The 122269-nt window shown below is 43.1% G+C and overlaps 7 protein-coding genes across 10 annotated transcripts; 6 read left to right on the top strand and 1 right to left on the bottom strand.

The window, feature by feature from the left end:
• Nucleotides 1-3334: 3334 nt before the first annotated feature.
• DHRS3 (dehydrogenase/reductase 3) lies at nt 3335-33489 on the bottom strand. 4 transcript variants are annotated; one of them, XM_048326222.1, is made up of 7 exons: nt 33245-33489; nt 32526-32885; nt 11553-11696; nt 10778-10897; nt 9817-10055; nt 8590-8715; nt 3335-7431 (listed from the first exon to the last, which is right to left on the bottom strand). In XM_048326222.1, exons 2-7 carry the CDS (start codon nt 32796-32798, stop codon nt 7347-7349), a joined length of 987 nt encoding a protein of 328 aa, XP_048182179.1. In that variant the 5' UTR covers nt 32799-32885; nt 33245-33489; the 3' UTR covers nt 3335-7346. The 4 variants fall into 4 exon arrangements, with proteins under 4 accessions (XP_048182179.1, XP_048182178.1, XP_048182180.1 ...); XM_048326221.1 differs by having other exon boundaries at nt 32526-33489; XM_048326223.1 differs by lacking the exons at nt 32526-32885; nt 33245-33489 and adding an exon at nt 30163-32473.
• A 6952-nt stretch (nt 33490-40441) lies between these two features.
• LOC125336999 (arylacetamide deacetylase-like 4) lies at nt 40442-62768 on the top strand. The gene is made up of 5 exons (XM_048326220.1): nt 40442-41516; nt 52263-52479; nt 53921-53984; nt 54691-55045; nt 62042-62768. Exons 1-5 carry the CDS (start codon nt 41346-41348, stop codon nt 62456-62458), a joined length of 1224 nt encoding a protein of 407 aa, XP_048182177.1. The 5' UTR covers nt 40442-41345; the 3' UTR covers nt 62459-62768.
• Nucleotides 62769-67008: 4240 nt separating this feature from the next.
• Nucleotides 67009-74390, top strand: LOC125337219 (arylacetamide deacetylase-like 4). Its single transcript, XM_048326663.1, has 4 exons — nt 67009-67281; nt 69683-69899; nt 70828-70891; nt 71972-74390. Exons 1-4 carry the CDS (start codon nt 67126-67128, stop codon nt 72744-72746), a joined length of 1212 nt encoding a protein of 403 aa, XP_048182620.1. The 5' UTR covers nt 67009-67125; the 3' UTR covers nt 72747-74390.
• A 14622-nt stretch (nt 74391-89012) lies between these two features.
• LOC125337222 (arylacetamide deacetylase-like 4) lies at nt 89013-95689 on the top strand. Its single transcript, XM_048326669.1, has 4 exons — nt 89013-89276; nt 89647-89863; nt 93636-93699; nt 94032-95689. Exons 1-4 carry the CDS (start codon nt 89094-89096, stop codon nt 94804-94806), a joined length of 1239 nt encoding a protein of 412 aa, XP_048182626.1. The 5' UTR covers nt 89013-89093; the 3' UTR covers nt 94807-95689.
• A 1361-nt stretch (nt 95690-97050) lies between these two features.
• On the top strand, nt 97051-101867 carry LOC125337158 (arylacetamide deacetylase-like 4). Its single transcript, XM_048326519.1, has 4 exons — nt 97051-97236; nt 99382-99598; nt 99977-100040; nt 100820-101867. The coding sequence occupies exons 1-4, from the start codon at nt 97060-97062 to the stop codon at nt 101592-101594; spliced, it is 1233 nt and encodes a 410-aa protein (XP_048182476.1). The 5' UTR covers nt 97051-97059; the 3' UTR covers nt 101595-101867.
• An 857-nt stretch (nt 101868-102724) lies between these two features.
• Nucleotides 102725-106838, top strand: LOC125337160 (arylacetamide deacetylase-like 4). Its single transcript, XM_048326521.1, has 4 exons — nt 102725-103070; nt 103860-104041; nt 104794-104856; nt 105743-106838. Exons 2-4 carry the CDS (start codon nt 103878-103880, stop codon nt 106581-106583), a joined length of 1068 nt encoding a protein of 355 aa, XP_048182478.1. The 5' UTR covers nt 102725-103070; nt 103860-103877; the 3' UTR covers nt 106584-106838.
• A 1843-nt stretch (nt 106839-108681) lies between these two features.
• LOC125337159 (arylacetamide deacetylase-like 4) lies at nt 108682-112827 on the top strand. The gene is made up of 4 exons (XM_048326520.1): nt 108682-109032; nt 110514-110730; nt 110919-110982; nt 111657-112827. Exons 1-4 carry the CDS (start codon nt 108871-108873, stop codon nt 112429-112431), a joined length of 1218 nt encoding a protein of 405 aa, XP_048182477.1. The 5' UTR covers nt 108682-108870; the 3' UTR covers nt 112432-112827.
• The last annotated feature ends 9442 nt before the right edge of the window (nt 112828-122269 follow it).

Genomic DNA, 122269 nt, shown 5'->3' with positions numbered 1-122269 from the left:
TGTTTGTAAATTATTTATGTACTGTTTAACATATGTAGAAACTTTTGCTACAGGACATCAACACTAGAATTTTTAAAAATTATTTTTCAGCATCAGACCACTTCTAAAGAAATTCAAGGCTACATTTGATAATTTGATTAACATGATTAACATGCTTGTTAAACCTCAGCTAAAACAACAGAGAAACTGAATGCGGTTTACGGTTCAAAAATATTATAATAGTTGATGTGGGTGAAGAAGGTTTTTTGGCTATAGCAGACAGTTGAGAAACATGTCAGATTGCTTCTACTGAACAGTCAAAAAAACCAGAATATTGAAAGTTACAGACTATTCAGCCACCAAAGCACATGTGATAGTGCTTGCTCATGTCTCTCCCGACTGTCTTTTGCACAGTCCTTAGAACAGGAATAAAATATTGCCTGGCTCCACAAGTGTTCTCCATGAATTTGCAGCTCTGATGGGAGTTCAGAAAAGAACACAAGGTATTTTATTGCTGGGAAGGAGAGAGCCAAGCAAAAGCTCACAGACTGATCTGTGATTCTGTTTAATCCTACGGCGGAATTGAGTCAAACATACTCCTCCACATTTATTACCATTAACAAGGGGAGATGTGTGCCGAGACCTCAAGGAATCAAGTAGGAGCTGCTGTGGCTCCTGTTTCTGGTACTTGAGAGACTCATCCATTCTCTAAGGCTGATACTGACCCAAAGAATTGCTTTGGTCTCTGATGGATGGATTTTTATTTTTTTTTTAAAAGCACCTATGTTGCTACATTTAAGAGTGGAGAGAACAGAGATCATGAGCTTGTCACCTCTGCAGCTACTTGAAGTAGGCAGAGTTGAAGGGCGTGTGAGACTATGGAGTGAATTGACTTCCCTGTGCAATGTTCACAGGGAATCAGTGTTCCCAGCAGGTTCTGGGAACAGGAATTATGTGTTTGGATTTCACTTGTTTTCCATTACTGCCATTTCTATCTTCTGTTAACATTCTTCTGACATGAGCCCTTTTTTTCTTATTCCAAATGACAGCGGTATTCATGCAGCCAAAACACTCCAGAAACCCTATCACCCTGCACTTACTTCAGTCCTCTCTGCATAAAGGCATGAAGAGTTGACTTTCCTGGAAAAAACAGCAAGGAGTTGCGTCCTTATCTTACAGCTGAAGTTGATGCTGCCATGTGCCAGCCCAGTGTCTGGGAACACTGATCAGACCAACAGTGATGCCCAAGGGCAGCTGGTAGCTCCACCCCAAAGTGTCTGACACTAAAAAAGTTGAGGAAGGTCTCAGTTCATGTACTCCTAATGCCCAGGGTTTGCACACAGTGGTCCAAGGCTCCAGTCAGGGGTCAGAACTGAGACAGGAGGTGGGAGCTGTGCTCTGAGCTTTCCGGCACCTATGGACAAACAGAGCCTTCCTTCAGTGCTTGGGTTTGCACTGGTTACCTGATGCCACCTCCTTCTTTAATCTGGATTTTTCAAGAGTGTCCTGTGGAACCAGAAGTTTAAATCCATCTGTTCAGAGTTTGTATGTGCAGCCTTTACTGTATGAGTGCACTGTGATAGTGACCTGCTCAGGAAACCAAGATCAGTGCCAAATGCCCCAGGGATCTCCAGGAAGGCTATTTTGGAAGCCAGGGTAATTTTCAGACAGAAGCCAACAGGCTTCTGAAATGGCTCAGTTTAAGGCATTGATATTCCAATAGTGTTCCTCTCCATTAGTTCCACATTGCTTGGGGAAGGAAGATATCCAACGGGAACTCTTCACTTCTGTATTCATTACATGGATAGGGAACATTCATAACATAGATAGGGAAACTTCATGTCTAGGATGCCTGTCTGTGAAAAGCCTGTACAATACAGAGGCAGCTAACTCAGATAAAGAAAAATCGTATTTAAAAAATGCTTTTGCTTAAGAAAAAAACAGGAAATGGAACCACATCTACCTAGTAGCACCATGTCAGGATGATTACTGACACAAGCCAGAGGAGCACGTCCTTGTAATACCTAGGCATGATAGATGGCCCTTGCAGCTGGTAAAAGTGAGTAGGGAGTCAAATTGACCCTTCCTTGTTTTTACATGTTTGGGCTCCTTTCCCTCCCTCAAAAACCACAAGAATCAGCCATCAGTTACCAGCATACTGGAGTTTCTGAGCCAGCAAACTACAAAATTAATTGACTTAATTTTTAGGGCATGGTGACCCACTGGAATGAGGAGGGGCAACAACAGGCTTCTTTTACAGACTTCGTATTTAGATGGAAATCACACGCCTCTGTTATTATATAACTTCAGGGATGTAAGGTGGTATCTTGCTTCTGTCTCTTTAGGGCCATCACACTCCCCCTAAGATTGCATCTTCTATTTTGTATTCTCATATACTTTTCAGTCACTCTCCAGCTCCAATTACAGTGCTTTATTCCCTCACTTAAGGAGGAATTGTTCTAGTTTTATGCAGAAAAAATTATACAGTGCATAAAAAACCATCACACATTTGCCTTGATTTTTTTTTCTGTGCTAATATGTCACAATGCCCATAGCAAAGGTGAGCATAAGGAACTATAAGTTTGGACTCTTTGAGAAGGTGTGAAGATATAAATTGTCTCAGAGGTTTGTGCCTCTAGTCCAGTCCAGGCAGGCTGGGACAGTGTGTGCTTCTGCTCACAGGATCTGTTACAGGAAAAAAAGAGGGTGTGATGTTGAAAGCAAAGATGGGGGGGGACTCACTGCCTTCAGTGGTCCAGGGGACAATCAAGGTGTGTCCTGTGTCTTCCACCTGTGCTCTGCAGGCTGGGGCAGCTCAGCCCCTGAGAACAGCCTCTGTCTGCTCTTCCACTACTTACCAGCTGATCCAACTCCTCGAAGACAGACAGGGGTGTTTGTGCTGAAACTTCGGCTCCCTGAAGGTACTGAAGGAAGGTGCTGAGGTGACCTCAGTAGAACAGAGGTGGGAAAGGGGGCAAGAAGTATCTGAATTGCCATCTTCCCACAGGAAACCGGATAGAAGACAATGAGCTGCAGGGAGCAGGTGAAGTTGTTTTGACTCGTCTTTCCCTACATTCCTGAATCTGTGGCTGCCACTGCTCACAGGTCAACATCTCCTTCAGAAAAGCATTAGGACAAAGAGGATTCTATTCCCTAGAGAATGCAACTGCTGCTGGTGACTGACAGGTTTGCTCAGACTCCAAACATACCAGGATCTTAGTGCCGGGGAGGTGAGAGCTGCAAACAGTGCAGAATATTCTCATTCTCAGGGCTGGCGGTTGGTAAAAATGTTAAATACTGCATTTGACATAATCTTGCTTTACCCCAAATTTAGGAACCAGTGCTGTCAAAAAAGTGGCTGCCACCCAGATTAAGTTTATTGAAGCCACATGAAGAAATAAAAACAAAAGAGATGATCCAAGGGTCACCCTGTATTCTTCTCTCAACAGTTGCATTTCAGCTCAAGGAAGGCACTAGGCCACATTAATGTCTGCTACAAGCAGATGTGTTCTCTTTGAAATACATGCACCCACTTATGCTCTGCCTGCATTAAGTCTGTTACTGGGTTTTTAGGAGCTTTGGCAAGTGCTATCTGTTAATATCTGAAGGTGGGAGTGTTCAGGGAGTTGTCGGAAAGGATTGCAAGACTAGATCTGATGATACCCACCCACACTAATTAACACATTACATAAAAGTACAACAAGTTTCTCTTTGCAAACATCAGAATCGCTTGCCCAGGCACTTTCTGCGCAGTTCTAGAAGAACTAGAGGGATGGACTCTATTGCTTTTTAACCTCAACAGAACAATGGGTGAGTGGGGAGGGTACAGTTCCCACTTTGAGGGCTCACTCCTTTTTGTCATTCTGCTAAAAACATGCCATTGGCAGGGACATGGCTGGAATGACCTTTTTAAAGGTCACCAAGGGTACATGAGGGTGCATTTTTTTCTCATCAAAAACCACAAAATGAAATATCGAACATGAGGGATCAGATTCCTTTGCAAAGGACTCCTCCTCTCCCTGCCCTGCCTTGCTAATTCTGACAATCACTTTGTATAAACACCAGCCCCTGAAACCAACTGGAACTGAAAAATCCTCCCATTTAAATTGGGCCTTTTTTTGTCAGGGGAACATGTCTCAAATCAGCTCATGTTACTCTACCATTCAAATTTTTAACCAGAAGCAATCTCCTGTATAAGAGCGATAGCAAGGACTCTTTTACTTCTTCAGAGTTTGGAGCAAGTAAAACTAATTTCCTATGAAACTCCTGTGACCTGCTCCTGCAGCTTCACCTGGGTTCCTCCAGCAGGATAACAAATGGACACCCCGATTTTGATTTACTCCAGACTCTCATATGACATCTGGCTTCAAGATGGTGGCACAGAAAAGTGCAGTGATGACATAGGAAAACAGAAGGGAAAAAATAATTTCGCAGTGGAGAGCAGGAGGCAGCAAAGAGAGCGGGAAAAATCAAAATTTAAAAAAGTCAAAGGGCGAAAATTCCTCATAGAAGGCCTTAGGCTTCAACAAAGCTTGTCCATATTTGCAGCACTTCAAGATTACCCAACACTACCCTTATGTGGGAAGGTCCCAGCAGACCTCAGCAGCCATTCCAGAGGAGTCTTAAAAAAAAAGTCTTCAGTGTCTCCATTCACATTTGCAGTTGCTTGCTGGATGGAAACTGTCCTGCCTTGCAACACTCACAAGGGAAGGAACTCTCTTACCCAACTCTTCCTGGCTATCTGAAAAGCAAAGTCAATGTTTTCCTCATTATTTTCTGTTTGCTGCAACCCTCTCCCCCACTGTGACTGCTATTTGACCCGCTGTCCACTCCAGGACCCTGGGGGAAGAGAGGGGGAATTCTGTGTGTATGAGAAGAGATGACAAGTCTCAGCTATGTTCTGTCTTGTTTATATTCATCAGAAAGAAATCAACAGCACTTAGTGTGTAAGACAACTCTAGAGATAGGGAACATCTTTTGTGTGGTGCAGGGAAAGAGCAGATCTATCTAAGGGACAGGATTTGGGGATTAATGAAGATTCCAGTGTGTGTTTTTACCTCACTTTTGCATCAGGAAGCTACCAATAAATAGAATCTCAGCACAAAGGTTTAATTTCAGGGGGACACTGCTCTTCCACCACAGCTGTTTGCTCTTGCAGCTACGAGCCTGGCACACCCAGCTGGGATTAATGAGGAACTGGAATGGACCAGAGAGCACAAGGGGAAGTTGGTATCATCATACCTTCCTCTCCCAAACCTCTCCTGGTAAACCTGGTACCTTCAGTATTCCAGGCAGATCCTGGAAGGGTTCTCCCTTCATGGCACTTGACCTTTCAGTGAGCTGGGCTTCTCAAAAAAGTTGACAAAAAATAAAGCTGGAAGCATCTATTAGGGTGGGCCTCAAAATCACAGAGAGACTGACGTTTCTTTGCATCCTCTCCAGAGAGCCTCAGACATCCAGGAATTCCAACAAAAACTGCATTTTAAGAAACATGTTCAGAGGTGTCACAGTGCTCCAGGTTATAGTTCTGCACTGACCCTGGCAGGAGAGCCCCTCCAAACACTCACCCAAGTAGAGGGACTTCACCAGTGGCACTTCTAGCAGCATCTTCCTCTTGGAGAGCTCCAGAAGAGAGAAATCCAGTGGTCTGCAGTAAGGTCAGACCTGATTTTAACACTCACACCTTTGCCCCTCAGTAGCAAGTCTCCATTCTACACAGCAGAACCAAAGGAGTGTTTCAAACGCAGCTTTTCTGCTGTTCCTCAGATGTCTTTTAGGAGATGATATATTTTGGCATATGGGTCTTTTCCTCATCTAAATTTTTGTATAGAACCTCTTGGTCTATGAAAAAATACTGCTTTTCCTTTCTATAACACGTTGCATTTGAATTTTCTGAGCTTTCAACAGACATTTAGGTAGTCAGACTTGCAACTTTTGAGGTAGGGAAACACTAGAAATATCTGCTTTGCAGGTCAGGGTACGCCTTCAGATGATGCATTTTGCCCCAGGCTACACAGGACATTTATGGAAAAGCTCAAAATTTGAGTCAAGAGCCCTAAATTCACTCTTTTAATCACACAACCATCCTTGAGGCACTTCATTCAGGTGTCTCCAGTTAGACTGCTACTTCCTGTATTGCAATTATATTAATTCCTCTGTTAGTAGTGCTCCAATGTGCTGCTCACTGCATTTTGCACAGGAATGCCATGTTGCCCTTCCTAGGCTGTCAAAAAGGATATTTAATTACAAAAATAAATAATGTCTAGCTGCTTCTGGCACCTCAGTCCAAGTATATTTGTCACTTTTGGCTGATCAGTACCTGATTCAATGTCCCTAAAGCACAATGGGTTCATTCCCAGATGAATTCAACGTGCATTTAAATCAGGTCTTTGCTAAATGTGCTCCCAAACTTCACATCTCATAAGCACGACAGTACTGTCTCTTCTATTTTTAGAGCATTATTCCACTTCACTGTGCAGATTGATACAATGGATTTTCCTCTGCATGGATTATGTCAGTGAATGTATGTTTGTACAAGCAGACTCTAGTTTTAGTTCTAGATTTAGTTCATCCCAAATGTGCTGCTGCCTACATGTGTGGCAACTGGGATTAACGCTAAAAATATGTTTATATTTTATCATAAATGAACAACAAAAAAAATCAGAATGACAATTTCACATATGAGTTCAGTGACAGAAAGAATCTCCCACTATTCAAACTCTCAGCTCTGCTGCCTGAGCCTTCCTGTCCAGCCACCACAGAGGAAGTACAACAGCTATTTTGGGCGCAGAAAGAGAAGTCCTAGGCAGCCTGCAGCAAAGAAAACATTGCTTCATGGTTTGCTCTTTCCCCAGTGTGTGCTGGGAACAACTTCACCATGGGATGGAAACTGAAGAAAGGGAAGGAAACTTCTATTAAATGTTCATAACTTTTAGTTCTTCAAAGTAATTTTGAAGCTCCCCATTCAAAAAGCTGAAATGAAACCAGTGGCAGTTCCTCTGGAGAGAGGGGACAAAGTGTGTTTGGGATGGGATGTGATGCCTCTCCACTGAGACAGCCCACAGACACTTCAGAAACAAAAATCACATCTTAAAACTATGAGTAGATTTAACAATTGAACTCTAAAGAATTAAACACCATAGAAACATTTCACACTTTCTGTTTTTCTTTCCAAGGGTCCATAGTCCACTCACTCAATCCTGTGCAAAGGTCATGTTACTATGGATATGACCTGCAAGAAATGTGTTGCCTCAGAGCAGCACAAATCACATGAGCAGGCTGAAAGCCAAGACTTGCTGATTCACAGTCCTGTAGGATTTTCATGCTTGTGTTGGGTTCACTGCAGAACAGTCCTTGAGCCATCAGGTCTATGTTCGTCCTTTAAAAGTGTTCATGCAGGTGTAGCTCCCAGAAAACTTGTGGATTTCTTCAAGTGCTGCCTGGGGGAGAATGCTGGGGTAGAAGGAGAAAGAAAATGATCAGATGAGACAAATCCCTTAATCTGTTCTAATGAGAGATGTGTAAATATGCATTTATGTACATAAATATACACGTGCTCAAAAATCAGCTAGTGAGAGACACAGACAAAACTGGCATCAGTTTCCTGCTGTGAGGAGGCCCTACAGGGAGAAAGTTCCATCCAGTCACCCTTTCTCTACAGAAATGTTTATCCAAAAAATGTCTGTAAAAGATGTAACTTGGAAGATACCATTATGTTTTCTTCCTTCCAAATACTATATTTTGATGTACACAAATTTAATCTAAATTCTCTGGTTACCTTGCCATCTGGTTGAGCAAGGCATGTGGCCTCCTTATCCTAAGGCATGGATAGAGACCTGATTTTCTGACAGCTACAGTAATGGAAAATAACCTATTAATTCTTACAATAAAATGGAACAGCCCTTTCTCTTGTCAATAGAATTTCCGGGAACTTTTACCCCAAATTTTACATTCAGAGCAAAGCATTTACTGTGAATTATTTTTCTTGTTTGAAATGCAATACTGAAATTATTTTCCACAGAAGTCTCATTGCCTTGTTTCAGTTCCTGACTGCAGCAGGTTTTCCGAAGGCTTTAGTGCAAACTGTCATGGACATACAACAGTGAATGTCCTTTCTCTTTGGTTGTTTCAGGATATGAAGTTATGACTTTTTTTTTCCTTAGAGACCTTAAAACTTCTGTCCTGATCATACACAAAAATATTGATTTAGTAGTTTCACTGCTGTAACACAGGCAATGCTCTCTAAATGCAGCTGGGATATCCAGGCCTTATGGCTCAGAAATCCCACACAATAAAAAGCCTGGAGTCCAACAAGTGACTTAATAAATCCCAATCAACTACCTGTGTAAGTTAATTATTAAGAAATTCCCTAGACAAAAATCCACTTTACACCTCAGGAATCCAAATTCTGGGGATGAAACTGGTTTCATAAAGGAGTTTTACAAAGACAAAAAATCTCCAAAGGGAATCTCCCTTTTGCTTCCATGACTGTCTTTCAAGGGAAGAGATGAGAGAGCAGTTCCTGTCAGCTTGAACTTTGCCTCGGGGAACAGACACAGAGCCAACCTTCCCTACGTAGCGACACTATTGCTGGGCAAAGGAAATACTCACCTCTTTAGGATGACAAGAACATGCATTGTCCATGGAAGGAGCAGGAAGGCTTGATTCAACTGAACAGCTTCTACTGTCCTCCTCGCCACTGTCTCTGGCTTGAGAGGAGGAAAAAGACTAGGGAACCTGAATAAAAAATGTAAGAAATAAAATAATTACATGTGAACCAAGATTTTTCTTTAAGGTTATCACTGCCCAAGTCCTGTTTCTCTAAGTTATCACTGGTTACTGGCCTTCAAACATGCCCAGGACCAGCTATTCCTCTAAGAGGCAGAAAATTCTAGTTCCAGCCAAAAAGCCCGAAAGCAGAACGCCCAGTTCCAACCAGTACTACTGGGTGAGCTAAACAGTTAAGAATGTGCATGTTGGTGCCTTCAGTGAGAAGTGGCATGTGGATGCTAAAAAGCAGGAGCAGAGGAATTTTCCAGCTGCTGAAGCATTTTCCTCTGCTCCTGCTTTTTAGCATCCGCAGTGGCACAGCGTAATCAGAGCCCTGATTCAAGGCTTTTCTTAATTTGAATGCAAACCAATACCAAATGCTGTCTTTTCAGAGCTGGTGTTTTTCCATTTATTCTCTGTTCCTCTTTGCTTGATTCAAATCCTTGACAGGTGAAAGACAAATATTTTCCTCCATTGCCTTTAATACCAAACATAAGGCTTTTCCCAGCTCCTGCAATAGCTTGACACTGCAGATTTTCTTGACTATGAGAGCACAATCTGTATTAACAGGTTATTTTACCCATTGTAAAAGATTAATTTTGACAGCCATTACTTGTTCTCTTGGACAGGGGCAAAAAGGAGGTACTGATAGTCTCACTTCAGTAAATGACTGTCATTCCTTTCAGTGGGAAAGGATTAAGTATTCCAGTGAATAAAGAAGGAACTTGTACTGTTAATTCTGAAGTAATTTGTAGACTGGTCCTTTTGCATGACCACAGTTGCAGATTGCCTCCCCTCCCTCTCTGGTATGGCTTGAATACACGCAGGGAAAAACAGCTTCCAGTTCTCCCTGTAGCAGCCAATGTCTCCCCCAGAACAGGCTGCAGGAATATCCTAGCACACTGAGGGAACCAGTCTGATGAGTCCCAGGTGGCCTAGACTGACCCTCTGTTCCCAGGCAGCCAAATGAGACATCAAATTCTCTTAACTAAATGAAGCATTAATTAGGAGTGTATTTTGATGATTCATTTAAAATGAGATACTTTATTCTAGTTCCCCTGAACTGACCTGATTCTCATGCCCTGGAACATCTCTGTGCTGGTGTGGAAGGGCAGGACTGTGGTGGCATTCACTCCGGGACAGTCCAGCAGCCCCAGGGTCAGGCTCTCCATGAAAGCAAATGATGAGGCTTTGGAGGTGCAATAGTCAATGGCACCAGGGATGGCTGACAAGGCCAGGACAGAGTTCAGGCAAACAATGTGCCCATTCTGCAGCTCCAGCATCCTTGGCAGGAATGCTTTGGTGGTCTGAAGAATAACAGAGTTAAAAGAAGAAAAGAAATAAAAAAGATTTGCTCAGCAGTGATACATCAAAAACAACACTGACTGAAAAAAATAAGGTGACACGGACACGACAAACCCCAATGTCCTGTTCATTATGTCAGGAAAGGAGTGGCAGAGGACCTTGTTGCTTTGCCATTTTCTGAGACTCTAAGCAGGCAAAGTTTGTGTAGAAACACAACAGAAGTCTTTCCTAGCACGTATATAAGCAGTACCTCCAGATGAAGGCCAAGAACAGAGTACATTCTATGCTTAAGAACTTGTACGGGATAAAGTCTTCAACAAAGAGATGAAATCACAAGAAGCCCTTTTTTATTTCTATTGTCTGATTCAAAATGGACTGAGTTTCACAGCTCCCTTCCCTGAGCAATGTAGTCCCACACTCCTCTCATGTTCCCTTCACATCACCATACAGAAAACTCCTCTGTGAGCTCAGGCTTTGACAAAGTCATCAAATGTTTTTCTGGAAATCACAGAATGGGAATAAAGAGCATCAAATACTGAGTAATACTGAAAAGATTGTATTTATTTTTGATCTCCTCCCTCTGGCCATTGCCCCTCGCATTGTTTTTTCTCTTGTTTTTAAGACAGACTGGTTTTATCAAGCATCCCTTAGAAAGACCTACTGGCTGTAATCCGTCACTCTCTTTCCCAGCTTTGACTATGTGGGACACAAGAGATTGTCTCACCCAGAACTGTCCCAGGGTGTTTATGTGCTGAGATTTGAGCAGTGCATCATCGTCGCTGTCCATCAGGCTCTTCCCATGGACCACAGCAGCATTGTTCACAAGGATGGTGATGTCACCCACCTGCAAAAAAAAGGCAAATTACTTGTGACAAACTGTATCTCCCCATACAAATTGGCAGTTACCTTAGAGCTGAATAGCCACTACTGCCCAAACACATCATTATTTTCACAGCTTTTAACATTCTTGCCTATGGGCCTTGCAATCCTTTGGATCACCTCACACAGGTAGCTAGACTTTGTACAACGTTATTGGCATGGTCACCCTTCTTTTTTCCCAATATATTTTCTTTCTCGTCAAATACTGAATCACAGAATCACAGAATTGTCAAGGCTGGAAAAGACCTTTGAGATCATCAAGTCCAACCATGAACCCGGCTCCACCACTGTGTTCATCACTAACCCATGTCCTCAGGTGCCACAATCCACATGGTTTTTGAACGCTTCCAGGGATGGTGCTTCCACTACTGCCCTGGACAGCCTGTTCTGATGCTTTACAACCCCTTCCATGAAAATGTTTTCACTAAAATCCAATCTAAACCTCTCCTGGTGCAACTCGAGGCCATTTCCTCTCATCCTGTCCCTGTTCCCTGGGAGCAGATCCTGATATCCCCCGGCTGGACCCTCCTGTCAGGGAGCTGTGGAGACCCAGAAGGCTCCCCGTGAGCCTCCTTTTCTCCAGCTCCCTCAACCCCTTCACAACCAGAGTTCTCCCAGACCTTTTCCCGCACAGCCTTGGCTTGCCGATAGACTTCCTCCCGATTTCCTACATCACAGATGAAATAGTGGCACTCTGTCCCCATCATTCTGATCTCCTCCGTGGTCTCCTTCAGGCATTTCTCAGTCCGACCCCACAGGATGATCTGCAGTGAGAAACTTTTGTTAGAGTTGAACTGCTTCTGTTTCGTATCTAAAATAATTAAAACATGCTTCTGACTTCAACAGTTCGATGGAAATCTTTGATGTGTTTTCACTGCCAGGGCTGTTGTTTTGTTTCATTTAATACAAGCAATGATTTTCTGTTACATGGGGAGTATCAAGTGGGACCTGTGTCCCAGTGCTGATCCTCTGTTACAGATTCTTTACAAGCAATACAAGCTAAAACAAAAAAATAGATCTTAAGCCTAACAGGACCAGTATATGGAATGCTTGGAAATTTTACTGTATCATGTCATTTCAAATCTCTCCCTGTTTTTGCTATACACATGTACAGAATGATAAATTTATCCTAAAACCACAGACCCTCCTGAATATCTCGTGTGTTCTCTACTTCTTGTTTTACGTTTGGAGACAAAATCTGCTATGCAGTAGTATGTATTTTTTGAGCCTAGTAATTACTTGCAATGCTGATTGCAGGCTGGTGTCTCAGGTGCATTTCAAACAAGCATTCATCCTACTACAGACTTTTAAAGTGAGAAATTTCAAGTATGAATTTACTTTGCAGCTCATATATGCAGCATTTCACCTGCCACTCCCTTTTAACACAGTAAAAATTAAACACTGCTTCTTGTACAAAGAAAATTCTGAATATTCATGGCACAAACATTCAAATAATGGAGCATGGATTTGACTTAGAATGAGACATAACCAGACAACCCTATCTGCATTTCTACACCAGCAGCGAGGTCAGAAATAGAAATAACTTGAAAAGTCACCAGGTTCATTAACTTCCATCATGGGGCTTTGTCCAGGACAATTCTTTCTAGTGAGACAAAAACATCAGTCTCAAGTATGAGAGGGGGCTTCCACCACTGTCCTTCAAACACTAACCTGCAGCTAAACAGACTTAACCACAATATTTTTTTCTGAGTACACAACCTTATTTTCTATTTCTTTTAAGGTTACTGGAAGGAATATAATTCCATCTCTGTTACCTAAGACATTTTATGAATGAATTGATCTATGCTTTTTGCTCTTCAACTAGTCTTCTCAGCACTCACCATGTTATAAATGGTGAGTCATTGCCTTCTGCAAAAAATAAATTACTGAATGGAGCATGTTACTGCAATCAGCTGACTGCTCTTTGACTCCAAGAGCAAGATCCAAAAAGAAAGAAGAAACGGTTGCTACATTGGAAATGCAAAATTATGGTGCTATTTCCAAGGACGTGTGATCCAGGGTTATAGTTCCTTCTCACACCACTGTGTATTGAGTCTGTATGAATCTGACCAGTATACTGATTTTTTAATGGTTAAAAATAAGCACACTTAAACTTCAAAGACTAAAGAATCTTTGAGTTTCCCAAAAGTTGAAAGAACAGAAAGAAAAAAGTCTGAATTCCATCACTGCTTACAGCTCCATCCCTGCAATTAATTTAGTAACAGCAAGATAAACATTAAAAATTATGTATTATGAGTGCAGTATTCCTTCCCCACAACAAACCTCTGGCAGGGAGCTTTAACATACCTGTTTTTAAGGATGAGTTAAGCTTATCTCATAACTGGTACTAAAACTAATCTCTGGCAGGGCCAAAGAGCTCTTCAGTGCGCCCAAGCAAAGCTAAAATGCAGAAGTACCCAAGTCCTCAGCCATTTCCCAAATAAGTCACATTTACAATTAATCCCATTTCCAAGTCATTGGCACATCTGTGAACCCAAACACACCCAGACTGATAAGATTTATATCCTCAAATTCTCCAGAGCACTAATGAATCTGGCTAACCAGAAACTTCAGAGCGTGTATAAATATGCCAGAGCCATTTCATGGGAAATCTTATCTCAGGGGAAGTAATTTTCAAGGAAAAAGCTTAAAACTTAAAAACTGTAAGAAAGCATATGGCTGAAATTGCAGCTTGTGCACTGGCCTGGCTTCCAAAGTCTCAGCGTATCACCCTTGGCCATCAGGGCTTGGCATCTCCTCAAAGCTTGTAAAACTGATGGCTATTTACTCACTTCTGATCCCAGGGCTAGACCAAGGGATATTTTTCATGTGTACACTGCAGACTTGAAGGGAAATCAAGAACATGTGAGAAATTTCACAAGCTCTCAGGAAATATTTACAAAATACTGTTCAGCTGTGAGCACATGCACACTTGCTCTCCCTTTCACAACCCACATCTCTGTGCAAAGGGGAGGACAAACCACTACAAAATGTCAACTGCAAACATCGAGTTTGATGCCCACAGAGTCTTGCATCAGGGTGAACTTCACCCTCTTTGCAGGGTTGGATTAGTCAATGCACACATTAAAAAATGAAGTGACTTGTTAAAGAGTGATGGAAGGTAGGACAGGAAGAGGAGAGAAAGAGAAATAAGGTGTCAGACGAGGAGAGTGCAAGGCAAGAAACTGCCCTCACATATCTAATACTCCAGCGCTTCACACTGCTATTGCTAAATAAAAAGTAGATCCCTCACTCTTCACTTCAATCTGTTTCAAACATCCACACAGCCTCCTATTCCCAGGAGCTGCCACTGATGCATTGAATGTCAGGAAATATACATGGAAGAATAGTTAAGCAAAGGATGACCTGTCAAAAGGAACATCTGTCTGTGATGCATCTCTTGGATATAATATTTTTTTATGCCCCAACAGTTTCATTGCGACCTTTAATATCCTACAGGCAAGTCTTGCAAGGTGACCCCGTTAAAATCTGAGCCATCTGGGGAAGACAGAATTTGCTGCTTATCCTGCTGACAACATTAATTTCAGTACTGCCTTTTTTCCATGAGAAGTTTCCTGTCTTTGATACTGTCCACACTCAGGTGAAGGCTTCAGCCTGTGTAAGAGAAAGGCAGTAAATAAAAGACCATTCTTTTGTGAGAGGTCCCTGATGACCCAGTGGGAAGTGAGGGCTCCTGCTGTCATTTCTGCTACTTTTTACAGATGGATAAAACTCAGAACTCAATACAATGTGCTTTTGGTCCAAATTCAAGCTTGACTGCTCCTACGAGATCATATGAGATTTTCAATTTCTCTCTTACATCTGGCCAAACTGAACTGGCACGGGCTTCCCTCCAGCCTCTCAGGACATCAGCTCTTACAGTGAGACAAGACTCAGTTGCTGCATTTGTCTCACAGTTGAGGCATCTGTTGCTCCTGAACATCTTTATGGAGGGCTTGGTTCAGTCTTACTGCATAGGCAATACAGCAGTTTTCTGATGTTTCTGATGTTTTCTGCGTCCTTAATCTCCTATTGCCTCCTGAGATTTTCTACAAACTCCTCAGTTCTCTGCTCTCCTGCATTCACCCTCTTCTGCAAAATGTGTAATTAAGGGATGATCATCCATGTTCTCAATGCTCCTGAACAAACCCTTCTGCTCCCTGTTGACCTAATGAGCCACTGTGGGCCTGGGGCAGTTTGCTGCTGCCACGTGAGCTCCAGTTACCCAAACACTTGGCTCTTTGCTCCCCTTGGGATGCAACCCTTGGGATACAAGAATATTATTCTTTGCTCAGTCAACATCAAGAAAGGCATCATTTCACTTCATTGTGCCCCAGCTGGGAATTGAGGGCTCTGCATTCATGAGTAGTCCAGACCTGTGGTTTAGGAAATGGTCCATTTTATTAGGAAGGACAATTTTCCAAATGTAGACATGGGGCTCAGAGTCTGGTGTGTCTCCTCTTTCTTTTCTAAGTCTAAATTGGCAGTAAGTGTGTCCCAACTGGAGGCTGAGAATGACTCCAACAGACACAGAAGTTCCTGTCTGGACAGAGAAAAATGCAAAGGAATAAAGACAGACACCGTGTTCCTGATTTCCCAGCCCATCAGGATGCTGCACAGCCACCCATTCACCGTAACTTAGTGATGGACAGAGGAATATTTAATTTGCATTTTGGATAAATTCTTGGACAGACAGTTTTTTCTCTTGGAAAGAATCCAGCCCTTATTTCTTCCTCCCCTTCATCTCTCACGATCCTCCCCTGCCTGCCTGTCCCTGCTGCACCAGACATGCTCTCCTTTCACAGAGTTACTGACCAGAAAATTGGCGAGGGCAGGAGCCTGGGGAGGTGGATAATCCCGCTCCAAGGCCTCCTGCCCACACTTACCTCGGCGTGACCCCGGGCTGGCAGTGGCCAGGGAGGCAGGTGGAATGGGAAAGCTATCCCTGACACTCCAGGCTACTGGAGGCAGCAGGGCAGGATCCTGCCACTGGACACAAGGAAGAAGAGATTTATGACGACGGAGGGAGGAACTCTACATGCCCTCCTCCCCCTGATGAACTTCAAAGTAGGCAAGGGGTGTGACATCACACTTGGCGCAGATTTTCCCAGGATTATTCATGGATTTTTGCAAAACAAACTTTATCTGTTGATCTGGAGTCACAGATAAGGTCCTTATCTGACCTTAGGAAAATCCTTTCAGCTAGAGGGGCAGGCACTGCATCCTCTGCTCCCAGAGGACTCATTTAACTCTGGATTTAATCTGCTAATGAGGCCTGCCCCGAGGTCGGAGGGGAGTCAGAGGGAAGAGTTTTGCTGCTGTTGGACTAAGGTAAGGCTGCCTAACAGAGACCTGCACTGGCTTCGTGCCAGAAGCCCCAATCCTGCAGAGCCAAAGCCTGACTTTCACCATAACACAAGAAGAGTTATGCTTCTGGCCACCGCAAAATCAGATAAAGCCACTAATTTATATAAACTGGTCTAGATTGAAACTGCTATGAACCACAATATAAACACGTGATCAATGCTTCCAGAGACTGAAGGATATTACTGGTGCAGGACACAAGGTTAGAGCTAACTGTACATCATTTACAGGGCTAGTTAACTTGTTTCGTCCGATTTTATTGCTAGCACAATTCAAGAACAGCAGCAAAGGAACGCTGCCCTTTTACATCATCAATTATTTTGGCACTGTATCTTCAGCAAACCTGCTGTGCTAGAATTTCTGCCTCCAGTGAGCTGGAGCAGTACTGGAAAGGTGTCCCACCACAAACTTCTGAGACTGAACATCTGCTATTTCTAGGCACTCCCCTTGGGTTATCTGGGTTGTATTTGAGTAAAGAACTGTTCACCCTTGGTCCTTTACAACACAAGGTGAGCTGTGATTAGCAGATATAACTTCCATGCCGAAAGTTTCTCCATTTTACGATTCATAAAGCAATTCTCTGATATAATCTGAAGACACTGAAAGATTAAAGTGTTGCAGAGACACGAATGCCCTTCCTGCCTGATCTCATTATTGCTGCCTCCACAAATCAACCACAACTCCCAGCCCCAGATCAGCAGAGATAGGAAGTAGTTGGTAGGTCAACACATTTCATTCCCCCTTTGAACCTCCTTCCTAGTCCAGTGGAACAAAAGTTGCTCTGTGTGAGCTGGTATCTGTAATTGCACAGACCTTTGTTCAAACACAGAAAGCCTTTCTGCGCCCAACACTCAGGGTTCCTGCATACTTTTAGGAAGTACAAAGTGTAGATAATCCACTGAAGTATGCCAGTCTTATCCCCCTATATTTACAAAGTCTGGTAGTACTAACTCACAGCCTGTCCTCCGAAAAAATGCATTCCAGTGTGACCCATAATCCTGGCAGAGTTTTGCATATCGTGAGAAAGGGAGGCTAAATCCCACAGCCTCAAAAGCTCCATGTCTTTTGCCTGTCAATGGCAAAACGGTTTTCTCCTCCACCCCCTTCCCCTCTCTTGGCCCCAGGCAAAGGCAGACAAGTTCTTTCAGGAGTTCTCCATGGGAGAGGCAGCTAAAGGCAGATTACTGGAAGAGGGAAAGGTGTAGCCCTGCAGTGTGAAAAGCCAATCTTTGCTTTAGAAAGGAAAAAAAAACCTTGTGATGCCTGAAGTAGGTCAAAATACTTAACCCAGCCCCTTAGTGACACTTTTATAAAGGTAAGCAAACAAAGCAGGCCAGTGGCAAATTTTTCTCAGCTCCCACAGTGAGTATCAAAGCTGCAAGGGACAGGTATGAGAAAGGTTGCACGTTAACATGGAGAATCAAGAGAGTAAGCCTGTTTTTCTATTTTACACACAAGCCTTTCTAGATTACTATTTAGAAGTTGTAAAGTCTGTAAGAATTGAATTTAAATTTAATCCTGCCACCCTGGTAAACACAAGCCACAGACTTTATTATAAACTGGTTTGAGTTAAGGCCAGGAGTAACACACAGTAATGAGATTAAAAGTTAGGGCTAAAGAGACTTCAGAAGGAGACTAAAAGAGTGAATTCCAATCCTTTTCGTCTAGAGGCAGAATTTTTATTACTTTATATGTTGACTTAGCACTCAATGGGATTAACATTATTCACCTAAACAACAGTCAATTCCAGTTGTACCCCAGTCACCCTTTTTTTCCTCTGAAAGAAACCAAACAGCACCTAAAAAAATCACAGAGGAGTATGTCAACACCTGCCTGCTATTCAACAGAGACCTTCCTTGGAAAGAAAATGTGTGATTTTCTGTCTGCACACAGGCATTTAAGACCAGCTCCCCCTAAAGAAGGGAACAAATGCCCACTGTTCTCCCAGTCAGGACTATTTAAGGACAGGTGGCCCCTTGCTGACTTTTTTTTTTCCAATGTTTTTTCCAATTGCTTTCGTCTGCAGCACGAACTGCTACTCCAGACTGCCTTGGGAGCGACTCTTCCCAGCTCTGCTCGGAGCAGAGGAGGAAGGGGAAGGGTGAGGGTTGTTTGCAAGGAGAGGTCAGGCAGGAGTCAGCCTTTACAATCCCATTAACGCTGGGACAGGGTCAAACCGAGTGCACGTTCCAACAAAAAGCACCAAGTGGCCACAAACTGTCACCCTGCAAAGGTCCCTGGAAGCATCTGTGGGGGAAGAAAGGACAGACATTTAATGGTGAATGTCTTGCCACACCATGTGTGAGAACCGGCCGCTGCTCCAGGGATCCAAAGCACACAAAGAGATATCCCGCAGTAAAATTCTCTGGCTGGAGAGCAGGAAGAAGTGGCGTATCTGGGGGTGGGGAGAGGGGTAATGTTAGGAAAGTTCTGTATTTGAGGTAAGGGTTTGGAGACATCCACCAATAGAAATATAATACTCCACCCTGCAAAAATAACTAGTGTGCTGCTGCCGCCTCCGTTTGCTTGGCATGGCATCCCTATAATCCAGATTCCTATAAAAATGTCCACAGAGATCTCAGGAAATTGTGGGGAGGGTAAATATGCAGGTGCAGAAAGCCCTTCTGTCCTGCATGCACAGCAGACAGGATGAAGGGATAGAAAGTCAGTAAATAACATTTCAAAGGGGAAAAAGAAATTACTGCCATGGTCATACAGGACATTTCAGCATCACTGAAGGTTTGCTGTGTGCACATTTTCCTTCCAAAATGCTGCATTATTATTTTTACTTATTGGATATAACTCTACAGGTAAAGAATTCTTACCATGTGGCAGGCTAAAAGTTCATTGTAACAGAGTTAAACATTTACTACAACACAAAGTTATGTCTACACCGAACAGTAACTGTTTGTTTTTGGAAAGCTAAAGAAGTCCGAAAGTTTAGAGTACAGGGTAATGTTAGAAGAAAGGGACATGTGGAATTAAAAAGTGGCTCCAATACAGCATTATTTCACCTCACTAGGCAAAACTGCCCACAAGTTGCCTCTTCAACCAACAATTAACTGAAAAGTCTGCACTTCTAAACTAACAAAATGGAAAAATCTGACAATATAAATGTATGGAAAAGAAGAATTAAAGAGCTACAAACTGGGTGCTAGTTGGTTGAAGTGGATTCTTCTTTAGAGTCTGCCTTTCTATTTCTGAGACAAATTCTGCAGCAGAGCAGCCTAACCTTGAAATGTTGAAATGCTGGGTGGTTTTAAGTTCTAGTGGAGAGGGCTGGGCTCTGCATCCCCCCAGGGACAGCACTGACTCCTAGGCTAGACCCTGCACAGCTTATAGAAGCATCAATCATGCTGCATTACCAATTTAAAGAACTGTCAGCTTTAATTCAGAACACCTTCAGTTTTGCTCTAAGCTAAATCACGATGAGCAATTCACCAGCACTTCACTTATTTTGGGGAATATAAAAAAAATCCTCTACAAGCTCTGTAAAAATAAAAAATACAAATTTATCAATTAGATGCTATACTCAAAACATCACCGAAAAGAAAAACTAGGGAAGGGTTTAAATTTGTTAAGCTTGGAGAAGGATTGCAACAAAAACAGCCATGGAAACCTAAGGGTGAATAATGTTCCCAATGCTGTCATTATAAACTGCCCTCCAGAAAGGGCTAAAATATGCTCCAGATCATCCATGTACATAATAGGATTCAGCTCTTGACTGAAAAAATAACTTCTCCCGTGAGGCTACTGGAGAAGTACTGGAGTTAAAATAGCCTGCCTTAAATTTGTGTATAAATTGAACACCAGCAACTGCTCCAGACAAGCTCCCCTACAAGCCTTTCTTTGCCTCCAGCAAAAGAGAGCTGCTACCATTTTCAAACCATATAAAAGCTGTCAAAAGGTGCCTTTCTTATAAGAATTTTAGTCAAAGAAATAAAGGGCACTGCTTAAGAAGAAAGCTTCAATATTGAAATGCTTAACTGGTTGCCTATCTTTTCATGTGCTTTTCAAAATGTTATTTTTTAATGGTGGCTGTTGCTATGCAACAGGGCAGAATCTCTAAAATCTATTCATGTGTTGTACAAATGGCAGTTTTCAGGACATATTTAACTCTCTCAGTCTATTAAGTCAAAGAAGGAGGATGGGAATCAGAGGACTGTAAGCTCCCAGAGCACACACACCCCCAGGGGTACAGCATGGCTTTAAAAAGGGTCTTTCACTGATTACACAATTTTTTTCAATACACTTTTAAGATAAAGAAGCTACCTTGCTTACAAAAAATGTGAAAACCAGCATAGCTCTGGTTAAATAAAATGATATCTAAATGTAGAAACAAAAGTTATATATATGTTCATTACTTTTATCCAGAAATGATCAAAGCAATTCTAAGCAGATTCTGCCACAATGGCAGTTATTAGAACAAGAGGGGCTGGTAAGGCAGTCACAAATCCAGCTTTAGCATATTCCCAACTTATAGCTGCCTGGAAGTTACCGTCCTTTGGATGTGATTGCATGCTTTTCAGGCCACTGCAATGCAAAATGAAGTTAATTCTCTTCAATGTGAACATACAATCAATTAACTTATCACAGACCATGAGACAAACCTGACTTTCCAATAAAATAAACGATATAATGTACCTGGTCAGTAACTGAGATTTAGCCGAGGGGCAGAAATAGAATATTGAGTGACAGTAATTCTCGGTGTGTTCAAAGGCAGTCACAAGCACAGCTCTTTGCCTGAAGAGTTCCCTCCCTACCAGCAGCTTCAGAGCATTGGGGATCTGGAGACTGCTCCAAGAAAGTGTGTGAAATTTAGCCCTAAAAAACAGGCTTATTTTTGGTTGACTCACATTCACTGTAGGACAATCTTCGCTTCCACTTAAATATAAGTGACAAACCCAACTGAAGTAATGGCCTGAAGGACAGCAATCCCCATGTGCAGCAGTGGGAGATCTGGGATGGATTGCCAGTGTTGGAATTGCACTCAGAAACGTGGATCCTGAAACAAGTAACACCACTTGGCCTAAAATCTGAGACTCAAATGCAAACCAAAAGTGTTTTAACTGATTTTACTGATTCCAGTGCTAAAGAAGCCATTCTGACTTCATCCCGAATATATCAACTCCCTCTGAAATGGATCCTTTTTCAGTCTATAACCAGCATTCTGATTATTTAGTCCCATTACAATTTCAACAACAACTTGAAATTGCGTAGTCTATAATTTGATATAATTTATTTTTTAAATGTAATTTATTTTCAGTGGTTAAGAATTTTCTATCTCTTATTGTCCCTTTCAAGTCAGTGAGGAAGAGAAACTAAAATCCCTTTATAGATATAAGATGCTCTTCTAAATTTATGATTTTGCACAAATGCTGGACTAAGATGAAACCGTGTTAGTGGTCAAAGGCATCAGGAAAGCTCAGTGAGAGCTGTAAACAAGTGCAGTGATGTCAGGAGGAGCTGGCTGACCCACTGCTGAACTCTGGGCTCTGAAGTACACGCAAGGTGCCAGATCCCTTTCCCACACATGTGTGCACACATACACACACATCCCCCTCCTTTCAGCAGAAAAGGTGTCACAGAACAATCTGCCACAGTTGCACATCATCATCCAGGGAAATAAACCCTGGAACCCCTTTTGACGGCTAAAGAGTTTGCTTTTGAAGAGACAAACCTACTTCCATAAGCACATCAAATATAAACACAGCACGGACAGCAGTCTCTAAGGGGCCTGGATTACAATCCAATAACAAGCAGCAGAAAGCTACAGCATTGCACAAGCAGCACATCCCAACCCCAAAATCAAACAGCTCGGTTCAGCGAGGCAGGACTTCTGTGTTTCCCAAGGGCCTTGGAAATGTTCTGACATAATTCCTGACAGCTCACTGTGGCCAGAGCCAGCCCTGAGCTATTACCATTTGGGAAAGAAGCAGTTGTACCAGCTGGATGTCTTTAATATCCCACTTGGAAGCATGACCTGTCTCCTTAAGGCAGTAAGCTGAGTCTGTCCTCACTGGGAAGGTTTTTTAGGAGCTGGGTACAGGGAATTTGACGTTGTAGTCAATGTTAAACCAAGCTGGTGAAAAGGGATGTCAGGATTTTCTGTTCCCTCTCCACCAAGCTTTGCCCAGGGAAGTGCTGATCAGAGACAAGCTGTCTGTGTTTACTGCCAGCAAGGAGACTGAAATGACAGGTAGAAGACAAACACTAATTTAATGTTCATGTAGAAAGTATCTGTCTTCCCACTGTTATTGCTGATCCATTCTGTTGAAGGTCATGGAAAGAGGAACTGCTCAGTGTCTTTAGAGCAACACTCTTCACTCCCATAATTTAGGCCTGGCATATTTGAGTTTTTTCTTGAGGTCCAGTAAAATGATTACCTAAGAATTTCGGCTTTCAGGTAAAGTAGTGCAAGTTTGTCAGCTCCTCAGACACTAAGAAAATCTTGGGCGTACCTAGTGATTCAAAGAGCAAATAGAACAAACCCCAATTATAAGCACACAAAAGATCATGGTTGAGTGGTGACTCTTGACTTCTTAATGTAGGCCTGGCTATAAAGGAGACATTTGCTCCTCAGTGAAGCTTCCGAGAAACACTGAAGAAACACTTCAGTGCCTGAAGTTTGACTCTCTGATACAGGCCAGCGCTCGAAGTTTCGATACCAAGATTCTAGTCCAGGACTTACTGGAAAAGAGGACCTACCAAAAAGGCAAACAGCACCCATGGATACACTTGTGCTGCCCAAGAGAAGGGATGATGACTGAATGAAAAGTCAAGTTTGAACTCCATTTGCACCTACTTTAAAAGGGTCTTTCACTGAGATAAGGGAAAAAATACACTGTTATCCAGGTCACACCAACTGCCACCCACCTTTATACAGACTCTTTGCAATCTGTGGCTAAAACTATGTCATACTACAGGATAATCACAGCCAGAATCTTTCCAGGCATCATTTTTATACCACTTCAAAATATGTATAATTTTATGTTGGTTAAATGTACTCAGAGGTACAACTGTCACTGATCACACACTGAGAGCCAGGTTTACCTCACAGGCACACACCTAAAGCACAATTGATTCAGCAGAGCTGCATTTGTGCTTTCAAACATGATTTTATTGCTATAAATGGAACACTGACACATTTGCTCAGGCAGTGTAAGACAGCAGAAATCCCTATGTTAACCAAAACAAATAAGCTCTGCAGCACTGCAGTCAATAAATTGTAATTAAGAAGGCGGCAAGAAAAGGGTGGCTGTCCACAAAATTCCATTGTAATTATGCATAGTTTATGGCTAAGATAATGGGATGAACAATTTAAATTAATTACAAACTCTGCCAAGGTACCCATCTATTCCCAAGTCTATTAATTAGAATCAATTTAATCCCCACTGGGATAAAGGTCAAACAACATGTATTTGACCCTTTTCTCCTGGCGTCAGTGTTATCAGCCAATGGATCTGGCAGTGCCTGGGTCTGACTTGTTCGACTCTTCAGGATGTTGACAGGATGCTTTGAAGAACAGAGTCTGGGCCCAGCTAAAAGATCTCTAATAATTTCTGCTTTATATTCCTGATAAGCACAGGTTTAAAAATGCCAGAGCTTGTTCGCTCTCGGTGGTCAGCTCTGAGGCTGTTTTTCTCTGTCTTGAAGAGTTTTTCTTTTCAGTCTCCCTTTCCTGCAGAAAACCTTGAAGCAGCAATCATGTTAGATTTGTGCTTTCAATTTGGGCCAGGGATCAAAGTGAAAGTGAACACTAAACACTAACTAGCATTTGTTAGTGGATTTTAAAACAAATACTCTAACTCATCCTCAGTACTCAAATACTCAATAATCATTAACTGACATTTTCAAACTGCCCAGAAGGAAAGATACAGAATTTCTAGACCCTTGTCCAATTTTATTGGAAGGAAATCAAGAGAACTGTTGCCTTTTTTCCTTCTGCCCATCATTCCTGTAGAATCAATCAACTGGCTACTTCGGTGAACTTCATCATTATCATCTATTTGTCCTCTTTTTTTTTTTTTTTTTTTGCCTTAATATTTTCATCCCTCTCAGGTTACTGTCAGGCTGAGTTCCTGGCCTTGGCTTTGGCAGTTTGATGTAAAACAAGATAGTTCTTGATATACCAGCTTTGAATGTTGCTGATCTTTTGAGAAATGGAATTCAGAGTCTATTCAGAGTTTTCTAAGTTCCTCCTTCATAATTTTACTATCCACTGCATAGTATTGCCCTAATAAAGCAGGTTTCCACAGCAGGCTCAAAAATAATAAAATCTTTGATTCCTTTAAAATGTTTTTAGTCAAATGATTAGGACTGTATGCACGGATTATGGTCACTCTTAAAGCAAATTGCTGTGCCTGGCTAATTAAATTAGACATTAGCTCAACAGCATGTTTGATTCTTTTATAATGCAGTAAATACTACCTACAGTGCTTCAGATGGAAATAGTTCTACAAATCTGAGACTTTTTCCTAGCCTGTGCCAGAGCCATGACATAAATGCAACATAAATGCACAGCAGTACTTTTACAAGTCACTGTAGGTGATGAAACAATGCAAATAAAATAGGGATGAATCACTTCAGATAAGTAACATGAAACATTATAGACCAAAACCTTCCTATCAGCCCTGAAGTTCAGAAAATCTGCCTTTTTCCTTTCTGTGGTACAAATAAGACTGAGAATTACGGAATCAGGGTATGGTTGAGGCTCTGGACCTCTGCATGTCCTCTGGTCCAAGTCCCTGCTCAAGATCAAACACCTCATCTACTGCTTTGACCAGGTCAGCTCATTTTGAATTTCACTGCCTCATCCTCCAGCTTGCCAGATCTGAGCCTCTGTTTTCACTTTCAAGGTATTCACTTTCACTTTACCCATGTTCCCATCACTTTTCATTTAGCATCAGGTCTCCTACTGCAGCCTTTACCTCCCAGCATTAATTTTTAGAACAACCTGTCTGTTTTCTACCACACATCCTGCACCTCTCTAAACATTCTTCAAAACCCTTTACTGCTGCTTTTCAAACCCCACCTTAAAACTTCCATTGCTGTGATGCCTCCCCCAAAACTTTAAAGTGGCTCAACGAGTGGTGCTCCAGACTCTGGCTTTAATTAGCAGAGAGTTCTGTGTTGGTACTCATTGTGGCCTTTCGGTTTTTATTTCTACTGTCACATTTATTTATTTTATCCCTGCCAACCCTGAGGCCAGCATTATCTTTTGCTGTTGTTCTTATAGAGCACATTTAGCATCTTTATGCTAAACAGTGTGAAGTCAGTTTTTGAGGCACTGCAATGGCATTAATATATAACCTCATCCTTAAAACTTTAAGACTTTTTACAGCATTGGCACAGTCCTTGTATTTAGTGAGAAGCCTCATTTAACTGCCCTGATGCCAGACCTTCAGCATGTTAAAAAGTGCTGGATCTTGGTGTGCCAACACAGCATGGTCTCATTGGGACACTATTTTCTCATGACATCACCATATCCCGATGAGAGATGACAAGCCTGTAACACGAAGTTCCACTTCTTGTTAACATTATTTATTCTCCTTACAACATACCCAGCAACAAAAAACAGGTATGCTCCAAATCATAAGTTAAAACAGCTCCAGCCCAAGCTGCTTCACAGACACCAAAGATCTGAGAGCTGATAAATTCTGGCAGTGCCTGCCAGGCAGAGACACTTATTCAGCATGTTATTCCAACTGCTGGCCTTGGCACCAGCACCCAGCACAGGCTTCATGCCATCGCAGCCTGGGACTCGAAACAAGGTCTCTTCTGCCCATCCTTAAATCCAATCAACAAAGTAGGGAGCTGCCAACAGGAAGCCATTAAATAAAGCTGCCATCAGGATATAATCTTTGGAGAAATAAAGCCTTTCTGGAGACCGTAAAGCCACCCAATCAGATCTGTGCTCTTATAGTTTACCAAAAGTTTCAAATTAATGTATTATTTTGCATGACATGGAAAAACATTCACTCCTCAGTTCTTCTCACGTACTTCTGGTTGCTGGTAAGTTGTGACATGCTCTAATAGTTCACTGTAAGATTAAGTGCTTAAATTTAAGAAAGATTAAAGTAACCATCATTTAACATATCCCTGAAGCTGCTGCATTCCTATGGTGGTTTTTTTCTAACCACACACAACAGGAGATTAATCACCTACAGCCTGATATTTGCACTACAGGTAAATATTCTCATTGCACTACAGTATCTACAGCATAGAATATGTGCACTTTCCTTTTAGATTACATTATCTTTTTCACATAATGTCAGATTGCTTTTTCCAAATGGTTACTTACTTTTTTGCATTTCAAAATGACTGCAGAGAAAGCCATTAGACACGTGGGCTGTATGTCACTGTGGTACCACCACAGGGCAAGAAAAGCATTCAGAATGGGCACAGATGCTCACCTGGCAACAACTGTATTAGCATTGAAATCTAAATATATATATATGTAAAAATTTTACACTGAGTCTTTTAAAAATTATTATCCACCAGGCCACCTTAACACAGTGCACCACACTGGCATATTGCACTGCGTAATGTACATCAGAACTGCATCCATTTCTTTTACAAAATTAATTTTAAAGGCTTTCTGACTTCATTACGATAGGTCATGATGCCTGTTAAAAACAAGTACATGGTGATTAATCAGATTCTGAGGAAAATCAGGTCCTCTCAGCTCTGAAGGCATGTAATTTTAAACCAGTTCTTTTCCTTCTATCAGGACTAATCTTCTCTGGGGTGGCCAGATCAGGTCTAGTCATGTTCTGAGCTGAGAAGGAATGAATGTGTCAGAAATCAGTTATTACTTGCAGAACAAAAGTGTCTCCTTGACAACTGGCCCAGCACAATGGATTTTAAAGCTGACAGACGCAGAAGGGCTTGCTGGGATTCCTGCAGAGATCTCATGCCTTCCCATCCCTTCCCCACTCCCCCAGCACATGGTCAGGAATTATACACCTTTGTACATTACAAAAGAAAGGCTTCCAGGTTTGGAACACCACAGCCCTTCTGGATGAAGTCCGGGGCACATTTCCATTCCTGTCTGCCAGGAATTTGATGCCAGGCAAGAGATACTCTCCAGTGCAGTTTAGTTAAGAGTCTTCTAGAGGCCCTGAAAGTGCAACCAGAGATGAATGTTTGAGAGTGACCAATATTTTAAGTCATTTTGGAATAAGAACTCTTACTAAATCCATGGGAGACACTTATAGCTTTTGTCCTGCACCTCAAAAAAAGGTGCAGGACAGTAGCAGTGGCTGTCTTTTGCCCTCACTTCAGGAGATCGGTATTGTAATATCCAGTCTAGTCACAGTGCAGTTAATCCTTGATCATATAGTATTGGTATGTGTTATAAAGCTTTTAGAAGACATATACTAATTCATACAAATCAGGACAATAATATAGGGGCCCTTCACTTAAGAGTTGGACTCAATGATCCTTGTGGGGTCCCTTCTAACTCAGAATATTCTGTGAAATAATATGTCAACATGATTCATAAAGACCAAAGTGAAATATTCGTAGGCCTACAGATGCAGTTTGTGTGGGAGGAGTGTGCCATTGATAAACTCATTTCAAAACTTGCCAAATTTTCCATTACTGGGAATACAAGTCTAAATTCTAAGACCTGGTAGCATTTTTTTACGTAACCTCTCTCCAATACTCTCAGCCTAAACACAAAATAGCCTCAAATCTCACAGAGCTAAACCCCTCCAATTATACAAGGCTTTCAAGCGCTTGTAGTTCCTCTGAGGTTTTCAATTCTGTTGGAGAAAGTGGAACACTGAGGGAAGCTCCAGGTTCCAACAGCAGTGTGGACTTGCACAGCTCTCATCCTTGGTGCTCCCCAATTGCCACTGAACTGAAAGAGGACAGCACAACCAAATGACAAGAAATCTTCCAAAATGCAGACACTGAGGTCTGACTTTGGAAAATGTTGTGAAAATACTGATGGAAAGAACAGCTGAGATTTCAGGGTTGTTAGGCTTTTTTGGAAAGGCCCAAGAAACTCTTCCAAAGTCACTGTCAGATAAACAAGAATACTACATTACATATTAGAGTGGGGGAATCTGTTTCTGTCCTATCATTAACATCTTTTTCAGTTACTTTTATTAGGTTTTGTTGACATTTAAAAATGCAGAATGCCTACGAATCAAGCATCCCCTTCCTGTTCAATCACACCTCAAATTAGATAATCTGTGAACAAAGTAAATTAAAATGACAAGGAAAATTTTTAGAGATCAAGGTTTTCTAGATGAAAACTTAACAAAGAGCAAGACATACAAAAGACATAGGAATCAAAAGTTTTTCACTAGAGACCATCAAAACCACAGCTGACAATTCCCTGGCAAAGGCACTATAATGAAACTTCTGTAGGAAAAGCAAATGGCTTTGAGGAAACCAGGAGCAGTTTCCCACTCTACTGAGCAGTGAATGAACCCATTCAGTCTCTACACCCCCTGACTGTTCACATCTGCAGAGGGTTGTTCTCCAACACAAGAAATACTGTTCAAAGGGGCCAGTCTTCCCAATATTAACTAGATTATACAGTACAGTCTTTGCAAAACACCATTAGGCTTTGGAAGTGGATTTTTATTTCATAGGCATTAAATCATAAACTCATAAAAGTCTCTCCTTCTCCCATTTCATTAACACAGACATTCCCTGCCATTCTGGCTCACTAGAGTATCACCAGCTATGAGCCTTGAGAGAGCTACCAGTGTGTGAGACTGAGGCAGAGGTGATGCTCCATTGACCAAATACTTTTAAGGTACAGTCAAATTCTCAAGAGTTAAAGCAAGCAACAGTGAGGATTTTGAATTTTGCAAGCAACCAAGAAGGAACTGAAAGCAGAAAGTTAATTTCTCCAGCAATTCAGCCACAGCAAAGTAGCTTCTCAGCCAGCACTTATGAATCTGGACACATCTCTGGCAAGTTGGATTACAACACTTGAGCACTTCCGGAGAAAAGTCAGTGCTGTTCATCCCTCATAATAATACTAACATGTCCTGGATCATCTGTAACCACTTCATCTCTGCATACAGCTCATTTACATGCTCTTGGCTTTTTCCAGAAGTGCTCCAGGAAGCATTTCAATACACAGTGCCTCCCAGGACCAAGTAGTTCTTGACAACTACTTGAAATTACAAATGGAGTACGGATCCTTTGACTTGTCAGTGTACACCTGAACAGGGATGATCTGATTATTAAAGTCTCTCATGGCCTAAAAATTGCTGACCGTCTTAATTGAAAAAAACAGAACATACACTTCTGAAACTGCAAGTAGAACTGGCACTGCTTTGTGCCCTTATTGGCCATTTCTTTGAAGAGGCCAATGAACAACTGTGAGAAAAGAAACATCACCTGAGAAGGAAATGTCTCCTAGACATTTATCTATCCAAGTCACATTTGAGGAACAGTGGCAGAGCAATGGGGGTAAAGAATGAGAATCAGTATGGATTTACAAGATCATGCCCAAGAGACTTCCATTCCATTAGATTGAGAATTTTAGTCTCCATGCTCATCAATCAAGCAGAAGACATTGTATTTCCATTCGCATAAACCCTTTTGGGATTTATTTCTTGTCATCTTCATAGCTTTAAATGCAAGATCAAATTTGACAGTAGAGGAGTTGCAGATGTGACAATTGATAATCTTGTGAGATACAACATTTGCCACCTTAGGTGAAAATGGCTCCAATACATCTCACTTGTGAGCAACAAAACCAGCCTCTGAAACTGAGTGTAAGATGAAATCCCATCCAGCCTAATTACCAGAGAAGTTTCATATGCTCACAGTCCCAACTAACTTATCTTTCTGAAGATTGTAATCTCAAAAATATGGTTATATATCGCCGCCTACCTCCAAAACCCCGCCACTATGTCTGTGTGCGCAGGCGCTGGGAGCACTTGGTCAGGACACGCTGCACACCCTCCACCAGAACGTGAGCCCGCAGCACTGCTGCCAACCGCCTCCATGGCACGCTGGGCTTGGCCCCAGAATTCCACGCCTTTGCTGGCAGTCTTTTTCTAAACCTGGAATATGGTGACTACACCATCTGATAATCAGAATCTGTTCTAAGTTATTTATTATGATCAATAATTCAAGCTTAGCATATTATTGTAAAACTGTTAAGAGTGTAAAAAGAGAAAACCAGTCAATTTTCACAAGCCTTATCAAAAGATGACTTGCTAGACATTGCAAGCCTTTTTCATTTCTTTTTGATTGTCAAAGGCAAAGTGTAAAATTGAAGAGGAGTGCCAAGCAGAAGGCTGTGCACAGTACATGGAGACTGCATAAAATCCACAAATGTAGGGTTGAGCACAGAAGCAGGAAAGAAATGAAATCTCAGAGCAAAGGGAAAGCAAACTACCACATGTAGGTAAAATTGGCATTAAAACTGCTAAGGAGAATATGCCAACTTTGGTGTTCTCACCACAGGCTGACAGGCAATGCCACTACCAGGGGAATCAGAACTTGCTGAGTTCCATATTTGACTGACTGGATACCATGATGTAACTGAAAAGAAAATCTAATTCAAATTGAGTCAATGCAAAGACTTAAACACCTTGATGACACACATGAAAACATCCCAAAAGGCAAAACACCCCAAAGTTCTAACCAATAACTAGCAACACAGAGTGTTTCAGAACATCATATGAGACAAGTACAAAGGTTCCCAATAATTATTCTCATTTATTCTTTCCTTGTACAATACATAGAGATTTTGTAGATAGGACACACAGATAGACTACAGTCTGTGTCTGTTTACAGTAATTCCATCCTCAGCTCTCTCTCAAACAGCCCTGTCTCCTTTTGGCCCCTGTCCCCTGGCTCCTCAGGGCCATTGTTCAGCTCCCAGCTCAACTGCAGCAAAACAGCTCTTAAATGTACTGTAGAAATGGTGGCACTTTAATGCCAGAGCTCAGCATAGCAACCAGCCGCCCTAAATAAATAAATAATGAAGCGTGGTATTCCAAGAGATAATATAAATACACTTTCAGCAAATTGCTTGGGTCCAAAGGTCAGTCAACTTGTTTGCTCTGACTCCCAGAATGTGTAAATCTCAACATGATGTTTAAACACAAACACAGACAAACATCAAAGTTCAATGCTGACATATTTTACACCTCCGAGTTACATGCCAGAATAGCTCTGTACCACACAGAGAAAACTGTAATGCATGTGTAAGGAAGTGACAAAACACTATCCTGAACTAAATCCAAATTTTTTTCTTTAAATAGCCTCTCATTCTGTATTTTTCCTCTTCTTTCTTCTCTATTTACTCTCATTCATCCTCTCACACAGAGAAGTATTTGTGCAGCTGTCTAATTTCACCAGTCCTCCCCTCAATTACCAATAAAGGGGGAGATGAAACTTTCCATCCCAAGACTCATTTCAGGGATGTGTTCCTGTATCCCCTGACTGATTCACACATAGGGACATACCTGTACTTACAAACCACGAAGTTTCAAGGTAAACCACCAATTCCTGAGCAAGAGAATGGACCCACCAGCTACGCTGGCACTTCTGGGCTCCTGTGCAGACAGACCACTCTCAGCTGCTCTCCTAAAGGAAACGTGCAAATAATCCTACAGCTCCCACTCAAGCTGTGCTGTTCTTGCAAGGTTCTCATTCATCTTCCATTTGAACAGCTCTGGGCTGCCCAAAAGTGAAATACAAGGGACTTCAGGAAGCACAAGAAATTAATTTCACAAATGGAAGCCTATCAGGGTGAAAGGGAGCGCTTTTCCCCACCATCCCAGAGCCACCTGCCCCTCTCCTCTGGGGTGATACACCTGGATATGATCCTGATAGATGAGGGCTCTCTGTACATGACCCCCCATGACCAGCAGTGCCAGGAAGAAGCCCAGGAAACAGCAATGGAAGTGAGCACTGGCTCCATGCATGAGAATTGCTCAGCTCTCCTTCCCTTGCCACAGGAAACCTGGCTGAGGCAAAAACCTCTCCTTTGTCAGCAGAGGGGGATTCACGAGGGGGACCTTTCTCACCATCGCATTTTCACGGATGAGACAGGGAAAGGCAGGATGCAGGGATGGAGGAGTGGGCAACTTCTGAAATGTAATTGATGTAACAACTCAGTTCTGCAAAATGAGAGCCTCTCTCACCTTTTCCAAGTGATCCCACCAATCCCACCTAGAGGTGAGGGAACAGGGCTCCCTGGCAGAGCAGCAGGTGGGCGCTCCCCTCCCCTCCCTGCTCACCTTCCTGGCTCCTCTCCTGGCGAATTCCCGGGCCAGGTGCCGGCCGATGCCTCGGCCCCCGCCGGTGACCAGCACGTTCTCCTGGGACAGGTCTCGCAGCTTGGGTGGCAGCACCAGGCACACGGCAGCTTTCACCATCAGATACACCATCTGCACCGGGAACAGCAGCAGGGCGCCCAGCCACTTCCAGATCATCCTCTTCTCCCAGGCAAAGTTCTCTTCCAAACCTCCACAAAACCAAGCTGACAGAGGACGAAAAGCAATACCCTTCATGCACCCCCAGATGGGTGACAAGTCTTCAACCCCCTTCCAAAACTTGGGGGCAAGACGTTCTTGGACTGGAAAAATCCTTCTCTCCCCCTACAAAAAAAAGAATGTAGGAGTAAAGTAGTGCAGAAGACCAAGTCACTCCCCTGTTTCTTGATCGGTGTCCTCTGGGATTGTCACATGCAGGTAAAACGGTTTCCTTGCTTTTAAACAGGAGAGCTTTTTTTTAATTAAAAGAGAGAGAAAAAAAGAGTAAGATTAAAAGTAGCCATACATCCCTCCGCTGCAAAGACCCACATAAAAATCCAGGATCCAAAGGAAAGGTTTTTATATTTGGAAAAATAAAATAAAGCAGCCTATGTCTCCAAATTTCAGCCTGCAGTGCCTTCCAGGCAGCTCATTTCTATTCTTAGACTCAGGAAATTGCTTAAATAAGACAGAATTGCCAGGACCTTCTTTTTAAGAAAGGCTCTATTCAGGGTGAGGTTGTTGTTTTTGTTTTAATATCTATAAATATCTATAGACGTTCTGTCCTGAGCCGGCTGCAAAGGTTGAGCTGATCACCGCCTCTCTCTGCCCCCTCTCCCGGTTTTTTCACTTGGAGTGTCTGATCACAGAGCAGGAATTACGCCGTGCACTAGTTCAGCTCTCGCTCTTACTCATTTCTGCCTATTGCTGTCTCTGCCGCTCAGGGCCGCGGCGCTGGGGAGCTTTTATACCCCATTAATCCTGATTGACAGTTAAAGTGTCGGGGCGATTTCACTACTGTTCCTGGGAGTGGCTGCTGCTCTGCCCTCCCCCGCCGGCCGCCGCCGCGCCACGAACTCGCTGCGGCTGGGCGGGCGCTGCCAGCGCGGCCAGCAGGGCCACCTGCGGGCACGGTGGGCCAGCTGCGGAGACCTTGGGCCAGCTGCAGGGACCCTGGGCATGCTGTGAGCACAGTGAGCTTGCTGCAGGCGTGCTGGGCGTGCTGCGGGTACACTGGGTCAGCTGCGGGTACCCTGGGCGACCTGCGGGTACACCCTGGGCCACCTGCGGGCATGGGGGGCAAACTGCGGGCACACTGAGCTTGCTGTGGGCATGCTGGGCTCATGCTATGCTGCAGTTGTTGCATGCTACGCTGGGCTAACTGTGCGCCACGGTGGGCTCACTGCATATCGCGTTGGGTTCACTGCATGCCGCACTGGGCGCATGCCACACTGGGCTCACTGCAGGCCCCATTGGGCTTGCTCCTTGTTGCCCTGGGCTCTCTTCATGCTGCCTTGGGCTCACTGCATGCCACACTGGGCTCATGCCACACCGGGCTTGTGCCACGCTGGGCTCTCTGCAGGAACCAAAGTGCTCTGTCACCAAGCCAGGCAGCCCCTGCCTCCTCCCTCCCCTACACGCACCAGAAAAGTGCCCTGGTCTGACCTGAGCCCAGGGAAAACCAGGTCCAGGAAGAGTCAGGGCTGAGGCTGAGTTCAAGGGAGCCATCTCTGCCACACGGAGATCTGACAGAGAGCTGCTTGCCCAAGATCAGCTGGCGTGGAGAGCAAAACTTCTTTCAGCCCTAGATTGGCAGCCTAGGCTGCTACCATCAACATATAGACCCGTGTTTTTCTGGACAACATGACACCTCATGGATTTTCCATGCTGGAAGATGCTTGCATTGCTGAAAACTGGGGATTTAGCAGTGGGCAGTGAAAAAGGCAGGCTCTGAATGACAGAGCGAGACTCACCCTTCAACGAAGGGTGGTTTCTTCCAAGACTTTTTTGTCCAGTGATAAGGGCATAGTTGGAACCCCACAAGGTCTCCATAGCGCTTTGAACTCTTTTGTAACAGGGGAAAGGGCAAAGTGTATTACGGCAGGTCCCCCGGGCTGGCTGTTTGCACTGTCAAGCGTTAGGTAAGTTATGATTTCAGTTGTACAGATTAAGCTTTTCTGAGGAGGCTCTAACTGCACACTCATGCCCAGGCAGGAGCTGTGGCAGCAATCAGAAATAACCTATAATGCAAAGCTTTGAGGATGTCAAAAGACCTCAAGGATATCAAACCTCACAGTGTTGTCTTCACAGCTGGGCTGGAAAGAAATTCGGGTTTATATCTGCAGGTATCATTAGGATTTATCAAAATTAATCCAATCCACACGTTTGCTCAGGTCTGGAGCCAGATGCACTATCCTGGGAAGCCATCTAGAGGTAAACACTGGAATTAAGGGGAAATGGCATTTAAAGACATTCTCAAACTGCTTCCCATCTATAGTTGCTAAAACACCACCTCAATGGAAGTTTAAGTATCTGTGAGCGAGAGAGGCGCGTTTGGAAGCTGAATCCCCTTAAGAATGAATTCAATTTTCTTCTTTGGAATCAAACAAGTATTTTTGAAAACAGGCGTTCAAAGTGGCCATGTGAGGACAACGTTCAGGGGGTTTTTTGTTTGTGAAAAGAAGGGCAGCCAAGTTTCTGGTGCCCCCTATATTCAACAGATATATCACACATGGGTTTTTTAATACAAAATATGAAAAATACCTAAATCCTTGAATTTCAGCTCTGTTAAAAGTTCTGCGAAAGTTTTAAGGGAAAGAAAAAAGGAAAATTGAGAAGAGAAACTTGCACAATTTTTACCTTTAACTGCCAGGTTACCTCATATGATATAAGCCATATGACTGTCACTGCATAATCACAAAGTGTCAGGAGAGGTGGTTTTGAAGAGAAGATGAAGCACCCTAACTGGAAACTGTCTGCACATACTGTCAGAATAAGTGAGTGTTCCCTAACTCAGCTGCATCTGAAACAACCAGAGAATTTCCATGGCCTGTTGGCAGCGTTCAGCACCTCGCTGTGTTTTTACAGTAATACCTCTAGAAATGCAGCTCGGGGAGGCACCTGGCATTACAATTTTCCTCTCAGTCCAACAGCTCTGGAGGGGAGAGAGAAATTACCCAGAGAGCCCAGTGTCTGGTTTAAACAGAAATGATTCAGTGTCTGGACTGGGAACAAATATGACAAGTTTCTGGTATGGAAATAAGGAGCAGTGTTGAAAATGAAAGGATATGAACTCCATCAAAGTATGTTTGGCCTTTTGATTCCTGAGTTCAGTCTCTTTATGCTTAAAGCACCACAGACACATTTAAAATAGAAAACTCATCAGTATTACACAGTTAACTTGTTTAGATTTAAAAGAAAATCATTATTAATGTAAAACATTTGCAGATCCTTTAAAGCCAGTGGGAATGGACTGATCTTGTGAATATTTATTTCATGTATCTATTTCCATCTTGAATAATAATCTAAATGTGTTTGAAGTGATTTTTAAAATTCACTATGACTTTGACCTGTGTACAAAGTTGCTACCAAATTTGGATTGGAATTTAAAAGACAGTTCTAGATCTTTAATATTTTCCTAACCTGCTCTTCAAATTTCAATAAAGTATGAATTATTTTACTTCTTTATTACTTTAGATTCTCCTTAAGCAGTGGAAACTTGTAGATGCTACATTGTACAAATCTACAAAAGCAAGAAGCAGAAGCAGATTTATAGTAACACTGAAGTTAGTGCATCTTGTATGTAGTAAATAAAAACTATGTGCAAGTTATTTTAAAATTCACCTAATTCACCTAATTCAACCAAAAAGTCAAATAGTTTTAAATACTACACATCCTATATGTAAGAACATTAGAACTTTAGCGGTTGGTCCCTTTTAATTGCAGCTCCACTCTGAAAAGTAGAAAAAAAGGAATATTCTGGGATTTCATCTGATTGTTGTACAGTAACCACTGCACTCTTTCTTGCAAACTCTCACCTTTACAAAACCAACATGAACTTCTATTCACAAAGTCCATCTCTGTTAATGAGAACTCCCTAAACTACACTTTCATGTAGGGCTGATTATCCAAAGTGTTTTCAGTACTCCAGATGCAAATGGACACTCAGCACGTACCTTTGTAAGGGTAACAAGGATCTGTCACATCACAGCAGTTCTCTCTAATTATCAGTTCAAAGTTGTCCTGAAGTGAATCCCAGCCATGTTTCCACTCAGAAGTGCTAAACCAGTGCCCTGAAACATTCCATAAGCAGGCCTGTTAATTCTGTAAAATTGCATCAGCTTCAGAATTAATTTTGCATTTTTGGCAGTTGCACAGTAGTGAATCATTTGTTTCCTACACGGACATTCACAACAAAGTATAAACTGAAAAAACAATCCAACACAACAACTGTTTTTAAGCCATTTTCAAGGCACTTTTTTTATTCCAGTTTACAAGAGCAAGAAGGTAGTCAGGCTGTGTGGCACACAGTGGGATTCTTGGGGTGGTCCTGTGCAGGGCCAGGAGTTGGACTTTGATGATCCTTATGGATGTGTTCTAACTTGGGATATTTTATGATTCTATGTCATGTATTTCAGTGGTAACTCAAGCCAGTCTTGGCTTCCATTTGTTGGTTTAGATTTCTGGGCTTGTACTTGTGCAGCTTTTGGACTGTACTTAGTGTAGATTTACTCATATTCTCAATGAGAGTCATAGAAACCAATCTTTTCTGACTTGCCACAGCTTGAAGGAAAAAACAGCAGTGAAAAGCACATTTACCTCCAAAACAAGTTGATACACTCTCTATACACATCACTTATATGACAAAGCTCCATTTTTGCAGAACGATGTTACCTGGATCTATGAAGAGGCTCAGGCAGTGTCTGAATGCTCACAATTCATGTTACACCTGTATTTATAGGCAGAACTATGTTCATAGAGCCTGTGCAGCCAAGTTCCTACCAGCCTTGGAAGGCTGTTTGTGCAAATGAGGATGCTAAACTGCAAGAACTTTTGAAAGGAAAATGAGCTGGAAATTAAAACCATGCTTGAGGCACGTCTGAAAGCCATTTGGGCTAACAATTCCCTGTTTTCAACTTAAAAACCCCCAGTCAGATATATACAGTGCAGACCTGGGAACACAGAGCAGCAGTTACACAATGAAAAGTCTGTGTGACTACAGTGTCAAGTAATACCATTTTTTTACATCAGTGCAGGGTTCTTGATCATAGACAATCAATCATGATCACAGAATAAATCCTCCTTTAAAAAAGGAAAACCTTTTGCCAAGCTGATCTGTTTTTTGTTAGATGAAGTACTGCTGTCAGATTTGGATAAATCAAGAGCTAAATTTTTGTGCTTCTTGATTTCATTCTTCCCTTGTGTTCACATTTTCCATTTGAAATTTGTCCCAGGGGTTCTGTGATTTCACACTGTCCTTCTATACGCTATTAAGTATTAAGACTCTGATACTGTTGCCTTCTAAGTGGAGTTTTGCCATGGACTAAGCTCAAAGGAACCTGGTTTCTGGTTAACTTCCAGCCTGACAGCCAAGACTCTGTGTCAGGCCTTTTACAAAAAGCTGCATTTGGATGTCTTAGGGCTTTCCCAGGGTCTTACAACAAAACAGTGTCATGAGTAAAGGTATAAAAATGTCTTACTGAGTAATTCTAAATTCTAGGTGACATCCCTTTCTAGATTCAGGATCTTTAAAAATAATTCTCTTTATAAGCAGAAGTTTCCACAGTGCACATAGGGGCTCTCTGGAACTCAAAAGGATGCAACATCACCAATGTGGTACTTGTTCCACTTGCTGAGTTGTTTTAGTACATGTTAGAGTTTGTCATTTGTCGCAACTGCCCTTGGTTTTCCTTGCCTATCTCTGATTAGAAGCCAGATCTCTCAATCTCTTAGGCACCTTCTTCCTATTGGAAGAGAGAACAGTGCAAAAATACCACATGTGAACAGGAACGGAGTGACCACGTTTGTTAACCTGATTGACTCATCTTACCTTCTCTTTGGTGCCTTTACTCACTTTTAGGCCAGTCAATATTTACCCATTCCTTCTGACTAACTCCTCAGTCCTGCCAAAACTTCTAAGACATACAAGGAACTGGGGAAACAGAAGAATTATGTCCTTAAAGCTCTCAAAATTAGAGAAAAGTCCTGAAATCCTACTAAACCAGTGTGACCGATTTCGACAAAAACTGAACAGCAAGCTAATGCCTGTAACAAGTTTGCACTGGAAACTTGTAAACTAGCTTAGGAAGGAAATCTCAGGATAAAATATTCCCTGAATTCCTTCTAACAATGTCTTTTTAAAAGAATTCCTTACATGCAGCTGTAACTTCTTTTCAGAGTGAGTGGTTCACTAATACGTACTGAGGTGAAATAATTCAGTATCGCTGTTGTCCGCAGGGACGGCGCGAAGAACAACACAAATTCAGGTCAGAGAAGATGGTCGAGGCCAACCCTTTAATGCCAAAAACCCGTCTTTTTATGGCATGATTCGCAGTAGAGAAATGACATGACTGGCCTATTGATTGACCTCCCACCAAAATGACTGGTTGAGAGAAATAGTTCCCATTCTCAAAATATTATTCTCAACGAACCAAAACAATATCCACTGCATTCTCACAACACCCAGCACCTGCAGATCGTTTACAAAATCGCAAACCATCTCTCAGCTAGTTTGCATGAGAACGGAGACTTTCACAGGAGACTGCAAAAGGTGGAAAATTTCTCTGCTAGCCTCTTCAGCATCTACGATTCAGGGCCTCTGACTGTCCAAACTTTCTTCAAACTTGGCACCAAAGAAAGTCAAAAAGAAGAGGAATGTTAGGAAGAGAATGGTGGTGTCAAAGGCAAACGGTTTTGGTTGGGAGGCTAGGATGGGTCAGATGTATTAACTGATGTGGGGAAATAAGATCACACTAACATCAATAAACCCCAACCTAGATATTACTTCTCAGAATATAAAAGTAGCCTTAATTTTTACTTTAATTTATGTTGTTTTGTTTTGTTTTTTAAAAATCATTCAAGTTAGTGTACCCCCACAGGTCTGGATGGAGTAGGGTTGGGAGGGGCTCAGTGAAGTGTCCTGCACCTCAGCAATGGAAGAGATCAATTATTCTCCAGCTTAGTCAATTTATTTGCATCAGAATTGGAAAGATGACTGTGATGACAACGTCCAGGCCTGCTGAATTAAGCTGAGAGCTGCATGTTATAACTTACATGGATTTCATAATCCTCTTATCCTTAACACCTTTTTTATCTGTCTATCTATCTATCTATCTATCTATCTATCTATCTATCTATCTAAATTTTAAGCCACATAATTCAATCATCTGTACTAACCACTGAGGTTAAGGATTAGGCCTATTCTCTTAAGAATCCAGTTTGGTCAGTCTTATCATCCAGTACTTTATCCCTTATGACTCAACTTGTTTACTCATTCCACACAGCTAAATATTTTTTTACCCCACTGACTAATTCACATTGAAGTTTCTTGCTCTTTCCTGTAATGTATATTTTGTATAAATGGGATTTTTCTAAGCAGATATATTTTGTCTAGTTTTTTAAAGTGTGTAAGAACAAGCAGAAAGGACTCACCTCTCTCCAGTGAAGATCTCACTTTCTGAGGGAATACACTACAGGTTAGTTAGCCAAATGCAGAATCCTATGGCTCATAAAAAGGAGTATTTCTCTTCTATGGCCATGATTACAAGCTTTTATTAGGGTTTTTAAATGGAGAATCATGGAGATTAGTGGGGATAAAGAAATGTTTCAGTGTTTAGGGGATAAGCACAGGTTGTATTGCTTATGTCAAGCTGAGCTAATGCTTGTTTGCTTTTTAATGTTAACCCAAACAAGTTTTGTCCAGTCACATGGTGGACAGACATACATGGAATATTTCCTCATTCCTTCACTGTCATCACCTCCTTTGGTACAAACTTTTGGATACTGTATGCTCTGATAACACCTGAATTACAACCATGGATAACGCAGAGTTTTCTTAGAAAACACAGCAAAATATTGAGTTGTAAAGATATCAAAATCCTTTCTTTAGAAAGAATCAGCACAGAGGGTTAGGGCCAAAATTCTCCAAGTCAAGGAGAAGTTTCCCTATGCTAGCACTGCACCATTGGTGAGCCCAGAGCCCCTGGTTGCACACTCAGGGTGGGAGCCACCAAATAACTGACAGGTCTATGTGGATCTCCAAAAGCAAAGTTCCTTGAGATTTAGTTCAGAATGCCTATTCTAACTGTTCTGGCCAGCTCTCTGCCTCTGCGAGTGAGCAGGGGAAAAGATCAGCACTAAGCAGAAAGCCTTGGAATCATCCTTCAGACCTATTCCAAGAGCAGAACCACTACAATTCCTGACCATGGAGACTGGAGTCCAGCACAGCCACTCTTCCATAGGCTCTTAGGTAGGGTGGTATTACACTCACCAGTACACTTGAAAAACATCCCAGAGAACTTTTCAGGCCCATAAAGCAGATGAAAAATAAAGCCCATTTGCAATTTGGAATATACAAATGAATGGTGTTTCATGGAAGTGATCGTGCTACATATGAGCTTGGATCATGCCAATGTGCAGTTGTCACAGCCGGATGTTTGCAGGCTTCCAGCACCTGTCAGCCCTGCCTGGAGGAGGAGGGCATGGGGAATTTGGTATGCAAATGACTTCTCTGTGGAATCAGTCTGGAGGATATAAATACTGACAGAATCATATCAAACGGTGTCTAATTATTCCCTCCAAAGAAAAATGGAATCCTATTATATTCTGGTTTTAATTGCAGGAATTTTAGTTGCTTTTATATTGCTGGTTTTAATTGCAACTGATCATAATTTCTTCAAGGCAGAGATTCTTCCTGATGTTGACCAGCCAGCAAAGCTCCGCTTTTATCACTGTATGTACACTCTGATGGAAATTCTGGTGAGTTTATCACGCTCTGGGATACTGGGATTTTCAGGAAAGTTAAAACTTGAGTATGAAGATAGACATCTAAATATTTCAACTACATGTAATGGGAAGCACACAGTAGTACAGAATTAAAGGCCAAAAGTTGATTTGGTTTCTATTACCATATATAAAGCAGCCAGGATGAGGTGAGTTCTTTTAATACTGAGATATCCATTTTTATGCTGAAATTGTGTATTTCTGTAGTGAAATGACTGGTCCTGTGGATGACAGGAGGACTGTGGATATCATTTACATGAATAATAACCCAAATTTTTATATCTCAGTGCACTCTGATATATGTAAGGCAATTTCCTAAATTCTGAGCTATCTGCAGTAATTTTCTTATCCTTGTTTCTGTTCTTATTCTGCAGTGAATTATTGAGTCTTAATTAGATGTCATAGAACCAGGTAGGCTGGAAGACACCTCTAGAAGTCATCTAATTGAACATCCTGCCAAAGCAGGTTTAGACCTGTTATCACTTATTATCTAAGTACCCGTAGGCCAGACTCACTGTGCTGAGGGCTTTGCCATCACAGGAAGTAACAGCTTTTGCCCAAAAAGCTTTCAAAGTAGGCAACAGCAGCATGTAGGAGCAGCCTAAGCCCTGTCACGTCTGGCACGCAACATGTCAAAAGAAAGCCCGCGGGAAAATCAGAGTGGTTTCTCTGATGTTTGTATGAAGCTCACCTCAATTCTCTAATCTCCAATTATACAGAAAGAACACAGGAACTCGGGCCCACGTCCTGAGAGGTGATTAGGGCCATTACCATCTATTAAAGACTTAGGTGGGTTGCTTGAACTTGCACAGCAGCATTCACCAGATTCAGTGGTTGCCCCTGATTCTCCAGTGGTACCTTTCAGCCTTTTCTGCCGTGAAAGAAGAGGCTGCTGTCCTTGCATATCACATACTGCTCTTTGTGTTATGTCATACATAAACTTAATATAATAATACAACCGTAATATTATAATATGACATTGTTATTAAATCCTTTAATTTCCCTACTTGGTGGGTGAAAAGATTCTTTCAGGTGATACTTTTAACCCATTTTCACAGCTTTTAAGTGTCTGTAATGGCATATGTGCATATCCTCTCTTCTTTGATAATACATTCCCTAAGCTTCAGCTTCCTTTTTCTGAATAGTTTTTAAGAAGCATTTCACCACTTGCTAAGCATTGAATCCACTCAATACCTATTTTTTTTTCAAAAGCCTTTAGGCATCTGCTGATACTTTGGGTGAATTTCTGGTTTATGTTTTTGCTCAGAGGAGCAGCCCTCACAGTAAGGACTTTACAGGTTTCTTATTAAATGCATAATGCTTTGTGTATGACACGTATGCTATTAACTTACCCTGCTCATCCTGATGAATGCTGCTCTTCCTGTGCCATCAGTCTGTGGCATCACTGTGCCAGTAATGTGTCTGTACTGTATGCTCCTATAAAAACCTCTTTTTCCACAAAACAGTCTTTTCCTCTTTTCTTCCACCTTACTTGCAGTATGTCTTAGAAAAGCTGCAGCACCAGATAAAGGTGTACCTTCAACCAGAAGGTACACGATGCTCCTACAGCATCTGTCCACATCCCCTGTCATAAAGAGATCAATGACCATCTCAAATGGAAGAGATGAGAAGAAGCCTCCTGGCTTTTGTTTTAAACTACTCAGACAGATCTGTGTTCAGACTAACTGTGCATATTGCACCATGATATGAAGTTTTGTTGATAATTACAGTGGTTGGAAGAGCACACTTCAGAGTGACTGACAGACTGTCTGATGTAGTCCTAAAGTCCATGAAGCTCAAACTGAGTGGGTTTTGCTGCTTTTGTGATTTTGTAATTATTTAAAAGTAAAAATCTGGTCCCCATATGATCTTCCACATAAAAAGACAGTTTGTGCCAGAATTTAGGTGTTTCAGCATGTTGGGGTTTTAGTTTAGTCTTAGGTTTTCCTGTTAAAGGAATTTTCTCCCATATGCATGTTGCTAGGGGACAAATAGCTGTACTTAAGAAAGACAAAAAGGGGAGTGGGGCGGGCCTGGCTACTCTTTTGTCTACACCTGGGTGTGGGGACAGTTCGCTCTGAGCGTCCGGAGAGAGAAGCTGCAGAGAAAGGAGCTGCTGCTGCTTTCTTTTTGGCCGTTCTTTCTTCCTGCTGGAAGCAACACCGGGACCCCAAAAGCCGCTTTCCCTGCCCTGCTGGAGACCGAGCTGTGGCTGCCCTGCCCCGCTGCTGCTTCGAGCTTTCGCTACGCTGTAGCCCTGCTCGCCCTGCCTGCCTGGGCCTCCGTGGTTTTTCCCATCTGGATACATCTCGTCTGCCACCCGGGATTTGCGTTCGTCCCTGCCATTCCAGCCTGCTGTTCCTGAGAGCCCGGGATCAACTGCCCAGCAGTTTGTGAAGCCTTTGTTCCATCCCTTCCCGGGATCCCAGGGCACCAGAGCCGCGGGTTTCCCGAGCTCGCTCCGGAGCGCCCCCTGCAGCCGCGGGGGAACCATCGCACCTGCCCTGCTCACCGGGAGCCGCCAGCGCCCCTGCCGGCTGCGAGCGGAACTGCACCCGAGGGGAAATAGCCTGACAGCCGAGAAGGCTGGCACTGGGTTTGTGATTGCTGTTACTGCCATAGTTGTTGTTGTTTTGTTTGACTGGTTATATACATATATATATATAGTAAAGAACTGTTATTCTTATTTCCCACATCTTTGCCTAAAGGCCCTTGATTTCAAAATATAATAACTTGGAGGGAAAAGGGGTTATATCTGCCACTTCAAGGGGGGCCTCTGCCTTCCTTAGCAGACACCTGTCTTTCAAAACCGAGACAGATCTTGGCGCCCAACGTGGGGCCTGAGGGCATTAAGAGATAGAGGTGAAAAAGGAATAACAGTTCCTGGATAACTTTATTTTGTGTGCTGGATATTGGAACCTTGTTAGGCAGCACTATGTGGTCTAGTTTACCCTGGTTTGGGTGGCATGTAGCCGTGGCTATATTCTTCCCCTTTGCAGCTCCTTACTTGAATATGGGTCCTCTGACTAAGGCTACCATTGCTGTTATCCAGCTTGCGTTATGGGTCGAGAAGGTGAGGAATTCATGGGTTTTTAACTTCCTCCGGAATGTGGGCACATGGATAAACAGCTATCACACACTGAGCACATGTTTTTGGGGTTATGTTAACAATGGTACCTTCTGTGAGGAAATGACACCAGGGGAAGTTTTCTCCCAACCCCTCAACCAGTTCTTTGGGCCCACCCCATCAATTTTCGAAGGGTTTAAATTCCCTCTGAATACTAACCATCTGCTGCTGATAGGCCTACTCTATTTAGCATTCAAGGATAAGTTGAGATTGGCTTGGATATCTACCCGGACACCAGCCCCAGAGACTAGAGATCCTGCCCCAGAACCTGACATGGCCCCAGAGAGTAGAGTTCCTACCCCAGAGCCTGATCCTGCCCCAGAGCCTGACACGGCCCCAGACACTAGAGATCCTACCCCAGAGCCAGAGCCTGCCACAGCCCCAGACACTAGAGATCCCGCCCCACAGACTGATACTGCCCAACAGTCCACCTCAGAAATGGACTACCCAAACTGGGTGGGGGTACTGGCAAAAGGGATGCAGGAGATGTGCCAAGAGATGGGTCAGGTGCGCCAGGGGATATGCCAGGAGATGGGTCAGGTGCGCCAGGAGATATGCCAGGAGATGGGCCAGGTGCGCAAGGAGATGTGCCAGGAGATGGGCCAGGTGCGCCAGGAGATATGCCAATTGCTAAGGGAATACACCTCCTCAGCTAGTGAAAAACCCTCTCCCTGCCCCAAAGAGGGTGAGTCCGATGGTGCAGCAGTGGAACCCACGGATGTTACAACCGTCCAGGCTTCAGCTGAACCACAAGGACAACCACAGCCAGCAGCGGTCGCCCCTGTGCAAAGGAGGAAGTATAAGACCAAATCAGTACGACCAGTTAATGATGATGGGCAACCAGGGCCCTCACAACCAGCAGGAGAGCCAGAGCCAGAAGTCATCACTGAGTCCCTGTCGCACGACAGTCTCCGTGCTATGCGAAACGACATTGTGCGAAGGGGGCGTGAGCCTTATACCACCTGGCTGCTTCGGGTTTGGGACCTTATGGGCACAAGTGTGCAACTGGATAGTGGTGAGGCAAGGTATCTGGGATCGTTGACCCAGGACCCAGGTGTGGACCAGATATTTGTGAGGGAGCCAGGGCCTCTCTCTCTCTGGGAGCGGCTCTTAATGAGTGTGAGAGAAAGGTTCATTCACAAAGAAAGAATGCAGGAGTATCATCATAGAATGCAGTGGAAGACATGAGAAGGTGGGATGGGAAACCCACCTCTGCCCTGGCAGCGCGGGTGCGTGAACTCAAGGAGGGAGGCACTAACCGAGGGGGTTCCGCTAAGGTGAAGGTAGCCTCAGCCTCCCGTGACCGAGCTGCCAGGTATTACAGAAGGGAGGATGATATGTCGGATCCCCTTGAAGGTACCTCGAGCATGTACGCCCAGGGAAAGAATGATAACCAGGGCTAGAGGGGCCCTGCCTCTAGCCAGGAAGAGGCACGGGAGAACCGAGTTTTCTGGACGGTGTGGATCCGATGGCCTGGCACATCAGAGCCACAAAAATATGATGCATTGGTTGATACTGGGGCACAATGTACTTTAATGCCATCGGGACATGTGGGGGCAGAACCTGTATCCATCGCTGGGGTGACCGGGGGATCACAGCAGTTGACCCTTTTGGAAGCTGAGGTGAGCCTGACTGGGAAGGAGTGGCAAAAGCATCCGATTGTGACCAGCCCAGAGGCCCCGTGTATTCTGGGCATAGACTTCCTCCGGAATGGCTACTACAAAGACCCAAAAGGACTCAGGTGGGCATTTGGGATTGCTGCTGTGGAGGCAGAGGGCATTAGGCAATTGAACACCCTGCCTGGACTATCTGAGAATCCTTCTGCAGTTGGGCTCCTGAAAGTGGAAGAGCAACGAGTGCCAATTGCCACCTCGACAGTGCACCGCCGGCAGTATCGGACAAATCGAGATGCTGTGATCCCCATCCACAAGATGATCCGCGAGCTGGAGAGTCAAGGGGTGGTGAGCAAGACCCACTCACCCTTCAACAGCCCCATCTGGCCTGTGCGCAAGTCTGACGGGGAATGGAGATTGACTGTGGACTATCGTGCCCTGAATGAAGTGACTCCACCGTTGAGCGCTGCCGTGCCAGACATGTTGGAGCTCCAGTACGAGCTGGAGTCCAAAGCAGCAAAGTGGTACGCCACTATTGACATTGCCAATGCATTCTTCTCCATTCCTCTGGCAGCAGAGTGCAGGCCTCAGTTTGCCTTCACCTGGAGGGGCGTGCAGTACACCTGGAACCGACTGCCCCAGGGGTGGAAGCACAGTCCCACCATCTGTCATGGACTGATCCAGACTGCACTAGAAAAGAGTGAGGCTCCAGAACATCTGCAGTACATTGATGACATCATTGTGTGGGGGAACACCGCAACCGAAGTGTTTGAGAAAGGAGAGAGAATAATTCAAATTCTCCTGCAAGCTGGTTTTGCCATCAAGAAGAGCAAGGTCAAGGGACCTGCCCGAGAGATCCAGTTCCTGGGAGTAAAGTGGCAAGATGGACGACGTCAGATTCCCACTGAGGTCATCAATAAGATCACAGCAATGTCTCCGCCGACCAACAAGAAGGAAACACAAGCTTTCCTAGGTGCTATAGGTTTCTGGAGGATGCACATTCCCGAGTACAGCCAGATCGTGAGCCCTCTCTACCTGGTTACCCGCAAGAAGAATGATTTCCACTGGGGCCCTGAACAGCAGCAAGCCTTCGCCCAGATCAAACAGGAAATTGCTCACGCCGTAGCCCTTGGCCCAGTCAGGACAGGACCAGAGGTGAAGAACGTGCTCTACTCTGCAGCCGGGAACAATGGTCTGTCCTGGAGCCTCTGGCAGAAGGTGCCTGGTGAGACTCGGGGCCGACCACTGGGATTCTGGAGCCGAAGCTACAGAGGATCTGAAGCCAACTACATTCCCACCGAGAAGGAAATCCTGGCAGCTTATGAAGGAGTCCAGGCTGCCTCAGAAGTAATCGGCACAGAGGCACAACTCCTCCTGGCACCCCGACTACCGGTGCTGGGGTGGATGTTCAAAGGAAAGGTTCCCTCCACGCATCACGCCACCGACGCTACTTGGAGCAAATGGATTGCCCTCATCACGCAGCGCGCCTGAATTGGAAACCCAAGTCGCCCTGGGATCTTGGAAATAATTACAAACTGGCCAGAAGGTGAGACTTTTGGGTTATCTTCTGAAGAAGAAGAGGAGCAGGTGACACGTGCCGAAGAAGCCCCACCATATAACGAGCTACCAGAGAGTGAAAGACAATACGCCCTCTTCACTGATGGTTCCTGCCGAACTGTAGGCGCTAGCCGGAAATGGAAAGCCGCTGTATGGAGCCCCACACGACAAGTTGCACAGGCCACTGAAGGAGAAGGTGGATCGAGCCAATTTGCTGAGCTCAAAGCTGTCCAATTAGCTCTGGACATAGCTGAAAGAGAGAAGTGGCCAAAGCTCTACCTCTACACCGATTCATGGATGGTAGCCAATGCTCTGTGGGGTTGGCTGGAAAGGTGGAAGAAGGCAAACTGGCAGCGCAGAGGAAAACCAATCTGGGCTGCTGAAGAGTGGAAAGACATTGCCACTCGGGTAGAGAAGCTATCCGTGAAGGTCCGTCATGTAGATGCTCACATCCCCAAGAGCCGGGCTAATGAAGAACATCGTAACAACAAACAGGTAGATCAGGCTGCGAAAATAGAGGTGTCCCAGATAGACTTGGATTGGCAACATAAAGGAGAACTGTTCCTAGCTCGATGGGCCCATGATGCCTCAGGCCATCAGGGCAGAGATGCCACCTATAAGTGGGCACGAGACCGAGGGGTGGATCTAACCATGGACAGTATCTCCCAGGTTATCCATGACTGTGAGACATGCGCTGCGATCAAGCAGGCCAAGCGGGTGAAGCCTCTGTGGTATGGCGGGCGATGGTCCAAATACAAGTATGGGGAGGCCTGGCAGATTGATTACATCACACTGCCTCAAACCCGCCAAGGCAAGCGCTATGTGCTCACAATGGTAGAAGCCACCACTGGGTGGCTGGAGACCTACCCTGTGCCTCATGCTACTGCCCGGAACACCATCCTGGGCCTGGAAAAGCAAGTCCTTTGGAGGCATGGCACCCCTGAGAGAATCGAGTCTGACAATGGGACTCATTTCAAGAACAGCCTTATAAACACCTGGGCTAGAGAACATGGCATTGAGTGGGTGTACCAAATCCCTTACCATGCACCAGCAGCTGGGAAGGTTGAGCGGTGTAATGGACTGCTTAAAACCACCTTGAAGGCACTGGGTGGGGGGACTTTCAAAAACTGGGAGATGCATTTAGCAAGAGCCACCTGGTTAGTTAACACTCGAGGTTCCACCAGCCGAGCAGGCCCTGCCCAATCCGAACCCCTACAAACAACAGATGGAGATAAGGTTCCAGTGGTGCACATGAGAGGTATGCTTGGAAAAACTGTTTGGGTAAAGTCTGCCTTGAGCAAAGACAAACCCATCCGTGGGGTTGTTTTTGCTCAGGGACCAGGTTGCACCTGGTGGGTGATGCAAAAGGATAGAGAGACCCGATGCTTACCTCAAGAGGACCTTGTTTTAGGGTGAACTACCCATGGCTCTGTACTTGTATCAATATCAGCATGTATATTTGTATATAATTTGGGTAATGCATAGATTTATATGGTTAAAAAAAGTTAAGTTTCATGTAACATGTTAGTATGGGAAAAAATTCGGGGTGGATAATGTTGGGGTTTTAGTTTAGTCTTAGGTTTTCCTGTTAAAGGAATTTTCTCCCATATGCATGTTGCTAGGGGACAAATAGCTGTACTTAAGAAAGACAAAAAGGGGAGTGGGGCGGGCCTGGCTACTCTTTTGTCTACACCTGGGTGTGGGGACAGTTCGCTCTGAGCGTCCGGAGAGAGAAGCTGCAGAGAAAGGAGCTGCTGCTGCTTTCTTTTTGGCCGTTCTTTCTTCCTGCTGGAAGCAACACCGGGACCCCAAAAGCCGCTTTCCCTGCCCTGCTGGAGACCGAGCTGTGGCTGCCCTGCCCCGCTGCTGCTTCGAGCTTTCGCTACGCTGTAGCCCTGCTCGCCCTGCCTGCCTGGGCCTCCGTGGTTTTTCCCATCTGGATACATCTCGTCTGCCACCCGGGATTTGCGTTCGTCCCTGCCATTCCAGCCTGCTGTTCCTGAGAGCCCGGGATCAGCTGCCCAGCGGTTTGTGAAGCCTTTGTTCCATCCTTCCCGGGATCCCAGGGCACCAGAGCCGCGGGTTTCCCGAGCTCGCTCCGGAGCGCCCCCTGCAGCCGCGGGGGAACCATCGCACCTGCCCTGCTCACCGGGAGCCGCCAGCGCCCCTGCCGGCTGCGAGCGGAACTGCACCCGAGGGGGAAGGGCCTGACAGCCGAGAAGGCTGGCACTGGGTTTGTGATTGCTGTTACTGCCATAGTTGTTGTTGTTTTGTTTGACTGGTTATATACATATATATATATAGTAAAGAACTGTTATTCCTATTTCCCACATCTTTGCCTAAAGGCCCTTGATTTCAAAATATAATAACTTGGAGGGAAAAGGGGTTATATCTGCCACTTCAAGGGGGGCCTCTGCCTTCCTTAGCAGACACCTGTCTTTCAAAACCGAGACACAGCAAATAGTTTTTCAAAGACCCTGTTTCACAAGAAAAGCTGACATGCTCTTTTTCATACACATATGCCCATTTTTGGACCTGGTTTATGTAATACATTTCACCTACTAACACTGATCACATCTGTCTAGAAATAGTCAAACCTTTTAGGTTTTTAATGTATTGCTATAGGTTCTGAAGTATTTCCTAACTATTGATTAAGAAGTTTTTCAACAGAGTACATACCAAATTCCCACTTCTCCTTCATGGCAGTTTTCCCTGAATTTGGAGATGCCTTTGTGATGTCAGGAACTCCTAAGACAAGGCAAGGAAAGAGGAAATTTAGACATGATGCTCTGATGGCAAGTTTCTCATACATATTACTGTCATCTGAAAGCACTGTATAAACTCAAAGCTGTTAGAAAATTCAAATGAGATTAAATAGCAATTCTGCCAACTTCAGACATTCCAAAACCTTAACTCCAACAGAAGGACTGACTTAAGAGTCATGAGTGTTTTGAAAATTGCTGTTTGGAAAAGATTAGATTCACCCTGTGCTTTCTGCCACCATTGCCTTGGGTCTTATAGTCGTTTTCCCCTTTGCCATGATACCTAAAAATGTACTTTTTCAAATGTAAGGCAAGAACTGCGGCCATCCATTCGTCTCTTAAACCACCCCAAGCACTGCTTGCATTTGTGGCACAGTGTTATGAAAAAACTCCAGATTATCTCTGGATTCCCATGTTGGTTTCCAACTGATTTTCTCTCTCTTCCATGGCTCATGGTTTCTTTTATTACTCCTCACCCACCTTGTTTATTGCAGACTGGTGTAGATTATTAGGATGAAAGGATCTGTGGTACACAGGTTGAAAGAAACAATTTACACAAGCAGAGCTGGCCTTTAGTTTGTAAGCAATTGATACAGAGAATTCTGTGGCTTAGAAAAGAACAATACAGTTTGCAAATAGCTTGTGATGATTATCATCATTCCAGAAGAGTGAATTGCAGTAGTCCAGAAGAGCATTTAAGTCACCATGTAATAGGAAATGTTATTTTAGCAGGAAATACATCCATTACAACATGTGTTTGAAGTAGAGGAGGATTTCAGTGTGATCTTTACACTGTCTTAATTATCAGCAGTTGACTGGCCTTGGATAAAGAAATGTTTTGACACATCTAACAAACCTTCCCTGTCTTCAGAATATTTGTTTTTTTGCTGATTAGACATAAAAAACTGACTGCAGAGTAATTTATGAATAGCTGTGAAATCTTGAAAAAGGCAGTGGTTTCACTGATGGAGGAGATAAGATTCAGAACCATTTTCATCAGTTCCTCGTTTGGGCCAGCAGCCCCTCAGTAATGATTATAGACACAATGATTTTCTTACAGCTTGTTCTCACTGACCCCATGGCAGGGAGGTGACCCAACAGCGTCAAGTCACCCAGTCTTGCCCACGGACTGGCCTGAGTCTTTTTTCCCCCAGTATGATAATCCTGTCATGAGAGGGACATTTTCATCTCACCTAACCTTAAATATTGTACCTGTGGCATCTGAAGTACAGTTTATAATCCATGGAGATGAAAAGACACCTCCAGAGCTTGATTTAACACACCCTGAGTTGGAACCATCCTCAGGAAATGCCTCTTTCTATTCACTCATAAGAAAGGAGCCTCGGGCCTCCCAGCTTCCACCTGAGCAAATGCCTGTTGTTACTTGTGGTAAATCCAGATCACAGGACCAAGAAGGTACTTATATAAGACATTTAATGGAACAAGTATTACAGCATTCTTCCTGCAATCATGAAGATGTAAATTTTCATGTTCTTAACTGAAATCCCAAAGACAGTTATTTGTGGGAATCCTAAAAACTAGCAAATAACCAACCCAATTATCCTAGAGACAGTGTAGGAGAAAGTAGGTTGTGGCCTTTACAGTGTGGGAAGACTTGTATTCCCTATAGTAATTTCTCATTTTTCCTGTTATATCTATTTAGGCAAAGAACTTAAACCGCTTGGGTATTGTTGAGGAGCACACATTTATCAGGCTGATCACGGAAGGAGTCTCGGCATGCCGGGATTCCCAGCTCTTCATTAAAGATCTGCATTTTGATGGGGTACCTGTGAGGATTTACCTCCCAAGAGAACCATCTGCAAGCAAACGGAGAGGAGTCATCTTCTTCCATGGAGGATGCGGCATTTTCGGAAGCATCAGTAAGGAATTGAAAGAGAAAATGTGACTATTTAGCATTGTTAACTGCCTATTTTTAAAAACTCCTGACCCCAGGAAGTGATTGAAGTTTAGTTTGAGAGACTGGAGATAGAAAGCACTTAGTGCTTGTTTTTACTTTTGAAACCCTCTAATCTGCACTTATTTAGTATTTAAATTATTTTTTATAGGATACAGCACTCTTTATCATAGAACCATTAGGATCATAAAATGGTTTGGGTAGAAGTGACTGTAAATATAATCTTGTTCCACCCCCTGCCATGGGCAGGGACACCTTCCACTATCCCAGGTTCCTCCAAGCACCATCCAGCCTGGCCTTGGACACTTCAGGGATGGGGCAGCCACAGCTGCTCTGGGCAACCTTTGCCAGGGCCTCCCCACCCTCATAATAAAAATGTGTTCCTTACATGCAAATGAATTCTATCTTCTTGTCACTGTTGTACCAAGAACGGCAAAAAACGACACAAGTCTAGTTTCAGGTTAAGTGGCCCAAAGTGGCTCTATTTAATTATATAAATCAGCTTATATAGCTTTGTTCGCAAGGCTGGCATAACACTATTGGTTGCTTGACCATCCGCCTCTCAGAGTGATTGGCGGAATGCTCTGACACCCATTTTCAAAATATTTTCCCAGTGTGGAAAACAAAGACACAAACAGCCTGCACCTGTGAAATAGTTTACAGAATCTCAAACTGTTTCCCAGCTCGTTTGCATGAGAAAGGAGACTTTCACAGGTGGCTGTAGAAAGCTAGAAAATTTCTCTGCCAGCCTTTTAGCATCCACATCCTCTCTCAGTTTAAAACCACTGCCCATTCTCTAATAGTAATAATCACAATAATTCCTTATTTTCCACACAGACTAATGATCTCTCTAGATGTATGAACTACACAGTAAGTCCTGATGACCAAAAGTCTTGATTATTTCTATCCTAAAGAAAATTTGGGTACTCACTAAATAGGCAAGGGGCCCACAAGCAATCATGGTAATATGTCATAAAAATAAAAGGGACAATACTGACTGATATTACTGTAGTAAATATCACCGTATCCTGCAGCCGTAGGGAGGAGGAGAGAAATCCAACAGCAGGAATTGTGCAGCAAGACTGATTTATTTAATTATTTTACAAACTCTTCTATAGACTTTTTTCTTCATAGTCTAATTGGACAAAGGATCAGCCACCCCTTGAGGGTGATTGACTAAAATCCTAAAACATCCATTGTCAAAATATTTTTCTACTGTACTAGAAACAAAGCTCGGCAAGGTCACAGGTGTTCATGATTTATAAACTCTGCAAATATCTTCTGTGAGAGAGAAAAGTATCCCACGGTTTAGAAGAAGCAGGAAAATTCCTTGCTAACAGCATTTTTGTATCCACAGACTGAAGTTTTCTAAGATGTTAATTACATCAAAAACATTTGTTCTTCAGGAAGTTATGAAAGAATATGCCGGTACATAGCCAGAAAATCTGATTCAGTGGTTGTGTCTGTTGGGTAAGTGAGATACAAGCAGTGCTAATCCCAGAATTAGAGAATTCTGCGGCTTTCCCCCTGCTTCCCCCACAACCCTGAACTTACATTTCTTTGAATATAAGAAAAGAAACTGAGCTCTAGTGCTGTCTTCCCCACACTGCTGCTATGTGGGAGCAAGCATGTGCCATGGAATGGCAGTGGAAATACCTGATCCAGGGTTAGAGTTACAGGTTTGTTCATTGTACATCACTATCACCACAGAAACCATTACCTTTGTTTGGTAATAAGAAATTATAAGCCAAATAGCAGATTTTAATATTTGAGGGGAATATTTAAAATCATCTGGGATGATATTAAAGAGTAAATAGCGAGTCTAAAATTTAGTATTTTTTAAAACCAGCATGGACCACTGCTTCCTTTTAAAGATGTTTTGATTATGGAAAAGAGGTGATGGTATAAAGAAATCTTAATTTCCAACAAATTCTTCCATCAACAAATTCTTCCATGAAAAAGTTTATTATTAAGGGATTAAATTGGGAGGAATTGGTTTTGAGAAGGAAATGGAGGGAAAGTTGTTCTGGTTTGCTTCAGCATGTAAAACTTTAAACTAGATGTAATTAGTGATATAATTAATATTGGTTTGTGGGAGTTTTTGCAACTGCATGGGATGTATTTCAGATGAGACACTCAGCAATGTGTAACACCAGCTGCCTTTTCTACCTCTCAGGTATCATTTAGCACCTGAGCACAAGTATCCGACCCAAACTCTGGAATGTCTCACTGCTGCCGTGCACTTCCTGAAGACTGCAGAGACCTACGGGGTGGATCCCGCTTGGATTATTGTTTGTGGGGACAGCGTAGGGGGCACATATACTGCCAGCGTTTGCCAAGAACTAGGGCATAGGACAGACATCACAAAGATCTGTGCCCAGGTGCTGATCTATCCATTTCTCCAAGCACTGAACTTCAATCTGCCATCTTACCAGAAAAATGCTGCTGTTGCCTTCCTGTCCCGGGAGCGCACAGTCCATTTTATTCTCAAATACCTGAATAAGGATTGCTCTCTGAAGGAACCAATTTTGGCTGGTGTAAAGGTATCTTTTCAGCTTTATACCGGCTAGCGCTTGTATTTCAATGCCTTAGAAAGCCTCGAGCAGCCTTGAGAGGTAGCACGGGCGATCTAGCACTTTAGTAGCTCTAAAATCGGTACCTGAATCAGCTGCAGAGCAAATACCATCAGCAGAAGCAAAGAGGGAGAAATATAGCTCCCTGCTCGCTCAATTCCCTGCAGTTAGAAGCCTTCAAATGAGACAGACGACCAGAGATGTTTACAGGAAGGTAGCTGAGCTGAGAGAGGGCGTTTGCCTCCCCTCGACCATCTTTTATTCGGAGAAGGGGAAAGGGGATGACTGGGGGCGGACCCGGGGTGAGCGGCCAATCAGACACTGCTGAAGAGTCTGAGTTACATTTGGTTTTGCCCGCGCTTGGAACAAAGGAACTCGGAGCACATGTCTTTGGGAGGGGGGAGGGGAAGCTCAGAACAGGCAGCAACAATTCCCTATTTTTTTTTCTTTAAAGCAGGGTTGTAACTCTTAGTAACTTAAAAGTGCATAGAACAGTAACAAAACAACAGTGCAAAATATAATTGTAATCTATCGTCCCTACAACTCGACAGTACCTAGGATGCCTTTAAACTAGTTCCCCAGTCAAAACTCAGGGGTTTAGTCAGGACATCTATGGTATGGAGTATCAGGACAAAGATTTACAAAATACAGTGCAAAAACCTGAGTGCAAAACAGTGCAACTTAACTTAAGGGATTAACATAAAGATCTGCAGTAGGGGGTTTACATGAAGGTGCTAAATCAGGATTCTTTTTACGGCGTCTCTTCCAGGAGGCAGTTTTAACCTCCTTAACTTTTGAGGAAGTGACATAAGGTTTTACCCACTTCCCTGGGATCCATCTCAGTCCTTGAGGGGTAGATACACTGGCATACCCACGTCCCCAAGTCACAAGTTTGTACGGTCCTTGGATTTTTTGAGTCTCTGGGTCCCGGATCAGGACTTCTGGATTTTCCTGCAGTTTCTGTCTCCTGGTGTTCTGGAAATGACGATAGATGGGAGGGTTTGGATCCTCAAAGGTGCCATTCAGGAAGTTTATGGTAAACAGTGCTTTGCTGAGTCTGAGGACAGGTGAGTTGAGTTTGGTGGTCCCTGATTGTTGTAGCAGCATTCGCTTGAGGGTTTGCTGGGCACGTTCAACAATGCCTTGTCCAGTTGGGGAGTGAGGAATACCTGTAACATGTCGAAATCCCCACTGCTGGCGAAAGTTTTTAAACTCCTGGGAGGTGTAGGCAGGTCCATTATCAGTTTTTATCTCCTCAGGTATACCGAGCACAGCAAAAGCTTGGACAAGATGTTTTTCAACGTCCTTAGCCTTTTCACCTGCATGTGCAGAGGCATACATAGCACCAGAGAAGGTATCAATAGAAACATGAACGTATTTTAATCTCCCAAATTCAGGGAAATGTGTGACGTCCATTTGCCACACTTCACCGCTATTAATACCTCTGGGATTGACCCCCATGCCCAGTGATGGAAGCTGTAGCTTCTGGCAGTTGGGACACGTTGCCACTATTGCTTTTGCCTGTGTCCGCGACAGATGGAACATGCGGATAAGAGCAGGAATATTTTGATGGTACATGGCATGGCTCAATTTTGCTTGTTCAAAAACTTGGGGGAGCTTTGGTAAGTCGGCTGATAGAACTATGTCTGCTGGCATAGCCAGAGCATCAGCTCTACAATTACCTTCTGCAATAAATCCTGGCAGGTTTGTATGTGACCTCACATGCATGACAAAATAGGGATGCTCTCTGTGGGAGACCAGATAAATTAATTTTGAGATTAAATCATAAATTTTCTTGTTTGAGATTTCTTTTAGGAGAGCATGCTCAGCTCTAACAGTTACTCCAGCTACATATGCTGAGTCTGTGACCAAATTAAAGGGCTCTTTGAACCTCTCAAATGCTCTAACAACAGCTGCTAATTCAGCTACTTGTGGTGATCCCTGGATTACCTCGATGTCAGATTCCCACTTTTGCGTCTTTGGATTTTTCCATGTGACCACGGACTTTTTACTTTTTCCTGAGGCATCAGTAAAAACGGTAATCGCATCGAGGGGTTTTCTACTTTGAATCTCTCGAGGGATGAAAGAGAATGGCAGATTAAACATGTCATGTTTTGGGTAATGATTTGAGATTTGGCCTGAGTAACTATCTAATGCAAATTGTAAATTTATATTATTTTGGAGCAGGTGATCTAATGCGTCAGTTGTTACAGGTAAGTAGATGCATGCAAAGTCACATCCTGCCAGGGTGCGGAGCCTTGCTCTACCCTTCATGATAATTTTTGCCATTAGTTCTTGTGGCTGTGTGATGGTTTTAGGAGGTTGGAGTGGAAGGAATACCCATTCAATTATGATGAGGGGTTCCTTCTGCTCTTTGTCCCACTGAAATATGAGGCCATGAAAGCGTGGTACCTTCCCTAGAATGACAAGCTTAAAAGGTAGGGAGGGCTGATACCTGTGTGCTTGTCTGGTGGAAATGAGCTCTTGTATCTTTTTGAGAGACTGCCTTGCCTCTTCTGTCAGGGATCTAGGGGATGCTGGACCGCCTTCCCCTTTTACTAGGTTTGCAATAGGAGCTACATCCTCTGTGGTGAGTCCTAACCAGGACCTTAAATACTTCAGTGTCCCACAGATCTGTTGCACTTCCTCTAATGTTTTTGGGTTATTATTAATGGTGACAGGTGTTGGGGTGATAGAGGTTTCTGTGATTTTGAGTCCGAGGTATTTCCAAGGGCTTGTTCTCTGCATTTTTTCAGGTTGTAATTCAAAGCCCTTGGCCTCAAGGGCCTCAACCACCATGTTAAGTGTCTGCTCGAGATACTGATTATTGGGAGCACACACCAGCACATCATCCATGTAATGCAGGATGATGGCTTTCTCTGCTTTGGCACGGATGGGAGATAGAATTTTAGCAATATACTCTTGGCAGAGAGTTGGGGAATTTTTCATACCTTGGGGAAGCACAAGCCAATGATAACGTTCCATTGGAGTTTCATGATTAAGAGATGGTACAGAAAATGCAAATCGGGGGGCATCTGCAGGGTGGAGTGGAATATGAAAGAAGCAATCTTTAATGTCAAGAACAGCTAAATGCCAATGTTGTGGGAGCATTGAAGGTGATGGCATACCTGGTTGAAGGGGTCCCATGTCTTCAATAACCTTATTAACTTCTCTAAGATCTTGGAGTAGCCTATATTTGTTCTTTCCCGGTTTTTGTATTACAAACACGGGTGTGTTCCATGGGCTGTTAGTTGGAACTATATTTCCTTTAGCCAATTGTTCAGCCACTAATGTTTTGAGTGCCTCTAAGTTTTCTTTTTTTAATGACCACTGGTTAACCCACACGGGTTCATCTGTTTTCCAAGTTAATTTATGTGGATGGCACTCTGCTTCAGTGGCCTGCAAGGGAAAATTTTGATGTCTAGGGGTGATATCAATTTTTGTTCCCCACTGAGACATGGCATCCCTTCCCCACAGGGTGAATTTGGTGTCTAGGACATACGGACGAAGTGTCGCTATTTGTCCTTCAGGACCTTCAATTTGGATGGTGTGTTTGGACTGCTTTGCAATTTGGGTACCTCCAATCCCTTGTATGATGCCCTGAGATTGCAATTCCCATTGCGTAGGCCACTTATCAAATGGAATGACAGACACATCAGCACCTGTGTCTAACATTCCCATGATACTGATTTTATGTGATTTGTAACGGAGCTTACATTCTATTACAGGTTTGTCATTTCCCAAAACCTCAGTCCAACAGATGGCTGGGATATGACCATCTGTGGGCAGGTATTTGGGCAGTGGAAAGGCCTGTGCAATGACTTGACCTTTAGGCATAAAGTACGGTGGATATATACATTGTACAATTAGGTTAGAACACCCGTTCTGATCCATTTTCATGAGTGTGGGTGTAACCTCTATCCCAGCAGGTGTTTCCCGAGTGTCCCCAATAACAAAAAGGTATGTAAATTCTGGCATGTGGTCCACATTCTGTAATGAAATGGGTATTACAGTCTGTTTGTTGTTGTTGAAATGGTGTGCTTTATCACAGGTTACCTTAAACCTGAGTCCAGAAGTCCAAGTTGCTTTGTCTGCAGCCCTATTTATGTCTGAACGCGGAGCTGTTAGGACGCGTTGAGTCGCTAGTTTCCCTGCTGTTGACCTGGGGAAACAGTCTTTGGAGAGTTTTTATCAGCAGTTATAATTGCTCTGCAATTGCGAGCTACATGTCCCTTTTTCTGACAACGATAGCATACAAAGTTACCGCGCGATTGAGTTTCTCCTGTACCTGTAACATTCTCCACAACCTCCCCAACCATCCCCACTTTTTTCAAAAAGGGAGCAGCTGTGTTCAGCTGCACCTTCTTAGTACAGACTTCGAGGATGCATTCAACAGTAGGAGGAGGATACAGCGGGAGAGTGAGAATGACTTGTTTGCAAGCATCATTCGTATTAACTTGGAGAAGTTCGAGTAGGAGTGCTTGTTGGAGGTCAGGATTAGGGACCTGGGAAGAGACAGCTTCGTACAAACGGTTATAAAAGTGAATAATATTTTCATTTGGCGATTGCTTGATGGTAGTATAATGAGAATTAGGAGTTTGAGATGGTAATAATGTTAAGGCCTTTTCAGCAGCATGTGTGATTTCAGTAAGAACTGGACGAGGGATAAGCATTGCTTGTTTTTGAGGATTTGCCATATTATTGTCACCAGATAAAAGGTCTAATGTGATATAATTGTTTTCAAAATCCAGGTAATTATCTGGAGTTTGTCACAAAATTTTCAATAAATCAGATAAAATTATTTTCCATTGCTTTTTCCACACCATAAAATCACCAGGTGTGAGAAGAGTTTGCATTAATGTAAGTAAATCATGAGGTACAAGTAAGTGAGTTGCAAAAGTAGCACTTAAAAGGCTCTTAAAATAATTACTATGCATTCCAAACTCCTTAATTGCCTTGCACAAATCCTTAATATCAGAATAAGAAAGGGGTTTCCAGTCAGGGTTAGCTCCATTGCTAGTACAAGAGAGTGTAGTAGAAGCAGTTGGAGTTACTTCCTGGTAGCCATGGGTTCTCGGATTCAGAGGGGCAGTCACACGACTGTGGGAACCTGGGGCGGGACAATGGGAAGCAGGGGCGGGGAGTGGAGGGGCAGGGGCGGGGAGTGGAGGGGCAGGGGCGGGGAGTGGAGGCGGGGACGCGGCCGGAGGAGGGGAGGGGTCGGGGGCGGGGTTGTGGGAGGCAGGGGCGGCACTTGAGCCGTGGGCGGGAACAGAGGGAGGGGTGAAACACGACGCTGTGGGGACGGGGTTGGGGGCGGGGTCAGGGTGTGACGCAGGAGTGGGAGGGGATGGGGACAAGAAGGGATTTGTGGGATGGGGGAGAAAGGGATTGTGGGAGGTGTAGTTTGGAGAGGAAGGACCATTGCGTCCGCCATTACTGGAGACAAACAAACTGGGAGAAAAGCGGTTGGGGAGAGGGGTTTTATCCCGGGCTGCGAGCACTTGGCAATGGCTGACCCTGGGAACAAAAAGATCAGGGGAGAAGGGGTTTTTTCGCGCGCTTGAAACATGAGGGCTAGAAACTGGGGACAAAGGAGTGGAGAAAAGGGGTTGGGAAGGTCCTGGGATGGGCTCCGGATTCCCATCCAAGGCAGGGTGCTGAGGAAACACGGGTGAGCCAGGAGGACGATAGCTCTCCTGTGCTGAGAAGCAGTCTGCTCTAGCTGTGTTTTCCAGCGTAGGGGAAGAGGGGTCCGGGATACAGGGGTTGGAAGAGGGTATAAGGGAATTAACGGGGGTTTTGCAGTGGCTTTTCATGTACTGCCTTTTTCTCCGGCAAAGCATAACTTAGTAACAGGAGAGGAAAGAATTTTGAAACTGTTTCATCTCCTGCACGCCTCAGAGAGGAGAGTTTTCTCCCCACCTTATCCCAAAATTCAGCAGATCTTATGTCTTCGGAGGTCAGATTAGGAAAGTACTGAAAAAGCCATTGTACAAAAGATTGAACTAGATTTTTAGGGTATTTATGCCCAGTTAAAGAAAGGTAACTTTGAACTTGGTGGTATATTTCTCTATGGTGTGCAGAAACTTCAGATCCCATTATGAATGCACACGAAACCTCAACCCCTTACTCATGAAAAAGGAGGAAAAAAAAGAGAAAGTTTACACCGGCACCAGCTTAAGACAGGAGCCCCTAAACCAGCAGGGAAATACTCACCAGAATTCTGGATTTATCACAGGAAAGCAGGTCCGGAGAAAAAAAAAACGCGAGAAGGGTCTTCTGCTTTCCAGCCGTTCCCTCGCCACGTGGCGTGGGGGAGGGTACAGGCTGAGGCTCTGGGCTCGATGTTACACAAAAAGTAACACCTCGCCACACAGAGCTGGCACAGCAGGACGTGCAGAGCTAACTCCAGCAGACACAGCTGCCGGGACACCCTGAAAGTCTCTCAGAACCGGAGTTCAGAGATAGCACGCTGGGCGCCAAATGTAAAGGTATCTTTTCAGCTTTATACCGGCTAGCGCTTGTATTTCAATGCCTTAGAAAGCCTCGAGCAGCCTAGAGAGGTAGCACGGGCGATCTAGCACTTTAGTAGCTCTAAAATCGGTACCTGAATCAGCTGCAAAGCAAATACCATCAGCAGAAGCAAAGAGGGAGAAATATAGCTCCCTGCTCGCTCAATTCCCTGCAGTTAGAAGCCTTCAAATGAGACAGACGACCAGAGATGTTTACAGGAAGGTAGCTGAGCTGAGAGAGGGCGTTTGCCTCCCCTCGACCATCTTTTATTCGGAGAAGGGGAAAGGGGATGACTGGGGGCGGACCCGGGGTGAGCGGCCAATCAGACACTGCTGAAGAGTCTGAGTTACATTTGGTTTTGCCCGCGCTTGGAACAAAGGAACTCGGAGCACATGTCTTTGGGAGGGGGGAGGGGAAGCTCAGAACAGGCAGCAACAGGCTGGTTCTCATGTTCCTGAGAGTATAAATTTGAAATATAGGAAATGGATAAATCCAGACCTTATCCTAGACGTATTTAAACTGGGCCATAAACCACCACTCCCCACTTTGTTTTTACCTCAAGTCCATGAAGAAGTGCAAGAACTGTTTGAGCCCTGGTTCTCCCCGCTGCTGGCAGAGGATGCTGTTGTTTGTACCCTCCCTGACACCTGTATTGTCACCTGTGAGCACGATGTGCTCAGGGATGAAGGGCTGTTGTACAAGAAACGCTTAGAGGACAACAATGTACATGTGACCTGGCACCACGTGGAAAAAGGCTTTCACAGTGCACTGGGATTTTTTGGATATGGTATTTTCTCTTTCCCATCATCAAGTACAATAGTGAACCACGCTGTAGACTTTATAAAAGGCTATTAAATAATTTTCTTGCATACAGTGCACTGGTATTTAGAAAGAGTATGATTCAATTAAATGATTCAATTAACTATTTACTAGCTATTCTTCCATTACAATCAAGGCAAGAACTTATGACATTAGCATAGTCTGCTGAATTCTGATTCTTATTCTAGAATTCTGATTCTTACTTGCTATTACTTAGGAGCATGATGTTTAGGGGTTTTTTGTAAGCTTGCTTTGCTGTTCTCTTCTTGCATTGTAAGAATTTTTGTTCTCTTCATACGTCAAAGAATAAAAACTCACCATAACAAAAAACATTCTAAATGTGTGGATAAAAAACCCATGCAGCATGTGAGTAATTAGCCATGTGCACACACATGCCCACCTAGTGCCCCCAAAATCAGCATGGCAATACCTCTCGAGACCGGAGATTCCTTCCCTACTTCAGGGGTGAGTAGTAGTCACCATCATAGTGTGTGTGCAGACAACCAATAGCTTTGAATTTATGTGTAAAATCTGAAGGAAGGAATTAGGTGTACTTACAAACCTGATTTTACAGGGAAATGGAGGACAGATAGGTTGGTACAGCTCACATGCTGCATGAGATGGGTATCAGGAGGTACCTGAGACTGCAACAGAGATGCAGTGAGGGAGAACTGCTCAAAAGTAATTGAGTGTCCTCTAAATTATATTCTAGAAAGTTCCTTTCTGAGCAGCACTTGGTTGTATTCAAGGAAGACAGAAACATAAGGGGTTTTGCCCTACTGTAATCAGAGAAATAATCAACTTGCTTACCTGGCTATTGGGGAGAAAGGATATAAACAGCATGGAAACTGCCAAAATAATTTCAGTGAATATCCAAAGCCAAAGAAAAATCCTAGCTCAATTGCTGTATTGCTGTAATTGTTACATTGCTTATTAGGAGAGATCCACCTTTGCTAAACTCAGATGCCAAGATAATTGCCACTGCATAGCAAAATAGCTGGGCATGCAATGCCTAGGGATTGTAAAATGTTTAACTGTTGTGCAACCACCTTGCCTTTGTAATATCCCTGCACACACAACTGTGGAAAGAGACAAACTGTGAGTAGGAAGAAGATGGTGGGCTGAATGCTCTGTCACCATGCTAATGAATGCTGGTGACAGGTGAACCGGTTCACATCTCTGCAGCAACAAGTCACTACGTGAGGGTTCATGTTCTCCAGTCCCCCTCAGCAAAATGAAATTATATTTCTTCATTCTCTGTTAACACAACAGAGAGTTTATTTGTTTCATTTTTCCTGTTGCAGACATAGCAATTTGCTCTTCAAGCAAAGAAATTCTTCTGGGGTAAATAATGTGATAGTTCCAAATGCTCCACTCTTTGAGGACTTCAGGATTTGCCTTGGTTACGAAGATAAAGGTTGGGTTACCAGCTCACATGCTGCTAGCTGAAGCTGGGCCAGCAGAATCTGTATCTACTATAAAAGCCTTGCAAGAAGTTGAATAACATTGAAGCAGTTGGAGAAGGCTGGCAAGTGCCAGAACTAAGGAGGTCTGTACAATTCCACCTTGCACTCTGTAAGTTATGAGATGGTCACAGACAATCTCATGCTATTTTACACACCGCATGATACTTGTCAGCTCAGCAACCCAATACTTGTTTTCTCTCCTTTATCGGTCTCTGGAGTTATGCCTCATTTATGGGCCAATGTCCAAACTTGACACTGATCTACTCCTGATACATTTTTCCATGGCCCTTTATCCACTGGTCTTTAATTTACTACAGATAATAACAAATTTAGCTTTATAATATGTCAGCAGCATTATTTGTTCTCTTAAACACACATTTTAATCACGGGTTATAACCATTGAGTGCAGATGGGTAAGCAGAGAACAGCAAGTGCTGAAATAATGTATTCCTTTAGTTTAGTCATGACTCACAGATTTTCTAAACTTTACGAAATCACAAGATCTAACTGTGTCCATGGAACTTCCTGTCCTTTAATTCGAATTACAGATCTGCTATGTGTCTTGCATTGCTAAGATAGAAGGTTTGAAGACATTCTTATGGTTTCCAAAGCGTGGAATTTTCAAGTACAAATTAAATAAAAATTCAAGTATGAAACATAATGACACCTACAGAATTATGGACACCAATGTCATTCCACAAGGAATTATGCAGCCAGAGAGTGAGGACTGACAAGCCCAGCTCCAGTTCAAGTTCAGGCTTCCAGCACCAGATGGCTCTCAAGCTCTGCAGAACCCAAAAGGGGCTTCTTGGGTCACGAAGCACTTTCTCTGGAATGTTTACCAGTATCCCAGTACATGCTTCCATTCACAGTGAGTTCCTGTTGAAAGCTAATCACACCACAATCCAGAGGCAGGGAATGCTTTACATCTGTTACACCTGGCTCAGTCTCTCCCCTTGCATGTCCCACACAACAGAAAAAGAACAAGGAATGACAAGATTTCAGGGTCTAACATTTAGCTTTTCACCGGAAATTAGTAAGAAAGGGACTCCCTGGTGTAGTAGAAAATGGGCCTGGTCTATCCTCTGATCTATCTCACAGGAGGAGAGACAAGGTTAAAAAATGATCAGAAGCTAGAGAAAGCATTTATTTGAAAGATTGTTTAGGGAATGGTTTTCTCCATCCTGGTCCTCAAATATGTGAATTGCTGAGACTAAATTTACAAAGCATTAAGTACTACTCTGTTACCTGCCACGCCCAAAGGAAAAAACCACATTATTACTTCAGAAACCAACTAGTTTGTTTCTTTGACAGCTTCCAGCACATCCAGTCTTTGTGTGGATCCCCTGGGGTGTTGTGATGTCTGAACCTTGTCAACGTGCCCAAAAGAGTCCAAGACCTACCAGCTGTTGGTGAATTGGGGCCAAAAACATTTACAACACAGAAGAACAATAGGTGGTAAGAACTGCAGTACAAAGGATCTGTCACAGGTGTCAAGAGCCTTCTTAGATCCCCAGAGGGGCCAAATCTGATAAGTGTACTTAGACCACATCTCACCCCCTGGGACAGCAGCGTTTAGCAAATGCCAATTAAATACTTCCACTAATAAACGCTGAGGAAGGGAGTTGCAGTTGTGTTTTGTGCAACAGTATTTCCCAATGCTCTTGTCTGAGCTATAAGAAAGCTGAACCCTCTTGTGCATCTCCATCCTGATGGGTTTGAATTCACCACTGCTATTTCCCAAGAGTGCCCCAATTGCCAGGTAATGTACCTTTCACCAACATCCCTTATCGAGATGGGCATCAAATACCACAAAGAAGGATAAACAAAAAGGAATCTGATTTTACACTTAGCATGTGAATAACCTTCTGGCAAGGGAGGGAGAGGCATGAGGACATTGGAAAATGAAAAGCCACAAAGAGTTGTTGGACAAAATGAAGAAACAGTTTGGGCAGAGAAAGGCAGAACATGGAATCAAGCTGCTTCTCAGAAAGTGTATCACCAGACTCAAAAATGAAGTTCCATCCTGTTTCTTCTAAACAGTTTCTGAAGTCAGGTACCAAGCCTGAGCCGTTTCCTATGCAGGTCATAGGCTATGCGTGCTAAAGCCCTGGGGTTCTCTGTCTTTAGTTTCATTTTATTATACAATTCAAGGTCAGCTCATCCATTATTATTATTTAAGAAAAAATTTTACACACATATTTTACCCACACTGCGATTTTTCAGAACAAGAATCTGCTGCCTTCACAGTCTGAGCAGACTGCTAAAAACACACTGTTCCCAAAGGTGACATCACATGTCACCTGTGCTTTACAGGTTTTTTTTGCTTCAGGTTAAACCTTATCACTAATGATCTGTGTATGGAAAATTATGTTAGCTCCAGAGGAAGATCCTAAAGCTCACCACAGAAAAGAGCGGGCTGCTGATGTCTAGTCAGTGCTACCAGCCCTGAAACCATGAAGTCCAAGTCTAGTTTTCATCAGTTGGAATAATATTTCTACCCGGAATGACATCTGTACATAATATCTTCCTGGGAGGACAGAGACTGCAGCAGTGCCAGGTACAACCAAGAGGCAGATAAAAAACCAAAGAAAACCCGACCAAATACAGCAGCTGGTGCAGGAAAAGAGAGAGCCACTGAGGAGGATGAGACAAGAACACCTCTCAGGCCAGCTGCCTCTGGCTCCACTGGACCCAGAGATGCAACGGCACAGCAGCATCTAAAATCTGCCATCACAGGTGATGAAACGTACTTGTGACACTGAGCCTTGATTTCAATAAAAGTCTGAAAAAGTAAGGCATGGAGTCAGAATAAAGCAAGAATCTTGAGTTGCTCAGAACATGATTACCAAGAAATGCTGCGCAGGAACTCACAAATAATAAAGACTTGCCTGTAATCAAAACCAGGGAGAGACAGAACAAGTTTTTTTCTTCTCATAAGCTGACACTACAATGATCCATCAAGTCACGGTTCTGCTGCGATGGGCATGGCCTTGCTCCCTGGAAATGTGAAAACCACTTATGCAAGCCTCTCCCGCAATTAGTTGTTACTGTCTAATTGTATGGTGGGGTTACCACATGTTCTCATCTTCCTATTAGCATTTTTAAAAGCTGGATTATGAGCTACGTATGACGGGAACAGCTAATCCTGTGCCTTTACCTTAGAAATCCTGAAGTCTGAAAAAGGGGGAGGAGACCACAGCTGGTTCCTTCTTGGGTTCCTACCAGCACAGCAAGATGGAACTTCTCCTGGCCATTTTTCTCACTGTTTTGACTGGCATTGTGGCAATTGCTTTCTATTATGAACACCCCAAAGCAGAAATTCCTCATGGAATCAGTGAGCGTCAAAAGCTTTATGCTCTTCATTACTGCATTAATTTTGGGCTTGGTCTGGTAAGTAAAACTTAATTAAAGGCTTGAGTTTTTAATTCTGTTTCTGTTAGAGTGATGTTTATTAGAATCAATGTTTAAATAAATTGCAAATATGCAACTGGACTGATTAGGTGATGTAAGCAGATTCCTTCAGCTGGGCTGGGTATAACAGACTCCCCTGTTTGCTATCCAGCACCAAAGGCAGTATTTTTGAAAAATAAAATCGGGCATACTGTGCAATTCCCAGTTTTTTCTGACAGCCTGTGTTTTAGCTTTTCATTCGTGTTGCCTCAAGGCAGTGCTGGAATGCTTAGAAGGTAACTTGCCCTGTGTATGTGGAATTTCTACTCCGTATAACACTGTGCTTGCTTACAGAGTGAGCAGCTAAATGATGTCTGTGATCTCAGCTCTCTCCTACAACCTGTCACTCTCCTCCTGAGTGATCTGAAGAGAGCTGCCACATTCATCCTCATTTGCCTTTCAATTTACCTAAACAACTTTCTTATTTGAGACAGTACACATAATACCTAAAGCGACTTTCTGCGTCATTGTTTTTGGCGCATTTTTGATCGTTCCTCCCTTTTCATCCTTGTTTCTTTTCAAAACTAAAACATGACACGCACTTGGCTTTCTGTTTCATCAATCATCCTGTCCTGAATTAACTGCTGCCCCTGTCATTTTAAAAACCCTTCTCTGATACCTAAACCAAGCTTCTTTTAGTTGTTTAACTTGTGAAAAAAAACTGTTCAGTCTCTCTGGGTTGTGCATTACATTTCACTTCAATTCTATGTTCTAATGTTGTTAATTCTTCCTTTCTTTTCCTGACCCATTGCTTAATAAGTTTTCTTTGAAGTCAGTGAGCTCCCAAGAAGGTGACTCACCACTCTCTGGTGCCACACCCAGGCCTCAACACTGCTTTGATAGCAAACCAATAAAATAGGATAGTAATTGAAGTCAAAGTTAGTTTTCTTACAAGTATTATACAGTGTATAAACATCCACATTTTCTAAACACTGTGATTACTCTTTATCCATCAAAGTTTTATCTTTGTGTAATTCATTTGTTAAAAGTGAAACTGCAGAATTTAGAAATTTACTGGTGATCTACATAGTTTTTACTTCTGATCGTACAATTTTGTATCCTTTCTGCTGGCCAGTGAGAGGCCAAGCACAAGCACAGTTCCACACCGCCTGAAAGGAGCAGAGAGATAAGGACATTAATGGAGGGTTAAACCAAAGTTTAAATGCAAGTAGAGTGTAAGTCATGTAGCAACTCTTGCTGTGGCCGTTAGGCAAATTACTTACGCCAAATCCTTTCAAGGGCTGATATCCATGATGTCAAAACTGCATGGAAAATTAAAATTTACTAGTATTTCCAGTCTTCAGCTGGGATAAAAGGCAAGACCAAACACGGTGTTTGGTAAGGTCTCCTAGGACTCCTTTTAGTAATTTCAAGACAAAGATGATCTTCATATTCCATACAAATATAGCTAAATGCAGGCTTAACCTTTACTGTTACAAAAGTATTAGTGTGAGGAAAGAAAGTACCAGAGAGAAACTGAAGAATAAAGAAGTAAAGCTATTTTCCCACTGACACAGACCAGGAGTTCTGTAGAAAGAATTGGTATGAGACTAAAACTTTGCCACAAGACAATCCTTCCTGTGTATGGGATCAGCTCTTCAGATGGCCTAAAATAGGATACCTACACCAAATTTAACAGGACCATGTTGCTGAGCTACATGAGGTCTGTGAAATATGAGGTGAAAGCCACAAGGGCAGGTTTTTAAGATCCTTTGTATGTACAATTCTCCTTGAAATGCATATCCGTGAATAATGGCAGCACAACAAATTACATTACTCATTAGAGAAGTCTGCTGCGGAAGTAGTGCAAAATTGAATCCAATATAGTGGAAATACAGTGATACTGCCTCATGTTTTTCACCTTGAGCAGGAATAGACTAGACTAGGCTACAAGTGAAACAGCTTAAAGCCATGTGGATGTGATGGAGTAGACAAGCACAGAGTGACATAAGAACCTTAGCCCAAGTGTTTAAGTAAGAATCAGTGAGCTGTGAGAAGATCAAGCCAGGGTTCAAAGCTATTCTTGGTCAGGAGGACAGCTGTGGTAGATGCTATGGATTTTTTTTTCTGCAAGTTTAAAAGCAGTGTGAGTTTGGGAAACAAAAGTATTGGATACATTTCTTCATCCAAAGCTGAAGTTTAAAATACTGTAACTACTCTCTCCTTATTTTGTTCAGGCACTGAAACAACTGACCAGGTGAAGTATTTGATACCTTTTATCTACTATTAGGAGTTTGATTGTTTTCCTACTGAATTGGCCATGGAGTTTTAAATTTTTTTCATTATCAATCTCCAGATTAGATAGAAATTTGCACTAATTTGTGGTTTCTTTTATCACCAGGCAACATTTTTGGACAAAGTAGGTATCATCTCAGAGGTCCATCTCCTCAGGATTATAATGGAGACAGTACCACCATTTAAAGATAAACGTCTTCTTATCAAAGACTTAAGGTTTGAAAGGGTTAAAGTGAGAATTTACCAGCCAAAAACATCAAACAATAGCCAAAGACGGGGAATCCTTTATTTCCATGGAGGAGTTGGCTGGTTGGGAAGTATCCGTAAGTAATATAAACAATACGAGCTATAGCTACACACAGCATCCAGAAAGGGTCAGGCTGGAAGGGACCACAGCAGGTCATCTGGTCCCACCTCCCTGCTCCAGCAGGGCCATCCCAGAGCACAGGGCACAGGATTGTGTCCAGAGAGCTCCGGAATATTCCCAGTGAGGGAGACTCCACAAACACACACCACAGAGTTTCTGACCTGATACAATATATCTTAAATTATGAGAAGAGTTAGTAGATTAAGCATTACAAATAAAAAAAAAATAATTTCAGGACAGCAGAATCAATTTATTTACATGCAGTATGCATCATGTTAAATTGTCTTTACATAGGCTATGTATCTAGAATATTCTCTGATCATTTTTAATACCTGTTTTCTTCCTTCCTCCTCATGCTTATGAGGAAAGTTGAAAATCTCATTAGCATTTTATTTCTTATTTAAAGCACCCAATTTTTGTTCACACGTGTGTACAAGCTTGTATATGTGTATTGTGCTGTGTGTCTTTACAATGGAAAAACAACGACAAAACACATTTTGGAATTTGAATTGGAAAGAGGTCAGATGATGCCTCATGCACAAGAAAAATTCTTGTACTGGATTTAGCAGGTTTTTTGTTGTTTTTTGTAAACAACTTCTCCCCTTCAAAACCACTTCAGAAGTGGCAGCAGTGGTGCTATAACTTTTAGGCTATAACTTTTCAAGGAGGGGACCAAAACCATGCATTGGTTTAAATTCTGGGTTTCCTACAGGCTGGAAGATTCTTACAGGTGTAAGGAAATGGTGAGCAATGCCCAGATCAGCCCATGCCACATGCTATACATATTGCATTAGCCATGCAACAGAGAGAAGAATTTCAGAGTATTTTCATTCAATTTATTTTTAAAGCAAGTTATAATTCCATTGAACTATTTTGTTTTACAGGGGCCTATGAAAGAACATGCCGCTATTTCTGCAGGAAGACCAATTCAGTGGTGGTGTGTGTTGGGTAAGTGGAGCCAGCCCAGACACTCTGACCCTGGGTTTGCAAGCCTTTACTGCAGCCAAGCTCCTTGTAAAGTACCTATATTTAATGGTCCCGTGCCTTTTGCCAGCAGTAATTCATCTTGGGAGGAAATAGTCAACTAATCTCCAAATGAAATCCATTACAGTAATTTTATAATTTGTAGCTACCACTAAGACGTGAGGATGTTTTTGTTTTCTAGAGCCATATTCAAACCACCTTAGGCTGAAAGCCTGAAGTGTAACTGTTTCTCTTGAAAGCACAGTTGCCCACACCCCCAAATACTCATTTTAGAAGTTCTGAAAAATATAAGAACCTCATGAGTTTAAAACAAGAGGTTACAAACCAAGTGTGACATATCCACCCTCAAAATCTATACACTTGACTCTATTGTCTTAAATTCTTCAGTAAGTTATACTTGGAGGCATGATGCATTTCCATGAAGAAGTGGAGGCAGGAAATCCACATCTAACTTGCAGTCAGCCTCAGATGACCATTAAAAATATTTCTCTGATGAGTTGTAATGCTTTTTTAAAAGAAACAAAAAGTTCAGGAAAAGAGTTGGTGTCTAAGGAGTTGATTATAATTGCACTAACTGCTATTTACATCGTAAAATACTTGAAGAACCAGTAACTCATTGATTCTGCTTAAAGAATTCAGCTTCCAGAACACTGAAAACCTTTCAGATTTTCATTATCAATTTTCTATGCTGATATTCTCTAACAATTTGTTGTTAAATGTTCACTTCATTTTCTAACTGGAATTAGTGATAACTGATTGTCACACCTGCCTTGCCAGCTAATTCTAAACCAACTCTCAGGTGCTTTCAGTCACTTACAAGATATGTAAAGAAGTATTTTGCAAAGGAAGAACAGCATACTGACTCTCCCAAACATTAACAGTAGCAAATAATACATCAAAAGCACTAATTTGGATCAATTATGTTACTGCAATTATAATCTCAGAGTATTTTCCTGTCTTTTGAGAGAAATAAATGGACCACAAGATTCCACTGGGCCCATTCACTAGAAATGACTGTGCTAAAATACTTTCACCCCTATTTAGGTATCGTTTAGCTCCTGAGCACCCATTCCCAGCCCAGTTTGAGGACTGTCTCACTGCTGCCATCCACTTTCTGAGGACTGCACAAGACCATGGAGTTGACCCTTCCCGCATTGTCGTCTGTGGAGACAGCAGTGGAGGGACACTCACTGCTGCTGTTGCCCAAGCACTGGTGAACAGAAGAGATCTCCCAAAGCTGAGAGCACAAATCCTAATATATCCTTTTCTCCAGTGTGTGGACTTCAATTTGCCTTCTTATCAGCAGAACGAGAAAGTCCCCATTTTGCTAAAGGAACGAACCCTTGTTCTTGGCTTGAAGTATGTTAATGAAGACTTGTGCCTCGAAGAATTATTTAAAGGTTGTCATGTTTCAGAAGATCGGAGACTGAAATATCAGAAATGGGTGAGTCCTGACTACATTCCTCTGGAGTTTAAAACAAGAGGTTTCAAACCAAGTCCAATATATCCACCCTCAAAACAAATCTGTGAAGTGGTCAAGTCCATGTTTGACCCTGTTTTTTCACCACTGTTGGCTGAAGACAGTGTTATTGCTCGGCTCCCTGAGACTTTCATTTTGACCTGTGAATTTGATGTGCTTAGAGATGATGGACTGCTGTACAAGAAACGATTAGAGGACCACGGTATAAAAGTGACCTGGTGCCATCTGCAAGAGGGATTCCATGGAACAGTGTTCTTCGCGCTTTTTGGCAGGGTGGTAGGATTCCGCTCTGGAACTAAAGGCCTGGAAAAGATAGTAAATTTTCTAAGACTGATGTAAAATTCTATTTCTTGCTTTCTTTTCCTGATTCCTATCTCTTTTTACTTACAAAGCTCTTCTTAAAAATCCTCAATTTTCCTTTTCTTAAATCATCACCTTAAATTTCTGCACTGCATCTGCCTTCTTTTTACCCAGTAAGTTGATTGCATGATGGCCTTTGCTTAATTTTCTCTTAGGAGAGGCAAAATCAGGTGAATTTACATTTCTTTCTTCTACCACCTCTTTAATTTTCTCTTGTAGCCATTAAAGATCTCATCCTTATAGCAAGGGGTCTGCAATGTGGTCTGGTTCAGTAAAGTTCTGGTACTATTAGAACACAAACCACGTTTGAAAACAGCCTGGGGTAGGTAACAGGGTGTGAATCTACAGGGTCAGTGTATAAAGAGTATGGTCAATGACTTAGGAAAGCCTGTATCTGGTGAGAGCTGAATTTGAGACAAGCTTAAAGAGAACTGAATGTAGCAGGAAAAATGTGAACATAGACAGAAATTACAGAAGGGGAAGAAAAGGAGAGGAAGAGAGGGAAAGGGCAGGCCTGGAACTACAGATACTATAACAAGTATTGGTTAAGGAAAACAACATCTATTTAAAAAATCATGCATATACATTTTATATATAGATAATAGATATATGGGAATCTAAAGTAATATCGGTTCCTTTACAAAGGGTAGGCCTGCACTGCCTGAGGCAGGAAGGACTCTTCCTTTGCGGGACAGTGTCAAGTGCCATCACAGAGAAAGGAGACTGAGGAAAAAAAAAAAAATCAAAGTTCGGGTTAGTCTTAAACTATTTACAACAAGAGATGAACGATCAAGTAAACCAATACAAAATAAAACGTCATAACAAAAGTGTAAAGCTCTTTTCTCAGAAATGAACTTAAGTATTGCCAGAAATGTCAGTATAAATGTTTTAATGACACCATTCTGAGGTGAATGTATAACTGTATGTTGCGGTTTAGGGTTCTTACTTTTCTTTCTTTCTCTCAGGGAATTTTCTCCGCTTTGTGTTGCTAGGGGACAATAACGCCCGGATACTTAAGAAAGACAAAAGAAGTTGCCAAGCTCAGGGGAGGAGGGCATTCGGCCTCCTGCACTCCTTATCTGAGGGTTTCTCTCACAGGGGCAGAGATACCTCGAGAATTGGGCTGGGAAAAAAGGGGCTGGGGCAGTTGCTAGCTCCTCCTTGGAAGAATTCACCACCACTGCATGGTTCTCTATTCTGCTGTCTTCTACCATGAGTGGAGCTCTGCTGTAAGAGTGGCTGTTGCGCTGGGGCCTTATTAACATCCTACCTCACCAAACAAAGGACCCTTCAACATCTGCTAGGGTGCCTCAGGGGAAAGCCCAGGATCCCTGAGCCTCTTTCCCCTCCCAGGCCGTCTCTCTCTGCCGTGTTCAAGAGCCGGGCTACTGCTGCCCAGCCCCCACCGTTTTTCTGCCACTGCTCCTGGTTTTCCCCTACACTGTAGCTCTGCACCCCTGCCCTGCCGGGACACCCCGCGGTTCCAGCTACAACTGCAAAGTTTCTGCCACCTCTTGCTTGCTACCCTGGGCGAGCCTGCCCTGCCGCTCCAGCTGCTGCTCCAAGGTTCCTGCTAATATAAACAAAATTGCTCAATCAAAATTAATAAAGAAATGACATTTATTATGCGACCGAAATATCGGTTTCAAAAGCCACGATCGAGAAAAGCAGCTCCGAGCCCGGGGTCGGAGCTGGGTGAACACGCATAGATCTGATCTCTACTGCACCAGACCTCCCAAGTTCACGAATGCTGCTTTGGCTGGTCCCTTCTTATACAGTTTTTGGGCAGAGTCCGAATTAATTCTATTCTTCTCGTATTCATGAAGTTTTTTTGTCCCGGAGTTGGGCCGCACAAAGCCTTTCCTGGGTCTGATGAATTGTCCATCCCGGGTGATGAGTGGGCCACTTCTGCTGATGGATGGGCCATCTCTGGTTCCTGGAACAGTTGTGATAAGATCTAACCCCACCTAGGTGGAATCCTCACTTACTGTGAAAGAAATACTTTTAGTGTTGTGAAATTTTTCTCTCAGCCAGGCTGGTGCAGGGATTTTGAAACTCGGTCTCTGTAGGGTCTGATTACATTCCAGTTTTATACATAATAGCATGAATTACATATTTTATTTATAACAATTCCCCCCCTTTTTATATGGAAACATTAATTCGTGCTACTTTTTGTTACTACAAAAAAATAGAAATACTATCATCAAATATTTACTACAAATATAAAGGTATGAATATTGAAACAAAAGAATTCTTTTTAGTCATAGCTATTTAGTTTTACTTGTAACTCTAGCTTTTTCTCCTTTATCTGCTTTTCAAACTTTATCACAACCTCGGCAGCTAGTCTCAGGTCCATGGGCATCACAGCTATTTGCATACCTTGTACTACTGAGTGTATTAATCTAATAAAACATGGTATCATGCAGGGTATGAATGTCACCCCGGCTGCTGAACAAAGTATGAAAAATGCTGCTTTCTTCCACCATGTACCATCAAATAATTGTTTTCACCAAGATGCTTGTAAGATGGAATTCCATTTTTGGACTGGAACATGTGCCACCTTTTTGATTACAGCTGCGAGGTCCCTGATGGTCTCTCCAATATTCTTTTAAGTCTTCTAAGGATTGGTAAGGGTTAGCTCCATATTGCTTGTACCAGCAAAAGGTTGACTCGACTATTCCAATCACAATTTGCTTTTCTTTTTTTTTTTTTTTGACTCCAATATCTTGCAGGGGGTTCTGGTTGCCAGATTTTACTTTTGTTATTTGAATATATATATATATATTGCTAGGGTGGATATACATGGGGTGTATCTCACAACCTCAGTATATTCACTTTTTTCCCTGCTGATGCAAATTATTCCTATTACTCGTTGGTCTAGAATCTAACCTTCAGGCCTCTGTGTAGTCATTGAGAACTGATCTCTATCTCTTTTTAGAAGTTGTTCTGGAGCTAAGCCTTCACCCTTCCAAGGCCATTTTTTTTGCTGATTTCAGCCCCCCACATATCCAACAGTTGGATAAACCTAACTCAGTAGTGATTTCTTGCATTAAGTCTATGAACAAGTTAGTGTTAGGGGTTGGCCATTCCCAATTATTATACAGCTTTTCTAGTAGGTCGTATTGTTTGCTTAATGCTAATAGTCTCTCTTGTTCTATTCTCTTTTTTCTTATTTCTGATTCTTGTCTCTTGAGCTCTAATGCTACCTGTTTCATAGTGCTTTCTGGGTCCATGCCATCTCTGTTCTTAGAAAAGCAAAAGATGTTAGCATATTGCAAGCATGCCCTGTCATCATTTTCTTCAAGGTGGTCTAGTATAACAGGTTCATTGCTCAGGGTTAGTTTACCTTGATATTTTAAATTTTGCCCCACCTAATAGGTTTTTCCATTTATAATACACATGTTTAATGTAGAGGTATCATAGCACAGATTGTTAACCTGAAAGTAGGCCACAAAAATGGGTTTCATTTTTCCTCCTATCCCAACAGTCTGATTACATTGGTTGCAAGTTGGAATAGGTTTTTGTGTGGCTTCTCTTTTATATCTATTAAGGTGGTGTCTACTTTTAATAGGAGGTGCCCTTGACTGTCCATGCTTAGAGCTTGCAACTTGGGGGTAGCACAAAATTACCCCATTTGTTTTACATATTTGGAATCGAGTGCCGTTTATATGACAGGTCTTGCCTTTCTTTCTGATTTCACAGACCTCTGGGACTTGATATGTACCCTGTTCCTTTAAGAGGCTTGGCAGACACAGCTTACACCTCTCAGTGAGGTTTTCCCCCTCAGTGTAGGACCAGCTATCCGGCTGTAGGTTAGCTGTCTGGCATATGGCTAGGCTCAGAACCATCAGGAATCTCCACAGATGCATCCCTCTGCCTGTGCCTACGCCCACTGGGTTGCTACCAGCGGAGAGGTGAACGATCTTCTCGGCAGCAGGGATATTGTCCTGGGATCCTGTGGCCAGATCGAGCTGCATACTGCCTTTTGTACACGCCCCACCTAGAGAGTTTAACTGCGTCAGTCCCACAGGGTACTTTATTTAAAACCTGTGACACTCGACAGTCAGAATCTGTGCCAAAGAGTCCAATTTTCTCCTTACTTCGTTTTTGTATAGGTGATACTACTTTAAAGAATCCAATTATATTATACTCAAATTTGTAGCAAGCTGTAAAACATGGCTAGTCAAGTTTTGTTCTTCTTCTAAACACTTTGTACACAAGTCTCTGAGTCTATAGCCCCTTTGGCAATGAGTGACCCAAACCTCATGACAATATTCGCACTCAAAAGAGACAAACGGGTAACATGTACAAGCAATTACGATACAACTTATCTGGGCTCTCCCAGTCATTTGCCGGGCCGGCGCAGTTTTTTTTTTTTATCTTTAAGTCCCCTGGGGCAGAAGTGATCCTCCACTCAGGCGTCTCTTCTTGAAGTCCTGTTTTCTTCACTGAGAAGCGTGCGTCCAGCCTCTCTCTGCTGTCTGAACCGCTGCGTCAGTCCATGCCTTCTCAATCTCTGTAGATTCCTGTTAATTTCTAATAGCTATGGTTGTATTTGTCCATTCTCTATCCCGGGGTGTCCTACTCGCATCCCGTATAACATTCTGAAAGGTGACAGCCTTGTCTCTGAGTGCAGCATAGTTCTGATATTTAACAAGGCTAAGGGGAGACATTTTACCCATGTCATTTTTGTTTCCAGCATTAATTTAGATAATTGAGCTTTTAGTGTCTGATTCTTTTTTTTTTCTTTTTTTTTTTTTTTCAACTTGATCCGAACTCTGAGGGTGCTAAGGAGTGTGATACTCCCATTGAATTCTCAGAGCTTCAGCCAATTGCTTAATAATTTTTGAGGTGAAATGTGTTCCTTGATCCGAATCTATGTAGTCTATTATACCATATTGGGGTATAATTTCTTCCAATAATATCTTTGAAACTGTCTGGGCTGTTGCCCTTGAGGTAGGGAAAGCCTCCACCCAGTGGGTTAGTTTATCAACTAATACCAAAAAATTTTTATATCTTCCGACTTTAGGAAGCTCAGTAAAATCTATTTGGATCCTTTCAAAAGGCTGATGAGCAGCAGGACGACTTCCCAGTACTGCCTGCCGGGAGTTAGCCCGGTTTATTCTCTGGCATATCATGCACCCCTGTACCTCCTGCTTTGCTAATTCATAAATACCCTTACATCCGAAAAATTTTAAAAATTGATTTGCTAGGGCCCTTGCCCCCCAATGAGTTTGCTGGTGCAGTCTTTTTAGAATTTTTTTCTACTATATTCCTTTGACAGTAGCTCCCTCCCATCTGGTAACCTCCACTTACCTTCTTCTTGTTTTGCTCCTATTTTTAGGTAGTCTTCATTCTCCTTTTTTGGGGGGGGGGGGGGTCGTGGGGGGTATTCTTTGGGTTCTCCTTGCTCGACCTCTGGGGTACTTACCTTTAATAATGTTTCGTCTTCGCCTCTTTATCAGCTCCTCGGGTCTGGAACTGCATTCCTGTATGCACTATTGAAATCGCCTCTGGCTCCCTGACAGCTTCCAGGATCTGTTTTATTATTTCCCCATGGATTAATCCTCTCCCTCTGGTGTTAATTAGCCCTCTTTCTTCCCAAATTTTCCCAAAAGTGTGTATCACACCAAATGCATACTTGGAGTCTGTAAAAATAGTTCCCCCCCTTTTTTTTTTTTTTTTTTTTTTTTTGGTTAGCCAATGTCCCAGGTATTCTACCTCGGGATCAGTGAACTGGGGTTTTGATTTGGAGACTTTTAACCCCTTGTCTCCTAAGAAATTTAACAACCTTATAGTGGCTTTTCTCACATGCCTTTCTGCTGGTCCAGCCACCAGCAAGCCATTCACGCACGGAGGCAGCCTGGCTCCCCGAACAAAACCGGCTGAGCAATTGCTCAAGAGCCCGACCAAACAAGCTCGGTGAGTCCACAAACCCCTGAGGCAAGGAGGCTCACCCGAGCCGCTGCCCCCAGCGGGTTCCCGGATCCCCCCACCAAAAAGTGAAACAATCCCAGCTCTCCTCTGCCAGAGTACAAGTCCAAAAGGCACCTCTCAAGTCTACCACACCACACCAGGTATCTGAGGTGGGGTGCCACCCAGCAAAGTGCACGGATTAGGGACCGTGGGGAACAGCGCCCCAGCTATTACTTGCTTTAGTCTCTTTCTCCCTTCTATAGGAAGAGGATATTGTTTAACCCTTAATCAGATCTTCTGGCCTTTTAATCTCGATACGAATGGGTGTCATTTCTATTCTGCCTGCCTCTCCTTTGGTATACTCGACTTTCGGATTCACCTTGTCTTTATCTTCTATGGTTAGTTTGTATTAGCTCACTACAAACTGTGACTCCTGAACAATCAAGCTTACCTCCAAAGCCACCATCAAATCTCTTCCTAACAAATTGTAGTTCGCCTCTTCACTCAACAAAACATTCCCTAGGCACGTCCTGGTTTCAGATTCGAACTCTACATTTTTAATAACCGGGACCTTAAAGGATTCCCCTTTTTCTCCGACCACCGTCGGGGTATCTTTGCTTGTTGTACATCCGCTCGGCAGTCGCTGAACGGTGGTTTGTTCAGCTCCCGAATCTACAAAAAAATTAGTTCTTCTTTAGGGGTCCGACTTTTAATTTTATCAAGGGCTTCCTGGACCTTAAATTGAGAAGCCTCTGACAGTACTAGATTTCCTGAAAGATTTTCTCATCTTTCATCCTTCTCCCATGAATCAACCCCTTTTTCTTCCTGTGTGCTAAATATTTGAGATCTGCTCCAACTTTGGTGTTTGCTTCTCCTTTAAGAGAAACGGCAGAAGCGTTCGTTGCCAGGGGAGCGGTGCAGGCGAGGGAGGGGGGGGGTAGGAGGTGGGAATCCTCTCCGGGGCTGATTCTTCTAGGAGAGGGGGGGGATAAGCGGAAAGTGCCGCTGGAACTGGCAAGGGGACAAGCTCCTCTGATGGACACCAGAGCCCGGCGTGGACCTTCTGCACGGGTCCACAGCAGCCACAGCAGCAGGACTCCGTGCTGCTGCTGAACCCTGTGCGGGGCTGCAGCCGGGTTCAATGGAGCTGTGTCAGCAAACGCAGCTGGGGCAGGGGCCGGTGGAACGGCCGCGGACATCGGGACCGGGGCCGGAGCCGGGACCGGGGCCACCACCGGGGCCGGGGCACGGGCGGGAGGCCATAAAGGGATGCTGGTCTGCCGCCGGACCCGCAGGGGCTGGAGGGGGCGGTGGGAACACCGGGGCCACCGGCGGAGCCGCCGCCGCTGGGACAAGCGGTGGAGCCGCGGGCGGTGCCTGAGAGCCGGCACAGGCGGGACCTCGGGCTCCGGGAGCGGCGGCGCAACAGGAGCCTGGGCTTGGGGGGGGGGGGGGGTGGGGGGGCAATGCTTCCAAGGGGGCTCAACCCCTCTCTTTCTTGTTTGCCTTTTTCTCCTTTCCTTGGGTTTATTTCTCCTTTCGGGACAGTCCCCCCAATGTTCTAGTATCCAGCTTAGGGACTATCTCTCGGGATTTCAGGTATCCCTTGTTCCTTCCCACCCCCTGATTTTTCCTGGGGTTTTCTTGGGATTTTACTCTTTTTCTGTTCCATCTTAAAGAGAAAAAAATAAAAAATTACTTCTTACCTGGACTTTGCGCAGAGTCCTCTAAGTTCCTGAATTCGGTACCGTTTCGAATTTGTATTTAATATGTTACCGGTATAGTAGCCCTCGCAGAGGACCGGTCTGGGGGTTTTCCTCCGGTAACTGCTCTCAAAGTTCTGACTTTTACTTGGACTAAATATGTCCGAGACTAGGGGGCTTACCAGTCCTTGAACTCGATAAAGGACGTACCCTTCCCCCTAGCCGTCCGCGACCGATCCCCCGAATTTTTCGATTTATTCGGGCTTGACATGTGGAAAAAAATTAGGTTTTTCTTTCGCTTCCCCCGTGACCAACCTCTTCCCTCGCGGGAGAGAGGAACTGCGATCTTGGGGTCCACACTCGCTTCGTGACAATATCACGTCTCACACACACGCTCGGTCGCCCTCACTCAACCACGCAATACTTACGGTCCGTTTTCCCGCGTGGATTCTTCGTGCACGTAGATTTTTATGAGTGAATTACCCTGCCACGGCTCCGGGGATCCCACCCTGGGTCCCCCCCAAGTTCCCTGAGAGCTCGTTTTATTTCCTTTTCTCGATCGAGGTGCTACTTTAAATTAGGTTCGTTGATACGATTGGTCCGCGGGATCCCCTGTCCAGCCAGGCCGCTAGAAAAATTAGCGGGGCGCCTCCTGACCGAAAAAGGGGTACCCCAAATCGTATCACGTCGGGGTCACCAAACTAATATAAATAAAATTGCTCAATCAAAATTTATAAAAATTTATTATGCGACCGAAATATCGGTTTCAAAAGCCACGACCGAGAAAAGCAGCTCCGAGCCCGGGGTCGGAGCTGGGTGAACACACATAGATCTGATCTCTACCGCACCAGACCTCCCAAGTTCACGAATGCTGCTTTGGCTGGTCCCTTCTTATACAGTTTTTGGGTAGAGTCCGAATTAATTCTATTCTTCTCGTATTCATGAAGTTTTTTTGTCCCGGAGTTGGGCCGCACAAAGCCTTTCCTGGGTCTGATGAATTGTCCATCCCGGGTGATGAGTGGGCTATTTCTGGTGATGGATGGGCCATCTCTGGTTCCTGGGCAGTTGTGATAAGATCCAATCCCACCTAGGTGGAATCCTCACTTACTGTGAAAGAAATACTTTTAGTGTTGTGAAATTTTTCCTCTCAACCAGGCTGGTGCAGGGATTTTGAAACTCGGTCTCTGTAGGGTCTGATTACATTCCAGTTTTATACATAATAGCATGAATTACATATTTTATTTATAACACTGCTGCAGCCCATCGTCACCATTCAGCCCGGCCTCCAGTGCCGCGTGGTCCCCGAGCTCGCGCCACAGCGCCCCTGCCGGCCGTGAGTGGAACTGCACCGAGGGGAAAGCGCCTGCGGCCGGTAGAGGCCGGCACTGGGTCTCTGGTTCTGTTTGTTGTTGCTGCTGTTGTTGTTGTTACTTGCCTTGTTATACATCCTAGTAAAGAACTGTTATTCCTTTTTTCATATCTTTGCCTGATTAAGCCCCTTAATTTCAAAGTTACAATAATTCGGAAGAAAGGGGGTCATATTTTCCATTCCAAGGGAGGCTCCTGCTTTCCTTAGCAGACACTTAACTTTCAAACCAAGACACTGTAGAACAGTGTAATTCTGCTGGTTCTTGTTATAATCTTTTATCCTGAATTAAAATAATTTATCATGTCACAGACTCTATTGTCTTAAATTCTTCAGTAAGTTCTACTTGGAGGCAGGATGCATTTCCATATAGAAACAAAAGCAGAGCAAGGATGCAGTTTTACTGGCAGTCAAAACTTCTGACGGTCTTTGCTTAAATTAACACTTGGAACACTATCCTCACTAAAATTACCACCATTCTTGTCAGGGAAATTGCTAGCTCTATCATTTACAAACAATACTCACTGTATCTGATATTACTGTATGTGTTTTCTGCCCCCCACTGGCTCATTTAAACTATAATCAAAAGCAAGGATCCTGCAGACAGTTAATGTAAGACGATGCAACAGAAGACACCCTACAACCAAGGGAAGGACTTTGCTGCAATGCTCTGCACAGCTGTGATTTACATTCAGCATATGAGCAAAGAAAGCCTGCCAGAACAATATGAATTACATTTACTTACGCTCACATAGTAGTCAGGAAAAAGGGGAAATTTTATAGGGATCTTCCATATGGCATCTCTGAATGAATACAATGTGAATAAGCAAAAAGCCCAGAAAATCTCCAGTGTTCTCCTGATTTCTAGGCACACACTTCCATTGACACTGTCGAATGCTGCCTGTTTTCCATATGGGCAACCTGTGCCACAAATGCTGAAGTGACATCAGTGGCAATTTGTCCATAAAGTGATAGAGCAGTACATTCCTGACACTAAAATGCACAACAAGTCAGACTAACACAAAGGCTGACAGCTGTCAAACGTCTCATGGGTATTACACCCCAAAGATAATATGATGAAGATACTAGAGATTTTTTTTTTTTTAACCCAGAGAGCTCCTGGGTTATTGGAGTTTTTGCCTATGAAGAACTTAGGAAAACAAGTTTCCTTAGCTGGGGCAGTTCCTTCCCATCTTGACAAAAACAACTAGTTCCTTCCACAAGAGAAGGTGAGGTGCCTGAGATGATAAATCCCTCAAGAGTTTGCACCCTGAGTGAAGCAACAGCGCTCCCCAGGCTGCCCCCCAGGCAGGATAGGGTGTGTGTTGGAGTGAAGGATCCTCTGGACTCAGGCCTGGAGGGAAGCCAAAACACAGGGGTTGAATTAAAACCTTTGGACAAGCTGAGATACATGAAACCACACCAAAGTGATATAGAAATATAGATTTTTAACTTTAGTAGAAATATATGCTAAGTGCCTTAAACATTAAAAAGCTGTAGCAGAGACCTTAAACACAGTTCTTACTGCAGCAGTGTTACCTTTCCACAGAATTCTTTACTTTAGACAAAATATAGATAGAATTACACTGTTCACATTTTTTAGATGGAGTGTTCATACAAACAATAAGAACTGATAGAAACTGTATACGCAAATCTGTGTAACACCAATGTAACACTGGTGTAAGGCTTACGACTGTTAGAATTAGACCAGGATAGGTTAAGAAAAGAAAAACTAGAATAGTGTGTTAATCTTATTGGTCAGTTAACAAATATAATCCACACTTCTGTAAGAAAAAATACAGAGTATTAAGTCTAGAAAATAGAGCATATAGTGTATAGTATATAGAGTATAGAGTATATGGAGCATATAGAACATACAGAAGAAGCTGTGTTTTGCCTGCTGTTTCTGCTTGCCTTTATCATGTAACCCCCTTTGAACTCTGCCTTCAAGAAAACTGTGAGACTATGGAATAAAGAACTTAGCAGAACAGCAGCCTCCTCTGCTCTTTTACCCTGGTCCGAGAAGGAAGGGTACCCCGTCAAAAGCTCAACAGATGTGGACAAGGCTGGTCCATCCTGACGTATTAACCCCAGAGAATGAGGGCAAGAGCCACATTTCTTTAGCTGGTCTCTACACTTTGATCCAAGGGCACCATAGCACAAATAAAAGGATCTAGGGGCGGATTGGAACACTGTCAAAACCTGAAAACTAGTGAGATGCTGGGAAGACCAGTGCAGCTGGGAGGGCTTGAGACTCTTAGAACAGCTCTGTGTGACAGGAAGAAGTTGAAGGAAATGAAGGAAGGGAAAGGAAACTGCCCTGCATCATTCCATCACCAGATGTCAGCACCAGCTGAGTCTGTAATAACCTGGCAAACATCTCTGCTCTGGGCACACAATGTGAGTACCTGAAACACATTACCAAAGGTCAAACTGTGGTTTGATTTCAATATTTTACTGAACCTGTTCTTATGCCTTCATAGCTTGAAGTTGTCTGTTTAATAACAGAGCACTTTTTAAGACATAACAACTTTAGATTACCTGTTCTGACCAATCAAGTTTGAAGTGGTGTATTACAGAAGTTTATAACTTCAATTATCCTCTCCTTTGCTGTCTTCACATCACCTCTTTGTACCACTCTAGTTACAACTCACATACCATAGCGTTTTTAAAATAAATAAGCAATTAGAAAACATTCCAAATTTACTAGCTCTATTATTTATAAATAATATTATTTATTTAAAAGCACTTAACACTATTCTCTGCCTATGATGCCCATTCTCTGTACTGCTCAGGGGCAATCCTGCAAACTCTGGCTGTTTTTATTGCTGTCTTCCTTGTCTCAGTTATTCACTATGTTTGCTGATTCCTGTCAGAGTGAAGACACTGCTAACCTGAATATTTGGAGTACTGAGATTCAGAAAAACCTGGCAGTTGCAGTTGTTATATTTACATTCAAGCAACTTCTGATTCAGTAAGATTCATTTTGGTGTGATGACATGCCATGAAATCCCATGTGGATGTTCCAGAGCAGCTTTTTGGAATCCGTATGCATGGAGCAGAATTCATTCACTCTGAGGAACAGAACTGCACAGCAGCAGAGACACAGACACCCAACAATCCACCCACATTTTCAAATGCTACTTAACAAAATCCTCCAGTTGAATAAGCATTTAAAAAATGTACCTGCCCTGAACTGCACAACACAAGATCTTAATTGCCATCACTGAATGCTAATATATAACATCTGTCTTTTTTTTCTTTTTAGTACAGTACAGCTTTTTACTCCAGAATTTGTTAGCAGCTGCTTAGCCTAGGAGTCATTTGGAAGGGAAAGACTTCAAAGAAGAAGAGGAAGAAAGGAAAGGCTAAAATAAAGATTTATGGCAGACTAAATGGAGGTGGCTTTCTGTCGTAAGAGCAAAACATACAGGAAGTGGCTACTTATTTGGGTGGGGAGATGGAGATAACAAAAAGGGAGGACACTGAAAGGTAGGTAGGAGGCAGCCTAAATGCAGAGGTAGATGAAGCAAATACACAGCACCTTTAAAAACCAGTATGGTAGAGCGTGTACTAAGGTGTAATTTCTCAAAGTTTCTTACTGTCACTGTGAAGGGCATATTAAATCCATCTCACAGATCAGAAGACTCAGGCTTACAGATATGAAGAGCTCTGAGATGCTTTCAATCAGTTGTTAACATAAAATGAAGAAATGTGAAGGATGGCAAGTTCCTCCCATGCTCCACTTGGTAAAAACAAAGTCAGTTAAATTACTCTACAGATTCTAATTGTTCTGCTAAATTACCTAGAGAAAATAAGAATAATTTTAAAAAGCAAGGCAAATTATATTTACCAGAGTGTTTCATTTTGAAATGAACATTAAAAAACTAAAGAACTCAACCAGAAGCTATTATTTCTGGGTTTAAATTTTCTTTGGAATACATTATTTTTTCCTGTTTTCTGTTTCCTGACTATACCTGCTGGAGTCGATACCTCTCATCACAGCTGACTACTTTACCACGCTTTAGTTACTCATCGTAGGATTTCTTGTGTTACACAGAGTAGCTCTGCAATAGTCAACTGACTCCAGGTTAACTGTGGTGGCAACAGCCTGCAATCACAAGTGAAATGTGTTGCAATGTTTTAGAGAAAGACTTCACAGGAAAACCAGTAACTCATGACAGTCACAGAATTCATTAGCACCAACTCCCCTGACCCTCCTGCCTTGCGTAGTGTTGGGTTTCTCAGCTCCTGCCTCTTCTGCTAATAATTAAGGGGAAGTTGATGAGTTTTACACATTCTCAGCCTACGAAGCTATGTGGGATTCCACAGCTACAGAAGCTTTAGAAAACCCACAAGACTGAGTCTCGTGAAAACCTGCAAATACCACATTTCCTTAGATAGGTATTGTTATTGTACTTCCCCTTCCCATCATTACTATAACTATTAGAAATATGCCGAAAAATCAAGAAGAGAATGAATTTTAGAATGCATAAAGGGAGGCTTGCTGATGAGAAAATGGGAAGAATTTACCCAACTATTTTTGATTCTGTACTCATCAAGTGCTTCATTAACATTAAACTCCAGCAACATCAAGTTCAATGAATAAAGCATCAATTTGTGATCTCCGAGTAGCTGTTTTATAACAATAAAGAACCACATGAGATCCATAATTCTCATTACAATGTCAAACTCCAGACTGTGTTCATTTTCTCTGGTTTAGTGGAATCTCATCAACCTTTACTTAGTGCAAGGCTGTTCTCATCAATAGGTAAAGACTTTGTGGAAGCTAGGGTTTGAGGACGAGTTTGCTGAAAAATAAAAATATGGCTATAGCAAAACACATCAAACACCCACCATTTAAAGAACTACGTCTCTACTGCCAGAAAGAGAAGAAGCCTTTGTGTTTGCAAAGATACAAGGTACTCACTTCATGCAGTGGATTGAAAGGAAATAAAAGATTCTTTTGACAATTTAGCACCTCGAAAACAACTGGGAAAAAAAAACCCACTGAAAACTTTACTGACTGTTTTGTAACAACTTGAGAACCAGACAGTGACCATAGATATTCCTACCCATCCTGTGGGTACAGGAATAGCTGGCCAGACTGGAAATAGCTGAAATATATGGAATATAAGGCACCAAGCATCATCACACAGTTGTCAATATAAGCATCCTCAGAAGGATCAAGCAGCTCTCAGACCATGGGATTTGCTTGATTCTGGAAAAACATGGACATTGTGTTAACAGGACAAGGAGGACTGAGGTGCAAACAGCACAGAGGTAGAACATGCTCTAAGTCCACATGCAGAGAATGCTCTAAGAGTAACATATTAAGAGATTAAGAGTAAAACATTAAGGTATTATTTTGAAACATTACTTCACCAACATTTCTTTAACAACAGAAAGGCTGTAATGCGGAAATGAAAGATTTTTGTTCAGATTGTCATGAGTGTACAACAGATTTTATAGACAACTGCCAGGGCATAACATCAAAAAGCAAACCAACAAAAACCCCAAACTGTCCCTTTGTAAATTTATTTTTAAATAAAAAGACAGTAAAGCAATCTTCCTTCCACTCTATCAGATTCATCAAGGTTTCAAAACAGAGGTGGCATGTGTGAGGTGTTTTGGTTTTGATTAAAGCTGATTAATTATTGACTCACTGAATAGGAGAAGAAGTCTTGTGTCAAAATGGTGTCAGCAAGAGCTAACAGCAGACAGACACGTGCTCTTTGGTATAAGGCTTTCATAATCTGATCATATAAACAGCAGGTGTTTAATTGCCTTTGGTCACCTTTAAAAGTTTCATTTACTGCCACTCAAGTAGGAATTTTTTATTCTTGATTAAAGATTCTTTTGAAAGCACAGAAATTGCTTCCTCTGAGGATTCAAATATAAGAAATCATCAACAATGCTGAAATACAATATTCAAAGCTGATCTCCATGTGGGAATTTATTTCAGGATATTTGGACTGATGACACAGACATCAGAAATAAACAGTAAAACTGTGCTGTTCTTACAGGAATATATGGCAAAACAAATCCAAACCCCTGCAGGCTGTGCTGTAATATCACACTACAGAGAAACCATTTCTAAAGCAAATAACCACAAGCACCACTGGGCTGCCTCAATTGCACTGCAGACCGCTGTGGAGAACATCTGATGAGCTTAGGACAGGCTGAGCACTGGCCACGGGCATCTGGGTTTGGCTTCAATACTCTACAGTCTAAAATTTTAACTACCTATATCCTTAATCTGTGCCCTGTGGAACGGAAAGGCTCCAAATCAGCCAATCTCAGCACAGAAAAGGCTCTGATGACCTCCCTACTTCATAAACCTTGGCATAAATTTACAACATTGCTTCATCCCACATATTCTTACCTTCTCAAGCCAATGTTGTGCAAATCAGCTGTGAGTGTTGCTTTGATTTAAATAATATGCTAATGAAACTAAGGACTAATTCAGTTTTCAGATGGGAATTCCACTTTAAAAGCCAAGGCACAAAAAAGGTTTGGGACCTGTAAATTTTAAATCGTGTAGAAAACATAATTCTAAGTAAGAAGAACACAAACCAGAAAAACTGCTTCACCAAACAACTGCCACCAACTGTTACCATCCTTCACCAATATACATGTATTCATAATGCCTCTACATTGAACTGCAAACAAGAATAACAGTGAATATGAAACACTGAGGGTTAATCAGTAAAAAGCTTTCAGCAGAAACAACAGTGGCATGAATCTACAAACACACCCCCATGTGTCTGGAGAGACCTTCATGTACATTAAGGCTTGCACTAATTTTAAACACTGAGCAAATACGCTCTTATTTAAAGCAAAATTAAAGCATGAATATGTTAGTGCATTCTCCTACAAACAAGAGTATTTTGATTTGAGTATTTTTCTTCTCAGAGAAGTGTATATATACCTTGATGACAAATGCAAGTAGCTCCATGTCACTAAAATTTAACACTGCAACAGGAATGCCCATCCAAAATGAATCCACTACAAACCAAAAAGACCATCTACAAATCAGGCCCCCTCTGAATAATAATTTCTCCTTGTTAGCAAAGAGTTCATAGTATCAATCAATTCCGTATACTTTGAATCCCACCTTTTGTAAAGGGTACCAAGAAAGCATAAAGATGTGTTGCCAATAATGTCATTGTCAAAAGAAGGGTGGAGAAAATTGCATTACATTGCATTGCAACATTAATAAACATTTAATTTCTGCATATGAACTGAGCACTCATTCTCCCGTGAAGACTCCTCAGATGCACTTGAAAACAACGCTTAACACAGCACTGGTATTATAGCATTCACTCCCACTGAAGTGAAATGGCATGTGTTTTTACGACTTTAGCAATTATAGGAATGTTTTTTATTTCTCCTGTTTTAATACCAGCATTGTTTTTGGGGGTTGTATTATACGTTTTTTTCAACTCAGAACTGCCACCTGGAATTGAGCAACCTCTAAAGCTTCGTTTTTTCCACTCTTTGATGATTACAACCATGGTCACAGTAAGTTAAATTTCTTAACCTGGGGATTTTACTTTTCCTTGGGTAGGATATTTGGGAGCTGGCGGATAATGGCTTAAGGGAATAAAAAAAAGAACAAAGCAATTCACACTCCTGAAACCTGTAAGCATTGATATATATGAACGCAAAACAGGTTAAATTAACATAAAATTGATATGACTAATCTTAAAAGCTTCTTTAGATTCTGCAAACTGCAGCCACTTTATGCTGGGAAACTGTTTCACTTGAGAATTTAAAACAAATATCTAGATGTATCCTGTACATAGTGAACTGCATGTACATAGAATAATGCTGTCTGTTCAGGAACAAGCCAACATTACTCCTCTTCTTCCAAATTCTTTCTTTTCAACAGGGAAAGATTTTGGAGAAGCTGGGGATCTGCAATGATTTAACCATACTGCGAGTAGCACTCGATGGGATACCCCCATGGAGAGATTACAAACTGCTTATCAAAGATCTCACAGTATATGAGGTACCATTGAGGATTTATCAGCCCAAAAGCCCACCTACTGGCAAAAGAAGAGGAATTCTGTATTTTCACGGAGGTGCCGGCACATTTGGGAGCATTAGTAAGCAATGGACAAGTTTTATTTTTCAAGTCAAATCCAAGTCTTTACATTTTTGCCTTCAGGCATGTGTCAGTCAATGTCTGCCCTGTCCTTCCCAGTGTCACCAGTCTTGGCAATCGCAGCGCTAACTAGAAAGTATTTGTGGAATGAATAATCTTGTGTTAAAGTCACATCTCTGCTTCCTTTGGGCTAGAGACCTGTGATCCAGAAATCCCTCACCCTGCTCTCAGCTCTCAGTGAGGGACTCTGCTCTACTAAGACTACTCTATCTTACATGAAAGATATAATATGGGTCCCAGGAAGAATTTAAAGAATACATTAAAAAAAAAAAAATCTGTAAATAAATTCCCATTCAAGGAATCCAAATGAAGGAAAATACAAATAACGAAGGAGCAATTTGGGGAAGTTTGATTCTTGTGATGACATGGAACAGGATACTTGATTTCTTTTTCAGAAAGGGAGACAACCCTTGTCTCAGCAACTGGGAACTCTGCCTCCTGACTGCTCTGGATCTCCTTCTGAGCAGCCGAAGCTCCGAGTGCCTTCTCTGCAAGCCAAGGCCCCTAACATGGAAATACGGACTTCATTCCAGGGGTCAGGCAGGGCAGTTTGAGGGGTTTGAATCCTTTACTGTTTCAAAGTGTAGGTTTGCACTATACTGGGCAGACTTCAGTTTCCTGGCATCCTTCAGCCCCATGCAGGAACCATGCAGGATCCTGTGCCACAGGTTCCCCTCTGCACTGGGGCACAAATAACTTACTCTGCTGTACTCAGAGCACGGGAGTCTGGGTGCAGTGTCAGGCTCACATCTACAGCTAGTCTGGGTGGCTGTGAGGACTCCAGGGATGACACTCTGTGATCTAAGTGACAGGTGAATTCCTCTCACTGGAAGAAAAAACCACACCACAAGTTGCACAGTGAGTCCCTGTTTACATGGCATGGCTTGATGTAACAGCCATACCTGTACACAGAGAGTGGGACCTGACCTTTGGCTTCAATTCCTTTTGGCGTTTGATAACAGGAAAGCAATCAACATGATGACAGGCTTTCAGAAGGACTTGGGGAATCTCCAGCCTAGGAAGGCTGAAGTCTGCAACCAGCAAATTAGCAGATGCTACAATGAAGAGAATCAGTGGGCAGATAACTATCACTTATTCCTCAAATGACTATCATGCTTCACAAATCCCAGAAACATTGAATAGTTTGGGTGGGAAGGGACCTTAAGTCTCATTCTCATTACAAGTCCCCACCATGGGCAGGGACACCTTCTGCTATCTCAGGTTGCTCCAAGCCCTGTCCTACCTGGCCTTGGACATTTCCAGAGATGGGGCAGCCACAGCTTCTCTGGACATCCTGTCATCCTGCCAGGGCCCCACAATGCTCACAGGGAAGAATTTCTTCCTAATATCTAATCTAAACCCACTCTTTACCAGTTTGATCACTTCAAGCTTTTTAAGTCAGGAAATACATGAATAAAGAAGACTGAGTTGCTAAAACCCACTCTGATTTCCAGAAGAGTCTCTTAAAGAGGCTACACACCCATGACATAAGAGGGAAGGTCTTTCATTTGGATAAAAGCTGATTGAAAAACAGAAAAAATATGGGTTATGGGAAGGTCCTGTGAGATTCCCATAAGGTGATCTGTGCTGGGGCCAGTGCTAATCAATTTATTCAAACACACAAAAGATGGTGCAAGCTGATGTGGTATTAAGTCCGCTGAGGGTCATAAATGGATGGCTGAAAAACTGCATGTCTCGGTTTTGAAAGACAGGTGTCTGCTAAGGAAGGCAGAGGCCCCCCTTGAAGTGGCAGATATAACCCCTTTTCCCTCCAAGTTATTATATTTTGAAATCAAGGGCCTTTAGGCAAAGATGTGGGAAATAGGAATAACAGTTCTTTACTATATATATATATGTATATAACCAGTCAAACAAAACAACAACAACTATGGCAGTAACAGCAATCACAAACCCAGTGCCAGCCTTCTCGGCTGTCAGGCTATTTCCCCTCGGGTGCAGTTCCGCTCGCAGCCGGCAGGGGCGCTGGCGGCTCCCGGTGAGCAGGGCAGGTGCGATGGTTCCCCCGCGGCTGCAGGGGGCGCTCCGGAGCAAGCTCGGGAAACCCGCGGCTCTGGTGCCCTGGGATCCCGGGAAGGATGGAACAAAGGCTTCACAAGCCCCTGGGCAGCCGATCCCGGACTCTCAGGAACAGCAGGCTGGAATGGCAGGGACGAACGCAAATCCCGGGTGGCAGACGAGATGTATCCAGATGGGAAAAAACCACGGAGGCCCAGGCAGGCAGGGCGAGCAGGGCTACAGCGTAGCGAAAGCTCGAAGCAGCAGCGGAGCAGGACAGCCACAGCTCGGTCTCCAGCAGGGCAGGGAAAAGCGGCTTTTGGGGTCCCGGCGTTGCTTCCAGCAGGAAGAAAGAGCGGCCAAAAAGAAAGCAGCAGCAGCTCCTTTCTCTGCAGCTTCTCTCCCAGGACGCTCAGAGCGAACTGTCCCCACACCCAGGTGTAGACAAAAAAGTAGCCAGGCCCGCCCCACTTCCCTTTTTGTCTTTCTTAAGTACAGCTATTTGTCCCCTAGCAACATGCATATGGGAGAAAATTCCTTTAACAGGAAAACCTAAGACTAAACTAAAACCCCAACACTGCAGAATGTCTTTATGACAGCAGAGGATCAGACAATAAAATGACAGGTGAAATGGCATGTAGAGAAGTCAAACAGATGAACAGAGCATTATAAATGAAGTTATAAATGACGTTATAAATGAAGCAATGGACTCCAAGCAGAAGCAGGAAGAAGATCTTGCAGGAAGGAGGTCTTGGCATTATGGTAGGAAGTTGCCTGAAAATGCTGACATACTGCACAGTAGCAGTCAAAAAGCAAATAAAATGCTAGCAACTATTAGTAGGAAAGGAAAGACAAAACAGGAAACTTCTTTATGCCACTGTAATAAATCCATGGTGTATCTAAATATAGTGTAGTGCTTATAGTTCTGGTTCCCACTGCTCAAAAAGGATAGAGCAGTACTGGAAATACTTGGAGAGGCTGCCTAGGTAAGAAAAGTATCTCTATGCAGAGAATATGTGAATGGACTATGACTCTTCAGGCTGCAAAAGATGCATAAAGACAGATACACCAAGTGACTACAAAATCATGAGAAGCAAGAGAAGTTAAACAGGGAAGGATTTATCCACCATTTCTTACAGTACCAGAGTCAATGTCACCATGTGGAACCAGTGAATGCCAGGTACAAAAGGAGGAACCAGAAATTACTCTTTGTAAGCAAGTGAGAGAACTCCTCCCTGCACAAAGCTGTTATGGTTAAGGTTAAAATCATGGGCTTAAGAAGTGGTTTGGTTAATTCACAGAAGAAATACTAATCAAGGGCATTAGGTATAAAGACAGCTTCTGTCTCAAAGGACCACCCTGAACTCAAATTCCTGTATGCTCCTAATTCCTGCTTGTCCCCAGCTTACACTCTCCTTAGACACCTTTTGTTGACCACCAGGTGAGATGCGAGACCAACCCAGACAGATTTCTGGGTTTCCTTGGTATCACCATCCTTACATGCTTGTGTGATGCCCTGAGAGCCACTGACCAACAGAAAATGTGTTAATGTGTAAAGACCACATTCTATAACACGAGGTCCCTATCGGTCTCATGTTGCAGGGCCTTCCACACAGTGTATGTTCAGGGATCTGTATTTTAATTTCAAAAGGATATTTGATTTTCAAATCATCATTTCTGATAAACTTTCTCTTTAGGAGCCTTTGAAAGAGTATGCCGCTATATGGCCAAAAAATGCAACTCAGTGGTTGTATCTGTTGGGTAAGTGCTATTTTTCCATAAAAGTGTTTATGGGAATACAGCTCTCAGTTGAAACTCTTATGAAAAATATGCTGAAAATATTTACTATTTTAGATTGTATACCTATTTTTCACTTAAACCTTTCATTTAATTTAGAAATGTGCTTATAGGCAAAGTATTCTAAAATAGCTGTAGCATCACTAGTTTGGCTTTCCAATCTACACTATTTAAACCCAAATATAATCTTTAAAATAAAGAAAATAAACTCTATGTAACTACCACAGCAACTGCAAACAACACAAATTGAATGTTTATAACTCCACTGACAATAAGCACAGTATTTGACATTTCAGGTACCGTCTGGCTCCTGAACACCCCTACCCAGGGCAATATTTTGACTGTCTCAATGCCACCTTATACTTCATGAGGAATTTAGAAGAGTATCATGTGGATCCTGGTCTCATCATCATTAGTGGTGACAGCTGTGGAGCTAATTTTGCTACAGTTATTTGCCAAATACTTCTCAATGACAGAGATCTGCCAAAAGTACGTGCTCAGGTCCTACTTTACCCAGGACTCCAGGGGCTGGATTTCCATTTGCCCTCCTACCAGCAGAACGCTTCTGTCCCCATGTTGTCCCGGAAGATGGTTATCTACTTCTGTTTTCGTTACCTTAACAGAAAACCCACAGTATGGAAAGATGTTTTACAAAACTGCCATGTTCCTGAGAGTATGAGACAAAAATATAAAAACTGGGTAAGTGCTGACCTTATTCCTGATGAATTTAAGATTAGAGGCTACATACCACCGAAACCCGCATCATATAAACCTGAAGTCCATGAAGCTGTCAAAGAAATTTTAGGAATAACATTTTCTCCACTTTTAGCTGAAGATTCCATTATTTGCCAGCTCCCTGAGTCCTACATTGTGACCTGTGAGTTTGATGTGTTGAGAGATGATGGTCTGTTATACAAGAAGAGACTAGAGGACAATGGTGTTCAAGTGACCTGGTATCATAGCGAGAATGGCTTCCATGGAATTTTAGCCTTTTTTGGCTATGGGATTTTTTCCTTTTTATCTGGAAATAAGATAATGGATAGTATTGTGAATTATATAAACAGTTTATAGAAGTATTTTTCAGAAGAAAGATGCAAGTCATGCCATATCATTGATGAATTTATACTTGGCAAGGAATGTAAACATTTTTGATTTATGGTTCGGATTTTGACTGCATTATGTGGTTTCTGATTTCTGCTTCATAGTGACTCTCAAACAAATGTTAAGATTATTTAAAGTGCTACCATTCTAGAAAATATTCTTGTAAAAACACACCAATAAGAACTAGATGCAAAGGCAAGGACCTAGCACATCCTGTTTCACTGAAACTATAGCAATTCCAGTATCTTTGCATGGCTGGCACCCACTGAAGGCAAGAGACAAGAATATCCATGAAGATTCTTCAACAGCCCAGAAATGCTGAAGACAACAACCAAGGTCTGCTTTGGCCCTTGAGACAGACAGGAGGTGCTGATGGTATCAGATGGAGAACTCAGTTTCTGTGAAGTCTTACAACAGACACTGAAATTGCAGCCATGAATTTAATTTCTAGGGTTAGTCTGTACAAAGACTACACTGCTCCAGAAATAGAAAAGTCAAAAGGAAGGCTCCTGTCTGGAGTGGAAATCCTAAACTGGAACTAGCATGGGTTTGATTTTGTTTGGGATCTGAGAAATGATGTTTAATTTTGGAACTTCACTCTCAAACTGGAATCCCTGAACGTTGGTGAGTGTGGGGATGTTAGAGAACTGCAGAGGTGAGACTTTTCTGTAGCCCTTGTTTTCTTTCAAGGTTATCTTATGCTCAAGGCTACCTGTTCTGCTGTGTTGAAAAAGTTCTGAAAATCATGTAAAGAAGGCAGAGAAGCACAATTTTATCTATATTATCACTGTAATGCTATGGTGATCCTGTAATGCTTTCAACAACAAAAAATAAAAACTAGCACTGCAAATACTTCTAAGAGTGAGAGTTACATTTGCTAAACACTTACTGATGGATAAACCAAACTGAACCCCCTGTGGTGAAAGGAACAACACAACTCAGGCAGGCAAAGACCACAATCTTGCTAATTCTACCTGGTCACATCTGTGCTGTGCTCAGTAATTAACCTACCAAACAAGTGGACATGACCACGTAACTGTGAAAACACAATACAAACTGAAAGTCCACAAACACTGCTGGATGGTGTTTTTTGCTGGTGGATTTTCCAAATCTGGGCTTTTGCAGATTTTTAAAACAAGATTTCCTTCTACTTCAGAATATTTTACGATGACCATGTGCCCTATTAAAAACACTCAACTTCTCACTAGAAAAACAGTATGAAATTAATTTTTTATAAAGTTTTCTAACTAAAATGACATGGTACTCTCCCCCCATCACTTATAATTTGACTTTACAACAACAAAAAAAACCACTAAACAAAAAACAAAACAAAACAAAAAACCACCCCCACATTGCTACCTAATAATGTTAGATTTTTACCTATTTCCTTTCCCTGTGAATTTACAATTTAAATGTTCTGACATTCTAGTTGTTTGAAGAGTTGCAAACTTAGATTCCCAATTAATTAATCTGCATCATTTAAAGTACACATTAGCACAATCCTACTCCTCAGCAAGAACAAGATAAAGCAGTTTGATTTGAAACTCTTTAATCACTGGTTATCTTAAGTCATTTTAAGCTGTACTTGGTGCACACAGAGTTACTGAAGGTTACCTGCAACAAGGTCACCTGATCGTGAATCTAAAGTCAGCCTCCTGTGGCTTTTTAAAAGCATTTTCTTCTGTTAGAAGAAAACATAAATACTAAAAAGAACTGAGATTTGGGTAATGACAGAATTTTCTAAGTGCTACTTTCCAAAGAGCACTGGTGACAATCCCTTTGGCCCTTTTGAGTGACAATCATCACATGCAGGTTCCCACTCCTGAGGAAACTCTTCAGATGGGTGTTTTATAATGCCACAAACTAAAAGCACACAAATGCCCTCTGTCTATTTTCCACCTCCAACTAATTTAATACTAATGCAGTTCATTCATAACACTCTTCTCCCAGCTAAGCACTGGTTTCATGCAAAAATTCCAAAATGCCGCTGGCATGGATCTGTTAACAAATCAAGGACTTTGACCAACTTATCTTTTTTGAGATAATGGGAATGTGGGGGAAAGAAAGTGGGAGAGGGAAAGATACTTGCTAATGTATTTGTAAAAGGGAGGAGAGAGATTTTTACTGGAGCAAACAAAGAACAGGAAGATGAACAAAGAATCAGGAAGTAACAAGCCAAATATATCAAATCAAAGACATCTCAGATCACTACAGTTCAGCAAAATGGCAGTTGTACTCACAGTGCTGGTGTTATTCTTAGCTGGTTTTCTTGCTGGATTTATATTGTTGGTCATGGGGGCAATTAATTTTGATTTTTCCAACTCAGAAATTCCTCCTGGAGTGAACCAGCCTGCAAAGCTCCGAATCATTCATATAATTTTAATATGCACAGCTGTGGTGGTAAGTGAACCTGGTGTGATTTCTGGGGGAAGAACAGTGAACCTGTAGATTTTAAACTTAGTACAATGCTAGAAGCCTGCATGGAATTATGTTCCAGAGACGAGAGCAGGGCATTGCTGTCATGCTGCATGTTTTATTTAGCTGAGTGTTGCTAAAGAAACTTTGCCAGACTTTTAACACTGCACTGCTCTACCCCAGTACTGCCCAGCTCTATCTTAGGCAGTACCTATTGCTGCTTTAACACAAGTGTGTCAAAGTCTGACTGTGCTTCTGCCCTGACTTGAGCTGACCTAGTAATGATTTGATTAATTATGTTTATTCATTTTGGATCATTTATATTTCCATTCTGGGTTCAGACTATACCAGATGTCTCTGGGCCAAGTTTTTCTTGGTTGTGGGGATGACAAGTTCTGTATTTATTTTGAATATAAAGTGAGAAGCTGAACATTTCAGAACTGGCTTTGGGAAGGGACAGTTTCTGTCACATAAGTGACAAAATTAGGTAACATTGCCCAAGAGGAGCTGAAGGCATTCTTCTGCCCAAAGCACATTTATGTAACTCCTGCAGCAACTAAGCAGGATTCTCTGATGGGAATGAGGGGCTCTAGCCAGCCCAGCTTCTCCAGGTGAAGCAGTCTGTAAAAGCGTGGGAAGGTAATCAGTCTCCAAGAGCAGCACTCAGCATCTGGTGAGCTCTGCTGACGGAGGAGCTCACTGAATCACAGGTATTTCTACGTAACGATAGCTGTAGAGATGCTCTGATGAGACATGACATCAGACTGGAGATAACAGAGGTTGTGCATATATTTAATAAATTAATTTAATGGAATACCTGCAAAGAGAGACAAACTATTTAAAATTTAAAAAGGAAAACTAAGAGAAAAAAATTCTCTGTCAGAAATATTCTAGATTATAGTTGACCATAGTAAAGAATTCTAAATATATATTCTCATGCGTTGGCTGCACAGAAGTTATAATTAGAAACTGAGATTACATCACTTAAGCAGCTGGAAAAGCCAGTTGTCTTTGTATTATCAATCCACTGCCCACCATAAACCAGCATTGTATGCTGCAATGTAAACAACACAGGGTGAAAGAAAAAAAAGTTGAATGTAAAAGTTAAGATATTCTTGGTATTGTTCCATTCCTGCTTGGAAAATAGCAAATACAAAAGAATAAATCATTTTATCATGCGTGTATGCAGTTGGAGACACTAAGACTAGTTTCTGTAACCAATTAAAATCAGTATATTGTAAAAAGTCTTGGTTTCTGCAAGAAATCTTTCCTCAAGATCAGGCACAAAGAATATTATAAATAGCTGGAATCACTGAAAAAAAAGGCCTACATTGAGAGTCATGGCACTACTGACTATCCATGCAAATCTGGCTGTCTAATAAGAAATATTCAGAACAGAATCCTGAGTACTATGAACTTGATCCAAATGTTCCTAAGGACCGAAGTACTGGTTGGCATGGCTGAACAATGCATTTCAAAACAGGGGGTACACCTTTTTTTTATTTACGCAAAGCTATGTTGGAGCACTAGCTCTGATTTGTATTCATTTTCTGATGCCTGGCATGAATATCCCTATGGTATAGAGAATGAACAGAAGTTCATCCCTACTAAATACCTCAGGATTTTCTTGTCAGTGCATGGCACACATCAGTGAGACTTAAGAGACGGATCAAAAAGCTATTATCAAATATATTCTTAAATTAGTCAACTCTACTTTGGGCAAGTGTCTGTACCACGAAAATCAGCACCAGAATGACCCGTCTTTCACTATGTTTCCACATCTTCTGGGGGGCAAGGATAGAATAACCAGTGAAAACCAAATTTGCTTTCCATGTTAGGTAAAGGACCCGCTGAGGAAGCAGAGAGATCTATTTCACCTTTCACCAGTCTGTTAATGTTGCATTGTTTGGGGTTCCATTCTTTGGTTCAGGTAGCTCTCTCATGACCTCTCCTGATGCTGCTGTTACTTGTTCAGTTGTCTCCTACACCTGTACAACTACTCTCTTAGTTCATTACTGCCCTAAAAATACATGACTTAGGCACCGTGAGTTTACTGTCCACACAGTTCGTTTCCTTTGGAAAATACAGGATCTCTTGAGTGAGATCTCTGTTCTCTTTGCCTTTGAACAGGGAAAGATTTTGGAAAACATTGGCATCTGCACTCAGGTGAATTTTGTACGGTACATGCAAGGAAGAAAGACTCTGGGGGCGGACGCGAAGCTCTTCATCAAGGATCTGTGGTTTGAGAAAGTGCCTGTAAGGATTTACCAGCCTAAGGCTCCATCTGCCAGCCAAAGGAGAGGAGTTATGTTTTTTCATGGAGGAGGATGGGTATTCGGAAGTCTTGGTAAGATATCTAGCAGAAAAAATATTATAGTTTAGTTAAAGAAATACATACTTCATAAATAGTAAAGTCGGTTGTTTCTTGATCTGTAGCAGTTGCAAACTTTGAGTATAACCACAGCTTCAATCTTGTAATTCTTGCTGTCGGAAGAAGGCATCTGCTGTGGATCACGTGATTTTTCTTACAGGACAATGATATAAGGGGAAAAAATAATGAAATAGGAAGATGAGGAGATACAAAAGGACTGAGGAGCTGTGTAGGAAGCAGCAGAGAAAAGTACAGAATATTTTCTTCTTGCAATTCTTTGACTTCTCCAATAGAAAACATCTCTGGAGAGAAAACACCCCAACCCAAACCCAAACCCCACCAAATCTCTTTCAGAGACCCACGAAAATCTGTGCCGCTTTATCGCCAGAGAAAGTGAATCTGTGGTTGTATCTGTGGGGTGAGTCTTTCCTCATGCTGATTTTGAGAGATTATTTCCTATAGTGTAAATATCACCTCCTGTCTCCCCAGTCATAGCAACAATCGTCCTCAGAGAAATGTCTCTGTGGGACTTCTCAAGCGTGGGATTTACAAATTCATTCTGCTGTTGTTTGGAGCCACTGAAGACTCACTTGGGCTGTTTTCACTGTCTAATTACATCACAAATTATACGTTGGCATATCTAGTTGGAAAATGAAGTTTTGAATCAATATTTTCAAATTCCAAACTCAAAACTGATTGTAAACAGATAGTAAGCTATATGATCTCCTTAACACTTATTCAAGGAAAGCCTGCTTGATGCTTAGGGAAGCACAGTGTGAATGACAAGCTAATACGTTATCAAAATACTGGCATAATGGTTCAGATTATGAGGATATATAACATAGCTTTACGTAACAAAGACATAAACCAGAAGTATTGTCATTTGTGTCCAACTCATTAATCATTTGTGTCCAACCCATGAAAAGCTGAAGCAGAAAGTAACGAAATGATTGTCAGTAAAACCTACACAGAGTTGGCATCTGAGTACTCCTGTGTTGTTAAACACCTAAGAGACATCATAAATAGATGATATAATAACAAAATAATCTGCACCACCTACTCACGGTTTATTGATGATAATACTGTGGAGAAAAAGAAAATTCTGCAGAAATCAGGGTATTGCTGGTTGCAGGAACCAGGACTTTAGCAGTACATTTAAAACTATTTCCTTCTCTTACACTTGTCTCTGTGTCCCAGGTACCGTTTAGCCCCTGAGCACAAATACCCCGCTGCATACGAAGACTGTCTGAACGCCACCCAGCACTTCCTGCAGCACCTGGAGCACTACGGCGTGGATCCTGCCCGGGTCATTGTCTGCGGGGACAGTGCTGGGGGCAACCTGGCAGCTGCTGTGAGCCAGACCCTGGCAGGCAGGTCAGACTTCCCCAAACTCCGTGCTCAGATCCTGATCTATCCAGGCCTTCAGGCGCTGGACTTCAATTTGCCATCTTATCAACAAAATCGGGGAGTCCCTCTGTTATTCCGGGAACGTGCTGCTTTCTACATGTTGCAGTATCTAAACGGAAATGCAACAAATCTGGAAGAGGTCTTGGAAGGTTCCCATATTTCTGTAGATATTCAACTAAATTATAGGAAGTGGGTGAGTCCAGACAACATCCCTGAAAAATTTAAGGTCAGAGGCTACAAACCACGTGTGCTACTTGACTGTACAACTGAAGTTTTTGAGAAAGTGAAGAGATTCTGTGAGCCCATGCTGTGCCCGCTGCTGGCTGAAGACACAATTCTTCAGCAGCTGCCAGAATCTTTCATCCTGACCTGCGAGTATGACGTGCTGAGGGACGATGGCTTGTTGTACAAGAAGAGGCTGGAGGACAACGGGGTTCAAGTGACCTGGTGCCACCTCGAGGATGGATTCCATGGAATCATAAGCTCATTTAATAGTGACTGGTTGTCATTTCCAGCTGGAAAAAGGGGTCTTGATAATATTGTGGATTTTCTAAGAAGCTTATAGCAACATTTGTCTCTGTTTCTGTAAGAACTGCCAAATTTCTGCCACCTTTTATGCTTCTAAATTCCATATAAGAAGTTCAGATAGGAACATTTGATAAGAAGCAATTAGCCAGTGTGATTACCATAAAGATGTTTCAAGAATACTATGAAAGTTTCTTTTAGAGCTGTTTGAAGTAGTCCATGCACAGTCTGCCTATTTTAATCATCTGTTTGGACTACACACTTGCTACTCTCTCAGTACATATAAAAGATGCAGTAAAATTTTAAGCCAACATCTGATCTGACCTATTTTATTCAATTACAGTCGATGGTTTCATTCTTCCTAGAAGTGTGTGTTTTAGCAAAGGAGAAAGACACTGACACTACAGTGCTATAATGCACAGCCTGTGCTCTCTGCTACACCTAGCACCTGAGTTTAAGGTTCCCAGTCACCAATTTGAAGATGTCTGTGGGCTAGGTAACTAGTATTTTAGACTCAAAAAAATGAAGTCACATTAGTTAACTTGACAGTTCGAACTGCAACTGTTCCCAAGAGAAATACTCTATTGACAACTTTGTTTAAATTACAATGGGAAAATGCTTTAAGTGTTTTCATATGTTTATCAAACATGTGGGTATGCTGAAAAACTTGTTCTTGTGCTTGATTAGAATCCTAGAATCACAGAATGGTTTGGGTTGGAAGGAACATTAAAGTTCATCTTCCAACGCATGGGTAGGGACACCTGGTCTAGCCCAGATTGCTTCAAGCCCCAAATAATCTAACAACAAAATAAGACTTACGCATTTACTTTTGCAGAGCATGGTACTTACCTTCCCCCCCGCCCCCCCACCCCTCCCTTGTTCCCATTTTCTTTTCTGAATGTCCTTGATAAAAGCATGTATTCCAAACTACGTAAAGCATGCCCACAATGCAGGAAATGAATGTCCTGGCTGCCGATCAGCTGCAAGGGACAATTTAATCTCCACATTCACTGGCTCTCTGTCATAGACTAGAACTTCATTCAGGACTTAACTGCAGTCTCTGAGCACTCACTATTATCATCCACAATCCAAGAATTCTGTATTCAATACCAGACCCTTTATCAGTCCCACAATTATCATAAAGATAAACAGGAGATTAAACACATTGACTCTTCTCCAGTGTGATAACTGCTGGCACATTGCACAACATTTCCAATGACTTTAAAGTGAGTGACACCTGAAAGATCTCTTGCAACTGGGACTGCTCCAAGCCTTACTGTTACCTTAAAAAGCCAAATCCCAGATAGGCGTGAAGACACGTCACCTCTGGATAGGTGAAATGGCATTTTTTTATCTGCTGCCAATGATACTACTGGCAATTTTTGTTCCTTCATTCATATCAGCAATCATAAGAACAATTTAAACTGAGTATGCCAATTGCAGCATCCCTCCTGGAGTGAGCAATCCTGGAAAACTTTGACTTATTGTTGCTGTTTTGATTGTTACATCTACTCTGGTGAGTAACTCTGCTGTGACTTCTGCCAGAAATGTTGTTAGATGTTATTTTTGCTGTATATGTAAATACCAGAATCCTGCCAACTCCATCAAGGCTTAAATGATGGCTTTTCTCTTCTGGGGGCTTACTTGAGAGGACAGTTTTTGGAAAATCATTTCTGTTAGACCTCAGTCAGATTTTCCCTGTTCCATAAGGATTAAGACAACTATAAGAGCCCAAGCTTTATCAGCTGAGCTTCCCTAATTAAATTTAAAATTAAGAAGTGAGATTGCTTTGATTTCCACTTTAGGTAAGCACATATGATGTTTTTAGGCCATTCTTGGGGCTTTCCAGTAACATGGAAGGCTGGGTAATGGAAGTAGCAGTAATGGAAGACTGGATGCTTTCTAAGATGACAAAACCAGAAACCCCATAAACCTTAGAGAGGTGAGAGACACTTGGGAGCACTGCTCCCTCACCAGCTGCCCCTTCACCAGTTGCCCTTCATTGGCTGCCCTTCACCAGTGATCCTTCACCAGTCGCCCTTCTCTCACCAGGAGCCCCCTCACCAGGTGCCCCTTCACTGAGTGTCCCTCATCATCTGTCCTTTTCCAGGTGCCCCCGCACCAGTTACCCCTCGCCAGAAGCCCCTCACCAGTCGCTCCATGCCAGTTGCCCTTCTGGTGCCCCTCACGAGCTGCTCCTCACGCGGTTCTCCCTCACCCGATTCCCCCTCATCCGGTGCCCCTCAGAGCTGTCCGCGCGCGGTCTCGTCTCAGCTCACCCCGGCTGTGCTCCCTCTCCCAACAGGGCAGGATTTTTGAGAAGATGGAGCTGTGCAGCAGCCTGGCCTTCAAGCGCCGCGTGTTCTCCGGGTGGCGGCCGGGCCCGGCGCGGGGGTGCGGCGGGAGGACGCGCGGCTCGGGCTGTACCGGCCCCGCGCCCCGCCGTGCTGCTCTTCCACGGCGGCGGCTGGATCTGCGGCACTCTCGGTGCGGCCCCGGGCCCCGGCTCGGCCACCGACCCGTCGGGACGGAACCCCCTGGCACTGTCTTCGTAGCGTTAGCGAGTCAGGCGTTACTTCAGCCTTGGCCACCGTCTGTGTGCGGCCGACAGAATTCCGGCCTCCACACAGACGCTGATACAAAACTTTTTCACCTGTTCATACACTTTTAGCAAACAAAGAAACTAATGTCCATTGGTTCTAAATTAATTAATTCTCTTTCATAAATTGATATTCTATCCTCTTTAGTCTTTTTAGTATAGTTTTCCTCTGGTAGGGACTTACCAATACACATACACTAAGTCTTTTGTTAGGTGCTTCTTTTTATTCTGATTTCTGCAAAATGTCCTTGTAGTCCATAAATTCTGCCCTTCTTGTATCCAATTTCAACAATACACATCACCTCCCAGGCCTTGTTCATTGAAGCGTATCAGGGTTAGTTTAGCAAAACTTTTAAAAGTTTCAGTGATTTTCCCAATCAAGTCAACAATACCAGTCTATGTAAAGACAGCTACATGCTGACTAAAAGTGATTTAAGACTAGCATACTGCTTATAATGAATATACCGGTTATGATTGATTGAAACAAATAATTAAAAATTAATTAGAAAGTTACATCATTTCCAGCAGCTGGAAGGCTGACCTCCGGCTGGGCTTTCCCATCCACTGCGAAGGGAGGCAGCGGGGCACGGGGAGAGCTTGAGCGTTTGAGGGCAGCAAAATATCTTCTGATGCGTTTCAGATTCCCAGAAAGGATCTGCCAGTACATTGCCAAGGAAAGCAGCTCGCTGGTGGTGTCTGTGGGGTGAGTTACGGCCGGGCTGCCCCAGGAAAGCCTTTTTGCCTCTTGTCACTTCTCAGCACTGCAGGGATGTGCAGCTGGTGGGAATGCTCCTGTTCAGAAGCTGGACTCGATGATCCTGATGGGTCCCTTCCAACTCAGCATTTTCTTTGATTTTCCCAGAATCCTGGGTGTCCAGACAGAATTTCAAGGGGGCTGTTTTAATTTCTCTCCCTGCTCCATCAGCTAACACTGCAGACACAGGCCACAGTAAGGTCCCTGTATCTCCCAACACAGAGCTATGCTGGCACCACACAAAAACAAGGAATGCTTTCCAGAAGAGAGTTCCAGTGTGTTGAGAAATGACTAATACACTGCCGTGGAAGGTGGTGATTCACTGATCCATTTAAATAGGTGTAATTACCTTGTGCACTTCAAGGAGCTTTCTAACAGTAAGAATCAAATGCTAGTAAGTTTTAATACTAGTAATACTGAAAAACAGAACTGTTCCAGTTATTTAAATAAAGAAAAAATAATTCAAAAAAATGGAATATCCTAAATAAAGGTGAGGTGCAGATTGATTAAATTACTTAATCCACAAGCCAGATGCAGTCTACACCAGAAAAGAAAAATGAAATTACATAACTTAATTTGTGATCAGGGCTGCTCTCCGAATATCCCAACTAAGCTTGAGTCCTTGCAGCCTCATCCTATGGCTCTCACTTCTCTGGGATGACTCATTGGACAAATACCTGTTTAGCAGATAAAAATACCTTTATGTTTTTTTGGTTTTTTTTTTTCTGAGGGAAAAATTACTTCAACACAGGGAAACCCGGAGTTATGTAGGAATTTCGTATTTACAGTTATGACATTTCCTCCTGTTATTTTGTTGTCTCTGTCCATGTCCCAGGTACCGTTTAGCCCCTGAGCACAAATACCCCGCTGCATACGAAGACTGTCTGAACGCCACCCAGCACTTCCTGCAGCACCTGGAGCACTACGGCGTGGATCCTGCTCGGGTCATTGTCTGCGGGGACAGTGCTGGGGGCAACCTGGCAGCTGCTGTGAGCCAGACCCTGGCAGGCAGGTCAGACTTCCCCAAACTCCGTGCTCAGATCCTGATCTATCCAGGCCTTCAGGCGCTGGACTTCAATTTGCCATCTTATCAACAAAATCGGGGAGTCCCTCTGTTATTCCGGGAACGTGCTGCTTTCTTTGCTTTGCTGTACATACAAGGGAACACATCAAATCTGGAAGAGGTCTTGGAGGGCTCTCATATTCCTCCAGACCTGAGGCTGAAGTATAGGAAGTGGGTGAGTCCAGACAACATCCCTGAAAAATTTAAGGTCAAAGGCTACAAACCGCACAAGCCCTGTGAATTCAAGCCTGAAGTTTTTGAGAAAGTGAAGAGATTCTCTGAGCCCATGCTGTGCCCGCTGCTGGCTGAAGACACAATTCTTCAGCAGCTGCCAGAATCTTTCATCCTGACCTGCGAGTATGACGTGCTGAGGGATGATGGCTTGTTGTACAAGAAGAGGCTGGAGGACAACGGGGTTCGAGTGACCTGGTGCCACCTCGAGGATGGATTCCATGGAATCATAAACCTATTTGAATATTGTGGTTTGTCATTTCCATCTGGGAAAAGGGGATTGGACAAGGCTGTTGCATTTATAAAAGGCCTGCAAAAAGAGCTCTCCCTCATTATGCTTCTCCCACTAATGTCTCTGCTTAGGCTCCCACACCTCAGGTAGTGCTGGTCAGTAAGGATGTGACACTTTTTGATGTGTAAAACATTAATTCTGATATCCATTAACTTCAGATTAACACATATCTTTTCTTCATGAGACTCCTGACAGTTCAATCTTTACAATTTTTCTACATGCTGTGTTTTTTTCAAATTGGCGTATGATTGATTCCTTATCTTAAATTACTAAATTATTTATTCCTATATGTTATAAACATATATTATAGTATTGGCTTCTCGCAAAGTATTAAGGTAGATATTATATAATGTTAGAAATGCTTTTTGCTGTGTGGATGTAGTTTTCTCTCGTTTTAGCAAGAATGTTAGCAAGTGTGAGCAAGTAAGATAACCTCCAAGGGAGCAGAGGATGAGGCCCGAGAAGCTGCTCATCAACACTTTGTCCAGAGAACAAAAGGGCCCAAAGGCTGCTCTGCCCGGAGAACGGGCGGCCAGGAGGGTCCGAGAGCCGCTATCACCGCTCTGCCCGGGGGGCAAAGAGGCCAAAGCTGCAATCAGCCCTGACTGTCTGGAGAATTAAGAGATCCACTCTACCATCGACTCTCACCTAGCGGGCCCAACCCCAAGAATCAAAAGAAATAAAACCACAAGGCAGAAGACTACGCATGCTCTAAAAAGGCGGAACCAAGGAGTGGCCATGCAGAACAGCTCCAGGAAAAGTTTTAATATGAATAGAGAACAGACAGTAAAAATGGTATAAAAAGGACTCATGTCTAGCATCAGGTGTGCTCTTGGCAGAGCGCCAAGGCACCCGGCCGTTATCCCTTTGCTTTATTTTATGTGTCTCTTATTGTCTTTATATTAAACTCTTTAAATTCTAACAGGAGAGTGAACCTCGTTTTTCACACTATACAAATAATCGATGTGGAATGATTTGGATTAAATGCTGTTCACTACAGCCAGGATATTTGTGATGTCCATTTGATAAGCTCCAAAGCATGACTTTATTTAGCTAAAAAGTACGAGCTAGGTAGATAGTGAGCTGGAGGGAAGAGATAGAGGAAAACTCTGGAGAAACAGGCAGAGATCAAGATCTCAGTGAGATTGAGCAAATATTCCATGGCTGCAACAGTAGCAGTGCAAGGCCAGAGTTGATGGGGGACACCCTGTTGGAGGCAAGTAAGGGCTGCTCTGATTTTGAAATAATTGTAGGTCTACAAAGTCCTTTTAATTTTGGAATGTCTCCACTATGCCCACTGAGGGCAGGATACACTGTTGAGAGGAAATGCTCACACCAGGTTTTTGAAAGATAGAAAGGATCAGTGAACTGGACTCTTGGTTTGTGTGTACTGAAAGGTACAGCTTAAAGAGAGAGAATATGAAGCAAAATGTTCTTCCAAAGGGTGCTCCCCAGTATTAACTTTTGCAGAATCTGTGCTGTGTTTGTGTGCTACAATCTGTCAATTTGTGCTGTCTGCACGGCTTGAGTTTTATTTACAGGATGAGACAGTGTATTCCCTGACATGATGCTTCATTACACCCTGCTGATGAAAGCAAGGAAGAACAGCACACTCAGAACAGCCAGACTGAGGACATGGAAATGACAGAATTGCTAGGGTTGGGAGTGACCTCTGGAGATCATCCAGTGCAATCACCTGCCAAGGCAGAGTCACCTGGAGCAGGTGATGCAGGAACACATCCAGGTGTGCTTGGAATGTCACCAGAGAGGGAAACTCCACACCCTCCCTGGGCACTGTCCCAGTGCTCTGCCACCCTCAATGCAAAGAAGTTCTTCCGCATGTTGAGGTGAAACTTGCGTTTTAGTTTATGCCCATTGCTCCTCGTCCTAAGGAAATCCTCAGGAAAAAAGGAAAAAAATCCTACTGGGGGGCTGAGAAAAGCAGAACTTTTTACAAAAACGAATGCTGACTTCCCTTAGGTTTCCCTGCGCAAGGGCAGCCCTTCACTGAGCACGGGCAGCCAGCCCTTCCTTTAACCTCCCGCGGGCAGCCGCTCGCAGAGAATCGCGGAACTGAGGGCGGAGGGGGCGGCGGTGAGCCGGCCGGGGGCGCAGGGTCGTGGGGGCCGTGCCAGCCCCGGCGCGGCGGGAGGCGGCGCCGGGCCCGTCCGTTCCCCGGTACCGCGCGCAGGTCACGCCGGGCCTCCTTGAACCGAGATTACCCGGCCGGCGCCTCCGGCCGCTCCGCGCGGCTCCCCCCGGCCGCCCGCACCATGACCCCTGCGCCGGCTTTGCGGAGCGGCCGCACTCGGCCCGTGACGGGGCCGCGGCTCTGCCGAGCACTGCCGGGGGAGCCCCGCGGGGCCGCGGCCGGGCCATGGCGCTGCTGCCCGCGCTGCTGCTGCTGCTCCTGCCCCTGGCGGCGCTGGCGGCGGCCGCGGTGCTGCTCGGCCTGCCCGGCTACGACATCCCGCCCGGGGTGAACCAGCCGGCCAAGCTGCGCCTGGTGCTGACCGTGCTGCTCGGCACCGCCGCGCTGGTGAGTGGCGGTGCGGAGGGCGAGGGGGCGTTTGGGGGCACCCGCGGGCTGGGGGGGCGGGGGGGCAGCGGTTGCACAAACACGGGGAGCCGGGGCTAGGATCCGCGTGTCCCCGCTGTCTCCATGGGATGCTGGCGGTGCCGCATCACGGGGAGGGCATGCGGAGAGCACCCGCCGGGCGGGTTCTGCCCCGGGGCAACCCCCGATCCGGACACTGCCCCCGATATCCCCCAGTCGAGGATGCTGCCCCCGGCACCGCCGGTCCAAACACTACCCCGAGCAACCCCCGGTCGAGGATGCTGTCCCGGACACCCTGGTGCGGACACTGCCCTGGGCACCCCCGGCCGGGCTGCTGCGGGGAGCACTGCCCATGTCGCGGGCAAATCTCGTTCCCGGTTCAGGAGCGTGCTGGGGCGTGTTAGCGGAGACTGCGACGGCTGATGGCAGCCCCGAATTCGGGGCTGGGCTGGTGTTCTGCCTCATAACTGCCCGCAGCTTCAGGCGAAATCACCTTGCACAAGGAAAGCTGCAGCCCTTCAGCTGCTCCTGCCACGGCTGACATTTATGGCACACAATCCGGTTAGGGCTGCTTTATTTAATCCCTGGACTCCCTCTGGCAGGGTTGCATAAACGGCATTAGAGCCCTCCTCAGCTCTGCCTCTGTTACTTACTGTCTTTGAATTTCTTAAAATCTTCAGCTTTGTCACTCCTTTAGCCCCAAACATCACTCCTGCTATCACACAGACTTTGTTTTCCTCCACACAGATTCTTAAACCATTTACATCCTCTTTAAATTAAATTTACTGACAATGCTGCCCAGCAATCCTGAACCCCACTAGCAGGTGACAAGACAGACTCACTGGGCATTAAAAAGAGGGATCTTGTTCAGCCAGTGAATGGTAACTGATTCCCAGCTTCTTGTTTGTTCACTTATTACATCAGATTTATATTCTAGCTTGCAAGAACATTGGGAAAGGAAGCAACTTCATTTTGCTCAGTAGATCTGTTGTGCAAATAAAATACAGTAACTAACTTGCACAACTCAGCGTGGCACTTTAGATTTGCAAATTCACTGAGTTTTATGGTCTAATTCATGAACATTAGTTTCAGCAATGAAGAACTGTTTCTACATACTGTATTTAGTTGTTGTCATCAAGTATAAATGAAACAAGAATGACACAAATATGTGCAGGACAATGCTGATGATTAAAATATGTACTCCAAGACGACCAGTTTGGCTGATCTTTATAAAATTTCTGATGTGACGTTACAATGACATTGGATTTGAGTAGCGCAAGTAAATTTTTCTACAGACTATAGGATGTGAGAACTTGGGAAAATTGTTTCATTTCCAAATCAGAGTTCTGTGTTTCTTTAAAATTTCCCCCAAATAAAGTTTGATGTAAGTACGACGCAGAATTTTTATACCCTGGCTAACTCCAGACTTTTAAACATGCCTTAATGTCTTTTACCTTTAACAGGGAAGGATTTTGGAGAAGACTGGGCTTTGCAGCCAAATCACTTTTGGCCGATACGTGCGACAGGGACGGAAACTAGGGCTGGATCCAAAGCTCTTTATCCAGGATCTGCAGTTTAACGAAGTACCTGTGAGGGTTTATCAGCCTAAAGCTACCTCTGATGGGCCAAGGAGAGGCATCCTCTTCTTTCATGGAGGAGGCTGGGTATTCGGAAGCCTTGGTAAGATACTTCCTGAAGGAACTGTAGTAGTGTAGAAAGAATATTCTCATCTTTTTAGAAAATTGAAATAAGATGAGGTTTCAGCATGTGATTTGGGATGAAGTCTGAAGCCTTTCTGGAATGGACGTTGCTCAGGCTGTCCCAAAGCTGAGGGCAATAGCAAAGCACTAACAACATTTCTTTTGCAGATACCTATGAAAAGGTGTGTCGCTACCTCTCCAGGGAGAGTGACTCGGTAGTTGTGTCTGTGCAGTAAGTGAACACTACCCAGTTCTGTTGTTGGGAGGTTATTGTTGCTGTGGGACTACAGCAGAGCTGCGCTGGTTTTGGAGATGTTCTTTTTTGGCAGAGGAATTTCTATGGGATTCAGTGAAGTCCATAAAGAGACAACTAGTGATAACTGAGATTTTGCAGCCCTTAAATGTTCATGCCCAGAGATAGTCCAAAAAGATATATATGGAAATATTTGGCACACTAAGGAAGTCTATAAAAGCCAATTAAAAACTTAGGTGAAAAAAAGTCTTCCTTGCACTGAACATATAGACATGTTGGTGCTCCAAGCAATTGGGAACTATGGGAAAAGAGAGTAATCACGCTGAAATACTCCCATTTTACACATAGGAAGCAGAGGCACAAAATTATTAAATAACCTTGTCAGGAGTACAGAGGGAGTTTTCAGCATCAGTAGGAATTATACAAGTCCTTGGTCAGATTGTTAATCAGAGACAATGCTACTTCAGTGAGTTCTTGTGACTGAACTCACCATTTACAGCTTATCTGCAATCCCAAAATGTTTGGAGGCACTGAAGACCCTAACCTAGAGCCAAACCAACCCAAAATGATAGGGCTGAAGAACAGCATACGAGACCATTTCCTGATTACTACTACTGATGTTTCCTTCTCTTACACTTGTCTCTGTGTCCCAGGTACCGTTTAGCCCCTGAGCACAAATACCCCGCTGCATACGAAGACTGTCTGAACGCCACCCAGCACTTCCTGCAGCACCTGGAGCACTACGGCGTGGATCCTGCCCGGGTCATTGTCTGCGGGGACAGTGCTGGGGGCAACCTGGCAGCTGCTGTGAGCCAGACCCTGGCAGGCAGGTCAGACTTCCCCAAACTCCGTGCTCAGATCCTGATCTATCCAGGCCTTCAGGCGCTGGACTTCAATTTGCCATCTTATCAACAAAATCGGGGAGTCCCTCTGTTATTCCGGGAACGTGCTGCTTTCTTTGCTTTGCTGTACCTCAATGGGGATGCACTGCACATGCAAGAGGTCTTGGAGGGCTCTCATATTCCTCCAGACCTGAGGCTGAAGTATAGGAAGTGGGTGAGTCCAGACAACATCCCTGAGGAATTTAAGGTCAGAGGTGTGAAGCCACTTGGGCCCACTGATTTTATAGCTGAAGTTTATGAGACAGTGAAGAGATTCTGTGAGCCCAACCTGTGCCCACTGTTGGCTGAAGACTCTGTTGTTCACCAGCTGCCAGAATCTTTCATCCTGACCTGCGAGTATGACGTGCTGAGGGACGATGGCTTGTTGTACAAGAAGAGGCTGGAGGACAACGGGGTTCGAGTGACCTGGTACCACCTCGAGGATGGATTCCATGGAATCATAAGCCTATATGATTATTGTGGCTTCTCATTTCCATCTGGGAAAAGGGGACTGGACAGCATTGTTAACTTCCTAAAAAGCTTATAGTAAACTTCTTAGATTCCACAAGTCTCTTCATGCCTCAACCTAGGAAAATATCTTTTTAGGATATTTACTATCAGGTTATGGGTAGTCAAGCAGGGGCAGCCATTAACAATGATAAACAAGGCTCATCAGAACCTCATTCCAGCTGTTAGTTGGAACATGGAATATACAAACCTTATACAAGCTTGTACCATGCTGCAAGCCCTTATCTTTAACTCTGTCAGTAAAGAACAGTTCTTCGAATGGACATCCTGGTTTGTTCCAGTTGTTTAAAACATATCTGTATGAAGAGAAACTGTGTGTTAGCAGGTGTGTGTGGTATGAGAATAAAACCCAGCTGACTTTAGTGGGTTGTGAGCCACTGTTTTGGTTGACAATAAATAAATATGATGCAGCCTCGAATGTGGTCACTGTCACTGTGGGCACAACAAACATGGTTCCATGGCCAAGCAGTTCCAACATCACCCATGTTTCTCAGCACACAGGCAGGACTGGAGCCCCTTCCTGCCCCAGCTTTAGCAATGGACTACTGGGTAATGTTTCACTCACATAACTTGAAAGACAGTTCCATCAGCCAGGGAGGGGAGTGCTGGTGAGACAAACAAATATGATTGCATCACAAAAAGATGGGTAAGATTTGTGGAAAATTGGACCCAAATACTCTACTACAGCTCTCATTGGAAACTGGCTGTAGAAGAGGAAAAGGGAAAGATCAGGAGAGAAGGAAGGGGAAGATGAGGAAGGTCAGGGCAGGAACAGAGCAGGTCAGAACCTGTGCTGTCAGGGTAGTACAGGGCTGTAGCTGTCAGCTGGAGTCCAGCCTCAGCTCATGAGAGTAATAAAAGGGAGAAGAATAAGCATCTTTCTTGGCCTGTATTAATTCATTCTGTTTATGACCTGCCCTTCCTCTCCTTAAGCTAGGGCAGAAGCAATGCTGGAGCACAGGTTGCACTGAGTGGTTCACACTGTATATAACATTGGCCAATTAAAAATGGCACTTACAGCAGTCACTTGAGGCTGCTGTACCGTTTACACACAACTGTATAGCAATATAGACAATAACATACACCAACATCATGCAAGAGAGACTTCGCTAATCCTTTCAGAATTTAATACTTATTATGACTTGTATCAGAGGATCTTTAATAATCTGGATATTGGTCTCATTTGATTGTAGAAACACGAGCATCTTTGCTAGCAGAGCTGCTCGATAGATTTCATGCCCTGCTTAAAAGCTCAGCAAAATTTTGTCATTAGACTTTTAACTTTGTCAAAACATGCCAGTTAGGTTCAATATTAGAGCTGTTCAAGCAGATCCTCCTGACTCTGCTAGAATTGCTTCCTTTAGATTTTTTTTCCTGGAACCAAATGCCAGACCGTGTTGCAGTCTGCTGCAGCAGAAATAGAACAAAGGGGGGAAAATGGTTCATTCATGCTTTTCAGATGCTAGTTCCCATGGCAGGTGAAGATATTTATCTAAATTAACCAAACCACAGATAATTTTTCAATTTCAATTCAAGTGCTATGCAGTATCTTTTATTTGCACTAAGGAACCAATCTAAAATTTTACACTGGCTGATTTTACCAGTTGACTTTACCAGCTGAGGCAAAGAACATAGACCAGACTTCTTCCCCAAAAAAAGCACTTGTGTAGATTAAGAAAGGAGCACTGGGACAGAGCTGCTGTGATTACTGGGCTGCCTCAGCAATGCTGAGTGTTGTATATCTCTCACATTTATAAACTCAGCAGCATCTCATACAGAACAGCTTCATCTGCTTCCCAGCTCACAGATCAGACACTAAGGAGAACCACGATGGGGAAATTTGAGGTAAGGAGCAGAAAATTCCAGTGTGGGGCTGTGTGTGCCAGCATTCCAGGCAGTGATGATCTGTGACTAATAAATCCTGTTTTATATATCCTTAAACATCTGTATATGTAAAGGAAGGCACTGCAGCTCTATGGCTGTGCACAGACCCCAGAGCTCCCCTGTAGGTTGGATTCCAGTGGGAATCCTTCCCGAGACAGGCAACCAGCACACGCTGCTTGGGACTCCCTGGATGTTTCCCAGTCTGTGCCTTGGGGGCGACCAGGGCACATGAAGAAAACCAGTGTGTTACTCCCACCTGGGACTGGGTATTGTGTCTTCAGGGCATTCTCTGGGCTCTAATAGCAGCTTGCTGGTAAAATAGGATTATTTTAATCAGCACACCTCCAATTCATATAAACAAACTGCACTTAAATAAGGCCCAGATCTTTTACAATACTTTTCCCACAAACATTATCTGCTAGAACGTCCCTTCCACCGAGGTGCCTCTGCACCCCCAAGTATTGTTGTCATTCTCTGTAGACAGGCAGCTGGAAGGTTGGATATGCAATGCTGCTGCACAAAACCCTTAGGCAGCACAAGGCAATCAGCTTTTCATTTTCAGCCTTCTTAAATGTGTCTGCAAATCCATGATGCAAATGTTGAAATCAGACTGATCAGATCTCATGACATACAGATGCAGTTGCTTAAGTTAAGTGGAAATTTATTTGAAATGCAAATGCCCTTATTTTCAGAGATTAATTTATAAGTAACACAAAGACTGACAAAGGTGTGTGATATCAGTGGCACTACAGTCTGACTCAAAAGCACGCTAAGCCATCTGAATGCTGTGCACAACAGTAGCATGTGCATCTCATTTCAGGGCCTGCCACTGCAGCACTTTTCATCCATCACAAGGAAGCAAGAAGCCAAAATTTAGTGTCAGAGTACACTGAGAACTGCAGTGGACACGGCTACAACGTGTGCTGCCTCCCCTCTGCAGCTGGAGTGCAAGTTGGCCTGGATTCCTCAGCAATCAGATTTCTCCATTCTTGGTAGTTCTTGGCATTTTTAATTCAATGAAATTGAACATGGCACACTGTCAATATATAGATTTAGAGACAGGAACCTCCTTCTGTTTACATTCTGGAAATGGATCTTGTGGTGACTTTTGGCTACTTTCTTACCCAATCAGTACCTTATTTTTTGGATTAATGAAGTGGAAATGTTATTCATATGACAATCCCTATTCACCAAAGGGAGCAATGAAGGAGAGTGTCAATGAACAGATCTCTCTCCCCTATATAATATCAGTTGAAAACAAGGAGAGCTGTGGGATACAACTAGCGGGAGAATTCATGGAGTATTATTATCTTTCTGAATTTTTAAGTAGAAGGTACACCTGTGCTAACTTTTTAAATACCTACCATAGAGGTTCTGAAGAATCAGGACTCCTGATTTATAACATTACACTCTGGCTAGAAGAGAAAAGCACTGTTAGATACTGACAGATGCAGTAGACACACATGTCCTGGGAACAAAAAGATCCATTTTGTCCTTAATCTGCTGTCAAAATAGTACAAACATTCCCTATGACAACTGTGGAGTGAAAACACCTGGACCAAAAATTTCATTACATCCTTTCTAACATTTAATCTTGTCTCAGCATAACCCACTCTCTATGGCCACCTCGAAGACCTGATGAAAAGCTGCACTAGAAAGAAGTTGAGTGATGTCTGGTGTCTGCCCCATTTCCCGTGAAAGCCCAACAATTTCTGCTTTTGCTACTTGTCAGCTGACACAACCACCTAAAACTCATGACCTCCCGACCAGGGATATCTTCCCCAAAATATCGGTAGAATCCTGGACTTCCAAGAGGGGCAGAATATCTGCAAACCATGGGGCAACTGGTGAGAGCCAGAGAAACTGGAGATGCCCCTGTGTAAACTGCTTAGGGTGATCTTAAGTACTACTTAATATAGCTTGTTGTTTGTGGGAGCTGCTCCATGCAGAAGGAATGAGAATTAGGTTATACAGGCACAGGGCTTTAGACCAGTTAGAACAAGTTGCTGGGTTACATCCTGACCTGCAGGTGGCCAGGACTATTTCAGAAGATATTAAATCACTGAAACCAAATTTTTCATCTCTTGGTTTTTAGTCAATAGATAGTTGCAGTAAAAAAAAACAACCAAGCCAAAACACAAAACAAGTGGGATGGAACTTGAAAAAACATAAAACTCTTAATTGCTTTGCCCTCTGGTTTTTTATTTTTACACAGCTTGCTGCATGTTTCTTTGAAGAAAGAGCAGCAAAGAACCTTGTGTTATTCCATAGTATGTCTGAAACATCCAAGAATAAAGTAAACATAGGAAACAGCTGCACATGCAAGGACAAGGTGAAGCAAGGTTAGTCCCCGTGCAGGAAGCAGGCAGACCTTGATTACCCTTGGCTTTACATAGGGAACAGCACTTAGAGGCAGATAAGCTGCAAAGCAAACTACATTAGCTGACCTTGCATTACCAGAGGGCAAACCTGGAAGAAATAGCTCTGGGGGACCTTTCCACCATGGGATAGGCCACCCTGGGACTTTGCTCCTATGTAAGAAGCGCTGGTACAAGTCCAAATTCTTATTGCTCCAATGTGCAACTTCTGCATTTAAATTACATTTGGCCCAGAGCAGAGATCTGCAGAGCTCAGCTGCTCTTGGTCTGAGGCTCAACAATAAACCTGCAGCAAGTTAAAGGCTTACATTCAATATATCTGGAATTAATTCAGTGCAATTCATCATTTTTGCTCAAGATTAGCAATATTATAATTATTTTTAGGAACAAGATAAAGCATATACCTTAGTCTTGGCATGGACAAGCCTCTGGCCAGGGTCTGGATGGAGTTTTACCTCTGCAACATTGTAGTCACTGTGATTTAGATTTGCGTTTTCAAGGTTGGGTTTCAAGTGAAGGACATTGACGACTCAGACGTGCAGAGCAACAGTGGCACCTATTGGCAAAGGGACTGTGGCTCTGTGAGACACCCAAAACCATCTGGGAACAGAGCCTCTCAGCTGAGTGCAGGAACCAGAAAGCAGCGTCCTTAATGAAATCTTTCAGAGATGCAAGAGCCCTGGTAATTAGATAAGCATTATATGGGTTTTTTTAGGCTTCAAAGCCCCGGGGAGATCAAAGGCAATTAGAAGAAATTGAAAGCAAAATAGGTGAAAGTCACTGAATCACAGTCAGCTATTAGTGCTGTGCTATTAAACACATTCTCTTGAAAAACAAATCTCTAAAATAACCCATAAAGAATGGATTACAATGGAATGAAAACTGCTGGATACAGAAATTTCTGTATCCACAAGGAAGTCCTCCATATAAATTTTATTGCCAATATAGCTGTTAAAAGTCTGTTTTTCTGTTTGCTCCCATCTGCTAATATTTTTTATGACAGTACTAATCAGGCATGCACCTCTATAGCACAACAGAGCCCATATAATATCTAGAATACAGCTTAGAAAATTATACAAGGGTAGCCTTAATTTCACACAACTCTAATCAGTTTGCTTAAAAATCCGCTCTTCAATTATTCATAATTATTAAATATTTATAAGAAATGAAACATTTATGTTTATCATCTACTGTGCTTTTAAAAGCAAAGCTCATCTATGGAAAGAAATGACGGGCTCAATATACAGGGAATTACTGAGATGCACAAGAATCACCTATGAAACTTGTATGAAAACATTAATTCCAAAATCTGAGAGTTCCCCAGCCACAAGTCTGATCTGTTTTTATTGAGCCATTTACCATTAAATATATAACCACAACACCCAGGGGAGCTCGGGGTAACCTGGTGAAATGTGTTCTGGTGGAGAGCTTCTTAAACAGGAAGGTGCACAGCTCCACCAGACAGGTCAGATGGGACTGGTGATACCCAATCAAAACATCAAAATATATAGCAGTGAAATATCTCCTTTGGTCTGCTTAGATGATCAGCTGTTTTCACCTGGAAATTTAGATCTTCCTCACAGGTGCCCAGCCAGCTTTGTGGCGAGCCCAGCTCCAGCTGAACTCCTGACAGAATGAGTCCAGGCCTGAGCTCAGAGGTGATGGAACCGAACACCAACCAGCCTGAAACAAAACCTGAATGTGTCCTTATCTCAAATATTCCACACGACAAAATTTCAGAAAGAATAGCTCTGATAATTAAGGTTTTCCCCTTCTCTTTTTCCTACAAAATGTAGCTGACCTAAGTTATTCCAGACAAAACCCCCTGAACCCTCTGAGCCGCAGCTGAAAGCAATGCTGCAAACACACGGCTACACCAAGGTTATCTCATTTATATTTCCTTTCTGACCATTGTGAATGGGTCACCATCCCAGGTTCTGGGCCTGGTTTGTGCCCATAGGCAGAGGCAAGCACAGACATGATTGTTCCCAAGTTCTGCACTGCATTTGGCAGAAGACAGCTGAGGTAGGAATGGAAGATAAAACTGAAAGATTCCTATACCCATAGCTTAGAGACACTAATTCTTGCTGAGGGAAACAGTGCTGTTTAATCAGTGACAATAATGCTGTGCTGGAAGTTCCCTAAATAATAGATACCCTTGTTGTGTCTAACACAACATTTGCCAACTCACTCTAATCTTCAGAAATTACAAGGACTTTTATTCACAATAAACCCACTGAAACAGAGGTTATTTTGCCTGTGCTTCAAGAATACATAAATCTGAAAGAATGAAGATATTTACAGCTGCCACAGAAAAGAGGTGAGAAAATCTGAAATTTCATCATTGCAAGTCTGCAATAACTCAGAAATTCATTTATTAGGAAACAAAAAATTCAGCGAAGTCATGAAAATGTACAGCAGAAATGCTGGGCTATACTGTCATATGTTCATTTTTCAGGAAGATAAGATATTAATGAAGAAAACAGCATAACCTTATAAAGAAAAGAGACAATTTGACACATCGACCTAGTGATAAAACCTCTTGAACTTGGAGACCTCTGAAATAGGGATCAAGTTTGGAACCTAAATATATTTAAATATGTTTCTCCAAGACAAGTAAATGGTCGTGTTTATTCTGGCCCACTCTGATGTTGTAATTAATTTGTTAACATACAACAAACACAGCTCCTGAGAATCATTATAATATGAAAAGGGTGACGTTTTGAGGATGTGTCAGATTTATCCAAGATTTTTTTGAGAAATTTTTTTTAGTCTCAGGGCCTTGTGGTCACTTGTGTCTCAAAAGCAAGAGTGCACCTGGCTCTTCAATTTTTCGTGGAGCAAATAGATGTTTGGATACAACTCTCTGCTATGAAAATGTCCCACACTGTCTTGACTGCAGGAAATCAGCCTTGTGTTTGAATGTGACATTAAAAAGGCAGCATGGTGGCTGGAATTGATGCACAACTCTCAAAGCCAGCATATTTCTTGCCTTGAAGGAGACGAGTGTCAGCCTGGATGAGCTGTGTAAATAAGACAACAGATTATTTGGACTGAGCTCCTCAGTAGGGGCTGGGGCTCTGTCAGGAGCACTGACTGTGGCTGGCAAGGGCTGCAGCAGTTGGGAACTGTGGATGCCCCATGGAGTGAGGGTGGTCGCAGGGACTAAATGGCAGCGTTCTGGGGAGAAGAGAAATGGGCTCTTGACAAGGGGTTGTTCCCATGTTCCCAGACCTCCTCCAGAATTACAAATATTCCTTGGAAGGTGCTTAAAAAGAGCTCTCCAAGTCAGTTAACTGGTAAAACAGCCTCATTGGTCTGAGTTTGAGCTCTGCCTGATGGGACACAAAGGCTGCCGAGTCCTGTCCTCCAAACCTGCAGTCCCACTGCTCTGATGCCTTTGGGACTGGGATTCAGACTCATCCTTCATCCACAGGAATATGAAAAAGCTTTCTCTGATGGCACTTACACGAGGCACACATTCCTCACAAAGCTTGTGTATTTAAATATTTATTTTTCATATTGGTGACAAAGCATCAAATTGTCATTAGTAATTAGGCCTTTCAAAAATTTTTGTACTGTTTGTTGCACTGAGCTGATCAGCTCTTCAAAGGCACCATCTTAAAACCACGCCATCGATACTCTTTTGTTCCCCCCATAAGGCCAAGCAGATTTCACTTGCCACACCCCTGCGATGACAATCTCACTGCCATGAGAGGTTGAAACACTTCAGGGGAAAAATTCATTCAATAGCTTTTCAAAAGAATTCATATTTGGTCTTTCTATTCTAGACAGTGTGGCTTTCCTCATAGGAATACCATCACCCATCAGCAGGACCTGCAGCTCCCATGAGGGATTTCATCAAACAGCAAATACCTGAAGCAAGAGCTGCATCACCCAGCTCTGGACAGGGGCACAGAGGACCACGTCCACAGATGGCAGCAAGACCAAGGTAACTATTAAACAGAGTAAGGCCCTGCTTACTCACCTGAACAAAGACTGTATAAACTTCCCCAAACATGACACATTCTTTGCAGAAACATCTTACTAATTTATACTTCATAGTCGTATTTCAAAGGAGCCACTTATCTCCAAGAGCAGCTGAAAGCAACAAAATTGTACCAGCACATCCTGAACCTGGTTTGTGCTATGAGCAGACTCTGATGAAGACATTCCCTCAGTTTTTTTCCTTTTTTCTTGCTTTCTTATGATTTAAAACTTACACAAGTTCAAAAGGCTGTTTGAGGGAAATTGACTTCACAAAGGAATAAGTTTGGAATACTGAAGAAGTGCTGCAGAATGGAATTACATTTTTTTATATGTAACTGTGATGTAACTCATAAGCTTGTTGGTGCAGATAAAAACTGCCCTGACAGGGTATAATGGACATAATTTTGTAGTTGCAGTGATGGGGACAATGGCTCTGGGTAGAGAAGGACCCAAGTTCTATTCAACAATGACCCATAAGGAAATTGTTACATAAATACAAAAGTAGTTGTTTGGGAGCAATAATGTTTGTTAAGAAGGGAAAAATCCCTGGGCACAGTCATTTTAGAGGGAGTTGCTCTTTATTGTCACATAATCTCATTCTTTCAATTGCAAGAACCCCTGAGGACTGAATCCAAGAAATAGATCCCAGAAATACTGCTCCCAGTTTTGAGGTGGAAGCTGGGTTTATTGAGCAGAACTTGCCATAAACACACAGAGAGGCCCTGGCCCGGAGAGCTCTCAAACCTCCCAGCTCTTCAATATTCCATCAGCATTTTAAAAACCACCCTGAACAAGCCAGTCCACTTCTTTAAAATAAGAACTCAGGACTAGCTGTATAAATATGTACTTACCTGCTCCAGTGCTGTAAATAGGTAATTTAGACTGCTGTCTCACGACACATTTTGTGTCTAATTTAAGGAACTGTGTATTTGGACAGGAGGGTCTGGACTCCTGGTCAGGTAAATATTACAAGCTGTAATTTTTCACAGCAGATTTAACACTAAATTTAGTTAGCACTGTATATAAAGTGATCACTGGCCGGATGGGAGTCCTCGTCCTTGACAGTGGTTGGCCTGAGAGGAAGTTAAGTGTCTATGGAGGAATGAGCCACAGTTTCCCTTAAGTCCCAAAGAACTCCAGTCTCCTGTGGCAACCTGAACATCCTTGATATCAGCACTTGCAACTTCTGCTGCCATGGAAGGTGAGAGCCTTGTCCTCCCAGCTCACCTCAAGGTAGGGAACACTCACATCCAATGGAAAGTGCTCATGGAGAAGAGCCTTAAGGGCCAGGCACTGCCTCAGCTGCTCGAGTGCCTCAGCTGCTTGAGTGCCTCAGCCTAGCAGCACATAAGGATAAAGTCTTGGATATTCAGAGTTAAAAATAAAGCAATTTTGAATTCCTAGTGATACAGAAGCCATGGATTTGCACATGCTAGTTGCTGATAACTGCCCATGGAGTCAGCTTTCTAATTTAAACTTCTCACTTGGAGATATCTAGAGGGATGCTGGGAACCCCCACTGGTTTGTACAGGCAAACCTGCATTTCTCTTCTGTTTCCTCAAACACTTGAGCTTTGAAAGCACCTTTAGTTATGGCAGTCATAAC

The sequence above is a fragment of the Corvus hawaiiensis genome, chromosome 22, assembly GCF_020740725.1.
Source record: "Corvus hawaiiensis isolate bCorHaw1 chromosome 22, bCorHaw1.pri.cur, whole genome shotgun sequence".
Taxonomy (NCBI): Eukaryota; Metazoa; Chordata; class Aves; order Passeriformes; family Corvidae; genus Corvus; species Corvus hawaiiensis.
The sequence above is the reverse complement of the archived record's forward strand: the minus strand, read 5'-3'. Positions and strand labels throughout refer to the sequence as shown.

Excerpts from the sequence above, each read along its gene's own strand:
- LOC125337159 (XM_048326520.1), top strand. The coding sequence starts at position 108,871 with ATGGCGCTGCTGCCCGCGCTGCTGCTGCTGCTCCTGCCCCTGGCGGCG. Across the intron at positions 109,033-110,513 it reads TGCTCGGCACCGCCGCGCTG|GGAAGGATTTTGGAGAAGAC; the intron begins GTGAGTGGCGGT and ends TACCTTTAACAG. Across the intron at positions 110,731-110,918 it reads CTGGGTATTCGGAAGCCTTG|ATACCTATGAAAAGGTGTGT; the intron begins GTAAGATACTTC and ends TTTCTTTTGCAG.
- LOC125337219 (XM_048326663.1), top strand. The coding sequence starts at position 67,126 with ATGGAACTTCTCCTGGCCATTTTTCTCACTGTTTTGACTGGCATTGTG. Across the intron at positions 67,282-69,682 it reads TTAATTTTGGGCTTGGTCTG|GCAACATTTTTGGACAAAGT; the intron begins GTAAGTAAAACT and ends TTTTATCACCAG. Across the intron at positions 70,892-71,971 it reads TCAGTGGTGGTGTGTGTTGG|GTATCGTTTAGCTCCTGAGC; the intron begins GTAAGTGGAGCC and ends ACCCCTATTTAG.
- LOC125337222 (XM_048326669.1), top strand. The coding sequence starts at position 89,094 with ATGGCATGTGTTTTTACGACTTTAGCAATTATAGGAATGTTTTTTATT. Across the intron at positions 89,277-89,646 it reads TGATTACAACCATGGTCACA|GGAAAGATTTTGGAGAAGCT; the intron begins GTAAGTTAAATT and ends TCTTTTCAACAG. Across the intron at positions 89,864-93,635 it reads CGGCACATTTGGGAGCATTA|GAGCCTTTGAAAGAGTATGC; the intron begins GTAAGCAATGGA and ends CTTTCTCTTTAG.
- LOC125337160 (XM_048326521.1), top strand. The coding sequence starts at position 103,878 with ATGGAGCTGTGCAGCAGCCTGGCCTTCAAGCGCCGCGTGTTCTCCGGG. Across the intron at positions 104,042-104,793 it reads CTGGATCTGCGGCACTCTCG|ATTCCCAGAAAGGATCTGCC; the intron begins GTGCGGCCCCGG and ends GATGCGTTTCAG. Across the intron at positions 104,857-105,742 it reads TCGCTGGTGGTGTCTGTGGG|GTACCGTTTAGCCCCTGAGC; the intron begins GTGAGTTACGGC and ends TCCATGTCCCAG.
- LOC125337158 (XM_048326519.1), top strand. The coding sequence starts at position 97,060 with ATGGCAGTTGTACTCACAGTGCTGGTGTTATTCTTAGCTGGTTTTCTT. Across the intron at positions 97,237-99,381 it reads TAATATGCACAGCTGTGGTG|GGAAAGATTTTGGAAAACAT; the intron begins GTAAGTGAACCT and ends GCCTTTGAACAG. Across the intron at positions 99,599-99,976 it reads ATGGGTATTCGGAAGTCTTG|AGACCCACGAAAATCTGTGC; the intron begins GTAAGATATCTA and ends AATCTCTTTCAG.
- LOC125336999 (XM_048326220.1), top strand. The coding sequence starts at position 41,346 with ATGGAATCCTATTATATTCTGGTTTTAATTGCAGGAATTTTAGTTGCT. Across the intron at positions 52,480-53,920 it reads CGGCATTTTCGGAAGCATCA|GAAGTTATGAAAGAATATGC; the intron begins GTAAGGAATTGA and ends TTTGTTCTTCAG. Across the intron at positions 53,985-54,690 it reads TCAGTGGTTGTGTCTGTTGG|GTATCATTTAGCACCTGAGC; the intron begins GTAAGTGAGATA and ends TCTACCTCTCAG.
- DHRS3 (XM_048326221.1), bottom strand. The coding sequence starts at position 32,798 with ATGAAGGGTATTGCTTTTCGTCCTCTGTCAGCTTGGTTTTGTGGAGGT. Across the intron at positions 10,898-11,552 it reads CCAAGGCTGTGCGGGAAAAG|GTGGGTGACATCACCATCCT; the intron begins GTCTGGGAGAAC and ends TTTTTTTTGCAG. Across the intron at positions 8,716-9,816 it reads TTCCAGGGCATGAGAATCAG|GTTCCCTAGTCTTTTTCCTC; the intron begins GTCAGTTCAGGG and ends TTTTTTATTCAG.